At 46.0% G+C, this 140596-nt stretch overlaps 7 protein-coding genes across 12 annotated transcripts; 5 read left to right on the top strand and 2 right to left on the bottom strand.

Annotated features, from left to right (window-relative positions):
* Nucleotides 1-19700: 19700 nt before the first annotated feature.
* On the bottom strand, nt 19701-26488 carry CCDC137 (coiled-coil domain containing 137). Of its 2 annotated transcripts, none has more exons than XM_081180966.1 (6): nt 26341-26488; nt 25075-25180; nt 23093-23288; nt 21893-21975; nt 20569-20648; nt 19701-20285 (listed from the first exon to the last, which is right to left on the bottom strand). In XM_081180966.1, the coding sequence occupies exons 2-6, from the start codon at nt 25127-25129 to the stop codon at nt 20073-20075; spliced, it is 627 nt and encodes a 208-aa protein (XP_081037092.1). In that variant the 5' UTR covers nt 25130-25180; nt 26341-26488; the 3' UTR covers nt 19701-20072. The 2 variants fall into 2 exon arrangements, with proteins under 2 accessions (XP_081037092.1, XP_081037091.1); XM_081180965.1 differs by having other exon boundaries at nt 25075-25196; nt 26360-26488.
* Nucleotides 26489-26617: 129 nt separating this feature from the next.
* OXLD1 (oxidoreductase like domain containing 1) lies at nt 26618-29574 on the top strand. The gene is made up of 2 exons (XM_081180969.1): nt 26618-26763; nt 28819-29574. The coding sequence occupies exons 1-2, from the start codon at nt 26665-26667 to the stop codon at nt 29263-29265; spliced, it is 546 nt and encodes a 181-aa protein (XP_081037095.1). The 5' UTR covers nt 26618-26664; the 3' UTR covers nt 29266-29574.
* Nucleotides 29575-30257: 683 nt separating this feature from the next.
* PDE6G (phosphodiesterase 6G) lies at nt 30258-39514 on the top strand. Of its 5 annotated transcripts, none has more exons than XM_081180974.1 (4): nt 30258-32254; nt 34775-34981; nt 38405-38445; nt 39257-39514. In XM_081180974.1, exons 2-4 carry the CDS (start codon nt 34836-34838, stop codon nt 39331-39333), a joined length of 264 nt encoding a protein of 87 aa, XP_081037100.1. In that variant the 5' UTR covers nt 30258-32254; nt 34775-34835; the 3' UTR covers nt 39334-39514. The 5 variants fall into 5 exon arrangements, with proteins under 5 accessions (XP_081037100.1, XP_081037097.1, XP_081037101.1 ...); XM_081180971.1 differs by lacking the exon at nt 30258-32254 and adding an exon at nt 33213-33761; XM_081180975.1 differs by lacking the exon at nt 30258-32254 and adding an exon at nt 33720-33822.
* Nucleotides 39515-41467: 1953 nt separating this feature from the next.
* TSPAN10 (tetraspanin 10) lies at nt 41468-46175 on the bottom strand. The gene is made up of 4 exons (XM_081180942.1): nt 45635-46175; nt 44181-44782; nt 42009-42153; nt 41468-41973 (listed from the first exon to the last, which is right to left on the bottom strand). Exons 1-4 carry the CDS (start codon nt 45734-45736, stop codon nt 41749-41751), a joined length of 1074 nt encoding a protein of 357 aa, XP_081037068.1. The 5' UTR covers nt 45737-46175; the 3' UTR covers nt 41468-41748.
* Nucleotides 46176-50429: 4254 nt separating this feature from the next.
* Nucleotides 50430-103205, top strand: NPLOC4 (NPL4 homolog, ubiquitin recognition factor). Its single transcript, XM_081180880.1, has 17 exons — nt 50430-50589; nt 56779-56859; nt 58770-58882; nt 63681-63863; nt 66122-66170; nt 66955-67049; nt 67777-67900; nt 69169-69348; nt 74854-74940; nt 76240-76311; nt 79198-79324; nt 80570-80730; nt 94228-94299; nt 95847-95942; nt 98094-98210; nt 100249-100351; nt 101215-103205. The coding sequence occupies exons 1-17, from the start codon at nt 50575-50577 to the stop codon at nt 101370-101372; spliced, it is 1833 nt and encodes a 610-aa protein (XP_081037006.1). The 5' UTR covers nt 50430-50574; the 3' UTR covers nt 101373-103205.
* A 2704-nt stretch (nt 103206-105909) lies between these two features.
* On the top strand, nt 105910-113709 carry LOC308579888 (uncharacterized protein). Its single transcript, XM_081180970.1, has 4 exons — nt 105910-106113; nt 108376-108480; nt 109650-109779; nt 111360-113709. The coding sequence occupies exons 2-4, from the start codon at nt 108381-108383 to the stop codon at nt 111634-111636; spliced, it is 507 nt and encodes a 168-aa protein (XP_081037096.1). The 5' UTR covers nt 105910-106113; nt 108376-108380; the 3' UTR covers nt 111637-113709.
* Nucleotides 113710-116608: 2899 nt separating this feature from the next.
* FAAP100 (FA core complex associated protein 100) lies at nt 116609-138764 on the top strand. Its single transcript, XM_081180869.1, has 9 exons — nt 116609-117313; nt 120702-120820; nt 122570-123498; nt 128005-128158; nt 129392-130200; nt 133264-133400; nt 135616-135732; nt 136643-136729; nt 138011-138764. Exons 1-9 carry the CDS (start codon nt 117149-117151, stop codon nt 138134-138136), a joined length of 2643 nt encoding a protein of 880 aa, XP_081036995.1. The 5' UTR covers nt 116609-117148; the 3' UTR covers nt 138137-138764.
* Nucleotides 138765-140596: the final 1832 nt, after the last annotated feature.

The raw sequence follows: 140596 nt of genomic DNA, 5'->3' as shown, positions 1-140596 counted from the left end.
GAAGAGAGTTTGGATTTGATATTCCGCTTTATCACTACCCGAAGGAGTCTCAAAGCAGCTAACATTCTCCTTTCCCTTCCTCTGCCACAACAAACACTCTGTGAGGTGAGTGAGGCTGAGAGACTTCAGAGAAGTGTGACTAGTCCAAGGTCACCCAGCAGCTGCATGTGGAGGAGCAGGGAAGCGAACCCGGTTCACCAGATTACAAGTCCATCGCTCTTAACCACTACACCACAGCCCGGACACTGAAGTCCAACTCCGAGGACCTTCTGGTGGTTCCCTCACTGCAAAAAGTAAAGTTACAGGGAACCAGGCAGAGGGCCTTCTCGGTAGTGACACCGTCCCTGTGGAACGCCCTCCCATCAGATGTCAAGGAGATAAAGAAGTACAGTGGTGCCTCGCAAGACGAAATTAATTCGTTCCGCAAGTTTTTTCTTCTTGCGAGTTTTTCGTCTTGCGAAGCACGGTTTCCCATAGGAATGCATTGAAAATCAATCAATGCGTTCCTATGGAGACCGTCCGGGGACAGAGGGGAAGCGCTGCTTCCTGTTTAAAGCAAGGGGCGGCGGGGAGAAGATTGCTTCTCCCCGTTGCCTGCCCCGCAATCTCCGGGGACAGAGGGGAAGGCGCGCGCGCCTTCCCCTCTGTCCCCGGACCTGTTTTAAAGCAAGGGAAGGGGCAGCGGGGAGAATCGCTTCTCCCCGTTGCCGCCCCTTGGTTCAAAAGGGGTCCGGGGAGAGAGGGGAAGGCACGTGCGCCTTCCCCTCTGTCCCCGGAGATTGCGGGGCTGGCAACGGGGAGAAGCGATCTTCTCCCCGCCGCCCCTTGCTTCAAAAGAGGTCCGGAGCAAGCTTCGTTTTAAGAAGCAAGCCCATAGGGAAATGTGTCTTGCGAAGCGGCTAAGAAAACGAAAAACTCCTTCGTCTAGTGAGTTTTTCGTCTTCCGAGGCGTTCGTCTTGCGGGGCACCACTGTACACAACTTCTAGAATACATCTGAAGGCAGCCCTGTATCGGGAAGTTTTTAATGTTTGACGTTTTACTATATTTGTATGTGTGCTGGAAGCCGCCCAGAGCGGCTGGGGCAACCCAGTCAGATGGGCGGGGCATTATTATTATTATTATTATTATTATTATTATTATTATTATTATTATTATAGTTCAATGGTGGAGCAACTTCTTTGCATGCCCAAAGGTCCCACAGGTCCCTTGGCATCTCCAAGTAGAGAAAGGACTTCCCTGTCTGAAACCCTGGAGAGAAGCCGCCAGTCTGAGTAGGCAGTATTGAGCTACATGGACCAATGGCCTGACTCAGGGAAGTTTCCGATTGTTCCTTGAAAAACTGCTATCTAATTCTCTACTCTGTATGACAATCATTGGCTATCACCCTACCTGTAGATCTAGATCTACATAAAGACATACACTTTTATTCTTTTCTTCAGAGATGACTCACATACTCTCTCATCCAGGGGTCAGCAACATTTTTCAGCCATGGGCCGGTCCACGGTCCCTCAGACCATGTGGGGGCCGGACTATATTTTTTTGGGGGGGGGATGAACGAATTCCTATGTCCCACAAATAACCCAGAGATGCATTTTAAATAAAAGCACACATTCTACTCATGTAACAACATGCTGATTCCTGGACCATCCGTGGGCCAGACTGAGAAGGTGATTGGGCCGCATCCGGCCCACGGGCCTTAGGTTGCCTACCCCTGCATCCATAGAGCTCCCTTGGTTATCAGTGCATTATCTTTTTGGAAGTGAGTTGGCCAGCCCATCTGTATCTGGCCGTCTGCCCAGCAGCTGTTTTCCCTGAGTGTTTCTCAAGCAGGAAGCATTCCTCACCAATACCTTGCTAAACTTTGTTCCTAGCTGCTCTGGGGGCTGCTGCCAAATTCCCCCAAATGCTCTTATTTAAAAGTTAAGAATAGGTTGCCTCGGAAATGCATTGCACAAACTGTGCAGCAGGTGAGCAGAAAAAGGTATTTCACCATCTGACGCAGTATCAAGGATTAAAAGATCTCCAGGGGAACAGGCGCGGCCTCTGGCTGGGACTTCGGTGGCTTATTATGCTGCAAGAGAGTGGCCTGCACGCTCATTTTCCTAAGTCCTGCTGCAGGTTGGCTGCCATGGATTGCGCTTAGTTTTGTTGTGAGTTGTGTGTGTCGAGGTGGCGGTGGGAAAGAGAAGCAAGTGGGCTCTCAGCTCCTGTTGGGTTGAAATTCCAGCAAGATCCTCCCCTTTTAGGTGCCTCTTTCGCTCAAAATAGCTGAGCGGCTGGCAGTGAGCTCCAGGAGGGAACACGGCAGCTGTTGTGAAATACTGGAGAGGCCGAAGGGTCAGGGAGTTGGGAGTCTGACTGGTCCAAAGGGCAGCTCTGGCCCATCTTGGATTCCTTGTGACACGTCAGGGGTTGTATGAAGGGCAGAGCTACATTCCAGGCTTAGAAACAGCCTAAGGCCCTGGACAAGTCAGCAGCTTAAAACACAGCAAGGTGTCCCCCACCCCACTGTCGACATGCAGAGGGCCGAGACATGTTGCTGTACACACCAGAGAAAGGGCGGAGATGTCTTCATCCAATGCACATTACCTGTTCAGCTTCCCCATCCCTGCAAGCTACCCCCACCCCCAACTCCTATTCCTAAAGTTGTCACCTGCATATGTACAGTCAGCTCCCCACATGCAACAGTTGAGTCAAATGTACACACCTCTGCTTAACTGCCCTGGGCGGGGGGAAACCTGAGCTAGTATGTGCATATATACAGTAGACGCTCAGGTTGCAAACGTGATCTGTGCAGGATGCACGTTCACAACCTGCAGTGTTCACAACCCGCGCCTGCGCATCTGCTCAGGCGCTTCTGTGCATAGCGCAATTTAGTGCTTCTGCACATGCACAACTGCCGAAACCCAGAAGTAACCCTTTCTAGTACTTCTGGGATTCGGCAGTCCACAACCCGAAAAACCACAACCTGAAGCGGCTGTAACCTGAGGTATGACTGTATGTGTGTGTAGATAAATAGATGATAGATAGATACAGTGGTACCTTGGGTTAAGAACTTAATTCCTTCTGGAGGTCCGTTCTTAACCTGAAACAGTTCTTAACCTGAAGCACCACTTTAGCTAATGGGGCCTCCTGTTGCCGCTGTGCAATTTCTGTTCTCATCCTGAAGCAAAGTTCTTAACCCGAGATCCTATTTCTGGGTTAGCGGAGTCTGTAACCTGAAGCGTCCGTAACCTGAAGCGTCTATAACCCAAGGTACCACTGTAGATGATAGATAGATATAGATAGATGATAGATAGATGATAGACAGATAGATGATTGATTGATTGATTGATTGATGATAGATAGATAGATAGATGATAGATAGATAGATAGATAGATAGATAGATAGATAGATAGATAGATAGATAGATAGATAGATGATAGATAGATAGATAGATAGATAGATGATAGATAGATAGATAGATGATATAGATAGATGATAGATAGATGATGATGATGATGATAGATAGATAGATAGATGATAGATAGATAGATAGATAGATAGATAGATAGATGATATATATATGATATAGATATAAATGTAGATATAGATATAGATAAGATAGATAGACAGATGATAGATATAGATAGAGATAGATGATAGATAGATAGATAGATAGATAGATAGATAGATAGATAGATAGATAGATAGATAGATGATAGATAGATAGATGATAGATAGATAGATAGATAGATAGATAGATAGATAGATGATATAGGTAGATGATAGACCAAGACTGACATCCTTTAAATTTCAGTCCGTCTTCTGCTTTTTTAGAAGTTAGATGGGGGGCTGAGGGAAGGAAGATATGTCTTGATGCCAGCACAAACGCATGAACGCTAACCCATCTTACAGTCCCCATCATGTGCCGTTTCTGCTGCTGCAGCTGACGAAATTTATTTTCCGGTGCAATTACACTTTCACAATTTACCTGCAGCTGAAAGAAGAACACCCTCCTCTTCTTTAAGTCAGTGCCTGGCAGGCGAAATGAATTCAGGACACAGAGCAAACAGAGAAGGTCCTTTGGCAAGGTGGAGGGCAGGAAAGAGAGAGAAAGAGAGAGAGGGGGGAATGCAGGCAGTGTGAAGGCAGGGGTGTTCTATAGGTATACATTTTCTTTATAAAGGCTGGAGGGCATGGAGAGGGAGGTCTGCTAAAATACCATTCCTTGATGGATACCTGCTCCCTGCCTCCTTGGCCCTTCCTCCACTTTGTGCTAGAACACTTCCCCGTGCTAAAGCTTAGCTGAGAGAGGATTCCAACCAGCCTGGCAGCAGCTGCTGCTGCTATGGGAAAATTTGTCCTTGACTAACAACAACAACAGAGGCATCTGGCCATGGGCTGCAGCTTCTGCCAGCAATATATGCTGAATCATCACCAAAGGCGACCAGGACACACGCTGTTTCCTTAAGATTATTTCTTTCCACGGCTCAGGTTTATTTTCTAAGAGCCTGACCCTGGCTTGCACCTAAACACTTTGGCACCAGATTGTAAATTCCAGGAGAGTTCCACAAATGCCACCAAGGGCTGCCGGCTGTGCCAGGAGTTCTCCACGTCCAACTAGACACTTGGAATGGCAAGGGAGCATTTGCTACATGGCCATTTCCAGAGCCCTTCGCCACAGCACACAAATGAGCACAGGAAGCTGTGATTTTCTGATCAGATTACTGGCCCGTCGGACCCTGTTCTGACAGCGCTGACTCTTCATGGCCTCAGGTAGAGGTCTTTCCCACTTGCTAAATGGCTAGCCTTTTAGCCAGAGATGCTGAGGGTGCAACCTGGGACCTTCTGCACTGAGGAACCCAAGGGTACCATTTCACCAGGAATGTGGTGGTTCCTCAGAGCCTAAAATGTCGCGCTGTCGTCTAAGTAAAGGATTTATTTCTCATCAGTGTCTCACTTCCAATGTAATCAGTTGGCAGGAGCAAGCCAGGAGGAAAGCACACCAAGCAAGCTCGAGTTAACTCTTTATTAGCAAAGCAAGGTCTGTGTCAGGTGGTCTAATGAGCACAACAATCCAGGTCTTGCCCGGGAGGAAGCAGTTGCAGAGACTAGAGGTTCCTGCTTCCCCACAGCCAGCTATGTCTCCTCCACTCCAGGGTTTTTCCAAGCAATCAGAGACTGTGCATACATGCCTGCCTATGCTTCTCCCACTTCATGCCTCTCTTGGTTCTGGGAGACTGGGGACGGGGAGGAAAGCCTGTTGCAGCAGGAGTGAGAGTGACCCACCCATGACTCTTCACAAGCCTGATCCATTTTTGCCTTTTGGCCTCCCTCTTCTCCTGCTTCAGCCTGTGCCTCTCATTCTGGCCTTCTCTCTGCCACAGACTCTCCCCACTCACTAAGCCCTGTTACCTCTTCAGCTTCCATCACCTCCTCTGCCTCCCAGTCTTCTCCCTCTGGCCACTCATCATCATTCCAGTACCAATCCCCAGGCTCTGAGACTTCTTCCCTTGGGGGTTCCCTACCTGCTTCCTCCCATCATTCCTCAGCCTCCAATCAGTCCATGACATCAATTAAGCTGCTCAAATACCTCAGTACTTTAGTAACTATGATATTTTGAAGGTATTCAAGAGACAGCACAATTTTTTGCTTAAACAGGCAGAGACCAAATGTTCAGAAAATGATCTCCAGCATATTGCTATACAGTGGTACCTCGGGTTACATACGCTTCAGGTTACAGACTCCACTAACTCAGAAATATTACCTCGGGTTAAGAACTTTGCTTCAGGATGAGAACAGAAATCGCGCTACGGCGGTGCGGCAGCAGCAGGAGAACCCATTAGCTAAAGTGGTGCTTCAGGTTAAGAACAGTTTCAGGTTAAGAACAGACCTCCGGAACGAATTAAGTTCTTAACCCAAGGTACCAATGTAATGTGATTCTATAAGTTTTCCATACTGGCCAAAATGCATTGAAGAACCCACTGGCATTGTAAGTTGTGCCAGGTCCTTTGAGACAACCATCCAAAGCCCTGCTTGGCCATCTCCTTTCTGCAGAACCGGAACGAGAAACCAGTGGCCCTTTTGACTCCAACTCCCATCAGCCCCGGTCAGCATTGCCAGTAGTCAGGGACAATGGGATCTGAAGTCCAGCAATATCTGGAGGACCAAAAGTTCCCCATCTCTGCCATAAGGTAATTTATTACCCTAGAGGGCTGTGCTCCTCAATTCCAGGCTGCTTGATACTACTACTGTTTTTGAGGAGTATCCTCCAGCCATGACCTTGGGCATGCTGGTGACCCCCCAAAAAGAGAAGCTGTGGGAAAGAGAGATGAATTGTAAGAGAGGACATCTTGCGTCATCCTGATGCCCTTCTTCAGCAGCACAATTTTCCATCTCTCCTTGTAGATTTTTCACAGCTGTCTGCTGGCATGATGCCCTTCTAAAGCCAAAATTAGCCAACATCCACATTTCCTTTCTTGGCTCAGTCTAGCACTACAATTCTGTTGTGGCTTAACAATGTCTGTTTATTTGTTGGTGCTTTTCAGTACATGGAGAGCTTCACCTGTGGGATGAGTTTGGTAACTTCTTGTACCTGGGCAGGGAGCTTTTTTCAGCCAGAACTCACCAAAACTCAGTTTTGGTATCTCTCAGGTGGATGCCATTGCCATTTGAAGAGAAGAAGGAAGTGTTCATGATGAGTCCAGGCATCTCTTTTTTCTAGAAAAATAGCACTACCTGGGAGCAAGACAGAGCTGGCTGAGCTTGGCAGCTTCGTGTGGGCTAATTACCACTTCCATTGCAAGCTGTTCCATTCTGAATCGTTCTTGTCCAAGCCAAGTCTTCCAAGAAACCACCCCATTTGTGTAAACAAAAAACCCTGAGTACGATTTAATCTACCTCTTGCAAATGAGTAGAAAACAGATGTCAAGCTCTGTGTATATAATGAAATATGTCCTTTTTGTTGCTGGTGTTGCACTGCAATATGTCACTTGATGGGTGGTAAACCAACGCCCGTCGCTTGCGTCACCACCATATCTGCCATCAAAATGTCCGTTATTGTGCAGATGTGGGATGAAGAGAGCATATGCACTTGCCCCATATTTTATGGGACAGTCTCAGAAAATTCAGTTGTTAGATGTGCGCTTTCCTGGCAAGATTCATATACCTTTAAAAGGCTGCATGCCAAAAAGAAATCCAACAGATGAAGCTTTTATCATTGCATCTCCAAGCCAGGCAATGGGCTTAATCCAGGCATAGGCAAACTCGGCCTTCCAGATGTTTTGGGACTACAACTCCCATCATCCCTAGCTAACAGGACCAGTGGTCAGGGATGATGGGAGTTGTAGTCCCAAACCATCTGGAGGGCCGAGTTTGCCTATGCCTGGCTTAATCCAACACAGTTAGGCATCTCTGCTGAGCTTGCTTGTTTCAATGAGCTTCAGCATGCTTAAACTGTGTGGGGTTTAGGCCAAAGTTTCACCTCTAAATTTCAGCTTGCCACACAGTAGTAAAAGTGTAGGGGCTCTTTTAGCAACAAACGGACAATACTTCTTGAAAGATGTGTTTTCCTTTTACTTCTACATACAGAGCATACCAAACCACAGCTTTGCATCCACAATTATTTATCACATACCTTCCAAATAACTTGGGAAGCCACAGTGCTTCAGAGCATCCTTGGGTGCTTCCAGACTGCCTTTTCAGGTCAGAGTCAATAATGCATCCTCAAATTCAGGTTATAAAATTATAGTCTTGCACAACGAACCCGCCACCCAAAAGATAGGACCTTTCGTGATAAGGAAAGTGATGGGAAGATGTATTGAAAAGTGTGGGCTAACACGTGCTTTGATACTGTGTCATCTAACCACCCCACAAACAAATTGGAACGAATGCTCATTAAATAGCCAGCACCATCTCATCTCCCTGCAAACAAATCAGGATGAAAGTTTGAGAAATAGGTTGTCTGAACCACCCCACACCCTTTGAAGTAGATCAGGGTGACACAGGGATGAGCTCCCATTGCTCAGTCCCTGCTCCTGCCAACCTAGCAGTCCGAAAGCACGTCAAAGTGCAAGTAGATAAATAGGTACCGCTCCAGCGGGAAGGTAAACGGTGTTTCCATGCGCTGTTCTGATTCGCCAGAAGGGGCTTAGTCATGCTGGCCACATGACCCGGAAGCTGTACACCGGCTCCCTCGGCCAATAAAGCAAGATGAGCGCCGCAACCCCAGAGTTGGTCACGACTGGACCTAATGGTCAGGGGTCCCTTTACCTTTTTACCCCTATCTGAGGGGTGCACTGTGCAATTTGTTTGGATGTATGCACGAAGGCCGCAAAAGCATTAACACAACAACGGAGAACTATCATCAGGGGACGCTTGGATTGACTGCACACCCAGATGTCCTGCCAATTCAAGTAATCTACAGAGCTGCATTGGGGACCCTTTTTCAGCCCAAAGGAAGTTTTTTCCATCTTGGCCCATTCTCCAGGGTCTGGGTACCAGCCGTGTGTGTGCCCAAAGCAGTGTAATCAATCCCTGACCAAGAGAGTGTGTCACAGTCTTGAACAGAGCAAGCCACTGCTCTAGGCATAAATCTGTCAGTTTCATGGATTAAGGAGAAGTGAAATCTACATAGCATCAGCCATCCCAGTTATATTCCCTAATAAATCTGATGGGGCAGGGAGTTCCTTTACCAATGGCATTAAGTGGGACGTTCCAGCAGATCGTAACCCATTAATGTACGTCGTGAACATTTCGCTGTCCTCGCCATATTTAATCACTTAAGCCTCGTCTGGCTTAGTCTCCGCTTCCTTCTTTACTGCTCATCCTTAACCTACTTCACTTCAGAGCTATTCTGCACAGAGGTTTACACCCTCGATGCCACAACAGGACCGAAAGACAAGTACAAGCAACCCTTAGTTTTTCCATTTACTCTGTTTTCAGTTCTCGCCCGTCAGTCCCGCATTGTGAAGCTGAATCAATACGAAAAGCCGCCAAAGAGGCTAAATCCGTCTGTTCTGCAAGTTCTCTAGGGGTGCAGAAAAACATGGTTTAATGGAGAATTAACAGTGGGAAAGCCTGGTCTGGGTTTGGAGGATTATTCAACCAGATTACAATAAGATTCTTAAAAGGGGATTTAGGCTTGAAAAAGTGGGACACTGAGCCCGTCAAGTGCTTGCTTTCAGGGGGAGATTGAGACAAGCTGGGGAGTTAGGGGAGGGGGGCTTTATGCAAATGCACAGTGCGTGTTTTCGGGGGCGTAAAACCGCAGCTCATCTCAATGTGTCAAATTTGTACACCCCACACAAATTCTTGAGCCAGAACTGGGGCTACCTTCTTTCAGGGTTGTAATTTTTTTGAGGGCACATGCAGCTATTGGGATGGCGCCAACCAAGCTGTGCTCAGAGTAGACGCCCTGAAATTAATGGAACTTAGTCTGATTTCACACTCTTGAATGTGACTAACGGCGGATGCAATCCTTTGGACTCCTTTCCTCTATGCTGCGTTTGCAGTGAAGCAGATCTCTCCTACCTGACATGCTCACGCTACGTGATGACACTTGTTAGCCTGTGAAAATGGCGCAGGGTTTTGGGAGGATGGAAATGATTCACTGGTATGACTGTTGCCAGGATATCAGAAGGCAGCACATGTGAGTGAGGGCCGGTGTGCATTCAAGTGCAATGCTTTGCCCCATGCTTCAAGAAGCAGGAACATAAGTCTTTTCCCAGAATGGTCAGCTCTGGCTCTTGTTGAAGCTTGTATTTCTGAGTCAGGGTCTCCAGGCAGCTGCCTGCTTCCAGATCTTCTGTCGCCAAGGTGGAACCACGGGGGTGGCACAGCAACCAGCCAGCCAACCAACCGCACATGCTCTATCTTCAGGCTTAATTAAACAGCACCACATCCTCACAGAGAGGCCTGTTTGCTGAGCACGCTGAAGGAGAGGGGAAGGGGGCAGCTGCAAGGGAAAACAAACAAAGACTCCAGCAGATCAACATGCCATTATGCAGCCAGCTAGAGATTGCACAATAAGGACACGGATGGAAAAGTAGGAGAGGGTAGCACAGCCACGAAATGGGCAATAGGTTCCAATAACAAGCAGCATTGATGTTGCTACAAAACAGTCCCCGTTTAAAAGAAGAAGAAAAAAAAGAAAACCACCACTTCCAGCTATGTGACTTTGGCCTTCTCAACATCCCCATGGAAATGTGTTCCATAAGCAAAGATTTGTTTATTTATAGCCTGCTCTCACCCAAAGGAAATGCTAGGCATGTATGAGGTGCTTAGTTCAGGCAGGATTTCAAGCCCCATTGATTTTAGTGGGAGGGGTTTAAACACATGCTTAAATCTGCTATGGGAAGAAATGAGCCTTAAAGATGCTAAATGATAGGTGGGTTGTACCTGAGTCCAAAGTTTCTATACATTTGGGGATGTTGGACACCTCTTAAAATATGGTAACTGAATTTTGCATGGCAGTTCCTGAGATCAAGGAGCAGACGTTTGCCAGTGTTTGGATATAACTGGACACTATTTTGAATCAAGATGGCCGACTGACCCTTTCAAAACTGCACTGATTTTGCCCACTGGTTTCAAAACTGCATGGATGTTTTGGGTTTGGTTTTTTTAGACTTCCTGATCAACTCTTCTAATCATTTCTAAAACAAGATGCCCCAGAGCCCACATCACCCTAGGTATCATGCTGCTTAAGATCCTAGATGTGTGATGCAACTCTGCACATGCTCAGAAACACTTTATCTACAGCCGGCCTGCTTGTGTGGCAAAAAGGCTACTGACAACTGGATTCCCAATTGAATCCTGGTACAGATTAAGTTCTGGAGTGTGCTCACTCACAGCCGGACAGGTTGTTCCCATCATATGTTGCCAACTCCATTCTAGCTGGGCTCCTTAGGAAGTGAGAGTTCAGAGTCTCCCTCCCACAACAGAGAACTAAAGGGCTCAGTGAAACCTGAAGCTGGCTTTCTGCTTCACATTTTTCCTTCCCATTGCTTGCTGCATATTTGCAGCTCACCTCCCGATCCTTCCTGTTCTTTTTGCATTAGAAACACACCTCAAATTTGCATATTAGTTTACTCTGGGGCAACTAGTCTCTCTTTGGCATGTGCATATGAGTGAATGGGTACATCTCCTCTTCTGAACCACATTTATTTTGGAAATGTTGATTGTTTTACACTAGTAAAAGTGTTATGAGAATTATAAGGTCTAAAATGTTCATAAATGTACCAGGCAAACACCTACATAAATATATAAACCACATGTCTGAAACAGTACAGGAAAACAGCCCTAAAGCTGTTTTGACTCTTTCAGAGACCTCAAATATTCCTCTGCAATTTGGATGAAAATGGGAAAAGCCTCCCCATTGTCTCTGTGCTCACAAATCCTGCCTTAAGGTCACATTTGTGTATGAATAGGGTGAGCCTGTGACCTGGACTCAGGAATTATGTATTTATCATCACAAAAGAATGGCCAGGCTCTCCAGGTAAACCCATTAATAGGTTTCCTGCCAGACAGGATTCTGCTGTAGACCACCCCTTCTGTGATGTATGTATGATGTAGTAGTAGGGGGTGGCCTTGAGCTACAGGGTGGCAATTTCAAAAGTCTATACTGTATAAGGGATTGCACACCATTGTTCTGGGTAGCTCACCTCCCTCTCTGTGTGAGGGGAGTGGGGGACCCTGTTGCAACAGTTTAATAAAGATCAGGCTTGAAACTGTTCTTAACCTGAAGCACCACTTTAGCTAATGGGGCCTCCTGCTGCTGCCGCGCCGCCGGAGCACGATTTCTGTTCTCATCCTGAAGCAATATTTCTGGGTTAGCGGAGTCTGTAACCTGAAGCGTATGTAACCCGAGGTACCACTGTATTATTTTCTCCTACCGATAGAGAACCTACATAAGAACTCTGTACGGCTCTTGGGTACCCCACAAGGGAAAAGGAGCAGTTTTTTCTTATAACAAAAGGAAACACATCATTTACACTTCTGTGCCTCTTGTCCATTTCATTAGACATGAGCTGATATATTTTTAAAAATTATATATAACATGTCATATGACACCAATGTTTACTGCGCTGTTCCGGTTGTGCCGTAATACTCCCTATCACAACCTCAGCTGAAAGAATAAAGGGTTGCTCTTGCACAAATTAAGCTTAAGACAACAGCAACTCTTTGGAATAAGCTTACTTCAAATACATCAAAGCACAATCCAGTAATCCAGGCTGGAAAACAGCAAACAGAACATTTCTATGGCCTGTGCAAACAGAGTCTAACTCAGAAACCCGATACGCAAACAACACACATTGTTAGGAAGCAGCTACCTTGAAAAGCACCTCTTATTTCTGCCCTAACCTCTTAGTCATGTGTCAGGCAATAGAGGGAAGAAGAAGGAATAGCTTCCCCTGTTCAGATCCAGGAAATTCCTTGGCTTGAATAATACAGTGGTACCTCAGGTTACAGACGCTTCAGGTTACAGACTCCGCTAACTCAGAAATAGTACCTTGGGTTAAGAACTTTGCCTCAGGATGAGAACAGAAATCGCGCAGCAGCGGGAGGCCCCATTAGCTAAAGTGGTACCTCAGGTTAAGAACAGTTTCAGGTTAAGAACGGACCTCCAGAACGAATTAAGTTCTTAACCCGAGGTACCACTGTAAATAATAAGCACCACCATCTTAAAGCAGTAGCCTATAACTTCATTTATGCAGAAGCCTCACTGAGGGCAATGGGACATAGGCTTGTACAGTGCTTTTTTCTGGGGGTACGCATACCCCTAAACATTTTGTGAATTTTTCCATTTACTGTATTTATTTTTCCTGATTTGAACTGTAAAATGGTGATTTTCCCGAGTCAAAATGAGAGTACCCCTAAATATATTTGTTAAGAAAAAAAAGCACTGGGCTTGTGTACACATGCTTAGGACCTCTGCTTTAGGCATACAGCCTTCAGTTCTAAGCACATATGGAAATACCATAAGTCCCAAAGAAAGAACTCAATGGGACTTACTCCCCCACAAAAAAAAATCATACTAATTAGTCAGCTTGTTATCCAAAATACACCCTGCGTGTACTGGAGTGTTTGAACTGTCTTGCCTTTGTCTCTGAGGGAAATGATCATGCAAACCAGACATTTCAGATCAGTTAAGGGTGTGTGCAATAGGTAAAAGTAAAGGACCCCTGGGCGATTAAGTCCAGTCAAAGGCAACTATGGGATTGTGGCACTCTTATCGCTTCAGGCCAAGGAAGCCAGCGTTTGTCCACAGACAGCTTTCTGGGTCATATGGCCAGCATGACTGAACTGCTTCTGGCGCAATGGAACAGTTTTACCTTCCTGCCATAGCTGTACCTATTTATCTACTTCCTCTGGTGTGCTTTCGAACTACTAGGTTGGCAGGAGCTGGGCTAGGGCAACGAGAGCTCACCCTGTCGCACGGATTTGAACTGCCGATCTTCTGATCGGCAAGCCCAAGAGGCTCAGTAGTCCTCTGTTCATCTCTCATTGGTAAGATGGAGGGAAGAAAAGTGGCAGCACAGCCAAGGGGAGGAGGGGAAGAAGAACTGCTGAGGAGACCCATCTGACCACTGCCAAAGGTGCTGGAGAAAACCAGCATCCTTTTCTCCTCTCACCCCACTTCACAAAAGGTCCTTCACAAATGAGATGACCACAGGGTAACCACCGGCTGTACCTTCCACTGTAAAGAGGCAGGTGCAGCTGAAAGTTTTACAAAATATAATAATGCACGCTGCCCTGGAAGTTGTGGTGTCTCTTTTTGTGAGTGGCAATGAACGGCGTCTTGGAGCCAGATGTCCGAAAATCTGCACGTGCGTTTATTAGGCTCTACTGAAGCATGACATTCAGGAAAAGAGGACAACTTTAAAACAACAGCCCCTTTGATGAGTATGATGTGGGCATGCCTTGTGGCATGTTCTTCCTGGCCAGAAGTTATTGTTCATATTAACTTTGTTTTGGAAAAATCCTTGATATTTGTGGATGGTCATGCAATCTTCAGTTATAGTCCTGTTGTGTGGAGACCAACAGATGGGGCAACAAACATGGAACCCGAGACCCCTTATGGTGGCAAATATTGCAAAACTGGAAGGACAAACATCCTCCGTCCACAACTCAGGGGCCTGAAGATCTCACTGCCCCATTCTCTGATTAAATGTATCTTCATCTTGGTAAGTGAGTTGTTCACTAGGAATCTGGGCACTTCTTAAGATATTGTAACCAAATTCTGCATGGGAGTTCCTGAGATCAAGCAGCAGGTTCAAGATAGCTGAGGTTTTTTCCATAATGGAAAAAAAACCTGATTTTAATAAATGAATACAGAATATTTGTCACTTAAGAGAAGTCTTGAAGCTGCAAAGAGACTGAGGGAAGTCAACTAATATAGCAGGGATTTATTTTACAGAAATAAAGTGACTGTAAAGAAAGAGAAGAAAAACTACAAATGTATTTCTTTCTGAGAACCTGGTGTCTAGAATATTCAGACTTCTGTTTGTATCCTTTGAATAATTTTGTGTACAGTCATACCTCTGGTTGCGAACGTGATCCATGCGGGAGGCACATTCGCAACCCGCAGTGTTCGCAGCCTGAAATGCCGCGTCTGCACACACGCATGACGTGATTCGGTGCTTCTGCACATGTGCTGAAACCCAGAAATAACCCGTTCCGGTACTTCCAGGTTCGGCGCGGTCCGCAACCCAGAAATGCACAACCCGCAGCATTCGTTACCCGAGGTGTAACTGTACTTGATCAATTCTTTTTCATTTGTTTATTAATCTTTTTTTCTTTTCATATATATATATATATATATATATATATATATATATATATATATGTAGGTTTTGGTGTCTTCGGGTGTCTTCCCGTGTAGACACCCGAAGACACCAAAACCTACATTCCTGTACCCGTGAAAATCTACGAAAGCATATATATATATATATATATATATTGCATTTTCCCTTTTTGGAATATATGGATGTAATCTTTAATTTATGCTTTCTCTGTAATTTTTTTTAAAAATGCAATAAAGATATTTTTTTTAAAAAATAAAATTAGAAAGCAAGCAAGCTGAGGGGTTTCTTTTTCCTTCTTCTTATGGGCTAACACAGCTACTTTTGACTTTAAGAAAAATGTTCCAAATACATAGAGCTGGTGCCCCCACATGAATGCAATACAGTACTGCTAAAATCTAGAGAGCTCTCCCCTGGGGCATCCTGTCATTGTGCAACAGGAATTAGGTAAGGCCATAGAGGAAAAGGCGGGCTGTACATCCGAGAAGCTGTTTACAAGTCCTCTTAATTGAGGACAGCACACCCACAATGTCATCGTTTGTGCAATCAGGCTCAAATTGGTTTTAATTAAATCTCAGCCAAGTAGTTTGAACCAGCGACATCTGTCCCATCCCCAGCAGCTTCAGAACATGCTTCTGATCATTTTTCTTTCTTCTGGGGACAGTTTACCTTTCCATTCCTCCTTTGTGGGATAACTGAACGTAAATAACTGCAGGAATAGGACTGACCCCCAAACACCATGCTTGGGACTCCGTCCTTGATGGTGCCCTGTGTATGTGTAGGATGGGGAAAGACAACATGGTGCTCCTCAAAAGTTGCTGCACAGCAGACCTCAAGACTGCATAGCATCTCTTTGAATCAAGAGCTTGCCAATACATTTTACTATCGTGGCCCACCCAAAAGCACAGTCTTAGCAGTTCTGGACCTTGCAATACTTTGGGACAAACTGAGCACCCATTCTTGTGCTTTTAAGGCAGCACGTACCTTGCAGAAATAGAGGCAGTGAGAGATTTTACTTTCTTGGGCTCCATGATCACTGCAGATGGTGACAGCAGTCACGAAATTAAAAGACACCTGCTTCTTGGGAGAAAAGCAATGACAAACCTAGATAGCATCTTAAAAAGCAGAGACATCACCTTGCCAACAAAGGTCCGTATAGTTAAAGCTATGCATTTCCCAGTAGTGATGTATGGAAGTGAGAGCTGGACCATAAAGAAGGCTGATCGCTGAAGAATTAATGCTTTTGAATTATGGTGCTGGAGGAGACTCTTGAGAGTCCCATGGACTGCAAGAAGATCAAACCTCTCCATTCTTAAGGAAATCAGCCCTGAGTGCTCACTGGAAGGACAGATCCTGAAGCTAAGGCTCCAATACTTTGGCCACCTCATGAGAAGACTCCCTGGAAAAGACCCTGATGTTGGGAAAGATGGAGGGCACAAGGAGAAGGGGACGACAGAGAACGAGATGGCTGGACAGTGTTCTCGAAGCTACCAGCATGAGTTTGACCAAACTGCAGGAGGCAGTAGAAGACAGGAGTGCCTGGCATGATCTGATCCATGGGGTCACGAAGAGTCGGACATGACTAACCGACTAAACAACAACAACCTTGCAGTTCAATGCACTCAGCTCTAAACATTGTGCGACATCTTCCAACAGAACTGCAATCCTGAATGCTCTTTTTGCACTTACTCTCTAGCGATTCCCAGTGAAGTCTGTGCAGGACTTGTCTTTCAAGCAAAAGTGATAGGCACAACAAACTCAAGGTGTTCATCTGTTTGAGTACGACTGTATAGGACATGCAACCATAACATTCCCAGCAGTCTGGTTGTATCCAGAGTTTTAGAAGCCAAGGGATAATCTATGAAAAGCTAGTAAAACAGAATGATTCAAGTAACAATTTGGCAGAACTAGACTGATCCTTGTATTGTATAAATATAGGTTAGTAGGGAGATGAAAAGAGACTATATAAGAAATATGCAACTGTGCGGTATAAGGTAATTGATAAAGTACAGTGAGATTAATTGGAAGTTATTTTTAATTTCCTTCTTTATAAGTTTTATAACTGATTTCAGTATCGGGAGTATAAATGATGTTAGTTATACTAATTTTGTTGTTTCTTATATTGTGGTTGTTTGTTTGACTTCTTCATTATTTGATTGTATGTTTATTTGTTTGTTTGTCTGTTTTCCCATAAATGTATTTATTTTAAATCCATAAAGATATACTTAAAAAAAAAATGATTCAAGCAACAGGTAGCTAAAAGTGGTGGCGGATGTAGATCAGGTGCTTTGTGAGAAAATTACCATACTCTTAGAGCCTAAACCAGCACCACAGTGTAGTAAATAGCTGTATTACAGATTGTAACCCCTTAGATTCAGCCAGAACACAGACAGTGAACATAAAGGTTCAAACCAGCAACTACAGCCCAATTCTGCATGGAGGCTGCAGGTGATGCAAAGAGAAGCTGTGGGAACATCCCTCACTACTGATAAATCAAGGATAATGTTTCCTGCCATTTGGCTGTGACAAGAAGAGGTGCTCCTTCTTCCCAGCCCACAGGATGCTACTTGTACCACACTATATTAGTATAAAAAGACAAGAGAGGATTCCCTGTTGCTTATGGGCAGATCCTGCCACCTACTGACAAGACCCATGCTAGACATTTTAAGACGCCGCTGCCACTCTTTCCCAACCTCCTTTGTTTGCACTTATGGGGACATCCCACTAGGACATCAACCTGGGTTGTTGCTGTTTTAATGCAAATCTTGTTAAAGGTAAAGGTAAAGGTACCCCTGCCCGTACGGGCCAGTCTTGACAGACTCTAGGGTTGTGCGCTCATCTCACTCTAGAGGCCGGGAGCCAGCGCTGTCCGCAGACACTTCCGGGTCACGTGGCCAGCGTGACGAAGCTGCTCTGGCAAGCCAGAGCTGCACACGGAAACGCCGTTTACCTTCCCGCTAGTAAGCGGTCCCTATTTATCTACTTGCACCCAGGGGTGCTTTCGAACTGCTAGGTTGGCAGGCGCTGGGACCGAGCAACGGGAGCGCACCGCGCCGCGGGGATTCGAACCGCCGACCATGCAATCGGCAAGTCCTAGGCGCTGAGGTTTTACCCACAGCGTTGGAAGTAAATTGCTCCTGTTTTCAATTAACTCTTGTGAGTGACTGAAGAAGCTAGAAGCCTTGAAGAATATTTTTTTTTGGGGGGGGGAGCAGGGGAGAGAAGAGAGAAATGACATAGGTCTTCCCCCCCCTCTTAGCTTCACCAGCCCCACATTCCAGGATGGAATTAAGTATTTTAGCCTTTTCCGTAATGGCGTCCCGGTTTTGAAATGCCTTCCTCAAAGAGAGTTATACCAGGTACTGACTGTCGGATCTCTAGTGCCAAGTAACAACCTTCCTATTTGCCCAGGCATTTTAGATCTTGCCTACTTTGATTTATCCCCCTTTTTTTTTTAATTGATTTTTTTTGGGGGGGGGGGTTGGAAACTTTTGATGGTGGGCAGTTAAAATATTGCAAAGCAGACTTGCTTTCTGTTCCACCCTGAATAGGCTGCCACAGTAAGGCACCTTCAAATCCACTCTGTGACGGTAAACCCATTCCTGGGAGACTTCCATCCCAATACTGGATGGGAGTCACAAGGGAGCACTATCTGCTCTGAAGCCTCATCCCACTGCAGGGAAAATAACTTTGCGACTAGAACAGGACAGCAGAGAAGAGACACAGCAATGCCTCCTAGCTGTGGGGAGAGAAGAGGCAACAGATCTGGTAGTGGAGTAGGACAGCTAAAAATAATCCCAAGATATTTCAAAGCTGGCAACTCACATGCTCCTTGGCTTTCAGATAGTACAGGCATGTCCAACTTTCAAGAGACAGAGATCTACTCCCACTATAAAAAACTGGCAGTGATATACCAATGTTTTGAGCGTGTTTTTAGAAAGCTTGTTGAGCTTGCGTTGAATACAGTGGTACCTTGGTTCTAGAACTTAATCTGTTCCGGGAGTCCGTTCGACTCCCGAAACCATTCAAAAACCAAAGTGCGGCTTCCGATCAGCTGCAGAAGCTTCCTGCACTCAATCAGAAGCCACAGAAGCCGCATTGGGCACTCGGCTTCCGAAAAACGTTCACCACAAACCGGAACAATTGCGGCTTTCGGGAGCCAAGCCGTTTGGGAACCCAGGTACTACTGTATACACTTCCAGAGTTAACGCTAAATACATTGCTTCTGGTAAATGAGCCACCATAGCCACTAGATGGCTGTGAAAATTTGTGTCCCAGGCTTTTTAGACTCATATACCCATGTACTGGGACGCGGGTGCCGCTGTGGGTTAAACCACAGAGCCTAGGACTTGCCGATCAGGTGGTCAGCGGTTCGAATCCCTGTGACGGGGTGAGCTCCCGTTGCTCGGTCCCTGCTCCTGCCAACCTAGCAGTTTGAAAGCACGTCAAAGTGCAAATAGATAAATAGGTACCGCTCCAGCGGGAAGATAAACACCAGAGAAGTAGATAGGAAAAATGTGCATATTACCAGTGTAATATTAAACAGAACAATTTCTGACCACCTTCCAGCCACAAGAGGAAGACCAAGCTGGGAAGAAATGTATCTTAAACCCTAAATAGCTTTGCTTGGCAATCCTCGTTCTCCTTTCACATCTTATTTATCTTTGTGCCAGTGCATTGAGAGTGGGAGCAAAATGTGTTTCTCCAACTTTGTTGGGGAATATATGGATGCAGAGTTGCGCTGGACAGTAAGCAGCAAAATACAGAACTTGCCGCTGATACTGAAAGAGGGGGAATAACTGAGCACTGGGCCTTTCATAACCTTCAAAATCAAATGAGACCATTTTGCTTTGTTGTTATTTTCAGGGTGCTATTTTCATTCCGCATTCCTCTGCCAAATGGCTGCATCAGTGGATAATATAAATATATTTATTCGGTGTAATTGCCTCCGAGACCATTCCCATACTAGTCCTTCTACTCTGAATCCCAGAGGAAAATTAAGAGAAGATTGCAGAACCCCCAAGTTGCTAAGATCACTAGGCATGAAGTTCCAAGGTTGAGTCTAGAAAAATTCCACTGTATACACTTCGCTCTGCTTCTGGAAGTAGCAGACGACCGCCATATTGCCCAATGTGTACAACACCAGTCAATCTTGCTGGTCCAGATGGCTTGATGTGGTCATCCAAAAAGAGGATCGTTTAAATACACCGCCATCTTGGCTGCTGCTCTGCCCTTGTATTAAAATGTTTCTTCCTGTTTTCTGGCACAGTGGAAGCATTCTGACATCTCAGACGGGCTTCTTTAGTTTGTCAATAGCAAGCTGACTTTCAGCCATTTGCTGCTGCTTGCGTTTCTTTATGTCCCGGTAAGCTTGGACAACCCTTTCTCTTTCCTCCTGCATGATCCTCTGGCGAGCAAGGGATGTGTGGAACACTTTTGGAGTAGAGGGTGTCCCACTGGAGCCCAAGAGAGATGTCAGCAGAAGCTCCTTCTTGCCGGCCTGGAATGTAAGAGAGATTGGTTCAAGTTAAAGAAGCACACAGAGGAAAGAGGTTATAGATTGAGTATGATCATGAACACTGAACCAGCTTACAGAAAACAAACAAACCCTGAAATACCCGAATCTCTGATACAGCTAGTTTGATAATAGTATTGCTAACACCAAGTCGGTGTTCTTCCCAAGCTTTGCTACCGATCGTGTAAAATTACTTCCTGTATAGGTAGCAGGGTCACTGGCAAAGTTAGAAGACAGAGATAGAATTTCATGCAGCTACATAACTTACCTTGTCTTTGACAACACTCTTTCTAGGTTTCGCTGTAATTGTTGGGGGCTGTTCAGCAACCTCACCAAACTTCACCGAGTCTGAAAGGCATGGCAAAGAGGTAAGCTCCAAGGGACTGAATTGAGATGGAGATAGCACTAAAATAGATATATTCTCCTCCCGTAATATCCCATTTAGCAGCCTGAAGTCCAGTCTAGAGGCCAACACAGCCACTCCCATTTGTCATGTCACAGCAAAGAACAAGTGGCTTTCCGTCCTGTACGTTAATCACCACAGTACACAGCAACAGAGACTACGGTTCAGCTCCCATTCAAATGTACCTGTCCCTATTACAAAATTCAACACAATGCAATTACACTTTTATATATTTCAGCTGGGAATTTGTTGCTTTGGACATAAAGGTGTGCCCAAAAAAGCAGGTGTCCAAACTTTGGAAGTGGAGCTGGAACCAAGCTTCCTCTTGACAATAGATTTGCTTGATAGCAAAGACCACCAGGCTTTGGCTTTTAATTATCTGGTTTCTTCAGTGCTTGGGATGTTTTAGTCCTGCCTTTTAAAAATATGAAAAAGTTTCCGTTTTTATTCTGTTTCAGCTTTATGTTGATTTTACTGCATGTGTTATTTATTTATTTGTTGTTATTACATTTGTTTAAGAAAGCGACTAATGAGTAACAACAACAACAACTGACAGAGAGACTGGTGGTTCAATTGATGAAAGTGTTTGCAGTGCTAAAAACTCCCAACACCAGCTCTCCATGGCTGGATGCTGCAGCAGATGGCATGTAGCTTAAGGGTGCATTCATTTTCCAATCCTGCTTGGCTGTGTGTGTGTGTGTGTGTGTGTGTGTGTGGAATGTTAGGTGTTTTTAAATCCTGAGTGGGGATTTTGCACCAGAAGAGCGGGATAATAAATAATACGCAAATGATTTAACATATCACTATAAACAGTGATATGCTAAATCAACTTTCTGTTCCCACACAAACTGCAAGTTTTTGTTTTATAAAGTACAAAGAAAGATACTTTTTGAGTTGAACTTAGACTACAGCCTTATGAAGATCCAGACAAATCCCATAATCCAAAGCAATTGTGTATCCTGTTGTAACATAAGTCAACACCACAATCCTTCTCCTCAGTATGAAATTCTCAATATCCAGATAAATAAATGCACACTCAAAGCACCCCTTGAAAAAAAATATACATGCAGGAAACATCAAGAAAGATGTGGTGGTTTTCAAACCCTTGGAATTCTGTAGCAGAGATTTGGGGTGTTCTGGAACTCTGAAGAAAGCCAAAAAGCCATACATTGAAAAATACTTCCCCTACCTTTGAGAAAGTCTTTCTCCAGCAATGCTGCTTTTTTCTCCTCTTTCTTCCTACGGATTTTATCCAGCTTCTTCTTCTGAAAACTAGAAAGCAAGTTTTGTTGAAGAAAGGATGCAACAGGAGCTGTACACACGAATTTCAACGGAGGATGAAGGGAATACAATTCAGAGCCCCAATCAGAGCAAAGAGGGCTACAAAGATACTGTGTCAATAAAAGGCATTGTGTACCTGGCTATTGGCCACCTGCGGCCAAGTGCAGATGCCTGGGTACCAGGATGGTGCCTGACATCTCCACCACCTGGAGGTGCATGCCTGAACCGTTTGCACACACTAATACCACATCCCGTAGAATTCTATCAGTTATATTTTATCTGCACAATTGGAATGAATTTTAGGAACCAAATTGCTTTTTCTGTGCTGCCTGAGCTGGAGCGGTGAAGAACGTTAACAGTTTGTTGTTGCAGCTTGCCTTCACTTACCCCACCCCACTGCCTTGCTCACAGTTGTGAAGAATATTCTTACATTATGAATAGTCTGTGTCACATTAAGAAAAAGAGGTAGGAAGAGGCCAATATCTATTTGGGCTGTCCCTGGATCAAGTGACTTTTCTTCTTTAAGTTCTCAAAGTTCTTACCCTAGCTCAAGGTTGTCATCTGAACTAGCCAGATGTTTAACTGAGAATCAATCACAGTCAGCCCATCATTTGAAAAATAAGACTTTAGAGCCATCTTGCCCCAAAATGGCAATGAGACATTTCATTTTGGTGACAGTAAGCTTGGTTTAAGGAGCCATTTGGCACCTAGCTTATATATCTGAGTTTCCAACATTAGCTGCAAACTAAGGACGTGGGTGGCGCTGTGGGTTAAACCACAGAGCCTAGGGCTTGCCGATAAGAAGGTTGGCGGTTCAAATCCCCGCGACGGGGTGAGCTCCCGTTGCTCGGTCCCTGCTCCTGCCAACCTAGCAGTTTGAAAGCACGTCAAATTGCAAGTAGATAAACAGGTACCGCTCCGGTGGGAAGGTAAACAGCATTTCCATGCGCTGCTCTGGTTCGCCAGAAGTGGCTTAGTCATGCTGGCCTCATGACCTGGAAGCTGTACATCGGCTCCCTTGGCCCATAAAGTGAGATGAGCACTGCAACCCGAGTCTACGACTGGACCTAATGGTCAGGGGTCCCTTTACCTAAGGGATCAAGCTTACTCTTTCTTCCTCTGGGACTTTTCTGGGACTGGCTCTTCTTTTTCAGGTTCACGCTGCAGCTGGTATTTGGTAAGGAACATCACATGCTGAGTTTCCCGCTCAATGCGCCCGATGTAAGTAGAATCTCCCTCTCCTTTTCGCCGCTTGAATTTTGGCACAGGTATGTCACCCTCCGGTATATGACCTGGTTGCTTCTCTGAGATGAAAACACAAACTATTACAGTCTTACTGTGCCCAACAGCACCCAGAGAAATAAAGCAAGATGAAGACAAAAAACCCTTTATTTCTCTGGCCCTCTGCAAAACAAAAATAGACAAGCACAATGTCTATTTGACAGTGGTCCAAGCTAGAGCAATCTAACATACTTCTGTGGGGCATAAATGGGTGTCACACCATGTCCAACCACCCTAGATTTCCCCACCCCCAAAATGTCACAGTCCTGGTGCTAGCTAGGAGGACTGGCTCCGCAACTGAATATGGGATCAAATTACATTGGAATCCATTAACTTCCCAATATAGCATGTGTTTTTTGCATTGATTGCGGCTAATGGATTGAAGTTGAATCCTGACAAGACAGAAGTACTGTTTTTGGGGGACAGGGGGCGGGCTGGTGTGGAGAACTCCCTGGTCCTGAATGGGGTAACTGTGCCCCTGAAGGACCAGGTGCGTAGCCTGGGAGTCATTTTGGACTCACAGCTGTCCATGGAGGCGCAGGTCAATTCTGTATCCAAGGCAGCTGTCTACCAACTCCACCTGGTACGCAGGCTGAGACCCTACCTGCCCGCTGACTGTCTGGCCAGAGTGGTGCATGCTCTAGTTATCTCCCGCTTGGACTACTGCAATGCGCTCTACGTGGGGCTACCTTTGAAGGTGACTCGGAAACTACAACTAATCCAGAATGCGGCAGCTAGACTGGTGACTGGGGGCGGCCGCCGAGACCACATAACACCGGTCTTGAAAGACCTACATTGGCTCCCAGTACGTTTCCGAGCACAATTCAAAGTGTTGGTGTTGACCTTTAAAGCCCTAAACGGCTTCGGCCCAGTATACCTGAAGGAGCGTCTCCACCCCCATCGTTCTGCCCGGACACTGAGGTCCAGCGCCGAGGGCCTTCTGGCGGTTCCCTCATTGCGAGAAGCGAAGCTACAGGGAACCAGGCAGAGGGCCTTTTCGGTGGTGGCGCCCGCCCTGTGGAATGCCCTCCCATCGGATGTCAAGGTGATGGACAACTACCTGACATTCAGAAAACATCTTAAGGCGGCCCTATTCAGGGAAGCTTTTAATGTATGATATTTTAGTGTTTTTTGGTTTCTGTGGAAGCCGCCCAGAGTGGCTGGGGAAACCCAGGCAGATGGGCGGGGTACAAATAATAAATTATTATTATTATTATTATTATTATTACAGAGCTCCTTAGAGCAGATAGCTGCTGGCCCTCTGCCATAAGCAGGCAACGGATGCTGTTGCCAAAAGACAAATGGATTGGCAATGAGTTATTTATTTCCTTAATAAATTTACACCCAGTTTTCATGAAAACAAATCCACAACAGTTATGCTGTTACTGACTGATCAACTCCCCATGCCAAAGCTTAATGAACTGAAAGTTGCAGAGGGACGTATTGTGCTATTATGGTAAAGAGACAGTAATCCTAGAATTGTAGAGTTGGAAGGGACCCTGAGGATCACCTAGTCCAGGCATTCCCAACCTGCAGCCCTCCAGATGTTTTGGCCTACAAATCCCATGATCCCTAGCTAACAGGACCAGTGGTCAGGAATGATGGGAATTGTAGTCCAAAACTTCTGGAGGGCCGAAGGTTGGGGATGCCTGATCTAGTCCACCCCCCTGCAATGCACAAATATGCAGCTGTCCCATATAGGGATCGAACCTGCAACCTAGGTGTTATCAGAACCATGCTCTAACCAACTGAGCTATCAGAGTTGGGTCCATAGTGTATGTTGGAAAAACATGAAGACTGCTTTTTTACCCTTTTTCTTTTTCTTCTTGCTCTTGGGGTTCTTTAATTCATTACGGCTCCTCATTATTTCCCGCAACCGAAAAGGAATTTCTTGCTCATCCAGGCACTGAGTTTTCTTCTTCTTAATTTGTCTACAGGGTTTTAAAGGGGGGGGGTGTTACAGGCAAGGTTGTAGAGCTTGTTTCAACAATAGCTACCACCAATTAAAATTTCAAAATGCCTTATGGTAAGTACGACCAGAAGACCAGCTTGAATGACAGGTTTAGAGCAGCTGTCCATCACACAGGCAACTAGCAGGCAAAAGCTTGTGCTCACAATTTCACAGGCTGCTCCATATTAGAATGTCAAGGTTACACCATCTGTACGGGGCAGCTACAACAATGCCCACATACAGGACAGCTGCAACAGCATCATTTATTACATCGTGACATCAATGTTCTAAGCAGGGGTACCTAGTATATGCCCCTCCAGATGTTGAAGGCTAAAACTCCCATAACCTCTGACAAGCAACAGAAATTGGGAAGCCAAGACCTGAAGGGAAACAGGGTAAGCACTCCTGGTATAAAGTGGCAATTGATTACATTTACCCGAAAGCAACACAAGATTAGGATAATAGTTATAGTTTAGCAACACCTGGAGGGTGTTTATATATACAGTGGTACCTCGGGTTAAGAACTTAATTCATTCCAGAGGTCCCTTCTTAACCTGAAATTGCTCTTAACCTGAGGTACCACTTTAGCTAATGGGGCCTCCTGCTGCCGCCGCATGATTTCAGTTCTCATCCTGAAGCAAAGTTCTTAACCTGAAGCACTATTTCTGGGTTAGCGGAGTATGTTACTTGAAGCGTATGTAACCTGAGGCACCACTGTATGTCGAACACTGAGCACTGAGTCTACTACTACTGATCATCTGAATAAAAAACAATGAACCTCAAGCTTGACCTCAAGTTTAAGCCGCACCCATCCCGAGTACAGTATTAAAGCAAGTTTTGTTGCGTGAGTTTTGGTGATCTTGAGCCGGGTTCCAGATGCAGCTGACATTCCCAGTGCCAAAAAAAGAGAGAAAGAAACCCGAAAGGCACGCTTACCCCACTACCGCGAAGCCTACAACCGAAACCCGACATCGGCCCGCTTTTTAAGCAAGCCGCTTAAAAATCTTTCAATCCTCAACTCCGCGTCTGCGATAAGGAGGGTGATGCGCATCACGCGGGCCTACCTCACAGGGCTGTTGTTTGCTAGCACCCCCCCCCGGACAACGCGCACACCGAAACATCACCGGCGGGATAAACACTCACCTGCCCCTTGGAGCAGCCCCTTCCCGCGAGGCGGTGGCAGCAGGCGCCACCTGCGTCCGCACCTTCCTTTTGCCCATCGCGCCTCTTCTTTCCTTTCCGCTTCACCCACGTGCGCCAGCTCTACTTCCGGTGCCCTCCCTTTGCCTGCTTCCCATTGGCTGTGTTCTTTTTTTCACACGCCCACCGTTTGACATCTCGTCGTTCCCCTCCCTCGAGGTCGCTGAGGCCATTGGCCGAGAGAGATGCCAGTCTCGGCGCCCGGCGCAGGGACGGGGCGTGGCTTCTTCCCAGGCAATCCGGAGCTGATGTTGATGCTGCTGTTAGTGGGCGCCCTCCGCTGCAGCCGGTGGCTGGCCGGGTCTCAGGCTGCAGCAGCAGCAGCGGCCGGGCGCTCGCCGGGGAAGGTGAGGGGGTCGCTCTTGCCCGCGAACGGAGAAGCTGCTGGGAGGAGGCAAAGGGAGAGAGCAGCCGGGAGTCAGCTGTGCCTAAAATGCCCGCTTGAAGAGGCACCCCGCTTTTCCCTTTCGCTTTTTAGAGTTACAGGCCTCAGGCGATGGCTTGTGTTTTGTTTATAGGGCGCCACAGCAAATAGCAATAATGTTGTGGCGACTGTTTCTAGAAGGGGATTTGTGAGCTGCTCCACCATGAAAGACTCTGATCACAATTATTATTACCCTTATTATTATTGTTATTATCATAATGGTCATCATTATCATTATTTTTTTGTACCCTGCCCAGTGTTTTTATTCTAGAAAAAAGGGGCCGGTACTCACCATTAAGTTGCTACACTTAGTGCCACATTTTAAACCAGTGTTTTTCTTCTAGAAAAGGTGCTGTGTAGCCCCATAAAAAAAGAAAGCACTGATCCTGCCTATCTGACTGGGTTGCCATAGCCGCTCTAGGCAGCTTCCGTTATCATCATCATTATCATTACAGTCAAACCTTGGTTCCTAAACAACTCTGTTATCATATGTTTTGATTCCCAGATGCCGAAAACCCGGAAGTAAATGTTCCGGTTTTCGAACATGTTTTGGAACCCAAATGTCCGGTGTGGCTTCCACTTTAGTGCAAGAAGCTCCTACTTTGGAGGTCTTTAAGCAGAGGCTTGACAACCATATGTCAGGAGTGCTCTGATGGTGTTTCCTGCTTGGCAGGGGGTTGGACTCGATGGCCCTTGTGGTCTCTTCCAACTCTATGATTCTATGATTCTATTCTATGATTCTATGATAAGCTCTCGCAACCATCGGAAGCCGTGCCTCAGTTGTCAAACGTTTTGGAAGCCGAACATTATTCCAGAACGGATTACATTCGACAACCAAGGTTTGACTGTATTTTATTTGTACCCTGCCTAGTGTTTTTCTTCTAAAAGGGGGGGGGGGGCACTACTTACCATGAAGTTGTTACAGTAAGCACCACATTTTTAACCAGTGTTTTTCTTCTAGAAAAAAATAGTCCTGGTACTGCATACCCCCATAAAAAGGCACTCACCCTGCCCACCTGACTGGTATGCCCCAGCCACTCTGGGCAGCTTCCAACATATACAAAAGCATATTGAAATACTAAACATTAAGAACTTCCCAATACAGGGCTGCCTTAAGATGTCTTCTGAAGGTTGTGTAGTACTTTATCTCCTTGACACTTGATGGGAGAGCCTTCTACTCAGCTACAATAGCCCTAGATGTTTCTCCAAGTCCTCAGTATCCCCCAACCCACAGCGTCCATGGATCGGGGTGGTGGGAGTTGGAAGTCCGGTAACAACACCTGGAGGACCACAGGTTTGCATCTCCCTGTGTGGCGTTCAGTATACATGCATTTGTTGACGCTCCATTTCTGTTCAGACTTCCCACAACACACACTTTATTTACAGGACTTGTTGCCTCAAAACGTGATAGCTGCTGACTGAGGTGTCTTTAACAGGAGGTTGGGCAGATTCAATGAGGATGGCTGCTTGCCCCAGAGGCAAGACGTATGAGTTTAATATGTTGCAGATTTTAAAACCCTTCGGAGTGTGAATTTGTCATTACTGATACTGCAATTGGGACATACGGTATAACACATGGGTAGGTAGGCAAACTAAGGCCCAGGGGCCGGATCCGGCCCAATCGCCTTTTAAATCCGGCCTGCAGACGGTCCAGGAATCAGCATGTTTTTACATGAGTAGAATGTGTGCTCTTATTTAAAATGCATCTATGGGTTATTTGTGGGGCATAGGAATTTGTTTGTTCTTCTTCTTTTCCCCCAAAATATAGTCCGGCCCCCCACAACGTCGGAGGGACAGTGGACTGGCCCCCTGCTGAAAAAGTTTGCTGACCCCTGGTATAGCACGTGTTACAAATTTTATGAATAAAATACATGAAATCTGGCAGATCACACCCTGGGATGGATGGGAGGTACTGGAAATAATTGATGGGGATATAGAAAGGGTTTAATCCATTTGTTTATGTTTTTGTTCTTGCTAGGAATGCATCTATCTATTCAGGCACCCGCACAATTGTGGTACTGCAGTGCCTTTGCACAGATCCCATCACAAGTACTTAGTTAACATGTGGCGGTTCCCTGCAATGCTGATGGTCGATGGACGGCGGTACATGCACGCAGATGCACAGGGCAATGGTTCCAAAAATACTACTTCCCTGATGGGCAAGGAGCCTAGCTCCAAGGAAGAGGCTGCTTCTTCAGAGGACAAAGATTCTGCTTTTGCCAACCCTCCAACACTTCTCCCCCCCACAAACTGTTGCATGAGTGGATGCCACAACTGTGTGTGGATTGCATACACTGAAGAGCTTCTGAAGTATTACCAGGATGGTGGAGAACAGGCATTAGCAGCTGTGGACAAACACATACAGGATGAGAATATAAAAACGATCTTAAAGATGGAGATCAGATTCCGAATGAAGAAAGACTGAAACCTTTTTAAAAGAAAAACAACAACACTGTCACAGCTACATACCTCATGCCTGGTCTTGGGCCATAATCTATCCTGATTGTTTATTCTCCCTTTTCTGAAGTAGAAGGGGCAAGTCTAATTTTATACAGGAGTCCCAGTATTATTAAGCCTATCGGGATGATATGCAGTCCTAATATTCTGTTAAATTTAAACTACCTGTTCTTAAAAAGATGTCCTTATCCTGTATCCAATGATGATTATTATGTTTAACTGTATTTATTATTTAATAATGAAAAACAATGCTGGTTTAAGATTGGAGTTAAGCCTATCTCAGGTTGGCTGATGACTCTTGTTATGAGTGCCACTCAATAGGATGATAATGTTATTTACTATGACGATTGAAAGTGCTTAAAAAGGTAAAGGTAAAGGACCCCTGACAGTTAAGTCCAGTCATGAATGACTCTGGCGTTGCAGTGCTCATCTCACTTTACTGGCTGAGGGAGCCAACGTTTGTCTGCAGACAGTTTTTCCGGGTTATGTGGCCAGCATGACTAAGCCACTTCTGGAGAAACCAGAGCAGTGCACGGAAACGCCATTTACCTTCCCACTGGAGCGATACCTATTTATCTACTTGCACTTTGACATGCTTTCGAACTGCTAGGTTGGAAGGAGCTGGGATCAAACAATGGGAGCTCACCCCGTCATGGGGATTCAAACCACCGACTTTCCGACCGGCAAGCCCAAGGCTCAGTGGTTTACACCACAGCGCTTAGCCTACATTATTTCAGTAATCCTTATAGCTGCCCTGTTACATAGATTGAGGATGAGCCATAAAAGTGAATGGCTTCCATTGTCCTCTACTTTTCCCCATAAAGGGCCTACAATCAGCAATGCTGCTAAGGATGCAGCAAAGCAATATTGGGCAGGGCAGAGGGCTTGGCAGGTTTTGTCTCCATTTCCAGCAATGCTGCCAATTGTAGCTCTTACTTTGCCCCCTCGATGATAGCATATATTTCTGTGTAATATTATTATTGGGGAGCTGCCTAGTCATGTGATACCTGCGTATAGAGTACTGCCTATGATTGCCAACTGACCACAAAAAAACTGGCAAAACTGGCTCTGTACCTTTAGGATCACTGTTAACTGGCACAAATCTGCCAGTGAACCTTTTTTGCAGAATGAACATTGTGCCTGCTGTTAAAGGAGCCAATTAAAAAGATGGCATTCCTAAAAAAGAGAAATTTCCATTTGGCTGTGTTAATTCCACTTAATTCAGACCAGCTAACAATAGCCTTGCCTCATCGGTAAAAAGCCACAAACTGCATTTCAAAATCCCAGAGAAGGATCTTGTGCAAAGCTTTGTATTTCCTCTGGCCCCTTCTAGAAAAGCAAACCGCCACCCTTGTCCCTGGTTTGCCAGGATAATATCACTTACGATCCTTTCCTAACTCCCTTGCTCTAAAGGATTTCTCAGACAGCCTAATCGCAGGTCACTTTAATGGAACTGCTGAACGTTCCACGAATTACAGCTAGCTAGACTTTAGCAAATAGGATTAAGCTACATTCTGTTAAGTGAACACAGCTGGATCACTTTGTGTACCAACTTTTTTTAAAAAAAATGCTTAATTTGGTGCAAGTGGCGTGAAACTAATTGTACTGAAATTCATTGGTAGGAATTCTTGCCTGTGAGAAAGAAGGACATCAGAAGCCTTTAATTCACCACGCCACCTTATGTTTACACAGACAGCCCTTTGTTTCTGATTCTTGCACAGAGTATAGCTGCAGCTATCTTCTTACTTTAAGATCACCAACTCTTTTTTTTTTTACCAGTTCCCGTGGCAGTACCTCCCAACAGCAACCTGATGGGCATATATTTTAAGGTGCAAAAGCAGGTCAGGACAGGTTTTGTTTTGTTTTCTAGCCAGATGGCAAGCTTACTTTCAGGACATTTTGCTTTGTAATGATCTCTGGTGTAGAGGAACATTTTGCAAGCAATATAGACCATTAGGTGGAAATGGCCTTAGCTCCCTGTAACCTACAGTTTCCTATTGCTCTGCTGAACAGCTGATCATTAAAGGGAACCTCTGTGTATCCTCTTGCACCCTTCTCTGCCCCTGAGTGCAATGCATTGAGAAGTCTTGCCTGCAGCCATCATCTCCCACAGTCACTCAGCACTTGGTTATTGCAGATCTTGTTTTCCAAGTATTCCACAACTGCTGTCTAAACATAGATAACACTTGTATTAGACTACCGGTAATTTGTGTCGTTCTGCTGGATGCCTCCACCCTCCTCTCACTAAGCCTTGCCATTCCTGCCCAAACCATATAAAACAGAAGTGGATGTGCAGCCCCTGCAGGCCCAAATAGGATATTTTGATTTCCTATGGTGACAATGTCTGCTGGCATAGGAGTATATGAGCCAGTGTGGTGTAGTGGTTAAGAGTGGTGGACTCGTAATCTGGTGAACCGGGCTCGCATCTCCACTCCTCCACATGCAGCTGCTGGGTGACCTTGGGCTAGTCACGCTTCTCTGAAGTCTCTCAGCCCCACTCACCTCACAGAGTGTTTGTTGTGGGGGAGGAAGGGAAAGGAGATTGTTAGTCGCTTAGAGACTCCTTAGGGTAGTGATAAAGCGGGATATCAAATCCAAACTCTTCTCTTCTTCTTCAAACTGCACAGAACACCATTGGGCATGTAGTGTCGTGGAAGTGCATTTGTCTACTGGTTCTAGAGGCAACAGGCAGATGCTGAGCCTATCACAATTGATCTGGGAAAATTTCCATACATTTCCCCCACTCCTCATGTTCTGAACATCCAGCCCACAATGTACCTGTCATTGAGGTTGATACCGGCTTAGAAACAAGAGATATAATCCTATTAGGAGGAGCAGAATAAATCTAGCAAACCCCTTTGAAACCTCTCCAGAGTGTTTGCAAGCTAGAGATACACTCACTGGCAGCTCTTAATTCTTGCTGCAGTGGTTCAGGCAAACGTTAACACTGACGTCTGGTGAGTAGCAGACCCCTTATGTTTTTATTTGGCTCCTAGTTACTGACCTGTTTAGTCCACCCAACTTGCCACTTCTGCTTTAATGTGGGTCTCGTTGTGGTTGTATTCCTGGGAGGATAGACCCAGCTATAGTCCCACGGGTGCAACAGACTGTGTGTTGATCAGCCATGTGATGTCACTGGGTAGCTTTGGGCAAATACAGTCATATCTTGGGTTACAGATGCTTCAGGTTGCGTTTTTTCAGGTTACAGACCCGCCGAAACCCAGAAGTACCGGAACGGGTTACTTCCAGGTTTCGGCAGAAGCACATGCGCAGAAGCACTAAACCGCGATTTGCGCATGCGCAGAAGCACTGAATCGCAACCTGCGCATGCGCAGGTGTGCCACTCTGGGTTGCAAATGCTGTGGGTTGCAAACGTGCATCCCGCACGGATCATGTTCGCAACCTGAGCATCCACTGTACTGCCTTTCTGCCATAGGGTGGCTATTAGCATGCATAATATTAATAATTTTATTCTTTGTACCCTGCCTATCTAACTGGGTTGCCCAGTGTCTCTGGGCAGCTTCCAGCAAATATAAAAGCATCATAAAACTGACTGATCCTGCAATGCTATGCATACTGACATGAGAGGAAGTGAGACTTCCAAGGAATAGCAAGGCAGCAAAAATTAAAAATTAAAAATGAACAGCTTTTTGTAGCTTGACGAGACAGCTTGGCGTTGGCAAATAACAATGAAGTTAATGGATACGGGAGCATAAAAGTAGATGTGAGAGTTGTGGCTAATTTTGTATAATTAAACAATGGGGTGAATGTACGCATTTATTTGATTGGCTGCATATATGAATCATAACTTTTTTAATGGTTTGGCTTTTTAGATACAAGGTGTGGGAATCCTCAGAAAAGCAATTAAGATGCTAAATCCTCCCTCATTTGCTAGAATAGATGTGGAATAAATATCATGATCTGGAAAAATTAACATTACTGAGACTGGGAGTAGCAGGGCTATGCAGGATATGCAGCAGTTTTCAGAGAGGGATGGTAATAACTAATGAACAAAAGTAAAACCCTCTCCCCCTGAAATAATAATCCTGTAAACAAGTGCAAATATTAGCAAGCTTGTTTACTGGAGAGCGGGAGAAAAGGTTTAATCAGATTAGCATTTGTTTAGGGATTTATCTATGAACAAAATAAACGCAACAGTGCACCAGACCAATGGCCCATTTATCCTAGTGTCCTAACGACAACAGCCGGCAGCTTTTCTTTGGCTAGGCTGTGCGATCTGCTGAGGGCTCATAAAGCAACAAACCAAATTTAGCTGTCCATTGGGTGCGCATGGGCACATTCTATCTGCACTGCTGTGTGTCAAGTGCATTGCCATGCCAGGTGCGTTTGGCACGCGCCATTCGCCGAGAGTAAACTTCACATGGCACTCTCCTCCTGTGCAACCCCATTCCAGTGTCTTCTTGACCTCATTCCTAGGGATGAAAGTGAAATAGAAAACATCGGGTGAGTTGAACAGGGAGCGGCTTCTACAAGGCCACACCCAGACAAGGCCGAGATAAATCAGGTATTTCCTGGATCCTAGCCAGCTACTTTTTGAACATTATAATCTGAAGTTTCAGATGGAATAATGAGTGTTCCAACATCAAAGCTTGGTCCACACATGGGTTCCAGTCCAAGTGTAGAGATACAGTGGTGCCTCACAAGACGAAATTAATCCGTTCCGCGAGTCTCTTCGTCTTGCGGTTTTTTCGTCTTGCGAAGCACGGCTATTAGCGGCTTAGCGGCTTTAAGAAAAAGGAAACAAACATTTCGTCTTGCGAAGCAAGCCCATAGGGAAATTCGTCTTGTGGAACGATTAAAAAAACAGAAATCTCTTTCGTCTTGCGTGTTTTTCGTCTTGCGAGGCATTCGTCTTGTGAGGTACCACTGTACTTAATTTGTTCCGGAGGTCTGTTCTTAACCTGAAACTGTTCTTAACCTGAAGCACCACTTTAGCTAATGGGACTTCCTGCTGCTGCCGTGCCCCCGGAGCACGATTTCTGTTCTCATCCTGACGCAAAGTTCTTAACCCAAGGTAATATTTCTGGGTTAGCAGAGTCTGTAACCTGAAGCGTATGTAACCCGAAGCGTATGTAACCCAAGGTACCGCTGTATTTCGCTCTGTGCTACTCAAAGAGTGAATGGTGATAAACCTGGAACTGTTATGTATGGAAATATCTGTGAGGAGTTGTGTCTTAGAAGGCAAAAGCATCTTCAGGTGAGTTTGGCTATGCCCCCCTCCTGAAACCCTGCAGAGCCGCTACCAATTAGTATTAACTTCACTGGATTAGATGAGTTAATGGTCTGACTCAGTATATATATTCTGGAGTTAAAGATGTTGCACCTCATTTGTTTCTCTTCTTTGGAACATGAACTCAATATGTGATGGAAGTTCAACAGCTGACGTAATTAGCTGTCCACAGAAAAACTAGACCTGGGAATATAATCCTTTTCCCTCCTTCCTTTCTTCACAACAGATTAAACCACAGGAATCGGAAGCCATATTTGGTGCCACGGTGTTTTCTCTTCACGGCAGCCATGAGCCTCGAACCTCCCAAGCCGGAAATCAAATCGGCCACCAGAGTGACTGGAGGTCCTGCCACCCCCAGAAAAGGACCCCCCAAATTCAAGCAGAGGCAAACCAGGCAGTTTAAAAGCAAGCCACCAAAGAAGGGTGTCCAAGGGTGAGAGATGGAGACGTTACTTGGGTGAAGAGGACTGATTTCATGTTCCTCCAAAAACAGCCAGTGTGGTGTAGTGGTTAAGAGTGGTAGATTCGTAATCTGGTGAATCGGGTTCGCTTCCCCGCCCCTCCACATGCAGCTGCTGGGTGACCTTGGGCCAGTCACACTTCTCTGAAGTCTCTCAGCCTCACTCACCTCACACAGTGTTTGTTGTGGGGGAGGAAGGGAAAGGAGAATGCTAGCCGCTTTGAGACTCCTTAAAGGGAGTGAAAGGCGGGATATCAAAGCCAAACTACTCTTCTTCTTCTTCTTCTTCCCCACCGCTATCAACAGCTAGCATCCCTACCAGTCCAGGAGCAGTTATAAAACCATTGTTTTGTGTATAGGAAACGGGCTACCTGGGGCGTTTTGTCACCTGAGGTGAAATGCCCTGTTGCGTACCCTCCAACATTTCTCCAGTAAAAATAAGAACGTCCCATTCCATAATGATAATTTTACTATTTACATCCCACACATCTTACTGGGTTACCCCAGCCACTCTGGGCAGCTTCCAACACATATAAAAACATAATAAAACATTAAACATTGTTTAAAAAAAACTCCCTATACAGGATTGCCTTCAGATGGCTCTGGAGTTGTAATAACTCCATACCCTCCAACGTTTCTCCAATGAAAATAAGGACATCCTAAGGAAAAGCGGGAAATTCCAGGATCAAATAAAAAACTGGGACGGCTTCTCTAAATCAGGGATGTCCCTGGAAAATAGGACACCTGGAGGGTCTGCTGCTGCCACGCCTGAGATGAGGGCACAAACTCCAGAAGGGCTTCCCCTTGAGACAGGAGGGGAGGTATTCTGCAGAGCTTTGATTCCTTCTCTGCCCCTAGAGGCTGGAGAGACCAGCAGCAAAGCTGGGTGGCAGAACACTCCTGCCACCCCTTGAGTAGGTGCCGCCTGAGGTAACCGCCTCACCCTACTTCATGGGTGGGCCAGCTTTAGAGAACACATTCAGTCTATAGAACACACATTTACTTCCAGTATTAACAGCAGGTTTCAAAAACATTCCTATTTCTCCTCTCCTGCTCCCAGATGACTCAAAATGGGAATTACTGTGTTTGCCACAATGCTAACAAACAATGATTTAGGGTCCCCCAAAATAAAGGAGAACTTTTCTGAGAGTGGAATTCAATGCAATGCTAAGTGGGATATGCAAACAGGGAACAAGGTCTGCTCACACATAAATAACTGTATATTTCCATGTATAAGACTCTATTTCCCCCCAATTTTTTAAAGTTTAAAATTGTCTTATACATGGAACGTTGCAATTAAATATTCTTAATTTTGGGCTCAAAAAATAGGGGTCGTCTTATACATGGAGGTGTCTTATACATGGAAAAATGCGGTACCTTCCTTCTCCTTACTCCCCTCCTTTCTTGCATGTACCCCCATACCTGTCTGGGCATTCTCTCAACCTTCCAGTGCAGATTTATGGGGTACACATGGGCAAGGGAGGCGAAGTTCTGTTGCATGATTGGAACCTGCTCCAGCGGCGTAGCGTGAGTTGTCAGCACCCGGGGCAACGCAAGTAATTTGCGCCCCCTAACCCAGGGCAAGGCAAGTATTTTGCGCCCCCCCTAACCCCTAACCTGCGAGTTGCCGCTGGCGCTGCCGCCCAAACGACGCCACTTGCCCAGAGGAGGAGGGGGGCAGAGAGGCGAGGAAAATGCAACGGCCCAGCAGCTGCAGCAGCACTGGCGGAGGCGGGGCTGTGAGGAGGGGCTGCCTGGTGCGTCCTCCGCGGCGAGCGCTGAGAGCCGCTGCCTGCCGGGCGCCTTTAGCCCAGACGCGCGCACAGCTCGTCGGTTCCGCGAGACATGCGGCTCCGCTACAGCCTGCGCCCGAGGCTCTTCGGCGACTCCGGAGGCAGCGAGCGCGCCCCCCCAGATGTTGCGCCCGGTGCGGCCGGCACCCTTGGCACCCCCCACGCTACGCCACTGACCTGCTCTGCACATGTAACACCTTGAATCCTGCCCTGGGATAACAATTGCCATCCATACACATTTTGGATCCGATGGTATTGGGATTTAAACTAGTGAAGCTATTCAGTTTGCACCCACAAGGAACAGAATGGTTTCTTATGAGTCAGCATGCCAGCCTGCTATGTGGAACAGAAAGCCAGAATGCTGACTCATTAATCAATCTGTTGGTAACGGAGGGGACAGGTCCAATCCTGCTGCTTGTAACATTATTCTCTCTGCCAGCAGATTTTTCTGGCTGGGAACGATTCCTTTACAAGCAGCAGGTTGGAACCTTTCCCATCAGTGAATCTAGTCATTTGTCTATTCAGGAACAAATCTCCTTCACAATACCTCTTCCACGATCATCTTTCTCAATTAAGGAACTCACTTTCTCGCTGCCAAATAGGGCACTAAGTTGGTGATGTGGTGCAAATTGTTATTCTGGGGAAATGGCTGGTCCAGATATTTGACAACGATGCAACGATTAACATGTATAGAAAATACTAAATAAAAAAAAATTCCTTCCAGTAGCACCTTAGAGATCAGCTAAGTTTGTTATTCTTCAGATATCTGAAGAAGTGTGCATGCACACGAAAGCTCATACCGAAAACAAACTTAGTTGGTCTCTTAAGGTGCGACTGGAAGGAATTTTTTTTATTTTGTTTCGTATACGGCAGACTAACACGGCTACCTACCTGTAACTAGAAAATACTGAGCTAGACAAACCACTGGCCTCACTTGCTATGTTCGCTTGGAAATGCAATGTACTTTAATATTCATCCGTCTTGTCTTGTCGGTACTGCAGCAGATAGAACTCAACGATGGCATGCTGAATTGCTTTCGTTTAGGTTTCAAAAGTGCAAGGTTTGCCAGTCCGAGACATGGTTGTAATGTTTACCATGGATCTGGTGTTCTTCTTCTTTTCTTTCTTGATTTGTGCAAATGCAGGTTCTGTGCAAAAGATATTTAGAATATGATTAATATGTCAGGCACCATGGCAATAGCATGCATGTGCCTTTTAGACTGTGTTTCGGTTGTGTCCTGCAAGGAATCTGTGGCAACTTTGCCCAAAGCTAGTGAGGGCTCTGCCATGTATGGAATTATTGAATCAGTGGCTCTCCTGAGACTTAAGCTCTTGCATGGAAAAATCACCAACAGCTCCACGTGGAGCCCTATAAAGAAATTATATCAGGGATAGACCACATGTTGCCCTCTAGATTTTATTGGGCCACAACTCTCACCATCCCTGGTTTTTGGTCAGGTTAGCTGGGGCTGATGGGAGTTGTAGTCCAACATCTGGAGGGCATCACATTGGCCATCCATGGAGTATATAATGTGGAGGAATGATCCGGGTTGGGTGAAAAAGCCAAATGCATCGTAGACTGCTCATTCTCTTTTCCTTTGCAGATTTGGCGATGACATCCCTGGTATGGAGGGCTTGGGAACAGGTACCAAAGATTCCTATTTTTAGCACACCACACCAATCTGCACCTTTGTTAGTACAAAAACTGCCTGGTTTCTCTTTATTGACGTTTTCCGCCTACCAAGGAATCTATGTGTTTTGCCTAAGGATGGAGGCAGGCCTGGGAAGCAGCTTGTGTTTGCATGTCCTGAGATTGTTTCTCCTTCCCAGAAGGCCTTAGTGCAGCCCACTACCTCCATAGCACTTGCAGCACTTTCTTTGCGTGTCTACTAGTGCTACCTCCTGCCATTCATTGGTTGAGGACTGTTTTTAATCGCTCGTCTTGGCATCCCCACTTTTGGGTAAGACCATGCCAACATACCATGCGGTGTTTTGATAGAGTCCCTTCTCTCTAAACACCACTGCACAGAAGCTGAAGTCCTTACTTCACATGAGCTACATTTATGATTATGAATCCCCACAATTGCTTCCTCGACCAGTGTGAGAGCCAGTGTGGTGTAGTGGTTAAGAGTGGCGCCCTTGTAATCTGGTGAACTGGGTTCGTGTCCCCGCTCCTCCACATGCAGCTGCTGGGTGACCTTGGGCTAGTCACACTTCTCTGAAGTCTCTCAGCCTCACTCACCTCACAGAGTGTTTGTTGTGGGGGAGGAAGGGAAAGGAGATTGTGAGCTGGTTTGAGACTCCTTAGGGTAGTGATAAAGCGGGATATCAAATCCAAACTCTTCTTCTTCAGTTGTCACCATAGGCCTTTGGGGCAGATTTCAGCCTAGAAGCACAATGACCTTTGGCAATAAGGATATACATAGGCTGCCCTGATGCTTCTCTCTTTCTTTCAGATATTACTGTGATCTGCCCCTGGGAAGCCTTCAGCCACTTGGAGCTACATGAGCTGGCCCAATATGGCATCATATAAGCACACAGAGGCCAGAAGTGGGGCTGCATGGATATTTGCCTTCCCTCCAGTTGAGGAGGCAGCTTCTGTGACCTTCCTTTTATCTGTGCTCCTAGCCTCTTTAAATCAACCAACTTTGCAGAAATCAGCTCTCAGCCTCAAGCAATTAATAAAACCAAAATAAAACCCAAGTGAGCAAGTATTACGCTTGACTTTATGCTATTGTCTCTATCTGCGATGAACCTCCCATTGCAGCTATAGTTTGCAAAGATAGACATCTTTACATGTTTCTCCATTTTATGACTTCATACCCTCCCAATATTTATCCAATGAAAATAGGGATGTCCCATTCCATAATGATAATTTTACTACTCCACCAGCCACTCTGGGCAGCTTCCAACATATATAAAAACATAACAAAACATTAAACATTTTTTTAAAATTCCTATACAAGATTGCCTTCAGGTGGCTCGGGAGTTGGATAACTCCATACCTTCCAATGTTTCTTCGATGAAAATAGGAACATCCTAAGGAAAAAGCAGGACATTCCAGGATCAAATCAGAAACTAGAATGGGCTTCTGTAAAATAGGGGTTGTCCCTGGAAAATAGGTACACCTGGAGGGTCTGTGTCATTCTCTTCCTTCTTATCTATTCCCTGGAAGTGGAGAAGTGGTGGTAGTGGGGAGGTTTAAAGCAGTTGATGCAATGCGGCTAGCAATCACTGGACCTGGTGGGGCAGTCAAGGAGTTCACCGGATGGAGGGCAAATTTGTTCTGATTTTCTCTCCCTCCTCCCTTGTGAAGATGTTGTGGACACTTAATCAAAGTAAAAAAATACTGGTGGGCCTTGCCTGAGTGACCAGCCTCCTGTGAGCAGATGAACTCATGCAATGAAAGCTATTGCAGCACTTCTTGTTGGACTGAAAGAAGGAAGCACGAGGGCAGGGAGAGAGACTTTATTTGCAACAGGTAACCTTTAAGATGCAGTGTGATATGAGTGGAATACTGCAGTGGAAAGGAGTAAGGTTGAAAATATGGATTCTGCGCATATAGAATAGGACATACCGTATTTTTTGCTCTATAAGACACACTTTCCCCCTCCTAAAAAGTAAGGGGAAATGTATGTGCGTCTTATGGAGCGAATGCAGACGGGAGGCTCTGCTCAGCACTCCCTTTAAAGAACTGCGTGGAGAGTGTGTGCGGCTCTTGGGGACTTTTCCCCGAGGAGGGAGAAGGGCTGCCCTTCTGCACACACTCTGCGCGGTTCTTTAAAGGGAATGTGGCTCTTGGGGGAGCCTTAGCCGCACGCAGCCTCTCCCGGGCAGCGGGATGAAGGCTCCCCCTGCTCGGGAGAGGCTGTGCACGGCTATCCCATAAGCCAGGACAGCAAGCAGGATCGCTGCGCAGCGATCCCGTTTGCAGTCCTGGCTTTTGGGATTCAGAATATTTTTTTTTCTTGTTTTCCTCTTCCAAAGACTAGGTGCGTCTTATAGAGCGAAAAATATGTAGTTTCTCTAGAGAGGTTGTAGGGTAGCCATAAAAGGTTTGCTGGCTTGTAATCTCTGTTTTCACTGCCTGCTGAAAGGCATACAGAGAGGGGATAGGTAAGATTCCTACCGGAGTATTTCCCTAAATCTTGCCACTGCAGAGGAACACACCATAGGAATGTTGGTTTTGGGAAGGGTGGGGGAAGCCGGTGGTTGGGCCAAAAATGCTTTCCAGTTACATTTCAGAAACCGGCTTTGAGAAAGGGCTACAGGAAGCTAGAACTTTCCACAACAAAGGGAGCTGTTCCGTTGCAACACTCTTCTTCTTTCTCTATGCATATTTGGAGGGTGTGTCGGAGGAAGAGAGACAGTACTGATGGAACAGGATGCAGCTGGAGGAGAATTGGGGACAGTGAGAATAAGGAGGAAGGGTATGACATAAGCAAGAGAAATCCAAGCACAAAGGGTCTCCCTGTCCTTCATACCAGGTGCAAACCCTGCTCTGAGGAATTAAATAGTATATCATAACAGGGTGAAATAGACAAAATAAAAAAATTCCTTCCAGTAGCACCTTAAAGACCAACTAAGTTAGTTCTTGGTATGAGCTTTCGTGTGCATGCACACTTCTTCAGATACACATAGGGTGAAATAGACTCAGAGTCCTGTAGTGATTTCATGCTCTTTATTGCAGCTTGTAAAACAGTGACTGAATTGCCCCCCAAACTTTAGGCTTTTATATACATTATTTACACAATGAGTCCTGTCTGGTTGGCCGATTCTGCTTCCCTCCTGGAGCCTGATTGGTCTTTTCCTGCAAGCCAATCAGTTGTTGCATTCTAGGATCCTACTTGCCTATTGTTCTAGGATCCAAGCTTAGTACATAACACCCCTCCCCTCTAAGTTCCCGTTGCTCTCAGAAGGTTATTCTGGATTCATAGTTTGCAGCAGATCATGAGCAAAATCCCTTTTGTCTCTGATGATAGGAGAGCAAATATGTTTCCTCCCTGTCATTGGAATCCCGAGTCCTAGCAAGGGCAATGCCTGCCAGGAGCTTAGTGGTCAGTAATAAGCTTCCTACTTCAATCACAATCAGAAGCACACAATACAAGCCAATCACTCCTGCGTGATTATTAAGCCATCTGCTCAGCTGGGGAACGCAGCCTCCGAGATAGACCTGCTCAGCTGGGGAACGCAGCCTCCGAGATAGACCGTGCTTTGAGCCACAAACTCCTCCAGGGCCAGGGTGCCAAAGCCACACTGGGAATTTGGGATGGTGCCGTTTTCCAGCGGATTCAGGCAGCAGGAAGCTGGGACGCCACAGGCTTGCACTCCTGGAGAACTGCAGTTAAAATATCTGGAATGCAATAACAGGAAGAATCATTTCACCCGCTGCTAAGGCACAGAGGTTCTCCGCCTCTTCCAGCACACCCACTCCGTTTTCTGCACGTGAATGCAGAAGATATCCAGGCAAAGGATGGCATGCCTGCTGGTAAGGATGGTCTGCACATGGATTTGCTAACTTGACCAGGACCAATGCATGCAGAGGCGTACTTTGCAAAGGGAAACTGCACACCCAGCACTGTGTGCACAGTGTGATCCATGCATAATTGACTTTAGGCATGCGTTGCTGAATGGATGGACGGCGGCAGCAGGTTTGACACTGCCTGTTAGGGTTTGAGCTCACAGCAAATCTTGAACGGAGGACCGGAGAGGTGGCAGGTGCGGATTCAAGCTGTGCACCTCTTACCAGCTCACACCAAAGGAGGGGAGCACAGAGAGAGACCAGATGCAGCAGCTAAGGAAGCCTCTTAACAAGAACAAGCCAGAGCAGCTCATACAGTACTTCCTGCCAGTGTTAAAGCCAATTGTGCCAATTATCAGTGGGTCTGCACATGCAGGTCCTGAGTAAATACGTTAAATATGTACGTGAACGTTGCCTTTGAACAAAAGATGAGACTAAACTGACACAGCCTTAGAAACTGTCTAGCACTTCTTGCATTTATAGACAATAACATGACACAATATGCTTTTATAAAGGGCAAAAAAACCCACAAAACCCCCACAAAAATTACAAGCTTGTTATTGTACTTATCCTAAACTTAACGATGTTTGTAAGGTTTTTTCTGTTGTCTTTTTACATGGCTGTATCTTAACAACTGTTATTTCCCCCCACATCTTAATTTACCTCGTGCACTTATAATTTTATACTAGGTACAATTCCTTTTTCAATGAAGAATGTGTGTGTGGAGACATGAAGGAGATGAATATTCGCAGCACAGAAACCATAGACAAGATTTTCTGTGGCTGTGAGGTTTCCTTGCATATTCTGGAACCGATCCATAGAAAATTAGTCATGCTTAGTTATTCACAAGCAACATGTCCCACTGATTTTAGTGTGGCTAAACTGCTTATGGACTGGGGCCTCTCTCAGCATGATTCTGGTTAGAAATGAACTCAATTAGGTCTCTTAAAACGAAAGCAAGCAAGAGGATCAACCCAGATTAGTAGCCCAGGTGAAACCCAAGTAAAATGTGAATACCATGCTGGTGAAACAAGATGGGCATTGATCACATCACACACTGTCTTCCTGGGCTTCCCAGGCTTCTTGCAGGCATTATGTGAGGAGAACACAATATAGTTTTGTTTCAATCACATAAAGTGTGGATGAAAATAATAATATAATAATAATTTATTATTTGTACCCCGCCCATCTGCCTGGGTTTCCCCAGCCACTCTGGGTGGCTTCCAACAAAGATTAAAAAATACATTAAAATGTCACACATTAGGAAGTCCGATAGATGACTGAAATAAGTTTTGAAATGATTCTCTTTTTCTTTTATTTTCTTGCTGTTCTTGTTTCTTTGTATATCTGACTGGTTACTTTTATCTGGAAAAAATGTAATAAAATTTCTATTAAAAAAAAAAAAATGTCACACATTAAAAACTTCCCTGAACAGGGCTGCCTTCAGATGTCTTCTAAATGTTAGGTAGTTGTTTATTTCTTTGACATCTGATGGGAGGGCGTTCCACAGGGTGGGCACCACTACCGAGAAGGCCCTCTGCCTGGTTCCCTGTAGCTTTGCTTCTCGCAATGAGGGAACCGCCAGAAGGCCCTCGGCACTGGACCTCAGCATCCGGGCAGAACGATGGGGGTGGAGACGCTCCTTCAGGTATACTGGGCCAAGGCCATTTAGGGCTTTAAAGGTCAACACCAACACTTTGAATTGTTGAAAACAGATGGCATTATTAGCAATTTTGATTGATGGGTGATGATGACGATGATTGGGCTACATTGTGCTGTGATGTGCAGCTGTTCTCCCACCTTTCCTAGGTGTTAACAGAACAGGGCAAGGGGAATTCTCCAAGTAGGCTCATACTCACAAATTTGTTTTCCAGTCTAGGTAGGATTCCACCCCACAGCACTGCAGGCCCATCTGAATTTCATCCATGATGAATTTTAGATCTGGGTCATCCTGGTATCGTAGAACGGCCACCGTGAGGGACTCTTGCAAGGAGGTCTTGATTTGGCGTCTCAGAGAAAAGAAAACGATTCCACCCAGAGTTTCCAGGATCACAAACATCATGATTCCTCCCGTGAAAAGCTTCAAGAGGCAGGTGTTTTCAAAGAGGGCTCCTAGACAGCCCAAGAGAGAGATGGTGCTGGCTATAAGACCCGCTAACACAAAAAAGAGCATGGGGTCGCTGCCCAAATAAGTTATCCGCTCACTTGCCAGTGACTCTTTGTCGGAGAGACCCCAGATCCCTATGGCCAAAATGAGCAATCCTGTAATGGAGGCGGCCAGATTCCAAACAAAGGTCAAGTATTTAACACAGCGGCTAAGTGAATCCAGAGGGTGATGGGAAGATGGGCAGAGGCGCCATTTTCTTGTCCGTTTCCTAAGATGCCACGCTTTTCTTCCTCTGCTGGGATTCAGCAGGGAGCCCTGTGCATTAGAGGGGCAAAATATGTCCACTTTGTCCACCTAAACAAAGAAGAGAACCGAAGAAAATGTAGACCAAGCGTCAGAGATGAACAAAACCAAAAAGGGAGGTACAGTAAGCATTTCCCCACCTGGAATATCCTGTTGTATAACTGGAGGCCTTTGGCATAACAGTAGGGTAGAGAGCAGAGGACAGGGCAGAAAATAGATTTTTGATCGACTTATATGGCAGGGGGGAATAATACATTATGGCTGGGTTATCATCTAGTCAGCGAAGACTTGTTCCCCTGTGGCTCCACTTTATAAGTCAGCTGGAGGCAGAAGCATAGATTAAGGGAAGATCCACACCATACATTTAAAGTACAGTGGTACCTCAGGTTACATACGCTTCAGGTTACATAGGCTTCAGGTTACAGACTCCATTACCCAGAAATAGTACCTCGGGTTAGGAACTTTGCTTCAGGATGAGAACAGAAATTGTGCTCCGGCGGTGCAGCAGCAGCGGGAGGCCCCATTAGCTAAAGTGGTGCTTCAGGTTAAGAACAGTTTCAGGTTAAGAATGGACCTCCGGTTTTTAAGTCTGACAGAACTCAGGGGACTTACTTCAAAGTAAACTTATTTAGGATTATTCTTAATATTTTCATACTGATGACCGTGCAACATGACAGACTAGAGAAAAATTCAGTCTCTGCAAAATTAGGTCAACAGTTTCTCTCTCTCTCTCTCTCTCTCTCTCTCTCTCTCTCTCTCTCTCTGGCTCTCCCCACGTGCTATTAGAAAACCTCATTTGTTTTCCCCTCCACACAAATGGGAAAACGATGCCATATATAGAGGACTAAAGATCTCCAAAGACAAGGGTAAACTCAGAAACAATATGCAAATCATAATAATTACCTTTGGTAGCAATGCACTGGTTTCATCAACTTCCATCTTGTTGTCCTGCAAAGATAGTCCTGGCAAAAAAGGATTTAAAAATGCAGCAAGTTTCTCTTTCATATTTCTAAGGCCGTAAAAGCAATTAATTGGATATCATTCTGCCCTTCTCCTGGCTAACCAAGTGAGAAAGCTGCAAATGTTATGCACTGTGTAGGGGGAGGGAGTTTCAGGGCAGACCCCACTACAGTCATACTTGTATCATGTGAGAAATCACATTTCCTGGCTCAAAGAGGCCACCTTTGTGTTGCTTATGAATTATCCACTAAGTAGTTATATGTGCCATGCTATAATTAATACCACAGAACTGAATGCATTTCATACACATACACATATATAATATTCAGACTTACAAAGATAAGGGTTGCTGCTGCACTGTAGCCTTCCACGACAGATAAAATTGCAAGATCAAAATGAGATTCACCTTACTCTGGAAATTAGCTATGTCCTTATTTGGCCCAAACTCTTAACTGTACCGCCAAACAGGAGACACACTGAACATCAAAAAGAGTATCAAATAATAATAATAATAATAATAATAATAATAATAATAATAATAATAATAATAATTTATTATTTCTACCCCGCCCATTTGGCTGGGTTTCCCCAGCCATTCTGGGCAGCTTCCAACAAAACAACTAAAATACAATAACCTATTAAACATTATAAAAAAATTCCTTCCAGTAGCACCTTAAAGACCAACTAAGTTAGTTCTTGGTATGAGCTTTCGTGTGCATGCACACTTCTTCAGATACACAAACAGATATACAAACTGTGTATCTGAAGAAGTGTGCATGCACACGAAAGCTCATACCAAGAACTAACTTAGTTGGTCTTTAAGGTGCTACTGGAAGGAATTTTTTTATTTTTATTTTGACTATGGCAGACCAACACGGCTACCTATCTGTAACTGGAACCATGGAAGGCACCCTATTAAACATTGAAAGCTTCCCTAAGCTGCCTTTAGATGTCTTCTAAAAGTTTGGAAGTTATTTTTCTCTTTGACATCTGGTGGGAGGGCGTTCCACAGGGCAGGCGCCACTACTGAGAAGGCCCTCTGCTTGGTTCTCTGTAACTTGGCTTCTCGCAGCGAGGGAACTACCAGAAGGCCCTCGGCGCTGGACCTCAGTGTCCGGGCAGAACAATGGGGGTGGAGATGCTCCTTCAGGTATACTGGACCGAGGCCGTTTAGGGCTTTAAAGGTCAGCACCAACACTTTGAATTTTGCTCGGAAACGTACTGGGAGCCAGTGTAGGTCTTTCAAGACCGGTGTTATATGGTCTCGGCAGCCGCTCCCAGTCACCAGTCTAGCTGCCACATTCTGGATTAGTTGTAGTTTCCTGGTCATCTTCAAAGATAGCCCCACATAGAGCGCATTGCAGTAGTCCAAGTGAGAGATAACCAGAGCATGCACCACTCTGGCGAGACAGTCCACGGGCAGGTAAGGTCTCAGCCTGCGTACCAGGTGGAGCTGATAAACAGCTGCCCTGGACACAGAATTGACCTGTCCCTCCATGGACAGCTGTGAGTCCAGAATGACTCCCAGGCTGCGCACCTGGTCCTTCAGGGGCACAGTTACCCCATTCAGGACCAGGGTGTCCTCCACAACCGCCTGCCTCCTGTCCCCCCAAAACAGTACTTGTGTCTTGTCAGGATTCAACCTCAATCTGTTAGTCGCCATCCATCCATCAAAGCATCACAATTTTACATTCTGCAGAACTTCTGATCTGTAACATATGGATTCAATTTCCAATGCAGTAATGGATTTGCTGAGTGGCCATAAAGAAATTCTAAGCTCTGGCTTCCCATCTGTAAAATAGAAATGTGACAGATCAGGGTGCCAACTTGAATAAAATATGGGGGGGGGGGTGCAAGCTGATAAGCCCCACCCTACATAATCAACCACGTAACATGGTGCACACTCAACATTTGAATACCAATGCCCATGAACTGGGGGGGGGTGTCAAATATTTTATTGAAGGGGCGAAGCCCCCTCAGCCCCTAGGAGTTGGCTCCTATGGTACGGATCCAAAGCACCAGTGTGTAAAGTAGGCATTGTGTAAAAGATTCCTAATGGGAGGAAATATCCTGTACTTTTAAAACATAGCTGAATGTTGAAAAGGATCTCTGCAAGAGTATGTTGCATCACTAGGAAGGCAGATAATCTCCCAAAATTCTCTACCTTCCCTACAGAGCTACACAATCCAGGACATCATCATCATCATCATCATCATCATTATTATTATTATTATTATTATTATTGCTGCTGACATCCATCTGTCTTGAGAGACAATGGAGTTAGCCTTCAGGGGTGAAGTCAAAATACAGCACCAAAGTACCATTCCTGGGGTGCAAATCTTTGCAGTGTGTATGGAGGTCCTGGAGTGCCCAGACAATAAGACCCTCCCTCTCAGCAGAGATTGTGAGGCTATGGCTATAAGACATTCTTTTTATTCTTCTTTTTTAGAAAAAAATCTTTCCCCCTTATTCAGATTGGACAATTTTGAAGTTTTGCCCCATTTATTTATTTATTTATTTTGCATGGGTCAACATAGACGATATATCTCTTTGGAAAAGATAGACATAACATTTTACAAGGACAGTAAGAAACACCAGGGACAGGATACCGTATTTTTTCACTCCATAAGAGGCACCTGACCGTAAGATGCACTTAGTCTTGAAAGGAGGAAAACAAGAAAAAATGTTCTGAACGAAAGAGTGGATGTATGATTTTTGTGGTTCATGCTGTGGCCACAGACATGATATGTGATTTGACGGTGAGTTTGGGGTAGCTCAATGCAAAAATCCTGAGAATCCACATGGATCCGTGCTTTGTAACGTTTTTGCGCCATTGTGGCCCTACGAAACAGTGGTGCAGGGTTTTTTGGTGCAGGCTGTAGCCATGGACATGCTATGTGATCTGATGGTGAATTTGGGGTGACCCAGTGCAAAAATCCTGAGGATCCATGGGCTTTTACCTCCCCCCTCCCAGGCAGCCTCCTTTATCTCTAGAGTCCCTTATCTGCCTCCCAACCCCTTGCTTAGCAGCTTTGTTTCAACACCCCCTTCCCTCATTTGCTTTAGTGTCTTTTCCTTAGCTGGAACAGTTTTTTGCTCCTTCTTTTCTTCTAATTTCTCTCCTGACTGCTTTAATCTTCCTGTCTCCTCTACTTGCAAGTTCGCTGTCTTTACCTCCCCACTCCCAGGCAACCTCCTTTATTGCTAGAGTCCCTTATCTCCCCTCCTGATCGCTTGCTGATCAGCTGATCAGCGGCTATGTTTCAATACCCCCTTCCCTCTTTCTAAAAAAAAAAAAAAGCATAATCTGCTTTTTGCCCCTGGGCCATTTGGCTCCAGGGACCACGCATTCACTCCATAAGACACACAGACATTTCCCCTTACTTTTTAGGAGGAAAAAAGTGCGTCTTATGGAGCGAAAAATACTGTTAATTGCCACACACAGGAGGAACAAGGATATAGTTTGGGTGCCTCACTTGTAGTTTCAAATGACATTTAATATGTCAATACGAATAGAAGTTATTAATATTGCAGCTGTTGTAGAAGGGATTATTATGATGACTGGAATTCAGTTGAAATTAGTTAAGATTTTGGAATGCAGAAATAAAAACCCCAAACCATCAATTCTAGCATGTGGCGGGGGGACACACCTAAATTATATAATTCAGTATTTGAACGATTGCTATTAGTAATTGTATTATAAATTGGTATTGCTATAATGAGGCTACTGTTGGATTGTAATGGAAAACTAATAAAAATTAGTGTGTGTGTATATATACAATGGTACCTTGGGTTAAGAACTTAATTCGTTCTGGAGGTCTGTTCTTAACCTGAAACTGTTCTTAACCTGAAGCACCACTTTAGCTAATGGGGCCTCCTGCTGCCGCTGCACGATTTCTGTTCTCATCCTGAAGCAAAGTTCTTAACCCGAGGTAATATTTCTGGGTTAGCGGAGGCTGTAACCTGAAGCGTATGTAACCCGAAGCATCTGTAACCCGAGGTACCACTGTATGTGTATGTGTGTGTGTGTGTGTGTATATACAGTATATATATATTTGCTTTCGTAGATTTGATTTCGTAGATTCTACTGACAGACCGGCATTGCATGAACCAAAGCGATCATGATCGCTTTGGTTCATGCAATGCCAGTCTGTCAGTAGAACCAATGTTATATATATATGTTATATATGATTATATGTAGAGAGAGACACACACACGTGTTATATGTTGTGTGTGTGTGTGTGTGTGTGTGTGTGTGTGTGTGTGTGTGTGTGTGTAACAAAAATCCTAGAAGAAGCACTGGGATTGCTATCGCTAGTTAAAACAGTTTCCCGGTCTGCCATAAGCCATGCTCAGGCAGGAGAAGGGAAAGCATGAATGAATTGCGACTGGAGAGAGCAGCTTCCAGAGGACATTTTGCAGCAACTCCGCGCATTACAAGACATGGGAAGCACAACTGCATTGAAACTTAACGACGAAACAAAACTTGCCAGGCGGCTTGCTACCTTTTTAAGAAACTTCTCTTCATAAACAAACAAACAAACAAACAAACAAACAAACAAACACCTTCTGGCGGGGCGTGTCACGTGCGCGGCGTAGAATCCGCGTGGAACCTACGATCTCTCTCGTGAGAGACAAGAGACAGAGTCCTGAGTGGGCGGAGCCTAAGCGCAAAAGAAGAAGAAGAAGAAGGGGCGGGGGGAGAGCAGCGCCCGCATTCGACGCCGGACCGTTTCTCCCCCGGAACCTTGTTGCCTCCGCTTGCGTTACCGAGCCGGGAACGGTGACGCGGCACTATTGGCGGTGCACAAGCTGGCAGGCAGGCAGGAGGCGGCGCTACCGGTGCCGGGGCAGGACGCGGGGTCGGGAACGGTTGCGAGGACATGGCGGAGACTATTGTAAGTTGGGCTTGAGGTGGGGGGGGTGAGAAGAGAAGGGGGCACGTGGGGTCACCTGTCGTCGTCCTATCCCCCCCCCCCGACAGACAGCCCTGGGTTGCCCCGGGTTCCCCCGACGTGAGGCCTGTGAGGGAACAGGAGGCGCCGCCGCTCCCTCCCTCCCTCTTTGTCATGGTGAGGGAGGCGGCGAGTCTTGGGAGCGCCCCCCCCGCCTCGCCCTGCCCCTGGATCCCCACCCCAGTGGGGGGGGGTGGCATTGGCCAACTGGGTCTGATTCCCCTCCAGTCTCTCCATGCAGGTCCTGTGAAGGAGGCGGAAGAATGATTTCTCCGTGGGATTCTTCGGCCCTTCTTTCTGAGAGAGGGGGGGCGGTCCGGCCTGGGGATACTGGCACTGGCGGTCGCCAGCGTCCGACCTCCCCCACCCCCAAAAAACAACAACTTAGAAGTATCAAGCGATCCCTCTTCTGCTTTCACCAAAGGGAGGAGGAGTGCGGAAAAGACGGGGCACCGCAGGGCTAAGCCGCTTTAATCTCAATTTCTTCTCTCCACCCCCCAAAGGGAGAACAGTGGGAGCTGCAGTTCCCGAGGTTGGGGGGAGGGGCTGCGAACTAAGAATTCCCAGCAGAGCACCAAACTACAATTCCCAGAATCCTCTAAGTGAAACCATGACACTTCAGCTAGCATAAAACTAAAAAAACAGCATGCATATGCCTAGTTAGTCGACCTTAACTGCTGTCAAAAACCCGTGCACATGTGCAACCCATGTGAACATAGTTTCTGCGACAGCAACTGTTTTTTGTGTTTTTTTTTTGCCTTCGGTTTAGTGATCATTTTATTTCTCAGTGTCCAGGTTCAGTTGCTATTTTTTCAAGATCGATGTGCTGTTGGGCTATTTGGCGGCCTGCCTAAAATGCATTATGTCTTGTGTGTGTGCATGCGTGCAAGTGTGGGCATAGGGGTGAGTGGGAGCCTTAATATTTTTCAGAATTAAGTAGGAGGCTAGCTCACAGGCTGTAATTGTAATTCTGTGCCTTGTGAGATCAGTAACTCTTAATGTATGGTCATAAATAGCTGAGTTATTTTCCACTTGAAGCTTTAGATGCATTTATATCCATCTGACAATACCCAGTTAGGTTGGGTACAAGGCAGAAGAAAAAAAAACAACAACCCCTGGATTTAACTTGTAGAAAATTCATGAGCATTCTTGGCTTAGCTCCAGTTGTAGAATGTCGGAGGATTATGTTCCTTACTGAATAAGGGAAACTTAGTTCATGCTAGAATGTGGGAATACTCCAGCGGTTGCCTTACATTAAGTTGTTTTTGTGAAGAAGCCTTCACATTGTTTTCCTCTGTCCATGTGGACAAGGTGAGAAATTATTCCCTTCAAATATAAGTTGAGTTAAGGCACTTTTTAATGGGAAGAAGGAAGAAAATTTAGGGTAGTATTTGAGGCATTTGAGAAAGAACAGATTTATCATAATGCCATATGCAACATAGGAAGCTCTCTTGCACCGGGACAGTCTATACTAGGCAAGTATAATCTACTCTTAATTGGCAGCAGCTTTGCAGCATCTTAGACAAAAACTTCTCATGTTACTTGCTACTTGACCGTTTTTTAATTGGAGATACTACAGACGAAATGCAGGGCATTCTGTGTGCAAAGTGTGTGCTCTACTTGTGTGTTCCACCTCCTTCCTATAGGTGTTTGAAGACTCTGATTGTTCCATAAGAGCACACACGTCTGAAGGTTGAATTACATATAGTGTGGGTGTATCCCTCCCTATAGTGCATAGAGATTAATATCACATAGGCATGAACACATAATCATGAGAAACCATGGGCAGCTTGAAATGCTGTCTTTTGAATTATTAGGTCACTAGTACTCAGTTTTCTCAACAGCCTGGTCCTGTGAAGATTCAGGTGTATGTAACTGCATAGGATCGGACAGCACAAGTTATAGTAATGTGCGTGTGTTAGCTAGACATAGCTTATGCCAATGTTAACAAATTGTTGCCAGTATCTGTGATAATCTTGACCATATGTATCAATATTCATTAATTGTCCATACAAGTAAACGAGGCAGGGCCTTATTTGGGCATTTTTGGCATGCAGTCAGAGCCTTCAGCCTTCAGAGCGAGACTGTGGTGTGGTTTTAATGGCATTCTAGTTAAACCTGTTTTTGGTAGGGTTAGATCATCCACTTTGATTGTAGCTAAACGGAATGTAAATGCCACTGTTTAACCTGCTTAAGAGGTAGGTTGTTTATGTAGTATTCTTTGTGGCAATTAAATGCCCCACTTGGTTGCTGACACCTGGTTTTCAGTGTAAGCCAAGTTTTAGCAGTAGAACTGAGTCAGCATAGTTTTCAGTAGGAAGTGCAAATCACATGAAAGACTTGACAGACAATAGTTTTGGGGAAATGCTCTTGCTGGGGCTTCTCTCAAAATTATCTGTCCTTGCCTGTCTAGGAAACAGGGTAGTTTCCCTGCTTGTAAAGGATTCTAATGCATGTCACTATTATAAGATTCTGACTTACAGGTGGCTTTTAATATTGGTAGGTTTCTTGGTTGATATTCTCTGTACTTTGGGCCATCTGCTGAGGCAGCTTATCTGCCTATCATCATCATCTGGACACTGCAACCTTTCAGTTTCAAAAACCTTTAAGGTTACTTTTCTAAAGCTACACAGCAAGCATTTTAAAAGTGTCTTCTAATAGTCTTTCATGTTTGTTACCACGATAGAGGAATACTACAGTTTCAGAGTAATTATGGACAAATGCTATATACTGTATTATTCAGATCCATTTTTCTCTCTATGTGTGATTGGCATGTTAACACCCACAAGGTGAGTGCTGGTTGCTATTCTGTGTGCCATCTACACCAATGGATGGAGCTTTGGGGAATGTATCCTGCCTTTCAGACAGGGGCTTTCCACTCAAATCATTATTTGCCTGCCTCTGCTACTTGTTTCTAATTTGGGCATGCACTTTCTGTACTGCATGTGCACACTTTGGGAGGGGGGAAAATAATCACGGAAGTGCACCGGAGCAAACATTACTAGCTCTTAGTTGTCCTATGTCCCAATAAATTAAATATAGGCTTTCACTTTTTTGGAAGTTGGGATGCAGGGTTATAATTCCCATTTGGTTTTAATTTGAAAATATAGGGAGGCCTTGAACACAAGTGACATTTAGCTATGTTAAACTGCTAATTGATTCGAAGGACAAGGTGGGGTGTGTGAATAAAAAACAAAACAAAGTCCCATATCCATAAGATGCACAACTGCACATTACTCCCCTCCCAAAAAAAGTACTGCAGTGTGGAATACGGGACATTCTGATAAAGAAGTCTTACCTAATTCTGTGTAATTCTCTTAAAAATAAATAAGTTATTTTAGATGTAAAAAAAAGAAAACACAAATCCATTAACAATGTTTACATATGGTAGGTGCATCAGTGGGATGGAGCAGGCTGACTCAAGAGTTACCATTTTTTAAATAAAAAATAAGATCCCAGTGTATGTACCATGATCTCGGAAGTACCGTAATTCCCACATTTACTGTGTGAAAATAGTGAGCAAATTGATCCTGCAAACTGTGTGTGCCTTCAGCATGTGGCAGTCTGAGGGAACAGAGGTCTTTCATTTAGGCTGGTGGAAGCATAACAGTTAAGTTGTGTTCCAATGAGCAAATGGAAAATATGGGTTTGGTCACCATGGACTGCTAGACACATGACAAACCACCCATCCAAAAATGCACCAGTGAGCTTCCACACCAGCAATGACTGCAGTTTTTATAACTGGCTATTTTTACTTACTGGATTTTCTATGGTAAGGGAAAATCGGGATTCAACAAAGAAAAACTATAGGCTGGCATTTTGATGGCAGCAGTGACATGTGGATGCTGTGAAAAGGTGTGTGTATGAGCACCAATTCCCCCAGTAAATTCCCATCTGGAAACACCCACAAGTTTGAAGGTGATTTTTCAAATGGAAAAGAAAAGACCTATTGCATGATGTTGAAATTCAGGGTTGGGCCTGGAATTAATAGCGTGACTTGGTCTTAGTATTAGTCATTCTGCTTTCACTCCAGAGTGGAATACTACAGAGAGTCACTGCATGTTTACTGTCAAGTAAGTTATATTGAATTCAGTGGGACTTGCTCCCAGGCAACATGCTGCTTTGTCATGTTGGATTTTGTTAGGTAATAAAAGCAAACATCGGAAAAATTGAATGTTAAAACAGTGTTACAAAACCACATTATGTTTATATACTTAAAACTCATAGAAAGTATCAAGGTGGTTCAAAACAGTATGTGCCAGTACAATAAAAGATAAAACACTATTCAAACAACGCAAGATATATGCCCTAACTGTATGTGTACATTTAAAACATGGGCAGAACAATCGAAAGAGGGTGAATGAGGAAGCACCCAAGACAGAGGAACCACCAAATCCAAAGCCCTGACAGGTTTATGCCAACAGAATAAAAAGCAATGTTTGTTTCCTTTCCTCTTTCCCTTTCTGCAGTCTTTTAAAAGACAAATCCCTTCCATTGGTCCCAGTAGATGGGAAAATAAGTACCGTATTGGCCCGAATATAAGCTGCACCCGAATATAGTCATACCTCTAGTTATGTACCGCTCTGGTTTCGTAACTTTCAGGTTATGAACACAGCAAACCTGGAAGTGTTTCCTTCCGGGTTCGCCGCACGTGCAGAAGTGTTCTGCGTGCTTTGTGCATGCACAGAAGCAATCTGCAGTAGCAGCCCTTTCCTTCTGGACTTTTCGGGGTGCAGGCGGCACCCTGGAACGGGTCACATTCGTAAGTAGAGGTACCACTGTATAAGCCACACCTTTAAAATTGGAGGTGAAGAAAGAAGAAACACCCAAATATAAGCTGCTCCCTTCCTCACTGGCTGCTGTGTTGCCGGCAGCCTTTCCCCATCCTTCCTTCCTCGCTTTCTCCCTTCCTGGCCTTGGGGGAAGGGGGAGACTTTGCCATGCTCCTGGAGCCATTTGCCTCATAGTCCTGGCTGCATACTGTAAGGTCGTGAATAGTAGCCGCACCTATTCATGGTTGAAATTGGGGGGGGGTGGGTGAGGCTTATATTCAGGCCAATACGGTATGTTGGAACCAAAGCCAATGTTCTCACCCTGTCCCTGTTTTCTGTGTGTTGGGAACAGAAGGAATTTGGATCCAGCGCTTCCCTCAACATGCTCACCTCCTACATGATGGGGGAGACAGCTGCAAAAATTTCCATGACTGCAGCATGGAAACATCCATGCTCCACCCACCAAGAGGCAGACCTCTTGCTCCACCCAGGAATAGGTAGATCCACAAAATCCTGTGACACCTAGGTTACCATCTAGGGACCTAAGGATAGCTCTCCAGCTGAGGTTGCCCTTCATTTTTTCACAGGGCAAAATTGCAAAGGGATATCAGATTATTTTTCTTGACCTCTACGTATGAAAGCTTCAGAAGTGTAAAACAAGGCGGCAGTGCTTCAGGCCCAAGATTACCTTCCTAGGGACAATTACCTTGAGCTGTTGTTTTCCCAGAGTAGATAGCTGCCTTTCTTTTTCCATCTCAAGAGATTGCTCCATTGTTGTATGCCCCATAGGACTTGCATGATTTAATGCACTATACTGCTGTGGTGTTTGAACTCTAGCTGCGATTGGCCCTGCCACCATGTGCAGTGGTCAGAAATGATGGAAGTCGTAGTTCATCAGCATCTGGAAGGCCAGTTTCCCCACCCCTTGTGCTAAAATGAGAGCCACTGGCAGTTAATGATGCTACTTGATGTAATTTTTTTTCTGCTAAGAGAACAGCCTGAAAACTCATGAATGTTTATTGCTGAGCTTGTATATAATTCCTGCTGTTTTTGATTTGTAAACTCAGTCTCTATCAGGAAAATAACTTAGAAACCTATTATTATGTGTCTTTAAAAAAGATAATATGAAAATGCTTTAGATTTTACTATTCCACTTATTCCTCTTCCTGCCAGTTATATGTTCCTGCATTAAATTTTGTATTACTGTCCTCTTAAGGACTTTCAGGCTGCATTTGTGCTGGTTTATTTCCTACATTTAAAAGCCAGTTCTCTATGTTCAGCCTCTTTCCCCCCAAAACTCAGAACTTCACAGTTTTATTTTATTTCTAATTTTCTTCAAAACCTTTGCCATTCTTAATAGATAATTCGTGTCCAATCACCCGATGGAGTGAAACGCATCACAGCAACAAAGCGGGAAACTGCTGCAACGTTTCTGAAAAAGGTATTCTAGCTTGGCATCGTCTTTGCTGTTCTTCTAAGGAAGCAACAATAGGGAACCTCTGTTTTCGCATCATAGCCAGTTTGTACACCTGCTCTTTAGGATTTGGTTGGATTTACTCAGAAGCTTTATTTGACGATGATTTAACATAATTAGAAGAGAATAGTGGTGGCTTTGTGGTTCAACACACATCACAGAAGAAGCTAATCTTTCCAAAATTAAACTCCAACAACCTTTGGTTGGAAACCCACATTTGAAACTTTTATCAAAGCCTAACCTTGGTACATTGTAAAATGTCACCAGTGCTGTTTCAATCAGATGAGTATTTTTTAAAAAAACAAGAACCTTTTGATGGCAGAAGATCAGATGTAGTGGTTCAATACACCAGGCACTTACAAGCTTTACAAGTAGTGTGGTGGCCTCTGTGTTTATGCTTGCTTCTTTGGGGACTAGTGGGATTGATTTGTATGCTCATAAGCCAAAACAGTGACTAGTGCAAAATTCATCTGTTAGTTGGGAACCTCTTCCATAATTTAGTTGCCAAGCAAAATACATCAGATGTCTTCATGCAGCCTGAGTCTGTAGTCCAAAGCATCTATGACAGGAATTGAGTTATATTGAATCCAGTGGAACTTGAGCAAAAATGGTTTCGGATTGGACTCTGTTACTATAACTTATTGTATGACTGCCTTTTTAACTGAAATATAACCAAAGTGGTATGCAACATAAACAATATTTCATTTCCAAACACTACTCAGCAATAACATTTGTGCTCAATATAAACTTCATAAAAACGGCCTAAAATTGCAATGCAACTGAAACCAAAACCATAAGTACTGTAATTCAGATTTTCACCTATAGAACCTGTACAGTGGCATACATCAAAATTCAGGGAAGATCTTCCAGTAGGCAAGGACCCACAAACACACTTGCAAGTGCCCCATTTTTATTTATATTTTGCTCTATCAAGAGGATGACTTTGGAGAGGGTCTCCACTGTTCTTGGAGAAGTTTGAGGACGGTCCGTGGCTCCATGATGACTCAGAAGCATGGAAGAATGGCAGAGGCTCTTTCTGAGACTGCCCTGTACCACAATGATCCTTGGAAAACCCTGAAATTTCGTGCTGCTTTCTCAGCACCTGAGGCTTACTGCAGTGGGGTTAAGCTCTTAGCCCCTTTTCAGCAGGGGCTCTTCCCCACCTCCATAGTACTAAACTTTGTTACCCACTGCCAATGGAGCAAGTTCTTTTTATGGGAAGTGGCTAGGTGAAACCCCATTGAGAGCAAATTCCATAATCCAAGACTGGCCTTTCTTACAGTAAGCTCCATTTTCAAAGTCGAATGGCTGATTCGGACAACTGTTTAATTTATAACCGTCTTATCAGCTCTAATGGGGTTTATTTTGTGCATTTGCCAGAGTTGCAATAAGGTACTTTGCCTAATTACCTATACAACTAAACCACAGATTATGTTTCCACAGCAATTCCCATGTACTTTTACCCATGAACAGGAAGAGTTGAAAGATCTTGGTGACATTTTCCTCTTCTAATCTGTATTCCACTTTCATTTAGAAATTTCCTTTACCAGATTTAAGCAATTGGGGGTGCACCAATTGGGCTTGCCTGCTCCCTGTTTTCCGGAGTGAAAATTATTCCCTGAAATGGGCCTAACCCTGTTTTAGCATTGACTTCAACGTTAATTGCTGACAAGTGTAGCTTAATTTGAAATTTCCACCCATACAATGTCTACATAGTATTGTGGATTCTGTGAGTGTACATTGCAGATATTTCCGCTTCCACTTTTGTGTAATAAACTTCATGTGGAGATAACATCCGAGACTTGTGTTGTAGGGATAAACATACCGTAACTGTATGAGATTTCTGCTGTAGACATTATGTTCTCTTTTTTTCCTAGGTTGCAAAAGAATTTGGCTTCAGAAATAATGGATTTTCTGTGTACATCAATAGAAACAGGACTGGTGAGATCACATCATCTCCCAATAAGTCCCTCAACTTATTAAAAATCAAGTAAGTACTTTGCAAAAGACATGGAGCCACTGTTGGACTATAGTAGGCTCTGTTTCTGTTTGGGCAAGGCCAGTCAGATTTCTTGACAGTGCCTGTCTTGGCAACTGAACAAAAATACCCACTCTAATATTCCCTATGTGGTGTCGTCTGTCCTATTTATGTCTATGGGTTTAGATGAAGCAGATCTCTTGAATTGAGATTTTGAAAGAATTATGAGGTACTACTTAGTAACCTATTCTAATATGCTACAGTGCATTAATGCTTTTTTGACCCCAAACATTGTTTTAATCCATTTCTTTCTTTGTTTACATGCACTTGGTCTAGAAAGGAGATGGAAGAGCTGGGCTGCTTCTGCTGCACAATTTTTCCTTGGATTTCATGATACAGTGGTACCTTGGTTTTCGAACGTCTCCGTCGACGAACATTTCTGTTTTCAAATGCCGTAAACCCGGAAGTAAATGTTTCGGTTTTCGAACTCGCCTTGGAAGTAGAACAGGCCACACAGCTTCCATATTGAGTTTTCTGTATTGTGTTTTCGGTTTTAGAACATTTCAGAACTCGAACGGTCTTCCAGAACGGATTATGTTCGAAAACCGAGGTACCACTGTACTAGTTAAAATAAAATGGATTTTAGAATACTCTATGCTCAATATCGTAAGAACCAAATTTGGAAGGTATGTTGCTTGCCCTCTAATGGCAATGCTGGATCTATTGGACCCTTCAGCCTGGATACAGACATGGGGGTCCCGTTCCTGGCCCCTGTGTGTGTTGGCGGAGCATGCATAAGCCCTGCCCCATCCACCCTCTTCCACATCTAAAAGGTACACACATGTTGTTGGCAGTCACGATAGCAATTGACAACAATTAAAAAAGTAATAATTATTATTCTGATAAAATTTAAATGGGGTAGAGCAGAACTAATTCCCAGCAAAACAATGAAGTTCTCACTTGTTTGTAAAAAGCCAGCAGGGAGGAAGCTGTTTCATTTCCCTTGGATGGATGTTCTATTTAAGGGCAGGTGACTAATTGGCTCCTCTGTTAGCTTTTCCTTTTCTTTTTTAATTGCCTTTTGCTTTGGAACGAAAAAGCAGCTGAACAGCAGCCAGATGCACCTATGTTTTCTTTAATTGCATGAACTCTAATGGATAAGTCTCCTGCTTGTAGGCTAATTTGTGGCTTAGCAATAAGTTTCCTAGCTGTTCCTGGTAGTTTGCAGAGTATGGCATGCAGTCTTCATGTTTTTTTTCACTTAACATTACATCCAGTCTGACGCCTCGTGCATTCAGGTTTACATGGGTTGAATAATGAGCCCATTGGAAATCTGTGCTTACCCACTTTTGTTTAGAAATGCAGTAGAAGCAGCAACAGCAGTAATATTATACCATCATCCTGGAATGATATTGTCAAGTAGGTAAACCATTTTACAGATAAAAGCAGAACACCAAAAAACATTGTTTTTAGTAATAAAACAATCCTATTGTAGCATCTCGGACTTCCTGAGTGTAACTGTCTTCATTACAGTTAATATAATAAAGAATTAAAAATAAACCCAGAAAATAAAAATATTAATAATAAAGTAATTTCAGTGTCATTAAAGGAATTCCAAACTATACTATTGCCTTAGAGTCAGGAGTAATTTTGACTGCATTCAAAGAAAGAGTTTGCAGTAAATTAATTTTGTCTTTGACCCATCTCATCAGAGCTCAGAAAAGACGTCAGTTTTGACATTAAAATGAATTTCCAACCTTGATCCATTCATTGATATTAATTACTAAAGGGGACTTCCATTTCTGCACAAGCAGCATTATTCCAGGAACTGTCATGTTTGAAACTAATTCTGTATGTATTCTATTAGATATTTTGTGTAATTTAATCGTAATAATAATAGAATGGTATTTGATATCCCAATACACTGGTTGTTTTCTGACTTTTTTGCAGTAAGCTACATTTCCATCACATATGAAAATGGTCTCCTGGTTCCTTCCTACACCTCTAACACATTTTTGCATTGTTTCTATTTTGCTTAACATCACAGGACTTAAATACCAGTATTGCCTTACAGTAGTTTCCCCTTATTGTTATAGTCTATGAGAATCTCTGGCATAAAACCCAGACTCTCACAGAGATATTGCTACCAACACCTTGCACCACTAACCCAAGCACATTAGTTCACTTGCTCAAAAACAGTTGATATTTTCTGGATAGTAGCCTTTTCCAAGTGCACGTAGCTTCTTATTTTTTATTATTTTATCTAAATAGAACACTCCTTCTCCAGTTCTTAAAGCTGTGGTCTGAGTCTGCTAAGCTTGGATGTTTCTGTTTAGGAGAAGAAAAGTTAGGCTTGGTGTAGCAAGGTTCTTTCCAGAACCCTGGCACAGAGCCGGCTCAGCTATTAGGCAGACTGAGGCGACTGCCTCAGGTGGCAGAAGCCCGCAAGGTGGCAGAAGAGAGACTGGAACAGAAGAGACACCGGAAGCAGCCGAAATTGTACGAGATCTTGCTGAGCGTGCAAGATTTCAGCAAGATCTTGCCTGAAATTGGTGCTGTTTATCTGCCAGCAGTAAAGGTGGCAGGGCAGGCAGAGAAGCAGCAGTAGGTATGGTGTTGGCAGCAGGAGGGCAGGGCAAGATGACACTTCCTGCTTTGCCTCAAGCAGCAAAATGGGATGTGCTGCCCCTACCCTGGCGAATAGCCTTCCCCCTGTCTGCTGTTCTTGGTAGCCTATCAATAACGATAGAAGGGAATGTGCTGTTTAGAAGGAGAATCTGGAAAAGCTTTTATGTTTTCCATGGCTTCTCAGTTGTTCCATCCCTGATTGGGGAGGAGAGATGGGAGCATCTTTAAAATGTAGCACAGGACAGAAGTTGAGTGATTGCGCTCTGTTGGCTCATCTTGGGGAAACTGCATCACCGAAAACCACGTCTTTTAAAAAGCAGCATCATTGATTGGCATGAATTAGAAAGAAACATCATGCAGAGAGCCAGAGATTCTTTTAAGATTGCAGTCCTCACGGGTACTTGAGCACAACTAGATTTAACTTCCAAGTTAGCATGCACACAAGTGCTCTGTAACTGATGCAGTGGTACCTTGGGTTACAGACGCTTCAGGTTACAGACTCCACTAACCCAGAAATAGTACCTCGGGTTAAGAACTTCGCTTCAGGATGAGAACAGAAATCACATGGCGATCACGCGGCAGCAGCGGGAGGTCCCATTAGCTAAAGTGGTCTTCAGGTTAAGAACAGTTTCAGGTTAAGAACGGACCTCCAGAACGAATTAAGTTCTTAACCCGAGGTACCACTGTACTGATTTAGGCTGGATTCGGAGCTCCTGCTTGAGGAAAGGTGGGAGCATTCCCCCCCCTTCAGCCCCCTATGCCCCCCGAAAAGTTGCTCTGAAGGGTTAGAAGGACCATTCTACAGGGGACTACAAGGGGAAGGGAATGGGTAAAAAAATTTCTCCCTTCTTCCTCCAGTAGGAGCCTTCATAAGACCTTATTCCTTCTGGATTAGAAAAAGCCCTTCCCTTTGCAGAAGGGACACTCTAGATCCAACCCGTAATGTATAGTGCTAATGTCAAGACTATAGAACAGGCAGGTGGTCCCCCAGGCCTCTGAATCTGGGCTCCTGTTCTCACGTAAGCCATACCCTCTTACCCCTAGGCTCTACCCCACCAGTCCTGTTCCATGGTGAGTGGCCATGCAGGAGAAAATAGCTTCCTGTAAGGACCACTTATGGGACGCGGGTGGCGCTGTGGGTTCAACCACAGAGCCTAGGACTTGCCGATCAGAAGGTCGGCGGTTCAGATCCCTGTGACCAGGTGAGCGCCCGTTGCTCGGTCCCAGCTCCTGCCAACCTAGCAGTTCAAAGTGCAAGTAGATAAATAGGTACCGCTCCGGCGGGAAGGTAAATGGTGTTTCCGTGCGCTGCTCTGGTTCGCCAGAAGCGGCTTAGTCATGCTGGCCACATGACCCGGAAGCTGTACGCCTCGGCTCCCTCGGCCAATGAAGCGAGATGAGCACCGCAACCCCAGAGTTGTCCGCGGCTGGACCTAATAATAGTCAGGGATCCCCTTACCTTTACCTTAAGCACCACTTGGTTTGTTGCTGTGCACTGAGCCTTCTGCTTGAGCCCCTTTCTCAGAGCTCAGTGAGAAAGCCAAGCTAAGAAATGATAGTGAATAGTGTGTGTGCACATGCATGATAGAGAATGGAGTGTATGTGTGATTTGGCCCTGCCCACTTTCCGCCAAGAAAACCCTGCTTTGCCGGTGTGTGAAAAGGATTCCACACCCTGCTATGAGTTGCCCAGCCTCCCCGCACCAAATTCATCCCAGCTGCATTCCTGTCTGTCTGCAAATATGGGGAAGAAGGTCCGTGGGAGTCATTCTACCTGTGTTCCTTTCCTTTCTGTACATTGTGATTGCCGGCACCAAAAAGGTAGGGAGCAAGCAGATACGTGATGGGATCACTGAAATCCATTGCGTGACTCCCATTTGCCCATGTGAGTGTCTGGCTTCTGTATACGCGGCCCATCATTTCCCACCAGGTGCAGCCCTTGGAGCCAATATGGCGAATGTGTAGGCTTCACATAATTGCTTGTGAATTATCGACACTGAGGCACTGGGGTGGGGTGGTACCTAAGTATGAAAGTGGTGTTCATTTTCATAATTGAAATTTCATAATTTCCATTTTCCCCAGAGTGGCTGGGGAAACTCAGACAGATGGGTGGGGTATAAATAAATTATTATTATTATTATTATTAGGTAATGGTTTTGTCACATTTTTGTCTCCAATTATAGGCATGGGGATATGCTGTTTCTCTTTCCCTCAAGTCCAGCTGGCTCTTCCTCTGAGAACATGGATACGTCATCGATGTCTCAAGGAGTTCGCCCTCTAGGTGTTCCCCAGGTGGTAGAAGATGAAATTGACCAGTACCTAATAAAACAAGATGGAAAGATTTACAGGAACAAAGATCAGCAACAGTAAATACCATTGCACTTTCTCTCTGGACTTTATAGAGCAGTTCTCAAAGTTGCGTAATATTACACGGGGACATTTACTGTTATAAGCTTTTCCAAACCTAATTAATGTCAATCCATGCGATTCACCTTGCAGCACTCACTCTTCTCAGACTGCTGGCAAGCAGGTCATATGAAAAGGGGCCAGGGAAGGGGCTGTATGGGTCTATTTCAAGGTTCTTTGTCAGGGGACAGAACTTGGGATTGATTATTATTTTTTAAGGTGAGGATTGCTGCATTGCTATCTAGCCCAGATAGTGAACATAGTGGTAGGACATCCTTAAGAAAGCCAGCCTCGCAGTTTGAGAAGCCTTGTGAAAAAGCTACCAGTTCTGTCTCTGTGCTGTCCAAGCTGTAAATTAGTCGTTTATACCACAGCGGTTGTATGACTTGACTCAATGATATTTTATTTATTAGATTGATACACCGCCCTTCATCATAAAATCTCAGGGCAGTTCACAGAATAAAATACCGGATAAAAACAAGCAAATAAGTAAAACACAACAGCAAAACAATAACCCCCCTTCCCACAAATGCATTTAAAAGGCTATAGAATACTAATCAGCCAAAGGCCTAGTTGACGAAAAACGCAGGCGCCTGGTACCTCAAAATATATAATGAAGTCGCCAAGCGAACCTCCTTGGGGAGAGCATTCCACAAACGGGGAGCCACTACAGAGAAGGCCCGTTCTCGTGTTGCCACCCTGGAGGAGGCGGCACATGAAGAAGGGCCTCGGATGATGAACGCAGAGTCCAGGACAGTTTTATCTGGGGAGAGGTGGTCCTTCAGGTATGGTGGCCCCAAGCTGTTTCAATACATACTGTTACCCAGTCGATACAGAATTTGCAAAAGTTATATCATGTAGCATGTTAATGGACGACCCCCATCCCACCCCAATAATCAATAAACCATCTGTAATATTGTAAGGTAATGCGTATGGTGCTGCGGCAGTCAATTACTCTTGCACAAAAAGTGTTAGGGTTTTGGAGAACAATGAGATGACTAGCCTTGCTAGTCGTCGTCACACTCATTTGAAGTTGGTTCAAATGTCGATGTTTCTATAAATACGAAAAACAATAAAACTCGCACTACAGAAAGGCTGTGTGTATATTTAGTTGTCGTTTCAAAGAAGCTGTGAAAATGGAACCCAGTGCACAGAGTAGCAGGCGTCATGATTCTAGAGTCTCTGCCTGGTTTTATGTCTTTGCCTTTTTTTCTTTGAGTTGAAATAGCCACATACCTGCAGAGATGTCACAGGTTTTGTCAATTATGTTGAGACTCCAGCTTAGAGTTGCCATGTATTTCCTTTATGGAAGCTTTAAAGAAGCTTGAAACGCTCAGCTCTCAAGAGGAATATTGAAGACGTCCCGTGGTTTGACCTGTGACTGGGAAGGGACATTGTGACTACCTGTTGGCCGCTTGTTCACTGTAACGATCATCCTATTGGTAGTAACTCGCAGAAGAGTTGGACTTAAAATTTAAAAATGGCATGGTTCAATTTAAAATGTAATAGCTCCGTTTTGCCCCTTTATATGACCTTGCGTACATGTGAATCATTGCTTCGGTGAAGATCAAAAAGTGGAAGCCCTTGAATAGTGAACTTTTGTCTAGACATTTTTAACAGCAGTTCAGTGATAAAAATTGTGCTCATAAAACCATCAAAGGCAAAATTCTCTGCTCTTTTGTTAAGAGGCTATGCCTAACTTTTCCTACATATATTCCTGGAGAATGTATTATGTTGTTGCTAGCAATAGCGACAGACTAACATTTATTAAGGAAGGAACCAACAGTGAACCAAGAAACTGATTCTTAGAAGGCTATATGAGTGCTGAGCGCTAGAGCCGTATTTCATTGAATGAGGATGCACTGCCTAGTGTTTCTCATTATCCTTTATCAGCTGGTATACACTGCACCTGTCCTAAAAAAATAGCCAATCTGTGTATTGCAAAAAACTATGGTGTCTTAATTCAGCGCTCTAAATAATTACCTGGTGGTGAAAATTAAAGCTAGATGATACAGTAATTTAATTAGCAGGTGTAGGCTTCTCTGATATGTTAATGTCTGACCATTATGATGATGATTATTTTTAAAGCAGACTTGCTGCTGGTTTTTCCAGTTACTTCTTTTAAATTTGTTAACTCCGTAAAAAATGTATGAAAACTTCAGAGTGCTTTTCGGCTGCTAGGGAACATGGTTGTTGACTTTTGTTTCTCTTTACACAGATGTCGACATGGCCCGCTGGGCAAATGTGTGCACTGTGTACCATTAGAGGTAAGGAGTAAAACTGTAGCTGCTATGGTAATATTTTACTTGTTAAAATGTCCCCCCCCCTCCCTCTGAATATAGTTGCTTTAATGGCAGCAATTGAGAGGACGCTGCTGAAACATTAATGTGTCCTGTCTGTGCTGATAATGGCCAAAGAGGCTAAACAAGTCCCTTGGATATATCTTGTCTGGGCAGTACCTGCATTTATCAGGCTTTTGACATCTGTTTTTCTGCAGTAGTGGATTGAGCAGGCTATATCACTAATTCTCAAGCAAAGCTCTCTCTCCCCCTGCCCTCACTAAATTTGTGTGCACTTTGCTTTCTTGGCATTATGGATTTTCCGTCCGTTTGCAGAGGTGCACCTCAGAACAACTTGCGCTGTATTCTTATATACTGAAACAGTTCTGATTATTATTTCCTTTCTCAGTTGTGTAGAGATCTTCCGATAGAGACAAACGGGGACACATTCACCTGTGCCAGAGTTCTCCAGGCATGCTTGATCAGTTAGCCTTTAGCTCTGCCAGTTAAAAAGAAGACGACTATTCTACCCATGAGACAGGTTGGGTTTCTGAAGACATTTTGAGTGGGGCTAACACTTCTACTGTCTGGAGAAAGGCCTCCACCATTCTTGTCAGGCTTGTAACAGCTGTGGAAAAGAAGCACAAAGCTTTCTGATTCTTTCCACATTGAATGCTAGCAAAGGACAAAAACATCCATTTGTTCAGTGATCAATGTGTTATCAAGTAGGTGTCTGACCTGGTTTTCCTTTATACATTTCTTTTTTTGGCAGCCTTTTGATGAGGATTATTTAAACCATCTGGAACCCCCTGTGAAGCATATGTCATTCCATGCCTACATCAGGAAACTGACCGGAGGCGCAGACAAGTAAGAAACTTGCACCTTTTCTTCAGAGAAAACTCTTTATAGATGATAAAACAGAATGTGAAAATCCTTAAGATTATTTATAGCCGGGGAAACTAATTCACTTCAAGCAGTGGCAAAAAGGTAATTTTCAAAACAGTTTTGCAGAGGGGAGGAAAGATTGAGAACTTCGTAGTTATTTCCCTCCCTTGATCAGCAGATCTTTTCCTAAACCAGGACCACAGATTGATGCCGTTGGCATAGTTTTGTGAAGGGAGGTTGCATTTATTTAAGTCAATGATTTGTGATCTCATATACATTGCAAGAACACTGCAAGGACTCTGTACACGCGCAAAAGAGGTGTGAAACATTCATTGCTTCCTAAGCACCTTGTCTTACCATCACAACGAAAGCAACCTGCAGATGCTCTAGCTGATGTTGATCTTTCACACACAGACTCCAGTCCATGTGTCGCTGAGTCCTGTATCCCTGTTTCCAGCATGTCTTGACATTTTTGCTAATGCCAGCTATAATGAGGGGAGACAGGTTGACTTCTGCAATGCATTGCTAGTTACACCCCACCCCCAGATTTACACTTGGGCCTGGGACATGTTGTGTGTGCAACTATTAGAGCACCGAGCCTGACGAAATGTTCTGATCTGATGTCTGTTGCACACCACTCAGCATAGGAGCTTCTTTTGTTTTTATAAATACTTGGGTGGTAAGTATGTCCTTTGTTTTCCCTGTTTAGGGGGAAGTTTGTTGCCCTTGAAAACATTAGCTGCAAGATTAAATCTGGGTGTGAGGGACATCCCCCGTGGCCAGAAGGCATTTGCACTAAGTGCCAGCCAAGTGCCATCACACTCAACAGGCAGGTAAGATCAGAACAGCAGAGGCATTTGTTATGTCTGCTGTTTTTCTTTTTGGAAATGAATGTCCAGCTTAGATTTGGGTGCGTTTTTCCCTTGGTGTAAACACGGTTGGTTAGCTTTTGCACAGGATGACAGGGACACGTTCTTATTCCTTGTAACTGGAGGACTCGTGTTCTTGTCATGAGATAGGAGAGGAGCCTTTAGTGGATTTGAGAACCACCTGCTCAGATTTCTTAATACAATCACAAAAAGCTGTGGACTTGTAAGAATGCAGTAAGTGGTTGGTGAAAAGGGATCTAGGTGTTATTTTCTTTGAATTCCTGTAATGTATACTGGCTCTGTTCAGTCATAATTCTCAACTGGGTTTTAGATTTAATGTGAAGGTACCTCAGGCTTATGAGTTTTGCTTCCTGCTCCTTTGGGTCAGCCACAGCAAGGGAGTTTGGAAGCTTTTGCTTCCATTTTCAACCAACTGCTTCATTATGTCCCAAGCCATGCATACTGGTTAGTTGATTTGGGAGAACAAGCCAACTTAACCAAGGTTAATGACCCTGGCTTGTTTCTGTAAACTGTAGTTAATGCTAACCACGGTTTTAGCTTTGACTATCACAGTCAACCATGGTGAATTGAAAATATAAATGAAAGCTTCCGTCTTGTTTCTCATGACTCCACCGGAGAAGGAAGACAAATATAGTATGTGAGTCTAAGGCAGGGGTCGGCAGGGTTTATCTTGTCTGGGCTGGATCAGTCCCGCGGAGATCCCTCTGTGGGCTAGTTCGGGTGAAATTTCCGATGCCGCGGAAGTGAGTCCCCACTGCGCTGTGTCAGTTTAGTGCAGCGCACGAGCGGGCAGCTCGGTTCAGGGCGGTTTGTGGGCCGGTCAAACGAACTCCGCAGGCTGCTTCTGGCCAGTGGGCCTTATGTTGGTGACCTAAGGCTCATGTATAGCACTAAACTATGGTTGAGCATTAGCAGCTGAACTAGATCGCTGATTTGCCATGTGAGAACTATTGTGGTAGGGGGGATGGGTTTTGAAAAAGTGGTAGAATAGTAGGGGCAAACGATTTCTCTCCACTGTTTCCCTCACTGATCCGTAGCCTATACAGCCTAGGCAAGTCTGTTGAGAATCAAGAGGTGTCAGTCTATGAGACAGAATTGAATTAGAATATAGCAAGCTCAGATCTTATGTAGCCTGGGTTGACTGTGTTGAACATCATTGATCCTTATCAAAGGGCTTTGCTTGATACATTATTATGCTTTTCAAACGGCAGAAATACAGGCATGTGGATAACATCATGTTTGAGAACCATACAATTGCAGATCGTTTCTTGGACTTCTGGAGAAAAACAGGAAACCAGCATTTTGGGTACTTATACGGGAAGTATACAGAGCACAAGGACATCCCTCTAGGGATCCGAGCTGAGGTTGCTGCCATCTATGAACCTCCACAGGTAACAGATGCTCCGCTGTAAAATGTCTTGGTTTGCTCCATTTGGAAAGGCGCCTGGGAAACAGAATAGACCTTAGCACTTGCTGACACTGGAGTAAAACTGTCAACTTTAAAGCATGCAGCTATTTTGTGGTGATGAAGCCTCTCCACAAATGGCACATGTGTTAGCTTTGTGACTTTATAGTCCTGATACTGTGCATTTATATATGCAAGTAAGTTCTCACTGAGCTCAGTGGGGTCTACTTCTATGCAATTGTGCATGGGGTTATGACTCACTGTATCTCGGGGGGGGGGGGTGGAATGGTACTGCTTCATACCCCATGGAGAACCTGTCTTGCCCACAGCATTTGCAAAGAACCTGTTTATTGTTTGCTTTGGCCACCTTGAGAGAAGCTACTGCCAGAGCAAACAACAATCAGATCACCATATTTTTTGCACTCTAAGACGCACCAGACCATAAGACGCACCTAGTTTTTAGAGGAGGAAAATAAGAAAAAAAATATTCTGAATCCCAGAGACATGTTCTGCTGCATATGCTGACTGTTTGTGGGTGTGGGCGGGTGTGGAGTACACACACACACACACACACCCATAGCCGCACGAAGTCTCTTCAGGGCAGGGGGAGCCTTCATCCAGAAGCCAGAAGCTAGAACGCAGCGATCCCTCTTGCTGTTCTGGCTTCTAGGATAGCTGCGCAGCCTGCATTCGCTCCATAAGACACGCACACATTTCCCCTTACTTTTTAGGAGGGGGAAAGTGCGTCTTATAGAGCGAAAAATATGGTGTTTGCAAATATGGCTGCAACTGCTGTAGACTAGACAGGTTGACTGGGGCGAGGGGGCAGCAACAACTCTTCTTTTCTCCTTCTCAACAGAGCTCTAAATGGCAGGAAAGGGTAATTGAAAGAGGCTCTTAATATTGTCCCATTGAATTTGATAGGATTTAGAGTGCAATCCTAATCACGTTTACTCAGAAGTCCTGTTGAATTCAAAGGAACTTAACTCCCAGATAAGTGGGCTTCATTTTGCAGCCTTGGGGAGCAATCCTAATTGACCCCCCCTTAGCCTTGCAGGGCCACCACCATATCCTCAGCCTTCATCACATGTGAAGATGTTGGGCATATTGTGGTGCAGTGATTGGGCCCAGTGCCTTCTGGATTCCCACGGATAAAAAGGTGGCAGGGGAGCGCCAATGCTTTGCCCTGCTGCACCAGCCGCTATTGGACTATGGCAGCTTATGGTGGACTGGAAATTTTTGAAGCTGTACGGTCGTGTAAAGTCACTAGGTGGCACTAGCCGCTGGGTCTCATAGCTGCAAGAGGAAGTTGAGTGGTGTGATTCAGATGAATGTTAAGGGGGAACTACAACTTCACAACAGAATGGAATTTTCTAGTAGAATAAATTTGTATAATTTTCTAAATTAAGGTAAGGGAGTGTCTACAGGCACCAAGCGAAAACATTCCTCTTTAACTAGGCCTTTTGCTGTTAAACAATCTATAGCCTTTTCAATATGGATGTGTGTTATTGCACATTTTATTATTATGCTATGTATCTTGTGTGGGTTTTTTGGTCAACTGCCCTACGATCCTTGAATGAAGAGCTGTATATAAATTTAATTCATGGTGATGATAGAGATCTGGTTGGATCAGTGGTTCATGAATTTTTGTTTGGTTTACTAGCCAAGCTCAGTCCTTCTTGATGACGCCCTTTCTTGTGACATGCACAGAGAACTCATGAGACGGTGTTTTCCTCTATGGCTGGGCTTTTGCAAAAAAGTGCAGGCAGCACCTTTCTACTGCTCCCTCCTGCAAAATCTCAACAGGAACTAATAAAAATTAACTTTTATCTTCCTCTTCACTGAGGTGAGGGAGACGTTTTTCTCCTATAAGCTGGACATTTGCAGAAAGCACTATTTGTATGCTATGGCTTCTGCCAAAATGAAGGGAAAGAAACTATCCCACCGTCATGACAGACACACACCAGACTCCCTTGCAAAAAAAAATAAAATAGGGGCCATTTATTTCCCTGCTTATATGGATTTTTCAGGAGGTAGCAGCAAAAAACCTCTGGCACGTTACGCAAAAGCCCACCTTTCAGGACAGAATCCATCTTTCCTTTCTTCCCCATTCTTGGAGGAAACGAAATGTGGCTTCACTCTCACAACCTGAGTTTGGGTGAATACAGAAGGGTGTTCACCGAATGAAGACAAGGCACTTGCTGTTGACAAGGAGGCAAGTAGGTTTATGCAACTGTGCATTGGACAATCTTTTGTAGTTCAAATTGACTTAACTCCTTTCAACTGATGTTGCATCAAACTTAACCCAGCTGACGTGTTCGCTTTAGAAGGGCATTTCTGGATTTGAAAGCTGCAAGTGATGGAAAATTTTGGTCAGCTATTTAAATAAATAAATAAATCCCACCCTCCCCAGTCAGAGCCGGGCTCAGGGCGGCTAACGCCAATAAAATTACAATAAAACATAATGGGGGGGACCCAGTTTATTAAAATACGGGTTAAAATACAATTTAAAATGCTGCCTCATTTTGATAGGAGCCAATAAATCAAAACCATAAGGGGAGGGAAACACAAGGGTCAGACTGAGTCCAAACCAAAGGCCAGGCGGAACAGCTCTGTCTTGCAGGCCCTGTGGAAAGATGTCAAGTCCCGCAGGTCCCTAGTCTCTTGTGACAGAGCGTTCCACCAAGTCGGGGCCAGTACTGAAAAGGCCCTGGCCCTAGTTGAAACCACCTTGCTATGCTAGGTTGCTATGATTATCATTCTTGTTCAAAACTATTATTATTATTATTATTACTCCACCCATCTGACTTGGTTGCCCCAGCCACTCTGGGCTGCTTTCAACATACATAAAAATGTAATAAAACATCAAACATTTAAAAACTTCCCTATACAGGGCTGCCTTCAGTTGTCTTCTGAAGGTTGTATAGTTACTTATCTCCTTGACATCTGATGGGAGGATGTTCCACAGGGTGGGTGCAACTACCAAGAAGGCCACTTGTCTTTATAGTTTCTCTGCCAATTATTAGCATCAAAATATATAGCATTTTCCACCATGCCACTTTAACATAGTGACCGGAGAGCAGCAAGTGAGGATACAAGCAGTTTTCAGAGTACTTACTAGTGTATCAGGTTGTAGTTTGAGGAAAGAGGACAGTCTGTTGTCCTATGATCCTCCTTTGGCCATTTTATAAAATGCTGTCTCAACACATAGTGACCTTGGAAGTGTTGGTGGGCAGCTCCTACTGAGGAGGGAGCTCCTTGCTTATGCATAAAATACATGTCTGTTGGGTGATTTGAGACATGCAAGCAGTAATAATTCATTGGTGCGCTGTTCAGTGGCAAGATTCATGAGTTTCTGTTAAGTTGCAAAATAAACTTACATCAGCGCCCTTGAATCCTCTGCACACCATGAAGCTAAGTGTTGAGCACTTTGTTCGCTTGCCAGTTTGTGTGTTTTGGTATTGCATCATGGTACAATGTGTAGAAACCAGCAAGCAGCCGTGCTAGAGGGGTTGCTCTCTGGTTTTGTGGCTCCTGTGTGATTTATCAGAGCTGCACTAATGCTTAGATTTGTGATGATTGGCAGCTATTATGTCGCTGAAACCATGCGAATTAAAAGCATTGAGTTTGGAACTGATGCAAACACTATTGCTGTGATTTGCAAGAGAGGCTGTGTTCCTTGGTATCCTGGCAACCCTTCAAGATCTCTGCTGGCTTGGCCAAAGGCAAACAAGAGTTACAGTAGATCTGAGACATCCTTGATCCAGTTCAGTTGCCCTGTTAGTTGAGATACCACCTGATTTAATGCATCTGTTTCCCCAATGAGAAAACTTTGGGTAGGTGGTGTAAAAATAGCTGATGTTGCCTGTCAGTTAAATACAAGCTTATTCTTTCTGGAAGAGAAAAGCCAGCTTGTCAAGTGTGTAACAGAATATGGTGGTAGAGTTCTAAGGAGGAAGAATGGGAGGTGAATTCAAAATATTGATGGAGGACAACTTTTCATTGTTCCCCTACATTGTGTGTGTGTGTGTGTGTGTGTGTGTGTGTGTGTGTGTGTGTGTGTGAGATATATTTGCAAGTAGAACAGTGCCACAGCAAAAAGTCAGCTGGGCTTTCTCCCTGATAAGTTAATTATTTACTTGCTGATGAACTTTCACATGGGAAAGCATTCAAAACAGCACCCCCACTATTCAGTCTGAAGTGGTACTTGGTCAGTAGAGCATGAGACTCTTAATCTCAGGGTCATGGGTCAAGCCCCACATTAGGCAAAATACTTAGAGAAAAACTCTGACTCTCAAAGCATGTTTGAGAGAGAATCCACAATCTAGAGAGAAGTCTGTGCACTCCTGAGATACATTCCTGAGTGCTTTCCCGTATTTTATGCTTCTATATGGCACAGAATTTGACTTTGGAGATGGAGACTAGCTTGAATGTGAGGTGCTTATGGCAGATTTTTATAGCCTGTGAAAGGAAGTTATCACGGTTAGCTGCCTGTTAAATTTTCATATCAGTATTTATATAATACAAATAATGAATCAAGATTAAGGGGAAGAATCATAATTAAAAGTTTAGTCTTAGGAAACACATATCGTGCCATAGGGTGGTTCATAAGTATTTAGAAAGAAAAAAGGCTTCTAATAACTATATAGAATTATTGAAAATCCAGCCTTCTGTTTTCAGTCAGATAAGTAGGAAGCTAAGGAGCAAGGCAGAATTAGATAAGAGTGTCGAAGTTGGAAAGGGAGGAGAGACTGGAAGATAAGAAATCTGTAAATTAGAGACAAGAGAATAAAAGGTTGTGGGTCAGGTGGCTTAACTTAAAATTAATTAATACCTTGTGACGCATTAATGTCCATCCATCAAAAAAATATTGCTGGGTGCCCTATATAGGTAAGGAATCCAATGTTAAGCAAACAGTGATGGTGAGGGTAAAATTGCCAATGTGTGAGACACTAGAAGGATTTCTAGATCACAGACTTTAAACACAAATTGTAAGAGGTTTTGTTTTTTAAAAAAATACTTCATTTCCTCCTTGAGTAAGAAGATTTGATGCAATCCCAATGGGGACCATAGCTGGGGAGAGTGCTGCTGAGCTCGGGTCCTGCTTCTGATCTTCCTATGGACATCTGCTTGACCAGTGAGAACAGGATATTGAACTAGATGGGTCATAGCCTTCAGGCCTCCTCTTAGATTTTTACCGGTGAAAGAATGTAGGTTTCTTTACAGTTATGTGTTGGGAAATGACTGGTTTTCGTAGAGAAGCATAGCTCATTGTTTGTTCAAATTAATATTCAATAGAACCAGCGGTCAATAGCCTGGTGTCACACGTATCAATGTAACTGCAGCGAGACACAGCAGCTTGTCAATATTCATTCTCCTGACATTTCCCATCGTTTCTTTCTCGAGAATGAAACGTTTTGTCTCCTTGGGATGCTAAATGCCCACCCCTGTTTGCAAACTGGTTCTCTGTTGCTTTTCTCTTTATTTCCAGATTGGTACACAAAACAGTCTGGAACTCCTAGAAGACCCAAAGGCGGAGATTGTGGATGAGATTGCAACCAAGCTGGGCCTGAGGAAGGTAATAAAAACGTGTGTGGGCCGGCATATAGGGGGAAACCTTTTGTAAGGAGCTGGAAGGTTGGCAAATGTGCGGGGTCTGGTTTGTTGATGGCTAATTGGGCTAGTGTTGCTTCAGCATGCAGGCTGTACTGGAGGTTTTGTGACCTGTTCAGCTTTTTTCTGCTGCATGAAACTGAGTGGAAAGTGTGGGTTGGTGTAGTTAAGCAGATCTGTGTTGCCAGTAGCACAAAGGACATACAGATGTGGTCGCATAGTTTTGAATTCCTCAGTCTGCTGATCAGGCTCCTGCTTATCAGCTGTTTATTATAAAGGCAAGTGAAGCAGGAATCTTGGCGGAGCACCATAAACAGTGCCCCAGCTGTGCTTTTCCGATATGACTGGGGTAGAGAAGATTTCACCTCTTGGAAATCTCCTCCTTAATCTGCAAACTGTCAGCTTTTTAATAAGTTCTGACACCACCCTTGCGCAGATGCCTTTCAGATCCATACTTCGTTTTCTTGCCTTTATGAAGATACTGCTTGTGTTGCGAAAATAAAGGATAAAATACATTGCTTCCTTACCCCCCAAAAAGGGTCGAATATTTTCAGACTTCTAATGAGTGGGTCATATTAGTCATTAAATTTGGGTTTATATAAGGCATCTGTGTTTAAGATATAAAACAGTTTGTTTTTGTTTGAATCTAGCCTTTGTTTTATCCTAGTTTTATGGTTATTTTGCTATACAGATCATCACTAATAACATCTACAAAGCATATCAGGTTTAGCTCTTGATATTTGTTGCAAGTATAACAGCAACATCTGAACAGCAACTGAGTGCTTGAACAGTGAGCAATGGATATGAATACTGTATGGATCTACATTTCAGAAAGGCTTGCACTTCTTTAGCATGATCAAGTGGGATTCAGGAAATAGGAAATTTGAGAGGGTTCCCTTTTAGATTAACCAGCATAGAAACTTGATATCTTGAGAGCACTTCTGTGAACTGCTTTTGACTCTACAGTGTGGACACAGAAAAGTAAATGTATTTTTATGAGTGAGGTGCGGAGGAGAATCCTTGCAGTCTCCAGATCTTTCCATAAGGAGGCATAAAACTGCCGGTCTCACCAGTTGTCACTGCAAATGTGTGAATTGTATTCAAATGAAGTCTGTGTAGCTAAGGGAGTAATTTCCTTCAGGCTGCTGTTGAGCAGGCTTTCTCAAAGAGCTTCCTCTAGCCAAGAACATTTTGTACCAATGTGGGAAGGTCACCTTAAAAAAAAAAAAAGGTAGAAGAATAAAATGAGCATTTGTGTTTTAAGGTTGGCTGGATATTCACAGATCTGGTCTCAGAGGATACGCGGAAGGGGACTGTCCGGTATAGCCGGAACAAGGTGAGAAGCGAGCTTTTTCTTTTTTGTCCTTGTACTCTTTTATTTGCAGGCTCTGAGGGGGGGACGGGCGTAGTTTGATGCCTTGCTTTTAAGGGTGGGCCTTGTTTATTAAAATTAGAATAATGCATGAGTTTGCTGGGAATTTAGAGGACCCATGAATCATTTAGAATGGAGCTTTGTACGGATAGGATGTCAGGATGGTTTGAAATCTGTCTGGATTCTTGGATACCTGGCGAAGGTGCACCACAAACAAAATCCTAGTTCTCTTTCCTTTAAATATGACTTCACTTCATCTTGCTTGTTTTTAAAATGTTTCAGCAGCGCCAATACCATAAGATCCCATTGTAACTTGTTCTTGTATCTATCTAAGCTTACAAGAGTGCTTTTATATACCGTATTTTTTGCACCATAACACTCACTTTTTTCCTCCTAGAAAGTAAGGGGAAATGTCTGTGCGTGTTATGGAGGAAATGCCTACAGGTGGCATGCCTATGGATTTTCCTCCTCTAAAAACTACGTGCGTGTTATGGTCGGGTGCGTGTTATAGAGCGAAAAATACGGTACCTTCCTTGATTTTCCAAATCTCCCGCAGCTGTGGTCACAGGAAGCAAGCTCTTATTCTGCAGTTCGTTTCAACCCAGCACATAGCAATGTTCCACATACCTGATTATTGTTAATGCTTCCCTCTGCTGGATAATTTCTGTCTAGTTTTCCTCCTGTCCTTCTGAATCCTCTTTCTAGACCAGTGTTTTTCAACCTTTTTGGGGCAAAGGCACACTTGTTTCATGAAAAAAATCACGAGGCACACCACCATTAGAAAATGTTAAAAAATTTAACTCCGTGCCTATATTGACTATATATAAAGTAATTCTCTTGAATAGGAATCAAATAAACACAAAGAAAGTATTTTATAATTACTTTATTATGAAATAGTAAGTAAACAGAAATATGAAAAATTATAAAATACTTTATTCAGTGCGTAACCTGGACCTGTTTGGCTGAACACAAAACTGATATTCTGGCTGGAATCAAAGAAAGACACACACGTAGCTCTTCGTCAACAGCTCTGTGTCTCTCTCTGTATTTAGTTTTTATAGCAGTCATGCTTGAAAAGCTCATCTCACACAGATGTGTAGTGGAAAATGGGAGCAATGTCAAAATAGCTTTGTTTGCCAGAAGGGGGAACTCCTTGGCAGTATCCAACCAAAAACTGTCCAAAGGTAGATCAGCAAATCTTAGCTTGAAACCACGATTTTGTCTCAGTTCAGTTAGTTCCTCCTGCTCCTGTAAAGTCATGTCCTTTCCACCAACTGATGCTGAGCTATAAGGGTCCCTAACCCAGTCAAGGCATTCAGTGGAGACTGAAGAGAAATAAAATGACAACTTCTCCGGTCCTCCTGGTGACTCAAGTCGCGACGTCTTCTTCTCTCCGCTGCTGCACACACTGTGCTCGGGCTGGAAGGAAGTCGGAAGATGATGTCCTACTGTGATAGGTCCAGGCTGGAGTCTGGACCAATCACAGCCAAACATCAGAAAAGTGGAGGGTGTCCCCCTGAGGAGCGCCAATCGGCACACCTGCTGGCCGAGGGTGGGGTCAAAAACCCCACCCCACCCATACCCAGGACACAGTCCGGCGCCCGCCTAGTCGGCGAAAATTTGATTTTTAATTTTTTTTAAATCTTTCGAATTTTTCAATTTTTCCCACGGCACACGAGGCAACACCTCGCGGCACACTAGTGTGCCGCGGAACAGTGGTTGAAAAACACTGTTCTAGACAGACTTAACACATTTGCTGCCCTTACTTGGACCTTCCATAGTGAATTATCTCAACCAACCACTATTCTGTGACCATAACCAAGTACCATAAGCTAATAGGAGGCTTTGCCTACTTCCACTATAGTGAAAATCAGGCAGAAATCTAAAACAGCCTGCTTGCTCATGATGAAGTACACCCCATTGCATTATTCATTTTATAGTTTGATCACACATTGGGGAAATTAACCTTTCATGGGGAAGTTATTGTCTGGGTTCTCCTTCTGCCCTAATTTTGCCACCTCCGTTCTTTACATCAACCAGATGTGAGCATGAAGACCTTGGACCATATGTCAGGCTCAAGATGTTTTTCACCTCAGCTTGTAGACTTTCGTTAGATTCTGGGCAATCTTAACTTCCGCGAATTTGAAAACCAGTAAATTTTTTAGTTGTCATAGTTCTAAAGAGAGCTCATAAAACCCGTGTCCTAAAAGTTCAGCGACCAGAAGCCAAATAAACTTGCCTGATTTATTTCTTGTTTTAAAAAATCTCCTTTAAAAAGCTTGGTTTTCCTAGTATGATAGGAATTGTTTGCTGAAACTAAAGCTTTGCAGGTTGTAGTGCCTATGCTTCTGGTTGATTTTCCAAGATGGTCATCTGTGCTAGATTTAGAAGTTACTAATCCGTGCTTCGGGACGCGGGTGGCACTGTGGGTTAAACCACAGAGCCTAGGACTTGCCGATCAGAAAGTCGGCGGTTCGAATCCCCGCGACAGGGTGAGCTCCCGTTGCTCGGTCCCTGCTCCTGCCAACCTAGCAGTTCGAAAGCACATCAAAGTGCAAGTAGACAAATAGGTACCGCTCCGGCGGGAAGGTAAACGGCGTTTCCGTGTGCTGCTCTGGTTTGCCATGCTGGCCACATGACCTGGAAGCTGTACGCCGGCTCCCTCGGCCAATAAAGTGAGATGAGCGCCACAACCCCAGAGTTGGCCACGACTGGACCTAATGGTCAGGGGTCCCTTTACCTTTACCTTTAATCCGTGCTTCATTTTAGAAAGCACTCCTGGGTTACCTTATATGCCGCTCTTGCAATGGCTCCGTCTCTTTAACAGTCTCACCTTCTCGCCTTCTTTAGGATGCTTATTTCTTAAGTGCAGAAGAGTGCATCACAGCTGGGCATTTTCAGAATCAGCACCCAAACATTTGCCGCCTGTCCCCAGATGGTCACTTTGGATCCAAGTTTTTCACTGTGGTGGCTACAGGTAAAAGCAAAACAAAATGCAACCTCTTCTGCAAACACCTGAAATGTTTCATAACCCTCCACCCCCACTCCATTAAAGCAGCAAGCTTTTCAGAAATTGAGACCAGTAAAAGAAAACAGTGTTTTTGGCTTTCGGTGGTTTCTAACTGCATGTGCTTAGGAACCCTCTGCAGGCTAAAAAGAGCCCGCAAACCCAGGAGCACTGGGGCTTGCATGCGTGCCCTTGCCCCCATTCTCTGTTTTTAAACCTGAGTGTTTTCAACTTTAGTTGAAGAGGAAACCTTCTTCCCCTCCTCAAAATGGAGTTTGGTTATTTGGAAATGATTATGTTAATAATGTTAAAACCATATGTTTTTTGTGCGCATGAATTAAAGCCAGTCATTCTGCCTTCCCATTACATCTTATGCTGGGGTGGGAGGTGCAGTTGCTGATAAACAACATGCATCTTTCCTTTCCTTTGGTTTAAAAATCTCCTTGACAAATGCCCCTCCATGTGCAATATTTAATAAAGCTTTTCAGTGGTACCTTTTGCTAAGACGAGGACTGTGTGAGATGAAGCTGAAATCTCCTAATTGTATGAGAAAGTGTTGCTCAGTGCTGCATGCACAAGAAAAGTCTACAGCACAACATAAAAATCACAGTGGCCTGGCACCGTAGTGTTCTGTGCAAATGGCGGAAACCCAGTAAAACATAAAACTATTTGCGGGTGTAAATGTATAAAACTGTGCAAATACATGTGACCTCTTAACTGTATGCAGTCATTTATATGACTTCTTAACAAATCCCCTCTATCTGGATACCTCTCTTGGAAAGTTGTGTACTGTTTGCCATTTGAAACTCTTAAGCCAATACAGGCTCAGAATAAGAGTCCTTTGTACAGTCATACCTCGGGTTGCGAATGCTGCGGGTTGCAAGTTTTCGGGTTGTGGATCGCACCGAACCTGCAAGTACTGGAATGGGTTACTTCCGGGTTTCGGTGCTCACGCATGCACAGAAGCACAAAATGACGTCATGCACAGAAGCGCCGAATCGCGTTACATGCATGCGCAGATGCGGGTTGCGAACATGCCTCCCGCATGGAGCCCGGTCGCAACCCGAGGTATGACTGTACTTAAGGCAGAAAATCTGGATTTGATGCACTTACATTTATTGGCTCAGTGACGTCTTATATCCATTTTGAGTGTGCTACAACCTGTGTACATATATACCTTCTTCTCAAGTGGCTAAAAGTACCTTTTTCCCCCAGGTGGTCCTGACAACCAAGTCCACTTCGAGGGCTACCAGGTATCCAACCAGTGCATGGCTCTAGTACGTGACGAGTGCTTGTTGCCATGCCGCGATGCTCCAGAGCTCGGCTATGCAAAGGAATCCAGCAGTGAACAATATGTGCCTGATGTGTTCTATAAGGCAAGTGTGGATAACCTCCATCGAATGTGGTCTTTTCCCATTTCTGGGAAAGTGGTACGGTTCACTCTCTTCTTTTCTGTAAGGTGACTAAACAATAGTGGCAAGCCATGAAGGGTAGCCCTTTCCCAGTACTTAACGTCTGGAATTTCCTTCTGCCCTTGGGAGGGTGCTTAGCCTTCTCTGAAAGGCTTTTAGAAGCCTAGGCTAATGGTTTTTCATGCTCAAGCTAGCTGTCAAAGAAAAAGGTGCACTAGCTGTTCTATCATCTTTCTCTGGGTTGATTGCTGCATGGGCAGCAGTTCTTTTGGCACCCCCTTCCTTCCTTTCCTCCCTAGCTCTGGAGACAACCTGTCTTGTCTGCCCTGTGCATTGGAAGGTGTTGCCACTGAGCCATATCTCCTGTCTACATTGGCACATTTGGCCTATGTTGTTCAGAGCAGTGCATCAGCATTGGGGAGCCACCTAAGTCAAGATGCTGCCATGGCTCCGCATTTGTTGCTTTTGATGTTGTCTCTATCGGATCCACAACGACACCTCTGAACTTTGAAGTTATAGGGCAGGCATAGGCAAACTCGGCCCTCCAGGTGTTTTGGGACTACCACTCCCATCATCCCTAGCTAACAGGACCAGTGGTCAGGGATGATGGGAATTGTAGTCTCAAAACATCTGGAGGGCCGAGTTTGCCTATGCCTGTTTTAGGGGGGCCTCAGAACAGTAAGCTGTTGTATTGACTGAGTATAAATTGGAGCATGCATTCTTGCACACACACACACACACACACACACACACACACACACAAGCTTGCAAACAGCAGTTCAGCAATATGTATGATAATACAGATTTGCAATAGTTTCTTGCATAAATAAGCTCAATTTCCCTTTTCTTGAAAATCCTCCTATCATACTCCAGATCCTATTCAGCTTCAGTCAGAGGTAAGCTACTTTGTGCCCCCTATCGGGCCCTCTGAATTAATGATGCCACTTGTGTTTGGCTGTGACTGCCACCCCTCTTGTTGACTTCGGACTCCTGACTAATGTTTGCTGTTTCCTTTGCCCAATTATGCTTAGGTGAGATGCTCAGTGAAGCAAAACGATGCAGCAATAAAAGCTGCAGGTTTCTGACAGTCAGGGAGAATAGTTTTTGTTACGTAGGATATACTTATAAGACACCCGGTGAGCAGCATCAGTTGCTGCATAGTGACAAGTAGCAAAATAGAAAACGTGGATTCAGAGAAGGTAAATTTCGTGGTGGGCAAAGAGGGAGGATGAGAGCTTTGAGTGGAGAACGATGTAAAAAAAGGCATGGGTAGATCCAGAAGATTGGGCAGCAGGTAGGATATAAATAATTCCTCTGTTCTGTTACTACAAGCAGACAGCATTTTTCTTCCCCCCTTATGTCTGCCTTATATGTTGCTATTCAAGAAACAAAAAAATTGAGATATTTTCAGTACTTCACTTTGTGTGTATGTGTGCTTTCCAAACCAGAAAATTCTGAAGCAGACAAATCTGATTACTCTCTTCTTTTTTTAGTATTGTGGTTTTTTTATCCTCTCAGCAAAAGTCTCCCTAAGATGGCAGCATTTTGTAAGCAGTAATTAGTATGTGCAGCCGACACCCAATGCACAAAGTGTTGACGGTGGCACTCCGGAATGGGAATTTACTAAGGCCTTCGCTATCAGTCCCACTTCTGTTTACTTGTACAGTGCAAAGCCATTTTGTGTAGGGTTCTCACTTACACTTTTCAATCCTGCAGTGCAGAAATTTCCAGCTATGGCTTGTGACTCAAAATTACGTTGCTTCTACTTTCTTTGAATACAACCTTGCCTGGCTATATAGCTGTCACTTGAATTGATCACTGAGCCTTTAAAATTCAGCCTGCTCAGAAATATACTCTGGAATTCAGGCAAGTGTTTCAATAATCCTTGAGCCAGATGCAACGTAATGAAATCACTGGAAAGTTTAGTAAATTCTGTGTTTAAGGACCATTTGGGCCTTGATAAATGTGGAAGACCTGGCTCTTTAGACAATACTTTATCACAGATTTTGTGAGTGACAGCTTCATAAAGCATCGTTAAGACATTGTCTTGATGCCAGAATATCTCTGGTAGGCTCTGGCCCTGTTAGAATACGAAGCACAGACTTAGTCGTCAAGAACGGTTTTTCTTATTTCATTTGGCTGGTTATACTTCTATACTTTTCAGTTCCTGCCTTGTACAGTAGGGGAGAGTTATTGTTTATGCTATATGACTTTATGACAACTTAGCAGGAACAATTTGTGGTCACCTTTTACATATTCAGAAAGTAGATAGGTAGCCGTGTTGGTCTGCCATAGTCAAAATAAAAAAAATTCCTTCCAGTAGCACCTTAAAGACCAACTAAGTTAGTTCTTGGTATGAGCTTTCGTGTGCATGCACACTTCTTCAGATCTTCTTCAGTTCTTGGTATGAGCTTTCGTGTGCATGCACACTTCTTCAGATCTTCTTCAGTTCTTGGTATGAGCTTTCGTGTGCATGCACACTTCTTCAGATGTATCTGAAGAAGTGTGCATGCACACGAAAGCTCATACCAAGAACTAACTTAGTTGGTCTTTAAGGTGCTACTGGAAGGAATTTTTTTTATATTCAGAAAGCAAGAGATCCGCATCCATTCGCAGAAAACATATGAGCAAAATAATCCAAAGGTTCTGAGAATAAAATGTTTTCTTTTTTGAAGTCCATTTAGTGCATTTTGAACTTTTCACTCTGTCAAGGTTATTTTACCGTTCTTTTCGTAAAAGGCAGGTGTGTTGAACCGAAGGTGAGACTGTCTCAGAAGGCTTGCAAATGCCATTTAATGGGGAGTTGCTGCAAGGATGAGCTCACATATGTTTATAGATTCCCTTCCTTTTAATATACGCTAGTTGGCCCGCTTTGATGCAGTGCTTATCTGGGGTGCTGGGCTGTTGGCCCAGAGAGGGAAGCTATCTGTAAGCCTTGGATAGTTGCCACCTGTGCCCTCATGGCGCCAGGTGGATTGATGGGAGGTTCTGGCCAAACTGATGCATGCTATCATTTGTATAAGTAATGAATGAATATTTTTCTGGGTGCAGACAAGTCATGACGGCACCTCACTGCTGTGGTGTCTGACCCACGTCTGTAGTGGCTTTGTGGGGTTTGCAGGCTGTGTTGAAAGCTTACATTTCCCTTTAATATAACACTATTCTGGCGTTCTTGACATCCTCCTTTGGTATCCCTGCAGCAAACCATTTTTTGCACAGACCCTCCTTTGGGCCTGTGGTTCAGAACCAAAGGTTGCCTTATTTTCTCCGTATTCTGCCCTTACCGTGGTATTAGGAGCACTTAACACTCAACGCCCCATTCTTGTGAGATGAAGGAATATATTTTGATCCAGGCTAGGGGTTTAGCTAAGGGAGGCTGTTGTCCTGCAGTGTTGGTTTATAACATGCCCAGAACAGGAAGACGTTAATGAGCTACTTGGACTAAATTATTTATTGGGGTAAAAGCTTTTTAAAGGTTGGTCTCTTGGCAGCCAGCTACTACAAACCAGCACAACTACCTTTCCAGAAAATTAGGAGAGATCTGCATTAGAGGTTTTTGGAGTGTGTGTGTGTGTGTGTGTGTGTGTGTGTATAATATATATATATATGGCTTAAGCACTCACATGAAAGAGCTTTTAGAAATTTGTTGGATCCGCCCCAAGAAGCCAATGTTTGTGTAATGTGGAGTACATTTATCTCGCAAGGTTAGCAGCAGTTTAAATACAGCAGAAGCTATTGAACCCCTGTGTCGTCTAGCTGGGTAGGAGAACAGATGCTCTTTAAACTCCTGCAGGCAGAGAAGAGGTGATGTATGTAAAATCAGAGAGACTTGAAGCGGTGCCTATGTGAAGCTTTGCTCATTGCATAAAGTATCCAGTCCTGGTATATTGTTTCTATACTTTTGGAAAACGTTTTTTCATGAAGTTGTCTTAGTTGCTTGCTGCACAAAAGAAGCCCACGTTGGGATCAAAGCCACACGTCTAGAGCGTTACTGGCTGCAGGGCCTCAGTAAGCCTAGAGGTGCTTAAAGGGCAAATAACAGGCTTCTTCTCTCTTGAGCCATCCTTGGGTGGTGCGCATCAGTGCGTGTTTGTGGGACAGGGCCGGAGGCTGTTGCACCCATGACGGCATGTTCCAGCCATTGCTTGTTCCCATGAGAACAAGTATGACTCACTCATATCTCAAAAAGCACCAAAACAGGAAAACCAACAGCACCAGGTTTGCTCCAGCTTTATGGAGCCAGGCATTTTTCTGACGCCTCTGGCCGTGCAAGACTTTTATGTCTTTACCACTCTCTTTATTTTGGCCCCTTAAAGACTAAATCAGCACTGGCAGCAATGCTTTTAACTGCATCTGGATGCTGAAATTTGACTGGTGTGAAGGGCTTGAGGCTTATGCTGGTGTGAACATTAGGAGTTTTGAGAACCAGAACAAAAAAAGCTGTTTAAATAGCTGTTCTCACTGTTGAAGAACACCTCCTCCCCTCACCCACCAATGGAGAGTGTGTCTGGAATGGAAAGTCTGATTCCCTGTGTTATTTATTTCATGTATTAATCACTTCCTATGAAGCATCTCAGTACAATACAATACAATACAATACAAACATGTATAAAACAATTACGGATATAAAAACAATTTAAAATCCAGTGCAGAGACTGACTGAAATAAAAAAATTCCACTGAGGACGCCTTGCTGAAAGCAATAAGTCTTCAACCAGTGTTAAAAAGACGACAGAGTTTGTGCCTGTTCAATATGTAACAGGAGAGCATTCCAAGGGGCAGGTGCTGCCACACTAAATGCCCAATTCAGATACCATGTGGAATGGACTTCCTGATAAGATGGCATCTGAAGGAGGCCCTCTTCTGCAGAGCATAGTGATTGCTTTAGTATATAATGGCTGAGACTGTCTTTTAGGTATCGTAGTCTCAAGTTGTATAGGGCTTTGCCACCGATTCCAGCACCTTGAACTTAGTCTGATAGCTAATTAAGAATTAAGGCAGCCTTTATATCATTATCATGCATCCAACACCTGAGTAATCTGTAATGGGTTTTTATGCTTTATAAACTGCTTTGAAGCAGTTTGGCATCATGTAGTATATCAATTACTTGATAAAAGTACATTTCTCTGCTTTTCAGCTGGATGTGGGCAGGCAGAGTATTTGCGACTTCCTGTAGCACCAGAAATAAGAGTTGCTAGTTTAACCATTTATAATGGAGAAAGGGCTAATTGCATTATTTTCAAGAATGTAGGAGTCTTGCGTATGCTATCTTAGAAGACAATTCTTTCCTATCTCAACCAGTTTCCTCTTTCCAACTTACTTAAGCTTGGAATGTATTTTGCCCTTGCGAGTCTGAATAAGAGAAGGCTGAATAATACGCTGCGTTCCTTTCATAGGTCTTTATCGAATGTCAACAGAGACCAAGCCTAGAGGTTTTATAGGGCTGGGGGAGAACTTCTGACAAGCAGATGTTGTTTGACTTACATTTCGCATAACACTAGATGTCTATAAATTTTAGATCTCCTTTCCTAAAATATATTGGCATTAGTTATCATAGCATAGTCAGATGAAATCACTGGAAGCCGTGAGAGCCGAACACTCTTTAAAATTTGGCATTTTCATCCATTTGCAATTTGCATTAATGGAGAGCAGTTCTCCGTTTTTATGTTTCTGGGTGTTTCAAACACCTCCTCTTCTTCCTGAGCCACATCCAGCCAGTCTGCTAAGTTTGACTTTCCATTATCTGGCTGTCATCTTATTGGGCACCCCTGTGAGTCTTGTGCTCTTGAAGTTGGTTGCTGCACCGCAGGACTCCAGCTCTAGACTTATTTCATGGATGTCTCAACATTCCATCAAATGCAGCGTGCCAAAAAAGAAAAGGGGGGGATCCAAAGGGGAATCTGAATTTTATGGATCCTTTGAAGCAGAGTAGCAAAGGTTTAGTGCTTTTGCAGGACTCTGCTCCCTTGTTGACTTTTGAAAAATACATATGATCCTACGACCAATGCAAAGATGTCATCTTTCCCAGTGAGTTATGTTGTTATTGATGTTCTAATGTCCAGGAAATGTTTGGGGTTGGTAGAAGATGAAAGGCACTTGAGGACACTTGTGTTACCGATAGACATTTGCCCCTTGCATCGTTCTTTTACAGACTGAAAAAACTGGATACGGTTTTGCATTTAGGCTGTCGCTCCAGCTTTGTATGGTATGCTGGTCTAAAGAATTGCCAGCCGCTAGATTTTAGTATGATATATCAGGTTTCCTCTTGTCAAGTCATTCCAGTGGCAATACTGGAAGGCCAAGCACTCTCTATTAAGAGCTGCCTGGTACTTGTTTTCTTCTAAAAAACCAGTACTCCTGGGTATTGTTGAGTTATGAGCACTTGATATGTACGAGACCTTTAATTCAGTCTGGGGATAAATTGAGAATCCTGATGTTCTGTTGATGTTGCCTTGAGACAGGGACATGAGACGCCGAGCACATACTTGCTTGGTTGTTGGAATCATTCAGAATACTCAGGATTCCTTTGCCCAGCAAATGCTTATGATATTTGTCCAGCCTCTTCCCACTCCCCCATATTTATAGAGCTGTACAGGGTTCTTTATGCCAGATTTCCAGTGACATATCCACTGAAATGTTCTCATCAACTTTTCTAGTTCCCAGCTTGCCTTTTGCTTATGAAACATCTACTTTCTAGCTCCAAATAGCCTGTTGTGTACCCCATTGCTACAGACTAGTTTTCTGCCCCCTACTTACTTTCTCTGGCCCCAATATAACCCATTTATACACTTCGCTACTTTCTTATTTCATTTTTAAGAGGAAAGCAGAAAACTAGCCAATACCAGGATTGCCAGTTCAGGCGGCACTAGAATGGGGGCTATTTATTCCCCACATTTATTCTCAGTGCAACTCCTCTCTCATGTGGAAGAGTGACCCTGGTGACTCACATTTCAGCTTGCCATTCCACATGCCTCTCCATCCTTCTCTGCAGTGCTACTGTCTACCGACCTGCATCGCCTATTTGTACTTGCACATTTAATTGTGCTGGGGATAGGTAGTTTCATCAGCCCAGAAAGTTTTCATGTAGTTGTGTCAAGGCACTGCAGACAGGATGGTGGTCCCAGACAGGCTGGACAACGCGTTGTACTTCCGCAGCTGGAATTTTTTAAATGTTTTGCAACACGTTGCATGTAAGTACAGAATGGTGTAGGTTGATAAAGCTCCCAAAAAAGGTTTCGTTTAGTAGTTGCTGTGACTGTTCACTTAAGGAAACAATTTATTGTATATTAAGCATAATTTGAGTCTCCTTTCTATGGCTGAGGACCCCTGCCCACTCCCACATATGTGCTATTAGGTAGCCCAATTCTTGCTAAAACTCCAGGCTATCTGGAAGTCGGAGACTGAAACCACATTGCTATTTCCAGGGCTTCCTCAATCACGGGCAGATGCTTTTTGGCTTGTCAAATCGGTTGCAACCATTCTCAGCCAGGTAACAAGCAGCCCTGTCACTTCTTGCTGGGGTTTGTGAAAACTTTTCCCAGCTGAAGCAGCAGGGTGGCAGAAGCATGCTGCTTCCAGACCAAAGGTGTAGCTGAGGTTTATATGTGTGCATTTTAATTCAGGATAAGGTACATATAGCAAGGTTAAGACTCTAGGAATGTAATCCTTTGCATGTCTACTCAGAAGTAAGCCCTGCTGAATTCAATAGGACTTCCCCCACAAATAAGTCTGTATAGGGTTGTAGCCTCAGTCACTTACATATGGGGAGTATTTGGGAACCCAACAAAGTCCCAGTGTTAAGTCATCTATAATCCTGATTACCCCATTTTTGCCTTTCATCACCATAGAGTGCTGCAGCTGTGACACATGCAGTTCATTAGGAAAGTAAATAAAACAGGAAGTATCACAATGCCAACCCATTAGTTTGCACAGTGCGTAATTTTAGCTTACGAAATGCATTGTTGCAGAATGATGTGATGGCAACTCACTGGGCTTTTAAACATTTGTTAGACAAATTCATGGATTATAGTAAAAAATAATAATTTATAGCACAAAAACTGAAAGGAGACCCATCCTGCCCGCAGACTTACAATTTAGTATAATTCAAGTCCAACTGTAGGTCCAAAATGGGGTCTGTTCACAGCTGTGAGCCACGTTAGCTGAATGACATCTCTGCTTACCAGATGCTGGAGACAGTGAAGTGGCTGCCACCATATTATGTTGCTTGTGAGCTACTAAAGCCATTTAGCTGTTGCGGCTGGAAATCTGGACCTTCATATGACCCAGCAAGGCAGGTTTTTCCCCCTTTCCTGCAGCCATAGATCAAAGCCCCAGCACTGTTGCTGTCCTCTAATCTCTAAATCTTAATTATTTTTTCATATAAAGGGTTACCTCCTGACAGTGTGCTTTCATAGAGCATTTCTCTTTCCTGCCCCCACCAATAGCTTTGACAGTAACACTCCTGCATTTAAGAGCTTGCCAAGGGCCTTAGTCATAGATGCATCCTTGACGTTCAGAGATTTCTTGCCGCGGCTTGTTGGGTAGAGGAAGTTCTCTTGTAGCAGCTGCTTGCTGCTGTCATTTACTCCTTTCCCAGATATGCTAGTGGCCACGTATTGGCAATCTTTATAATATTGAAAAGATTGTCCGGCTCTGCTTACACATTTTGGTTATGAGTGATCAGTTATAAGGACTGTATCTTCAGAACAATCCACGCATTTGTACAATGCTGGATCTTGAAATAAAATACTTAAACCCCTTTGTCTGTATTTGTTCTTTGCACTGTACTGTTCTACTTCAACTGAAGTAGCAGATGTGAGGCACCATGATAGTGTCAAACGGTACCTGTACCTTGAAGCATTCCATCCCGCTGCTTTTGCCTATTCGCTTCTTGCTTAAAGATTCTGCAAGAGGCAAAAATACCCCGTCGGCAATACAGAGAAATGTTGCAGACCAACTGCTGAATTTGTCCCAGAGCTCTTCCTCAAGAGAGGAGTTAAAATAGGACGTTTCTCCTTGCTAAAGTATTCAGGTGTGGTTGGAAAGCTTGGGTAAGAACTGAATGCCCCCACTTCCTTATCTTGCAAAAGCAAATCAAGGGTAGGTGTTAGAACCCCTATATGAGGGTACTGTCTCTGGTGGCAAATAGCTCTCTTTGGAAACCAGGTCTGTAGCACCCTGCACATTTCATTCCATCAGTCCCCAAATAAATATTTGCAAGGAAGGTATTGTTTCCCTCACTGTCTCCCAACCAAAGTTTGTTAAGGCCTATAAAAGAAGTAAATTGCTAATACAGTAGCTTGTGTGCGTGTGGCGAAGGTCATGAGTCCCTACCCTTTTTTTCTTTTTGAGGGGCAGGATTTACAAATACCACTTGCAGTGGAGAAGATAGACGGTTCTGTTTTATCGATAGGGGGTGCCATTCAGATTTTAGTAACCGGACTTTTTTAAAAAAAATGTAAAAAGTGTTTTTCATTTAAATCCCTGGAGGGAAATATGAAAGTCAACAGGTGCTGGGGAAAAATGTCTCTGCATATTAGAACTTAATTGGATTTGAAGATGCGTTCCAGGTGGGCTAATTATATGGGTGGTATAGCAGGTTGTTTCTTGCACGGGCAGATCTACAAGTGGGTTTCATTGGATTTGATCTTGCTCTTTGCAGCCTTTTCAAGATTAAGGGCTGGTGCATAGAACAGCTGCTCAGCATGTTCTGCTGGCTGAATGCTGCAATGTAGAGCTAGAAGTATGGGAAGTGTCCCTAGAAAAGGCATAGGCGCCTTTTCCTCCCTTTACACCCTGGCCCCCAAAAGGGAAGAGGCATGGGATGAAATCCTGTGGAGCACAATGAGTACTGACTGCTCCTGTAGAAAAGTGCAAGATTTCCCAAATAAATGCTGTGAAGACATGCCCATAAAAAAGAAATGGGCTTTTAAGCTAGTAAATTCCATCAGAAAAATTCCATCCTCCTCCCATATCTCCTGCTAGAGCTCAAGATATCTAAAGGTTCAAGCCCCTGGGCTTGTTGCCGAAGATATTACAACACCAAACAGTCTGTCTTATTTGAGAAATGAAAAGTATCTGTGAGTTTTTCCTCTATAATCAGCATTTCTTTAAAAGAATGCCTACAGGCTTATCATGTTTTGGGCAGGTGTCTGATTGGAAATGCCATGGATTTTCCTACAGTGAGAGAGGTCGGTGATAATTAATAATATGCTGCGTGTTTCCACTTATATATAAACAGCTGCTTTTTTCCATGAATCTTTCTAGTCATCTTTACACACAAACTGGGTTGATGAAACTTGGCATGTTCATTGTTGCTTGTTCTTTGGAATTTTTAATTTTGAGAAGCGTTACCACCTCCCCCCATTTGGGAACGTGGTGAAAATTCACCAAAGAGCACCCCACAGTTTCATATCAGTAAACTGAGGAGCAAACCTTGGTGAATCTAGGAGAGGGTTTTCCGATTGCCCAAAAATTGTTGCTCTGAAATGGATTTGTATCGCAATTTGCATGAGGTACAGAGAAACTTCCCTAAGACCCTCATTCTCCGTGACAGCAGGGAAACAGTCGTCCTGGACAGAGCTATCTCACCCCCAAAGGGCCTCATCGTGCAACTTCTCTGCCTCTCTCTGGGTCAGCTAACTTGACCCCGAAGGAATGAGCTCACACCAAGCACACACCCACAACTTCTGTTCAGCAGTCAGATAGGCATAAATGTGACATTTTGTGTAATACACTAGGCAGCCCCCTGCCCCGATCTGCTGCCTTTATTAAGTAAGCTTACTTGGGAGGTTAGGATTTGTTAGGAAAAAATATTGGCAGGGGTAGTAGTCTGCCCTTGACTCCTTGCCATGCTGCCAAACTCAGCTGCTTAGCTCACTTGTTACCTTGGCTTGGCAATGGGGCTGAGATGGTGCTCACCTCTTGCTCATGGAACCCCTTGGTTGCCTGCAGAGTGAGAAATGGCTTTTCATACATGCATAGCACAGTGTGCTCCTGGCCACCTCTTTTGTTGAATATCAGAAGTGTTCTGTTCAAAAATTGAATATAGTGGTACCTTGGTACCCGAATGACTTAGCTCCAGAATGCCACAAACCTGGAAGTGAGTGTTCTGGTTTGTGAATGTTCTCCGGAAGCCGAACGTCCAACACGGCTTCCGTTTGAGTGCAGGAAGCTCCTGCAGCCAATCAGAAGCCGCACCTTGGTTTTTGAACAGTTTCAGGTGTTGAACGGACTTCTGGAACGGGTTAAGTTCACCGTACATAGAAATTCAGTGTGATCTGGATTTTTCTTAGTTCTCTGGGTAAGAAGGCAACAGTCTTAAATAAGAAAAAGATGAAAATTTGAACCTGTAGCTTTCAGAATTGTAGTGATGACCAAAGCACTTGCCTGCATCTTGAAGTATTGATTAGCAGTGCTCATCAGAAATGTCAATCTTAGGACTTTGTCTCCCTTTCTGAGTGCTTGCAATGGATGTGTGTGTGTGTGTGTGTGTGTGTGTGTGTGTGTGTGTTTCTACACCCTTCCTCAATCTTCCTGGCAATAAATCAAACATGCAGATTGACAGCTGTGTCCGAGTACTTGTCCTTGGGATCTGCCTCATAGTCACATTTTGCTTTTGGAAGCTTAGCAAATGTAAACTTTTATGTAAGGTCTCTGATTGGAAATTACAAATGTATAATTTATATAGGTCTGAGTGAATGATTTATATCCTGTTAAGTGGTGATTTAGGTGGAAAATACAACCCCCACTTGCAGAATCTTTAATGAAAAGTGTCTGTTCTTACGAATTTATTTCTGAAGCAGTGTTTGAGCTCGGTGTGTTTGACATAAATCAGGTCTAATTGTCAGTTTGTGATTAATGAACATATGCTAGTCATCTCCCCCCCACCCCATAATTGAACTTGTGTTCAATTCATCAGACAGAGCGCAACAGGTTTAGGCTTTGTCAGATTGTGTGCGTTTTCTAGCCCTTGATTTCAGAGAGGATAGCTTGGGGCTTCTCCTTTTTTTGAAACTGCAGAGGGATGGGAAAATGAGACTTTATTTGAAGGATAAGGTTTTTGGATTCAACAGGGCAGCTTGTCAAAATGTCAGTTGGATTGGCGAAGTCTTGGAATGCAAAGGCAACACTGTCCAGGCCGAATTTGGGTCTCCAGCTGGTTTTGGACTACAATTCCCATCATCCCTGACCACTGGTCCTGGGCGTAAAATCTATACAGGTGTGGGATGTTCTGTTTAAAATATGTGACCAACAGTACAATCTGTTCTACAGTGCAATGTGGAACAAGTTCTGAAAGGTCAGTTTGTATATAAGAACCAGAAGCTCTCTTCCTTGCGCCCCCCCAACCCCTTTTTAAAGAGCCTCCAAACATTGCTGCCTTGTTAACACTAATAGCCGTTTCAGTAAGCCTAGTTCACATAGAGATTTCTCCCTGCTATATTGCACAAAGGATGGCTGAGGGATTGGGGGAGCATTTAGTTTGCCTGGGCAGTACAATTGTCCAAATCTAGGATGGAATAATTGTGCTGGATGGGACATCTGTGTGACTCCATGAGGGGGTGAATTGGGAGGTCCTGTTAAATCAGGCTTGGCATCACACCTACTTTTTTTTGTTGGTAGTAAGGCAACTTTTAAGGGACGCGGGTGGCGCTGTGGGTAAAACCTCAGTGCCTAGGACTTGCCGATCGTATGGTCGGCGGTTCGAATCCCTGCGGCGGGGTGAACTCCCGTCTTTCGGTCCCAGCTCCTGCCCACCTAGCAGTTCGAAAGCACTCTTAAGTGCAAGTAGATAAATAGGTACCGCTTTATAGCGGGAAGGTAAACGGCGTTTCCTTGTGCTGTGCTGGTGCTGGCTCACCAGAGCAGCTTCGTCACGCTGGCCACGTGACCCGGAAGTGTCTGCGGACATTGCTGGCTCCCGGCCTCTTAAGTGAGATGAGCGCACAACCCTAGAGTCGGACACGACTGGCCCATATGGGCAGGGGTACCTTTACCTTTAAGGCAACTTTAATTGTTCTAGAATTAAGTTATTTCATATTACTGCAAAACTGTTAACCTTACTTGGTTAGACATGCATTTGCTGCAGGGGTGAGTGGCTTCTGTCTTTCATAGTCTACACTGAAAAACAAAGAAACACAGCCACAGCCTTGAATTCCCACGTTCCACTTGATATGTGTGTAAATTTCTAAAGCAAGTGTGTGTATTTGGGATCTCCGTATAGTTAGGGTGTAATCGATCTTCAATATATAGTCATGTTTAAGAATATAAGTTGTTTCTTACTGGACCAGATCAAGATTCAGTTATGCAGCTTTCTTTGCAAGAATCCAGTTAACCAGATTGCTGTGATCCACTGAGAATTAGCCAGTAGCCCACATGCAGCACACCAACCCCTGATCTATATTTCTCCTTAGCAATTTTGCATTGATCATTCAATCTAACTAGTAGACTTCTATTGTTTCAGGATATAGACAAGTTTGGCAACGAGATTACTCAGCTAGCTCGTCCACTCCCTGTGGAGTACCTAATCATAGATGTAAGTATCCCCTACACTTTTCTTTTTCTTTTGCAGAGGGAAATAAAAACGGGCTAACCTCACCCCAACACTGAAGTTAAAATTTTTCACTTTGTTCCTTTCTGTAGCCGCCCTGCCTTTGTTAGGAAGCTAAATGTTAGCAAGCAGCTCGTAAGTCAACGCGGTTTTATTTTGGACTAGTGGTGATGTGAAACTTCAGAAAAGCTTTTAGCCTCCTTGTTAGGTGCTGCTTGGAGCACCTCGCTGCTCTTGCAAAATGACATTTATCCATTAGATGAGTAGAAACTGTCACACACACACCCCACAGAGATGCTGGTGATTACATCACCAGGAGCTTGTTAGCTAGTGTCGGTTGTACCTTTCACTGGAGTGATTAAGCAGTCTGCTGCTTATAGTGAAGGAGCCAGACATGGTTTGACTGTCTGGCTGGAAAATGGGTGGTTTTCTGATGTGCAGTAAGGATATGTGTGCATGGTATCAAGGAGCAATAAATGGCCACGGAGCTTGAATTTAGCATTAAAATGATGTGAGGAAACTATTCTACCAGATGGGAGCATGTAGTAGTACAGTGATGATTCATCAGCAGACGATATGATAGTACAGGCACCGGTATGATTCACTGCAGCAGCATGTAATATAGGCTGGAAACTTGAACATGGTCCTCCTCCTTGTCCATGTATTTACATAGCTGCTCAAGCGTTGGGATACAGGCATTTAATGCCTGATTCATGCCACAGTGATGGCCATTGTGTTGAGCCTGCAAACTTTGTATTCCAATTGACAGCCCAGAAACATATTTATTACCCCAGCAGCAAAGGCATCTCTGTGTGTGTGTTTGGACTACCTGGGGTATAATTAAAATGAAAGGAGATTGACAGAACATGTACTTAGGAGGCGTCTGAAAAAAAGAGACAAAACCGAATTTCTGAAGCCTCTCTTTACGGTTCTGCTTTTTTGTTATTCTCTAATGACTTGAGCTATTTCTGCAACTTTGGTTTCGGTTGCAAATTTTGCTGATCCCTGATTGAAAAATCCTTTATCAGTAAGGCTCCATAGAATCGCAGTTGGGATATGCTAGCTCTTCACTTTCAGATATAACAGCTTGTAATATTAGTCCGCCTTGGGCAATGAGTGGGAGAGCAAGCAAGCATGGTCTCCTCCCTGCTGGATCCAAAAATCACAGCCACCTCACATTAGCAAAGTTTACAAGCCCTCCAGAAGACGATGTGATTTTATTATTAAAAAAATGCAGTTTCAGGAAGGGTATTGATAGTTTGAACTGCTGAAGACTTCAGCCCAGTATTCCTTCCTATTCTGTATCAGAAGATGGACCCGCTCTAGAACAGCCAATTCAAGCTTGCATGTTCCTGAATCAGCCGTGCTTTTTGAAAATGAAATCCTTGTTGCACTCTGCTTGTTTAGCCATGCATGCTGAAGTATCTCCTTGGGAAATAAGGTGGGCGTTAGATTGAGGCCTAAGCATGGAACCCAACGCAAGAAATAAGGCAGTCGTCATCTCAACCTTTTTTTCTTTTTTTAAATTTAAGATTACTACTACGTTCCCCAAAGATCCAGTTTACACATTTTCTATTTCTCAAAATCCATTCCCTATTGAGAATCGTGATGTTCTGGGAGAAACTCAGGTATGTGCAAATCATATTTGGGGTGGGTGCCGGGGTGGGAAGGGGGGCGGCCTTAAACAATTTAACTGACTTTAATGTTTAAAGATCATAGGATGTTGTGCAAAAAAACAACAACAATGGTTGGCTGCAGATGCTAAGTAGTCTAAAAAGCTCCCATTTGCAGTTGGTTATTGTGCTGAATTTGTGTGTGGGAGTAGCAGTTCTGTGGGGAGAAATTGCACGTAATCACATAAGATGTACTCTTAACTGTGAAGTATGTTCATCAGAAGTCAGAACGTGGCTTGCGTAGATGATTGTAAGAGAAACGTTCTTGCACAATTCCTCATTTCCCCCTTAGAAATGTTGCATTTTGCATCCCAGTAATAGGTCTCCCCAATGCACACAAGTATTTGTAGGTGAGTGCCCCTTCAGCTATCCTCTTGCCTACTACTGCTTGGGCAAAAGGTCCCCTGCAGTATATGGCGGAAGGAAAAGCATGAACACTGTGAAGAAAGAGCTGCGCTTGGGAGAGACGACACCCTCATCTGCCTTGCCCTTTCTGTTCCTGCTGCGGACACAATTTGAGCTTGTGTCTGTGGAACTGCTGGGTCTAGAAACAAATAAGACTAGCTCAGATTTTCATTCTAGTTATCCTGGCGACTCCTGTCAGCCAGCAAGGTCCACATATAAGTAAGTAAGTACATTTTTATTTATACCCCGCCCTCCTCAGCCAAGACCGGGCTCAAGGCGGCTAACATCACATATCAAATACATTAAAACACAATCAAACAATTAATTAATTAATATACAGCTTAAAAATTAGAATCAGGATACAATTAAATGACTGCCCATGAATAATAATAATAATAATAATAATAATAATTTTTTATTTATACCCCGCCCATCTGGCTGAGTTTCCCCAGCCACTCTTACAGCCATAGGGGTCGGGAACCTCAAGTATGCATCAGGGCCAGCTATCCATGTTGGTCCCACATGAGCCGATAAAAGGACCAAAGAGGTAACTTACATGGTCCCATAGAGGGGGGGGGGTCAAACTGGTCCCAGACAGAAGGCCAGGTGGAACAACTCCATCTTGCAGGCCCTGCGGAAAGATGTCAAGTCCCGCAGGGCCCTAGTCTCCTGTGATAGAGTTTTCCATCAGGCTGGGGCCAAAGCTGAAAAGGCCTTGGCCCTGGTTGGGGCCAGTTTAACCTCCTTGAGGCCCGGGACCTCCAAGGTATTATTATTTGTGGACGCTAAGGTCCTCCGCTGGGCATACCAGGAGAGGCGGTCCTGTAAGTACAGCCTTGTGCATGGAACGTCCTTAGTTTAAGCCTCTGGTTAGAAACAGTGAATGTAAGTGAAAAGTAGTGTGTCTGTCCCTAGTTGCCCTTGGTGGCTATTTCAAGTAGCTAATGGCAGATGCTTTTGAAGAATACTGAGCAAGATCAAGAATGGTCTAAACTTTCTCTGGTGCTCCGTCCGTTCATTGTTGTTTTTCTGACTGTTTTCATATCAGAGAGAGAACAAGTAGCTTAGTACAGAAAGGAATTGCAGGTATATTCTGGTTGGGTTGGGGATATTACAGAACTTGGTGTCTTTTCCCCAATGCACTTGTTTGACTTGCTAGGACAGTATCGGCCATTTATTCACTCCTCTTGTTGAGAGATCTGGTGTCATTTCACATCCCCTTATTCCTACATCTGAATAAAAATAATTGCTCTCTTGATTTGAGAATGTGTCCTAGTAGAGCTTCATTGACCAGAGTGATTAATCTGACAGGTTTTTATTACTATCATTGTTATTTGTTTGCAACTTTTTTAACGGAAAAAACTCTTGAGTGACTTAACGTGATAAGATGCAACAGTTAAAAACAATTAAAATCGGAAAATGTAAAACAATGTATCGTATTAGATAGGGGTAGATAGCAGAGGCACCGGCTGTTTTAGGCGCATTCAGTGCATGCGCAGCCATGCACACAAGCATCACCACAACCTGAAAATGGTCAGAAAAGGAGGCAGGGCAGAGTGGGCTGGCATGCGCTCCGTTGCTGCGTTTGGAGGTCAGGAACGCACACTCCTCCCCATGCAAAACAGTCATTCCCTGTAGTGCTGCCTATACCAACCAATCCTAAGAACACTGAAATGTTTGTCCTCTTTACAATTTCTACAGGACTTCCACAGTCTGGCAACTTACTTGTCCCAGAACACATCCTCAGTGTTCCTCGACATCATCTCCGATTTCCATCTGCTCCTCTTCTTGGTCACCAACGAAGTGATGCCTTTAAGGGTATGTAATGAGAAGGAAGTTAATTCTGGTGAACGGTGTGAGTTCTTGCAAAGAGAGTTCTGTATATTTAAGGGGATGGGCACCTCTGGACTCCACACAGTGTAGCTTGCTTGCTTGCTTGCTTGCTTGCTTGCTTGCTTGCTTGCTTGCTTGCTTGCTTGCTGAAAGCTACATGCTTCTCTTTACATTCGCCTTCAGGTAGTTTGGCAAAGCATCTTTTCTCAGACACCACAGGCTGCCCTATCTCTTGAAGGCCTCTTCAAGGTTGGTGGCAAAGATGCTCGTGGGATTTAAGGGCGGCAGTCTCAGCTTGGCCTTTGTGTTGTTTGTATTGGTATGTTCTTGGACAAGACAAGAGCCAACTTGGATGTTACACTGACAACTGGAAGCACTTCATTTAATTTCTCTGAATCAGAAATTCCTGCAGTAAACCATTGCATGATCAGTTGCCCAGTCTTACCAAGGCCAGCAACTTCCTGTGTTTGCATCTCCTCCCATGCCTCCGCCCTCTTTTTATTGGCTGGGCAGCTGGTGAATATAACATCTGGAATGCTCTTCATCCCCCCCCCAAAAAGTAAACACCAAAAGGGGGGGGACCAAGCCCTGTGCCATGTATGGAGAACTGCAATGATTCAGCATTTGCAGAACAGCTGGGTCTACCAGTAGGCAAGTGGAGAGCAGGACCAGTCAGATATGCTTTGTGTTCGATAACAAGACAAAAACACTGAACAATGTATTTACTCCCTTATTATTACTATTTTTAAAAAAACCCAAAAACCTGAATACTTACATTTAGTGCCAAAAAGGTGGGGCAAGTGTGGTGACAAGATAGGCATGTAGCCCATAAAAAGGGGGAGGTACTTCACATTTTCACTGCATTTTGTCTTTTGGGGTTATTTGCCAGTTTCTGAATTGGGCTGATGTATAGTAGCGAGAGACATGCACAGTATGCGCACTCAGAAGTCTTAAGTCTGCACCTCTGAAGTGGCCTCTAGCGCCCTCTGCTGTTTGGAGCACAATATGTCCCCCTTCAGCTAAGTCATCTTCATACAGCCATGCAAGTTTGCCACTTGCATGTAGCAAGCTGTGGTTGCCGAAAAACGAATGCATGAAAGAATGCAGCTGTACTGCAACCCACCATTCAAACTCAATGCTGCCACTGCCACTGTGGTCTGGTTCTTCTGGGTGCTGTCCTGGCTGGTTGAAGGAGTTCACACTGGCAGTTCCTTTCCCCCAAATACAGCACCGTACCATGCAGGGTTGTGTTCGATTCATCTTCTTGTTTTATAGCATGAGTAGGCAAACTAAGGCCCGGGGGCCAGATCCAGCCCAGCTGCCTTCTAAGTCTGGCCCGCGGATGGTCCGTGAATCAGTGTGTTTTTACATGAGTAGAATGTGTCCTTTTATTTAAAATGCATCTCTGGGTTATTTGTGGGGTATAGGAATCTGTTCATTTATTTTTTTCAAAATATAGTCCATCCGCCCCCCCCCCCCACAAGGTCTGAGGGACAGTGGACCCGGCCACCTGCTGAAAAAGTTTGCTGACCCCTGTTTTATAGGGTTGCTGGCCCTTTAAGCTGGAAGCGAGGTAGAGAGCACGCCTGAGATGGCACTGGGATGCTGTTAGATTGTTGGAAACTGAAGTGTATCTTTACTGCCAGTCAACACAAGCTTTTCTGCTTGCCTGATGAGACAATCAGCCATCTCTCCCCCAGCCCCATGTGCTTCTTCTGGGACTCTTCCAACCCTCTCCCAGAGCCAGTTTGGGTGTATGGGGAAAGGGCGGGGAGCCCCACTGTGATATTGGTGGTCTATGTGGGGACGTTCGCTGGCAAGACTACTTAGCTGTGTCTGGCCCTACAGATGTGTTATTTGAAAGGATGCCTTATTGTTAAATAAGCAGTCATGTTACCACTATGGTTGGTGGATTTGGGGAGGTGGGGGCAGCTCTGGAGAAAAGAGATTCTTCCTGAACAGCCCCACGTATCCTTGAGGTAAATGGGATTAGCTGTGACCTGACCCATCATCTCTCTTCCAGGATAGCATCAGCTTGTTGCTGGAGGCAGTCAGGACTCGGAATGAAGAGCTTGCACAGACTTGGAAGAAATCTGAGCAATGGGCCACCATTGAACAGCTTTGCAGTATGTCATGTCTTTTCCCTTTGATACTAGGATTTGGGCACCTCTGCAGAGATGCTGGAGAGCTTTGGTTTTATCTGTTATCAGATCACCCAGGGTTGTGATTTGGTGTCTGAGTTCCCTCAGTCACTTGGGGGTGGGGGGAGATCTCAGTAGGAAGGAAAGGGCTTGAGCAAGGATAGCAGTCTCCCTGGCCAAAGAAAAGAAATATTTGTGAAACAGTCTGCGGGCAAGCGTGTAATCCTTGTGGATAAACAACTCTGTGAACTTGATCTAGTGCAGGAGAGCAAATAAAGTCTCTCACAAATAATACTATGAGGGGATTCAAAGCTGTACAGACCTTGCAGAGGAGGAGAAAATATAGTTGGCATATAGTAAAGGTAAAGGGACCCCTGACCGTTAGGTCCAGTCGTGACCGACTCTGGGGTTGTGGCGCTCATCTCGCTTTATTGGCCGAGGGAGCCGGCGTACAGCTTCCGGGTCATGTGGCCAGCATGACTAAGCTGCTTCTGGTGAACCAGAGCAGCACACGGAAACACCGTTTACCTTCCCACCGGAGCGGTACCCATTTATCTACTTGCACTTTGATGTGCTTTTGAACTGCTAGATTGGCAGGAGCAGGGACTGAGCAACGGGAGCTCACCCCGTTGCGGGGATTCGAACCGCCGACCTTCTGATCAGCAAGTCCTAGGCTCTATGGTTTAACCCACAGCACCACCTGCATCCAGTTGGCATATAGCTCTGCACAAACTAGAGAAAACTACCCTTTTCTGTAATGTTCAGCTGAAAATTCCCCCACTTTGTCAGAGCTTTCCTAACCCCCCTCCTGATTCTTGTTGTGTGTGTTTTTTAATCCCTTTTTCTAGGCACAGTTGGAGTTCAGCTTCCAGGACTCCAAGAATACGGTGCCATGGGTGGTTCGACACACGCCACAACCTCCGCCATGTGGGCCTGCCAGCACTGCACCTTCATGAACCAGCCGGGCACAGATCACTGCGAGATGTGCAGCCTCCCACGTAGCTAGGCCCCCTCTCGGCTTAGCATTCGGGGCAGCCCTTACAGACCAACTGGCGGAAATACAGAGGCAAACCCTTAGCCAGGCGGGGGACTGTTCTTCCTCCTGGGATGACACACCCTGAGGGTCGGGGCAGGTGGGGGAGGGGCGGGGAGCGACCCACGTCATGGGCACTCGGTGCCATCCAGCGGGTGACAGCTTGCCGGTGGAACTGGATGTTTTAGGGGGAGGGATACGGCATAGCCCCTCTGCCCGGCGCTGCTGCCTTGTCTTTTCTTTGCTCTCAGTATTGTAGAAAGCCAGCCAGTGGTCATGTTTCCCTGGAGCTGCCATCGTGCAACCCTGTGGGCACATGGCAGTGTGGTCATGCTGCACCCGCCCCGCCCCCAATCAGCTTGCATGCCACAAGCTTCCCCCAGCCTTAAGCCAGTCACAGTGAGGCAAGGCAGTTGTGTTGAAGGGGTCAATTGGGTCCCCAGGCTAGCTTGCCTAATGTTGCTCCCTTGACATGCTTTTTGCATTTAGCCCCAGAATCGCTGGGTGCCTGCGCCACTTCGGTCCAGCCTCTAATTAGAGCTTCCAAATTGAGTGGCCTGCACTGGCAGAACATACAGTTGCTTTGTAGCCCCCCGGGCTAAGTCCCAGACCGACTATCTCGGCTAGAGGAAGAGGAGGAGAGAACACGCTTCTCAACTTGGTAGGGTTTCTACAGTCGTCCAGCCCAGCCACAATGGCCACAGATTTAAAGAGCTCTATCAAAACAGCTGTCTCCTGGTGCTTCTCAGCTAGAGCTAGGTAACAGAGGGCCGTTCTTGCCCAAATCGGGCAGTGGGGACCAGCTGGCTTTCCGAACTGGAAGCGGGTCGCAATTTGGCGGCATCATCCTGGCTGTTTCAGGGTTGGGCAGGCAGTTTGCAAGCAGTTTGCTTGCCCCCGATTTCCATATGCTGTCATCCCTTTGCATTGAAAGCCAATTCCTGGTCTTTGTAGCTGTGAGCAGGCAAACCTCGCAAGTACCTTTCCTCGTGCCTGTTAGCGACTTAAATAGCATCCCAGCAGGGAAAGCTAAATGGAACGTTTGTCGGCATCTTGAAAGGAGCTTTGTCTTGCTGCAGCGCGATCCAGGCAAATTGCAGCCGAGGCGCTGGAAATTCTCCTGCCTCCAGAACACTTACCTGCCTCCTCTTCCCATAACCACATTTTTAGCTGTGCCCTCGAGCTCCTCATGTCTTTTGATGTGTGAGCTCCTCCATTGCCATACAGAGATGTGCTTTCATTGTCCAAAAATTCCCAGCATCTCTGCCAGCAGTGTTAGGGCACATTTGGTTCCTCTTGCACAGCAGTATTTCTGCACCTAACTAGCCTGTTCATCCCCCAGGCAACTCCCATCAGTTTTATAGCAGAGAAGCAAGGCATTCATGCCATCCATTGGGTTATGGGGACAGAGGGCATCCCGCAATTTTTATCTTGTTAGATGCCCACCCCAGCAAAATGTGCCTCCACCCCAGCTACCAGTTTTCTTTATGGGCCTGTAGGCCTGGCTCCCAGACAGCTGCCATGAGCGACGCAGTCTCTACCTTTCCATGGCTGGAAATACCTAGGGCTTTGTCCGTCAGGTGTTTGAACCAACACTTCACCTGGCCCTTGTTATTGCTGACAGGACATGCGACTCTCTTCTTTCCTGGGTTTGTGTTTTGACTAGATTCCTTGAGCTCACCGGGCTGTAGCTACTCTTGCTATTCCTTTTCATTCTATGGGTTGCAGAGGTGTGTGTTTGGTTTGGACTGGAGTTGACTGAATAACAGCCCTGCAAATAAAAAAATATATTAAAAGCGTCTGAAATGGAAGCCTCCTGGTCTGTTCTTTTGCCCGCCTTGTCCTCTTGTGTTTGCTTTTCTTCCCATCCGTTTTGAACTTGTGCAGCTCTTGAATTAACAGAGCTTTCCCCAGACAAAGCTTTGAATATTCTTCAGGGCAGTGCCCCAGTGAGAATCTTTCTGATCCGAGCTCCCCACTTCAAACCTTGTAGTCCTTGCCTGCCGTAAATGCTTGCTAAGGACTTTGGCAACTGCAGGAGGGGAGCAAAATGTGGCATTTCAGCAGCCCTTCTGCTGAAGATGGTGAAGCTTTGTCTAGAGAAAAACAGTACAGTGGTACCTTGGTTGTCAAACTTAACCCATTCCGTTCCGAGAGTCTGTTTGACTCCCAAAACGGTTCGAAAACCAAGGTGCCGCTTCCAATTGGCTACAGGAGCTTCCTGCACTCGATCAGAAGCCGTGTTGGATGCTCGGCTTCCGAAAAACATTCGCAAACCGGAACACTCACTTCTGGGTTTGCGGCATTTGGGAGCTGATTTGTTCGGGAGCCAAGCCGTTTGACAACCAAGGTACCACTGTACTAGGCAAAGCTTTAGTATCTCATCTCAGAGCTCTACCAAGCAAAGCATACAGTTGTCACTTAGGTGTTTATAGTGTAGCTTTAGATCAGCCTCTCTCAACCTGTGGGTCCCCAGATGTTGTTGAACTACAACTCCCATCACCCCTAGCTAGCAAGGCCACAGCTGATGGGAGTTGTAGTCCAACAACATCTGGGGACCCACAGGTTGAGAACCGCTGCTTTAGATGAAGAGCTCACTTGAGTAGTCTAGGAGGGGGAAGATTAGAAGGATCTTGCTAAAAGTGCTTCGCAAGCCAGTCTCCCTTGTTTTGGCTTTGTTTCTGCCCATACAACAAAGTGGCAGCAAAACATTTTAAATTGTAAAAGGGATTGTTTTATTGTAAAACACTCAATATTTATTGTAAAACACTCAATATTCCTCAGACTTGCAACTTAGAATTTGTTAAGCTTCCTGAACCTTAAGCTTCCTGAACCTTACATGCATCCTGAACCTTACATGCATCCTGCCCAACATCAGTTGTCCTGGCTACAGCAGAAGCAGGTGAATGAGTGAGTCACTTCTTCCAATGTACAGTTTTGTTAATTGGCTGCAAGGAACAATGGGCTTGCGGGATTCTTGGGTTTTCAACTCTCATTTGACCATGGTTTTTTAGGAGTCAGACTTTTAATTTCGAATGTTTACAAGGGGAGGTAGTGAGTTTGGGCTGAAAGTTGGAGTGGGCTAATTCGGTACTAGCGGGGAGCTGCTTTAATGCTTATTTTTCAGGGAATGGATTCCAAAGAGCCGGATTTCTGACTGTTCAAAGCATACGCAATGGAAATAAGAGTGACCAATACACACACACACACACACACACACACACACACACACAGACTAGTAGGGATCCCCTGCAGCCTCCAGCATGGACAATTGCACATCCATGAAAAACTTTAATAAATATCTTTGGGGGGGGGGGAGACAATTGCACATCCAATTTGTTCACAACTTGCCAAGTGGCAACTTGCCATAATTCTGAAAAATTGCACTAGCAAAGGGGTGTAAGGTTAGGTCCAGCTTGTGAAATCCTTTTTAAGATAATATGGACTTGGAAGGTGCTCAATATGAAGCTGAAAGAGAATTCTATAGGCAGACATGGGTTTTCTGGATTTCTATGAAGTGTCCCAACACTTGAACCCTTCACCCAAAGCTCATTAGCTTTCGAAAATTGCCTTCCTTGTACACATGTCAACTGGCTTTGAAGAAAACTTCCCTGTTTGTTTGCATGCATGCAGTAAACCCCCCTCCAGCAAAATACTGGATTCCTGCTTTTGCCCTGGGCAGTTTGCAGTGCCAGCTTTCTAGGAAAATCGTGACCTGGCCCTGTCCAGATTTTAGGTTCTTAGATGGGAAAGGGTCTTAATGCTGGGCAGAGCCCTAGCAATAAACGATGTTGCTGCCCTCAAACCTGTCACTTGGCAGAAAAGGAAATGACACAGAAATGAGCCGGCAATTTCTGTCCCGTAAAGAAGACCAGCATCCAAGATGACAGCTGAATTCTGGAATATCCACCAAAGCATTAACTTGAGAGTTAATGGATTCTTGGAGCTGGAGAGAACTTGAGACAGGTAGAAAAGCCACATATTGATGAGCATATGCACTTCCAATCCACAGCTCCTGTGAAGACCCATCATACCCTAAGTGAAAGAGATGAAGTTTAAGAGAAAGGTCAGAGCCTCTTCTGATGAATATTTCACTCCATCCAAAAGAAAGCAAGTTCTGGGAGGGGTTGTCTTCTTGTAGCCCTTTAGCAGAAGAGCAGGGAGCCTGTGGTCCTCCCAAATGTTACAAGGCTCCAGCTCCCATCATCCTTGATCATGCTGATGGGTGTTGGGAATCCAAAGACCACATGTTCCCTGCCTCTGCCTTAGCATCAACAGTGACCTTGGACTCCCAAATCCAACTTGTGCAGAGGGATTGGATTGCAAACTTTCTCTGAAGCTCCATAACAAACCAAAGACAGTTCAATTGGGCAGGAGAGAGCTCTCTTACCCTCTTCCGCCACGTGTCTGTGTCCTGAATTGTACTTTTGCAATTTCTGGGAGTTGTTCCACTGTCCTGTAGGCTTCCTCCTTCCTCCCTCCCCCCCCCCCTTTTGAAGGAAACAAGCCATGGCCTGGGGGCCTCTCAATAGGCCCAAAGGATCTGTTTGCAATTAGAAGACTGCTGTGTGGCTTGGCAGAATTCCAGGGCAGCTTGGCTATAAGGCGAAGAGAGGCAGACCTTGGCCAGAGAGAGAGAGAGAGAGAGAAGAAAACCCTTGGACTTGAAAGAGCAACTGCCACAATTTACCATCTCTGATTCTCTGTTCAACAGGTAAGGAGTTTCTCCTTTTTTACAGTCTATAAACCTAGTTCTGAGCATTATTGGCTCTCAAGCTACTTGGGGAGAACGTTCTCTAAAGGGGTTGCCGGGTTTCTGGGGTACCCTTTAAAAGGTAAAGGGACCCCTGACCATTAAGTCCAGTCGCAGACGACGGGTTGCGGCTCTCATCTCTTTACTGGCCAAGGGAGCCGGTGTTTGTCCGCAGACAGCTTCCGGGTCATGTGGCCAGCATGACTAAGCCGCTTCTGGCGAACCAGAGCAGCGGAAGGAAACGCCGTTTACCTTCCCACCAGAGCGGCACCTATTTATCTACTTGCACTGGCGTGCTTTCGAACTGCTAGGTTGGCAGGAGCTGGGAGCGAGCAACGGAGGCTCGTCCCGTCACGGGGATTCGAACCGCCAACCTTCTGATCAGCCAGCCCTAGGCTCAGTGGTTTAGACCACAGCGCCACCCATGTCCCTTGGGGTACCCTTTGCTAGTGCCAGATCTCTGCCTCCTATTCAGACGCAGTTCCCAGCAGTGTCTCCTGTATGTTCTTGGGGCTCATTGCAGTGGCTCTGATGTCTTGGAAGAGAATTAATAGAGGAGGCAAGCAAGGGCCCGAGGATGAAGACAGCACACAAAACTTCTGAGCTGTCATACCGGCTGTTCTTAGCCTCTCATCCAAGCAGCTTGTCAGCACATAAATCACAGGAAAGAATGGAGTTAACATCTGAGAAGATTCTAGTGTATCCAGCCCTGCGAAGTATCTGCTGTTTCTTCATGTTTTGGATTAAAATGTTTGGGGTTACCCTTGAGATCACGGGTAGGAAGCAGATGCAAGCAAAGGATAAGCCAACATTTTCCAGCAACCAAGCAAAAGCATGTTGAGCAACCCAGATAAACAGCCTGACTAAGCAGATAATTATTGTTGGGCCGGTCAAAATGAAGAGAGCCTTCTGTTACTGGTCCCAAGGCTACAGATTAGAGATTCTGCCTTGCTCCTTGTCTGTAGTCGCTACTGTAGATGCAGGTTTGGTATGTATCCTGTCCCGTGCTGCCAGACCTTCTCAGCTCTGTCTCCACTACAAGGATGTAGCAAATGCTTTTCTGGCTGCTCCAGACCCTCCAAGTGTCCCTATTTTCCAGGGACAGTCCCAGATTTACAGAAGCCATCCCAGTTTCTGATATGATCCCAGAACGTCCCGCTTTTCCTTTGTTGTTGTTTAGTCATTTAGTCGTGTCCGACTCTTTGTGACCCCATGGACCAGAGCACGCCAGGCACTCCTGTCTTCCACTGCCTCCCGCAGTTTGGTCAAACTCATGCTGGTAGCTTTGAGAACACTGTCCAACCATCTCATCCTCTGTCATCCTCTTCTCCTTGTGCCCTCCATCTTTCCCAACATCAGGGTCTTTTCCAGGGAGTCTTCTCTTCTCATGAGGTGGCCAAAGTATTGGAGCCTCAGCTTCAGGATCTGTCCTTCCAGTGAGCACTCAGGGCTGATTTCCTTCAGAATGGATAGGTTTGATCTTCTTGCAGTCCATGAGACTCTCAAGAGTCTCCTCCACCACTTTTCCTTAGGACGTCCCTATTTTCATTGGAGAAATGTTGGAGGGTATGGAGTTATGCAACCCCCAAGCCAAAGAGATAAGTAACTATACAACCTTCAGAAGACATCTGAAGGCAACTCTGCATAGGGAGGTTTTTAAGTGTTTTTAAATGTTCTGTTATGTTTTTATATATGGTAGAAACCACCCAGAGTGGCTGGGGCAATAATAATAAAATTATTCTTATGAAATAGGTAGGACGTCCCTATTTTCATCGGAGAAATGTTGGAGGGTATGCCTTTCACTCCTCCCCCAAATAAGAGCAGAAGGTTTAATGCCATACTTGTGGGTACACAACATTGGCATGTTTTGTCCAAGGTGGCATGGAAACAACTCAGGAAAACCTGGGTCCAGATTCTTGCATCACTGGTTCACACCACTGGGCCACATTCCCTTTGTGCCTGATGCACACAGACTTGCCGGGATCTGACCTATAAGTGGACACATGTGAATGTGACATTGCTATGGCTACAGAGCCAGAGAGGCCCCTGTTTTTCCCTTTTCCATTTGATACGAACAGCTTGTGACCATCCCGGCTGGGAAATGTCCATATGGGAGCCGTCAAAGCGATAGGGGTGAGGAAAGGGGACTGTTGTTGCGGAACTAGTACTTGGGGAAGGGAGGCTTCTCTGATGCATTTTCCCTTCTCCTGTCCCTCTGCAAAGGCACCATGAGACAGATCTTCTCCCTACTGCTTTTGGTGGCAATCTGTTGCGCCGCCAAACCAAAGAGGCAGCAGGCAACGTCAGAATGGGACTACAGATCTGAAGGTAAGGTTCCAGATTTGCTGGGTGCCAAAGAGTGGGCTGATGCCATGCTAAGCTTGTTTTGTCTTTTGTTTCATTTCCATTTGCAAATGTGCATTTGGGGCTGCAGATTTCCCGGTTTTACTATCCATGCGCAGGTCCTGCCTTCTTGGTTTTGCAAAGCTAACACAAAACTAATAGGGTACGTGGGCTCTAGCCAGACAACTCACACTGGACAGATAAGAAAGTAAGCTTGGTTTCTGAACTGTCAGCATAAAAAACCCACTTTTGTGAAGGTTTTGAACACAAGACCCAAATCTCCCCTGCATACATTCGCAATGCTTTTGAAACTGTGGACAGAAGATTAAACTTCCCCTCTGCCCCTATCCTGTAGAGCTTTAATCCTGTTTGAGCATTTTCTGATTTACCCATAAATCCATTCCCACTCTCTATATCTTGTCACCATGATATACTTGAGGATATACTTCCAGGGATATACGTCTAGGGAAACAAATTCCCTGAAATTAAATGTTTAAAGAATGGCAGTTCTGTATATTCCCCTCCCTCTCTTGGCATATGTAGTCTCGACATCGAATATAATAACACCTCAGTTTCTAAAGAGGCTTCCATGTTCTCAGTTGTGTATGTTTTGTATTAGAATGTATTTTTGGTCTTTATATAAACTTCTTAATCCATCAACAGATGTGAACAAGGTGGGTGACATAGTTTTAAAATGCAGCTGATAAACCAAGTTTTTTCTAATTCCATCTGTCTTAGGATGGATTTCATATGTGCGCTTTTTGTTTGCAATTATTTAGTCTGACAAATGATTCAAATTCTGGTCTGATGGAAATGGTGGGGGAGCCCTCCCTTTCCGAGCCAGGAAATGGAACTGCAGAACTGCTATAGTTCAGAGAAAGGTGTATGTTCTTCTATATTATTACAGTCATACCTTGGATCCCAAACATCTTGGTACTCCGACGTTTTGGCTCCCAAACACCGCTAACCTGAAATGAGTGTTCCGGTTTGCAAACGTTCTTGTGAACGCTTCCTGCAGCCAATCAGAAGCCGCATCTTGGTTTCCAAACGTTTTGGAAGTTGAACGGACTTCCGGAACAGATTCTGTTTGACTTCCAAGGTACGACTGTATTACTACTATGATATTCTCTCATACTCCCAATTCTCTCTTCCAGCTGAAAAAGTAAACATGAGGGGATGTGCCAACCTCACTGTTGTTCTGGACAACTGGAAGTTTGCTATTGTGTCTCAAATGAAGAATCTTCTCCTCTTTGACCACCAGTCTGTGTTGCCTGACTATGGAAGGTGAGCCTGGGTAGTAAAGGTGGCAACAAAATGGACTTCTGCTGTGATCTGTGCAAACCTGCTGTACAGTCACCATCTTGGGTTCGGCAGGTCATGTATGGCCGCCTACTTGGGACTCAATAAAGCAGCCTGTTTGGCAGCAATCTTGGAAGTGTGTGGCCAAGGGGCTGTTTTCAGTTTTGTGGGCTACAAGTTGTAAAAGCAGTGTCTCCCAAACTTGGGTCTCCAGCTGTTTTTGGACTACAACTCCCATCATCCCTATCTAGCAAGGACCAGTGATGGGAGTTGTAGTCCAAAAACAGCTGGAGACCCAAGTTTGGGGGGACACTGTTGTGAAGGCTCTGTCTTAAGCTGTTACCCTCCAGGTGTTGTAGGACCACAACTCCCATCATCCCTGAGCGTCGGCCATGTTGGCTGAGGTTCATGGGTGTTGGAAGTTCATCAGAATCTGGACAGCCACAGGCCCCTCATTCCCTCACCTAAAGCCATTGGCTCAACGAGAGGCATCTGCCTCTGTCAGTCCGTGCTATACTGTGAAGAAATCCCCTGTAAGTAAACTTTGGTTTTTGTAGCTGGTTTTTGGGTGGTTGCCCTGCCTAGATACTCTGCATGCAGTTTGGCATTATGGGAAGATCTTGCTCTTTCTTAAGCTCTGAACTTTTGCCAAAGTGTTTCTCCCTTAAGTATTATTGCAGTGTCCCTATTATCCAGGGACAATCCTGGATTTACAGAAGCCATCTGATTTGATCCCAGAATGCTCTGGGTTTCCTTAGGATGTCCCTGTTTTCATTGGAAAATTTTTGGAGGGTATGGAGTTATGCAATCACCCCAAGCCAAGGAGACAAGTAACTATACAACCTTTAGAAGACATCTGAAGGCAGCCCTGTATAGGGAAGTTTTTCCCTGTACAGTGGTACCTCGGGTTAAGAACTTAATTCATTCTGGAGGTCTGTTCTTAACCTGAAACTGTTCTTAACCTGAGGTACCACTTTAGCTAATGGGGCCTCCCACGCCGCTGACGCCGCGTGATTTCTGTTCTCATCCTGAAGCAAAGTTCTTAACCCGAGGTACTATTTCTGGGTTAGTGAAGTCTTTAACTAAAACGTCTGTAACCTGAAGTATCTGTAACCCGAGGTACCACTGTATAGGGAAGTTAAAATGTATAATGTTTTATTATGCTTTTATATATGTTGGAAGCCACCCAGAATTGCTGGGGCAACCCAGTCACATAAGCAGGATATAAATAACAGAAGAAGAAGAATTAATATTATTATCAGGGCTTTTTTTCCAGCTGGAACTCAGTTCCGGCACTTCTCATGTGCAGAGGCAGAGCAAGGTGGGTGCGGTGGGTGCTGTCTGCCCTGGGTGCCACCCTGGGGAGGGGGGTGGTGACAAAATCCCAGCCGGGTCCAATCGCAGATAATGAAGATGGAATAGGACATCCCTGTTTTCACTGGAGAAATGTTGGTGGGTATGTGATTGGTTGCTGTGGAAGTGCTCCTTTCTTTGGGCTTTGTAGCCCACTATAGAGGAATTTCTCTTGTTTGTATTACACCTTCCCTTGCTTCTTTCCTTTCTAGGATCAAGCCACTTTCCGACGCCCTCAACGACCTGTACCTAGAATTCAACGCCCTCAAGGAACGGCTTGGAGAACTGACCACGCGCTTTGAAGGAGTGGAGTCTTTTGTGGATGAGATGAACAAAAAAGGCCAGAGCCAGCCTGTTGCTAAGACCCCCCTCAGGGTTGCCCAACCAGAGGTGGAGAAAGCAAGTTTCCCCTTGCCAGCCAAGCGCCGGAGGGTCCTGATTCGGAATGGGAGAAAACCCACAGAATCACTGACAGGTGGAAGACAGTAGAAACTTTGCTGAGGGGTCTCCTCCTCTGTTCCGGAGTGTTCCGGATCTTACCGACTCCTTTAGAGACCAAATGTATCTGTCTGTCTATCCTTTCCCCCCCTCTGAAAGTCTGGATTCAGTGAGAGACAGAGACCTAGATAGAAGCCTTTCCTTGGCTAGTGAGTCTGCGGCAACAATTTCACTCTGTGCTTGCACTGCAAAAGGTATAAGGAGGATGGATTCTGGGGACTGTAGAGTTTAGCTGCATGGTTCCATCCAAAGAGGGTGGTTTGATTCTCAAGGCGGCCTGTTCCTTAAAATCCTCTCACACAGCTCAACCCGACAGGGAACGAGGCACCTCTCAGTATTATCAGTATTGTACAGATCTCAGCAAAGGTGATGTCCTGCACTTTGCACATTTCCAGTGTCGTAGAACCTTGAGAATAAATATTGCAGTGGCCACAGCACCGGTGTCACAGGTAATCATTGTAGTCGAGCACAGTCGAAGGAAATGTCTGGCAGTTGCGTAGGAATCTGTTCATTTCTGACAGCTGCAGCCAACGCCTTACATTTCGTCGTAGGATGTAGTAATGCTTAGACTTCCAGGGTACAGAATCTTACGGAGGATGCCAGTGCATAGGCTCTTGCCTTCCAGATGTTGTGCTCTAGAGTTTCCCATAAGCATTAACATGTACAGCCTCAAGAAATACTGAACGCAACTGAGGAATAATCGCATCTGTTCCCCCCGCCCGCCCTCTTGCTAGTGGGAGCAAATGAAGGCAGTTGATAAATAGCAACGGAACTGTGCTTGCACATACGGCGGAAGCAAGCAGATAACTCTGAATTCAGACTCTAAATTAGTTTTTTCTCCCCTGTGTGTCCATTTTTAAGTGCAAACTCAATCTCTTCTCGCATACCAGAAAGAGTGTTCAATCAGGAGCGGCTTTGCTTTTCCTAGATGTAGGTTTATTAAAGTGACAGACGCCATAAACGTGCGTGCAGACCCTATGCAGGTTATGTAAAGGAGTGTGCAGATGCTATACTTGGTGATAACGCACTGAAAATCTCAGCCACGTTATGCCTAAATGGCACCTTGGACGGAAACCTAGTCATGCTTTGAAAGCGAAGTCATGCCATTTGAATTAGGTAGTCAGCTCCCCTGGCTGCCATTTGCTTCTTAGCCTGGAATGTTGCTTTTCCTTTAAATAAAATAAAAATAAAAATGGCCCACCTCCACCCAGTGTCACGAGAAAACCAGCAGAATGAATTGTAAACAGGATCTGTCTTCCCTTGCCACCCACCCCCAACTTGGCTCTACAAGCCGAGGCCCCTTCTCGGAAATGGGAAATGCCGTGCCAGATAGCCAAACATCACAGATTAGCTGGAGCCAGATTATGAGTAACTGAGTTTTATATAATACTCCCCATTCCCCTGGGGGGCTAACAGACACTCCTCTCTCTCAACATTCAGTATGGCTGATGGGCACTTGCCCTTCATTTCCCTGCATCTTGCCCCCACCCCCAGCCTCCTTCTCAGGGCCATCATGTTAGCATTTGGATGATGGGAAGGCAAGGCTGTGGAGAATCGTTGACATTCCCACCCCCAACCAGCCCAGCAGGTTTAAATTGCTGCGAGGCACAGGGGATTTCAAGTGTCAACGCCTGGGATTCAGCATACCTGACAACACCTCCATACCAAAAAAATAAGTGGTATCAGCCAGTGTTAGAAATATATATATACAGTTACAGACTCCGCTAACCCAGAAATATTACCTCGGGTTAAGAACTTTACCTCAGGATGAGAACAGAAATCGCGCGGCAGGCCCCATTAGCTAAAGTAGTACCTCAGGTTAAGAACAGTTTCAGGTTAAGAACGGACCTCCAGAATGAATTAAGTTCTTAACCCGAGGTACCACTCTGTGTATATGTGTGTGTGTGTGTGTGTGTGTGTGTGTGTGCATGGCAACTAGACATTCTGTTTTGGTGACTGCAACCTTGGTTTAAACTTCTCTTTCAAGTCTGTTTCTGAAATTCTTTTGCAATAAGACAGCTGCTTTGAGATCCTGTATTGAATGTCCTGGGAGACTGAAGTGTTCTCCTACTGGCTTCTCTGTCTTGTGATTCCTGATGTCAAATTTATGTCCATTTATCCATTGGCATAGGGTTTGGCTTGTTTGTCCAATATAGAGAGCTGAAGCGCACGGCTGGCATTTGATGGCATACACAATGTCAGAAGATGAGCAATTAAATAGGCCTGAGATGGTATATTGGATGTTCCCTTATGAAAAATTTCACCGCACACCACTGGAGATTTCAGTAAAAGTTTGCTTGGAGCATGTCAGCTATGCAATTCATGCCAGACATTGGTTCGTGGATGTTAAAGCCTCCAAAAGCACCTCCAGGTAAACTCTTAAAACAGGTCAAAAATTATACAGGATAAAACTGCAAGAGATTCAGCTCGATAACTGCCATCGTGGAAGGGTTTCCATACGGAAATGGGGGAAAGTGTGTCCTCCAAGCTTTGCTCCACTTAGTCTCACTTTATATTGCATTATGTCCGCAAAGTTTTCTACTCACTTTTCTGTTGTTGTTGCCAAACTTTCAACAACATTGCAGGGCAGGCGATTTTCTTCCAGTTGTACAAGTGAGTGAATTTTCAGCAAGGTGCCCTGTGGCCAAAGTGGAAAGTGCAACATTTCTCCTGGTGAAAAGCTGTTAACACAGAGCTTTCCAAACCGTGTGTCGGCTGCAGTGTGTAGCTAGGTGTGTCGTGCAAACGCTTCCCCACGCTCTGAGAAGGGGTTAATTTAGCCTCCGGCTGGCTAGCAAAACTGAATTACCATGCCGCAAAATGATGCAGGTCTAAAAAGTGTGTCACCAACATGAAACGTTTGGAAAGCTCTGCTGTAACAAGTCTCCCAGCTATTCAAGTTCAGCTGGAGCATTTGGCACTGAAATCCCTGTATCCGTATTTTATTTTTATATGCTTTCCCCACTATCTTTTAAACTGTAACCTTAAATAAAGACAAACGAGGCAACACACTGTCCCAATAACAGTTGCTTTGCTTATGAAGCTACAAGCCAAAGTACACCCGTGTTTTGTAGCAAGATGAAGAATCAGTCTAACCTTTGTACGTTGCCAAATGGATCAAGTCTAAGAACATTTATCAAAGCTTTCATTGGAAGCTTCCCTAAATGTTGCCCTTATTTCAATATAACACTTCCCAAGCCACTTTGTTCCTGACCTAATGGACAAATCTAAGGCAGTACAGAAGCACCAAGGCACCATCCATCATAGTCACTATGTCACAGTGTTGAAGTCCTTTACTTGTACAGATGCGGCTCATGGCCTGTCCGAAGTGGAATGCCAAATTTGGGAATGAATCATTCTGTAGCTTCTCATATGCTGTACTTTTACTCTAAATGCATACATGTTTTAAAAAGGGCTTTAAAAAAATCAGATCAGTGGCGTAGCGCGGGAGGTGCAGGGGGGGCCGGCCGCACCGGGCGCAACATCTGGGGGTTAGGGTTAGGGGGCACAAATCCACAGGTTAGGGGGCGCAAATCCACGGGTTAGGGGGCGCAAATTACTTGCCTTGCCCCGGGTGCTGACAACCCACGCTACGCCACTGAATCAGATTACTGCCTTTAGCTCTGATAACTTTTATAATACCAGGCGCTCTCTCTCTCTGTCTGTCTGTCTCTCTCTCTCTGTATGTATGTATGTATGTATGTATGTATATAATAGTTTTACATGAAAAATCCCCAAAGCTACAAAACTTCCACACTTGTGTACATCTAACCTTTTAATAGTCCCTGCCCTCAGGCTGAAAATCTTACTAGTTTCACAAGCCATTCTGGGAGACCTGTTGGTTTTGTTTTGGTTTTTTTAAGAACAGACTAAAAATACTTCAAATAATAATAATAATAATTGCACTTTTTTATTTTGGCTGTGTGATTTTTGTGACTGATGCAAGAGCTTTGAATGGTTTTTAAGTGCAGCAACTACAGTGGTGAGATGAACATGTATGGTTTATTACGGCATATGGAAGGCATAATGGTCAGAAGTAACAAGGACTTGAATGACTGGATTCTGTGCTGAAGGGAGAAGCCAGCCTCTGGATTAGGCCCAAACGCACCTGATTTATCAATTCCACATTTCTCCCTGCTCCCCATGGCTCAGTCTTCCGCTTTATCCTGGTTTATTTCCCAAATATAGCTCTGTCCCACGGCGGGCAGTGATGCCCTCTGCTGGTTCCACAGTGCTATAACTCCCTTTTTGCTTTTTACGCCAAGAATCGGTGGCACCAGCTCTTAGAACATACCTATTTTCTGTAGCCCTGAAAGCTGGGGATCGACCGGAAAATGAACTAAGCAGCTTATAAGAGAAAAAAGAAGAGGGATCTGCAGGGCCAGAACAAGGGGCAGTCTAGTCCTGCATGCAAGCCTGGTATTCAGAGGTAGACTGTCTCTGCACATGGGCGCTCCATCCCTCTCCCGGGCTTGCAGTTTTCTTCAAGCAGATTTCCCTCCCGGCCACGTTTGCATTTATAACTCAAATGCAGTTTGAGGCGTCAGCCCTATGCAGGGCATCTGAACCAACCTCTCGTCCGCTACCCCCCCCCCCCGCCCCGTTGTTTCCCCTCCTAGCCCGCGAAGCCGCCCTAAAACAAGACGAGAAGTACGCATTGCATTGCATGGGGATCATTGTAGCGGGTTGCGCTAGATGACCCCCTGGGTGCCCTTTCCACAACCCGACGGTTCTCGAGAGGCCCCACCTCCCCATGCACACAGCTTCGCCCTCCCCGCCCCCCTAGCAACGCAGAGCCTACTCTTCACTCCCCCCCACTCCGCCCTTTTTAATATTTTTTTGCGGCATGCCGTAAACCATCCCTTCCCGCTACAGGCAGGGCGAGGAGACGAGAGACGGGGAGAGCCTGGAAGGGGAGGTGCCGCCCGCGCCCGCCAGCTGCTGGGGGCATTAGAGCAGCGGCGGCGCCCCGGGGGGGTGGGCTGCGGAGGCGGGGCCACAGTAACAACCCCGCCCCTTTTGCTGGGGGGGGGTGGAAAGGGAAAGCGGGGCTGAATCGCTCGCCTGCGTGGGAACTGGTTGCTTAGATCCCCCATTGGGGCGTATTGGTCCCCCCCCCCTCTCCCTTTTACCTTATTGGGAGTGGCTTTTGTTGTCTCCGTGGGAGGGGTGCTGGTGGGGTTTGCCCCCTCCCCTCCCTCCCCCGTGTGGGTTTCTAATTCATTCCCCTTTCTCTCCCCCCTCCCTTGAAAGAAAGAGGGGAGGGTGCTCACGTCGGGGTGGGCTCGCCTCGCCCAGGTAGGCTGGTCCCTTTCTGTGGCAGGGGAGGGCGCCTCCATCGTTGGTTCTCCTCCTCCTCTTCCTCCCCCCACGTGTTTTAAGGAGAAAAGGGGCCGCCCCAGGCAAGACTCTCGCCTCCTCGCCCGACCCTGCTGCTGCTGCTGCTGCATGCGTGTCCTCCTCCGCGTCCCTTTTCCAGGCTGGCACCGGGGGGGTCGTCGTCATGGCACAGGTGGGGCACCGGGTGGATTACCTGGCGGGCTTCTGTTGCCCGGTGGGGGGGCTGGCGGCTGGCAAGCCCCGCGTGCTGTGCCATGAGAACCAGATTTACCTCTCCAACGGCACCGAGTTCGTCTACGTTTACGACCAAGAGGGGAGGTTGATGAAGGTAAGCGGGGGCCTTTGATTCTGCTGACCCAGATTGGTCCCTTTTGCTACAGGGGGTGGGGTGGGGGACACTCGCGGAGAAACTGGGTCAGATGCTGTGAGGCAGGCAGAACACCCCCCCCCCTTTGATGCAAACTCTTTGAAACGCTAATGGCAGGTGCACAGGATGTCACACATCTGCAGGCTGCACGAATTTATCTGGAATTGCTTCCTCGCCTTGCTTCTAATTGCTAACCTCGTCTAAAATTGCCCCATCGGAGTGCAGGAAAAACCCCCACCGTTTTAGGCACCCAGATTTTGTGTGCCACATAACGTTTTGGGGAATGTGAGAGGTCAGTTGGCCAGCAAAATAAAAGCTTGATCTACCATCTTGGTAGTTCAGTTTCTGTGTGGTCCTTTTTTTTGTTCATCGCCCCTTAGAAGGTGGCAACAGCTGCTGGCTGCTTCTTTGCATGGGCAGAAGATGTAGCTGTGTGTTTTGTGTGTCTGCACCGATCCGCCCTTTGGTGACTTCACAGCAAACCCAAGTATTGCATTTTAAGCATATACCCCAGAGGGTGGGGAAGGTATCGCTGTATGCATGGTTATGTTTTAATAGAACGTTTCTATTCCCCCCTCCCTGCTGCCCCCATTGTGCTCAGAGGAAGAAGACTATGGCTGTATTGTGGCAGAACAATTGGCATTTCTCTAGGAGATCTGGTTGAGAGACGGTTGAGAACCAAAGCCCTGGACTTGCACAAACTTTGCTGTGTGCACCAGGGATGTGGAACCTGTAGCCCTCCAGGTGTTGATGGACCACAGCTGGCATCATTCCTAATAGCTGTGCTGGTTGGCGCTGATGGGAACTGAGAATCCCAACAACCTCTCAAGGGTTACATGTTCACTATGCCTGGTGTGAAGAGAGTTTACACATATGTATTCATGTGCTCATGGAAGAGAACAGAGTGCCAGGCTCTGTACATCTGTTCAGCCACTGAATTGTAGCCAGTACCTTTTCTGGGACCAAATCTAGGTTTGCTTTGCAAGCTTCTAAGCAGATGTGCATAGGCGTTTAGAGCAAGAAGCAGAGTGAAATGGATTCTGTGTGGCTACACATCCAGATTTGGTGTGCCTTGTCACCTGCTTGCCTCGGCAACTGTAGCATGAGACAGAGCATCCTAGTTCCTCCCCTCCCCATCCCTTTATTTCTGTGATAAGATTACATAATGATTTGGGGATTGGTTCTGCAGAGGATCTTGTATATTACCTGTTGGACGCCTCATCTCAACATAACCACCTGTGGCTTTTGGATGTTTGTCTCGTGTGCAATTGACAGGCAAGGCTCCCTGATGTGCCAACCTGAGCTTAAGCATCTAAATCCTCAATTAGGTCTTCTGCTGACTTTCCAATTCACTCTCTCACTCTTAGCAGCCTTTTTTTGCAGCAGGTCGGTTGTCTGTACTACATAATCGACTTACATATGGCATCCAATTTTTGACATCTGCCTGTGGTGGTCTGGGCTTGTTTCTGTGTGTGTCATCTGTCAGATAGAAATCTGCTTCTACCCTCTGGGGGTAGTTCTGTTAAACCAAAGTTTAGAACTGTAAAATATGGGGTGTTCTTTGTTCTGTTCATTTGCACTGTCTATCGTCCCTGTCGTTGAGCGACTGAAGTCTTTTCGTAGGGAGTCTATCATTTCCCCCTGTTACTGCCTGTTGGGCCCATGACAAGCCTTAGCACTATGCTAAATGTATCCCTTTAATTTATTCCCTTGATTGTTTCTAAGGAGCCCATGATTATGGTAATATCTGGCTCAGCCTCCCACACTATTCTCTTGCACAGAGAAGTAGGTCACAAACGGGTTAACACTTCTTCCTTTTAATGCTGCTGATTCCCCAGATCACATGTGATGCTGGAACATCTAGCGTTTGCCAGATTTCTCATCCTTAAGAAGGTGCTCACTTTGCAATCCTCCGAATTGCTGTTGCAGCTTTTACTGCAGACAGACACGTGAGGCTACTGCCAGCTCCTTCGCTCCTGAAATGGAGGCCCATCTTGCATGAAATATGTCACTTGTTCATCAGCAGAGCGCAGCAGCAATGGCAACTGCTAGCAGCTTAAAATGAGGAATTACATATAGACTGCTAGATAATATAAACTCCGCTTATTGCAATGGATGCTCCTCAGAGAAAATGGCAGGAGTTGTACATCCTCGGCAGAGAGAGGAAAAATAAGATGCTGCTGATTTATGTGAGGGAAGGCTATGTTAAATCAAAGTGTGTGCAGACATAACGGCTTCGGATGACACACCACTGGGTATACGGAATGGTACCCAGAGGATGTTGTGTCTGGCCAGACTCAGGATAGGATACAGGAGGTAATAGATGCTCCTGGGAAACTTGCTTCTTTTTCATGTGGCTACAGCATTTTGAGGAGACATTCCCAGGGTACCCTTGGGGTGGAACCCAGCGTTGCACTGTTACAAACGTTCTGCCTGCTCAAGAATTGCAACTTGCCAGATGGAAAGATGATTTTGGGGCATGTGGGAGCAGCGGGGTGGGGAGGCCTCTTGCACAAGGCTTCAACTGATGAGGTGTGTTAGGTGAACCCCACCCCTTGTGTTATTATAATGGGGAAGCTCTGGGATAGCTCAGTCAGTAGAGAGCACGAGACTCTTAACCTCAGGGTTGTGGGTTCGAATCCCACGTTGGGCAAAAGATTCCTGCATTCCAAGGTGGTTGGACTAGATGGCCCCTTACGATTCTGTGATTCTATTGATTATTTTCAAATGAACTGTGTGGCACCTTTGAAAGCAGACAGGTGCTGACTTTGTACTGGCTTTGCACCCACACCTTTGACCGCAGAGCAACGTGGATGAATTAAAGTGAAGCTTCTTCCGTTGTGTCTTCATGACGGGCAAAGCTCCACTTCCTAATTTTCACCATGCCAGGCTGCTGCTAATAACGCAGGAGATTGCCAATCTTTTATTTTTCTCTTAGTGGCCAATCTTATGTGTTAGGCTTTAGTAGTCATGAAGAAGCAAGACTGGTGTTCTGCCATTTTGGCTTCTTTGGAGTGAAGAAGGTTTATATTAGGTCACTTTAGACCAGTGTTTCCCATACTGGGTCTCCATGCATCACCCTTAGCCAGCAGGACCAGTGGTTAGGGATGATGGGAATTGAAGTTCAAAAACAGCTGGGGACCCAAATTTGGGAAACACTGCTTTAGATGATCAACAGCCTGCTCTGGGTGTGTGTCCATATACCTGGCCTTCCTGCGGGGTCAAAATGTGTCTCAACCAGGGGATGGGGTTATAGAGGTGGCTCCCAGTGCCCTCCTTCCCTTGTAGGATTACTGAAGACCTTCTAAGACCTTCTCCTTTCCCTTTCCTTGGCCTGTTTCCTTCCTAGGCTGTCTACAGGTTCCCCGATCAAGTTTGGCACGTGGAGCTTCTGCCTCTCCACCAGCAGCTCTATATCCTCTGCGCTGGAGTTGGTATTTACTGTGTTTCCTTGGACTACCAAAGCAGGTGAGAGACAGGGCGAGGGCGTTACCTGGCAGGTGTTTCATACCTGTTTCTGAGGGCTCCAGGTTCTTCCACAAGGCTGGATTAGTGGTCTGGGCTGGAAGGCCTGGGCTATCAAGGAATGGCTCCTACTCTATGCTTACTGTTCTCACATCCTTGGAAATGGAGATTTCTTAGGAATTAATGATCATGTTGCCACCAATGTTGGCGACCAGGCTATCTTCTTCCTTACCAGGCTTAGAACTTTTTCAGTGACATGATCCAAACAGACCCACTCATTTGTCATGTTTATATTGCAGTCCTGTACCCACTTACCTGTGGGTAAGTCCCAGTGGGCTCAGTTGGGCTTGAATACTTAGTTGAGTATTCACATACAGAATTGTGTGTTTTTACACTTCTCCCTGTGGCCCTTTCACGGTTACCGACTGTCATTTTGTAGTTTCTTCATTCTGCTTTTTAAGATAAAGCGGTAGAGCATCTGATTTGCATGCAGAAGGTCTCGGGTTCAGGTACGGCTGGAAGAGGTGTCCTATCTGAAAACCTGGAAAGCCACTGCCAGCCAGTGTACCAATTATTATTATTATTATTATTATTATTATTATTATTATTATTATTCTGCCCTTTATCGAAAGATCTCAGGGCACTGTACAACGTTAAGAACATGTTTTATGGTGCATAATAATAACAACATAACATAAAGCATAATAATAGAATAGCTCAGTTGGTTTGAGTGTAGTTCTGATAATGCCAATGTCGCAGGTTCAATCCCCATATGGGTCAGCTGAATATTCCTGCGTTGCAGGGGGTTGGATTGGATGATCCTCAGGGTCCCTTCCAGCTCTACGGTTTAATAATAAGGAAGAACAAGCACAGCTTGATAATAAAATAATCATTATTATTATTATTACTGAGCTAGATGGACCAATTGCTCTGACTCTGTATCTGCAGTTTTCAGGCAGAGAATTGGCCCACACAGCAGCAACCTCAGTCAGTATTTTTTTTTAATGGTAATAGCAGCCAGAAAGAGGGGTGATGGTGTTTGCATTTGCAGCACTAGGGAAGCTAGTCTTTAGCATTCTCCACTCCCTCTGTACCTTTTTGCCTAGTTAAAATTGCCACCCCTCCATTTTGCCATATGGTACAGTTTCTAAATGGGAAAATGGTGAGGGGTGGATATTAAACCCCTTCCTCCCCAATGCTGCAGCCCCAGTCTGAACCCCTTTGAGTTGTAGCCAACGAAATCATTGCATGTGCAGGACATCTTTCCTGAGCAGAATTTCCCCTCTTTGCATCTCCCCTCCAGGCCCCCCTCCCCAATAAGACTCTGGGGGGGCAGTCCTCCAACCCTCCGGAGCCAATTGGGGCAGCGGCAAGGAGAGGAAGAGGGAGTCCTGTTCCACTTGCAGAAGTTGTTCCTCGCATGCAGTGATTCAGTTGGGCGCCACACACTCCTTTGGGGCAGCCACTGTCCTATTTGTGGTTCTCCTGCTTTGCATCTGAGGTGCCTGTTTGCCTTCTTGTGCCTCTCTGCCACAGCTCCCCATCTTCCCAAGCTGCTTGTGAGTCTTCAGGGCAGCAAAAGGGTTAAGTGGAGGAAGGGGGGTTTGCTCTCCCTCCAGAGCAGTAACTTCCCTCTCCTTTACCCAGCTGGCTGCTCCCGAATTCAGCTCTGTGAATCACTGCCACCTCCACCTTTGTTTCTGAGCTATACCCTTTGGCTCCACTGAGAGCTTTCCCTTGTTTGCTTTGAAGGTTAGCGAAGCGGGCAGACAGCGAGGAAAACGACTGCTTCTCCAGCGTCCTCCCCATGGGCTCCGACACCTGCACCTTCCCCGACGCCACGCTTTGCACCTTCACGCTCCTCAACGACGTCCTGGTCACCCTCTCGCAAGTCCAGGGGAAGTGGTGCATGAACCTACACAACCTCCCGGGCCCTGAGGACCGGGGGAACTTGCCACGCCAACCGATAAGCCATGTGGATATCACCACCAGCACCAACAACGATGGGGACCTGTCTCTGGCGCACTTCCTCCCCGTCCTGTGTTGCGCCTCATCCCCCAGCGCCACTGACCACAAGGAAGGCCTGCGCCACTCGGGGGGCTTTGTGCTGGAAGAGCCTCTCTTCAGCCTCCTCTTTGGCGTCGATGCCGCCATGTTGGATTCTCCCATGATCCTCTGTGGCTTCCCAGACGGGCAGCTCTGCTCCGTGCCCTTGAAGGCCCTGAGCTCTCCCGACAACCGAAGCTGCGAAGATTCGCCCGTCAAGATCCTCCACCACTTGGAGGAGCCGGTTGTCTTCATCGGGGCCCTGAGGACAGAGCGGCGGTCCCCAGAGGCAGAGGAGCTGCCCGCCTACGGAGACTTGGGCTGCGACTGTGTCGTGGCGCTGGGTCACTATGGCAAAATGGTGGCCATCAAGGCGGCTCAGGGAGAGGAAGTCAAGGTCCCGGAGCTCCGCGAGTATTGCCTTCAGGGGCCCGTCCTGTGCGCGGCCTGTAGCGGGGGAAGCCGCATGTACTACAGCACCCATTCCGACATCTATGCCGTCGACTTGGACAGCAACATCCCGGAGGCCGAGAAGGTGGAGGACGCGGCAGGGACCCTTCCGTCCGCTCTGTCTCCCGCCAGCTTGAGCATCTGCAGTGTGGTGGCGCTCTCCTTGTCTTCCCGGGAGTCGGAAGGTACTGCAATGTGTCAGGGAATTACTCTGTGGGCTTAAAGTATCAGGAATAACTTGGGCATGGGGCCATTGTGAGCATGCAGCCCTCAAAATGGCTGCTTGTAAATGGCGAGATGAAGGCGGATGAGTTGTGAGGAAGTGGTGGCCAGGATGTACCTTAGCTGGGGCCTGGCTGTAGTCCCTCCCAGGCCTGCACTGCTCTGCGACACCATTGGCTCTCTGTCATGTGGGCAGGATTTGGTTCCACAAACAGGCCAGAGAACCAATGAGGATGGGATTTGGGTCCACAAAGAGGCCAGAGAACCAATGGGGGCAAGATTTGGTTCCACAAACAGGCCAGAGAACCAATGGGGACGGGATTTGGTTCCACAAACAGGCCAGAGAACCAATGGGGACGGGATTTGGCTCCACAAACCGGCCAGAGAACAATGGGGGTGGGATTTAGGTCCACAAACAGACCAGACTATTTTAAATCTGTCCTTACGCTGGCAGACAAGCCTCCTGGGCCAGATGTGGCCCTGAGAGAGGTGCCACTTGCAGCCCGTTCAGTTGCCAATACAGAAATAGGAAAAGGACCGGGGAAAGGAAGACAGTCTTGTGACTCTGGGCGGAAGCTTGGGGCCTTGCTGTGCCCACCTTCCCTTTCCTTTTCCCAAGTGCTCCCCACCCTTCTCCTCAAGAACGTTAGCTGCTGCTCAGGGCTCTGGAGACTCTTGCCCCCGCCCACAGTTCCTGTCAGCAAGCTCCTTCAGCCCCCACCACACTCTGAGCCTTAGCACGCTGTGGGTGAGCTACAGCCAGCATGGTCCCCGGGCTGCAGGCTTTGGCCAAAGGTGGGGCCTTTGCCGATGAAGCAACCTGTGTCCCCCTGAGAGTGAGTGTGGGGCCGTATCTTCAGGGTCTGCCCCAAAGTTCTCCCTTGCTACCATCCCTCCTTAAGGCCCCCATTTCCCTGTGAGCCATTCATGCCAAGCCCCCCAAGTTGGGCCTAGCCAGTCAAGGAGTGGGGAGTTCTCTTGTTCTGAGGAGAAAATGGAAACATTTGCCTGCCAGCCTGCCTCCCTGCATGTCTCCAGCCTCATCCCAAGGCCTGCTTTCTTCTCTAGAGAGAGAGAGAGAGAGACGAAAGCCTCTGGCAGAAGCTGTGCCTATCCTGCGCTGGCTCCAGGGTGCCACGGTTCTCTCTTTCTTCAGCATCCTGCACAGAGGGGAGCTTAGGGCCGGCACAGAGCAACCCCAGGCGCTAAGAGAAGCAGAAGGAATTGAATGGCAGTTCAGGAGCTCTGCCTCCTCTGGCAAAATGGCTCTGTAACGCTGTAGCCATTCAGAGTCTTGTTTTTTCCCCTTTTTCTTGTGTGGAACAGCTGCATTGTGCTTGCTCACCATGCAAGAGGCATTAATATCCTGTGTGCAGGAAGCAGCCTTCCTCTCGCCCTCGACAAGGATCAATAAAGGCTCAGCGGCTGCCATTTGTCTCTTGCCTTCAGAGCAGATCAGGAGTGGGGCCGCTTAGCCTGCCAGGATGGGATTAAGAAGCGTGGGGCTCTTTGCACCCACTCTTCCCATCACGGGCAGCATCAGGGATGTTGCCCAGACTCAGAATTACAGCGTTTACTTCATTGTGAATATTTGGGTTTCTACAACGCAGGAAATGTCTTTCATGTACTGGGCTGTTGAACTGAGCAGGAAAGGAAGATGGTGTTGGCTGAGAGGGCAGACAAAATAGCATTGACACAGGGCACGTGCGCTCATGAGAACTAGGACCTTAGGTTTGTTGGTTTCTTAATTGATTCCTGAAGATCTCAGGGAGGCAGATTTTGCCCGTTGCCTTGTCCCATGTCCTGTCCGGACACCACCCTGCCCGCAGGCCAGTTCTCTCATCTCAAGAGCTTGCAAATCGGGAGATGGAAACAAAACTGAGGAACAATGCGGCCACACAGAACCAAGTGAAAAGAGGCCGGCTGGCCCCTGTGCGCAGCCGAGACAGGATTCTGCAGGGAGCATGTATGTGTGAGTTTGCACGTCTTCTCCCGAGTGCTGCCGAACTCTTATCGGAAGCGGATTCTCCGTGCCCTCACAGCCCACCCCTCTTCAGCTGCCTGTCACTTCGCTGCAGCATCACTCACGACAGCGATCCTCTGTGGGGACCAAGCAGCGGGAAGCCGCTTGTGCTTGCACAGTTTGCCTGGCAGCAAGGAGCTGTGCGCTTCCTTTGTAGCAAGGTGGCTGATGCATCAGCATCAAGGATCCTTTCCCCCTTCCTTTGGCTCCCTTTCCTGCTCTGTCCCCAGGGCGGCTCTGCATCTTTCTCACTCCCCCTGGTGCCATCGCTTTCCACCCCCCCACCCCCCCGTGTGATCAGTTTCCTAGTGAGGGGCGTGGCAACTTCCGAATTTGCTTTGTTCCCACTGATGCAGCCGTCCGGCTCCCAAACATTCAGCACAGTCTCATAAGGTTCATGGTCTTCCTCACCACACCTTGCAGCTGCTCCTGTGTGCAGATAGGAAATTGCAGCCTCATGATTAGCACTCCAGTGTTTTTCAGACCTCTCCCCCTCCCTTTTTTTTTTTAATGTGGATTCGGAAAGGATTCTTGTCTGACTTACCTTTCTTCCCCTGAAGCGCCAGTACAGTGCTACCTCCGGTTAACTTAATTTGTTCCGGGGGTCTGTTCTTAACCTGAAACTGTTCTTAACCTGAGGTACCACTTTAGCTAATGGGGCCTCCCGCTGCCGCCATACCGCCACCACGCAATTTCTGTTCTCATCCTGAAGCAAAGTTCTTAACCTGAGATACTATTTCTGGGTTAGCAGAGTCTGTAACCTGAAGCGTCTGTAACCTGAGGTACCACTGTACTGGAATTCTAGACCAAGCATGGGCAAGAAAGTCGATGGGGGATTATTGCTGGATCTCAGGTTGGCAAGGATTCATGAGTCCCAACTGTTACAACAAAAATGAAACACACACCCCAGAGATATACTGCTGAAATAAAGAAATCAGTAGGCAAAGCTGGGCGTAGGTTATTGTCTGGAAGAATTGCGATCTCAGTTTATCTCTGACGCTCAAAACAAAATGGTGGACTTAGGATTCCTCACTGCAGAGGTGGAGAGCCTGTGGGTGCAGGGGCGGAGGGAAGGGGGGGCGATGGGGGTGGTCCGCCTCGGGTGTCATCACTGAGGGGGGTGACATTTGGCACGCCGCCCACCCACGACTCCCAAGCCTACCCCAAGCCGTTGGGGGAAGGGGCGGAGCTGCGCTGCTTTGCCGGTGGCATTCCTCCCTTCCCCCTACATTTTGACAGCTCAGGGGAGGCTTGGGAATCACAGGTGGGCGGTGTGCCATTGCCCCCCCGCTCCCAGGCTGCTTCCTCGGGGGGGGGGGGAGCCTCCCCCGAGCTGGCAAAAGGAAGAGGGAAGAAAGGAAGGCTACTGGCAAAGTGGAGCGGCTCGCCCCTGCCTCTGCCCAGGAAGCAGCCTCCTGGGACACCCACCCTGCCCCATGGCCCCACCCACGGGTGCACAGCATGTTCCGGGTTCTAGAGCAGCTAGCTCCGCCTCTGTGTGGGTGTCGCCCTTGCACTGCAGCTCCCATAATCCCTTGCCAATGGCCATTCTGTTTTGTTTTGTTTTTCAAAAAAAATTATTGGTTTTCACAAAATTATAAACAAACAAACAAACAAACAAAAATCTTAATCTTATTAAAATTACACTTATTAGCATTATTAAGTGACTTCCTCGCTTCCCCTTGGTTGAATTTCAATGCATATCCTTTTAACGGTTTTCCAAAATATAATTCTTATAAACTTAACTTAATCATTTAACATCCTTATATCTTTTCAATTCAAAATTAAACATAATAATTCATCACTTAACTTATATAAACTCAGAAGAAGAAGAAGAAGAAGAGGTGTTTGGATTTGATATCCCGCCTTTCACTCCCTTTAAGGAGTCTCAAAGCGGCTAACATTCTCCTTTCCCTTCCTCCCCCACAACAAACACTCTGTGAGGTGAGTGGGGCTGAGAGACTTCAGAGAAGTGTGACTAGCCCAAGGTCACCCAGCAGCTGCATGTGGAGGAGCGGAGACACGAACCCGGTTTCCCAGATTACGTGACTACCGCTCTTAACCACTACACCACACTGGCTCTCAAGCCAATCAAGTACCTGCAAGCTATTTCCAATTAATTTAACTTGACATATTTAACTAAATAATCATTAAATTTTGTCCATTCTTCCTGATACTCCTCCTCTTCCTCCCGATAAGGTCGGCTAGGACCTGACCTGCCAATGGCCATTCTGGCTGGGGCTGATGGGAGCTGGGAGTCTGACAATATCCCTGCTTTGATCTGAAGTGTATGACTTTTGCACCTGGCTCTCTGATTGGTAGGTCTCAAGGTTCAGCTGAAAACCTTAAGAGGGGTTGAGGTCAGGCCCACATCCTCCTGAAGCCGTTTTCTAGCACCCCACCCTCCGCCCCAATCTCCATCTCTTGTGTGCCTTTCTTTCCTCAGGTGAGTCCGAGCTTCTGGCGTTATCTGCCAAAGGCCGCCTCATGACCTGCGGCTTGTGCAGCCCGGATGATACGCAGCCTTTCAAGATGAACCCTGACAAAGCTGGGCAGAGGATCAAGGAGCTGCTGTCTGGGATAGGCCATGTCTCTGAAAGGTAGGAGCTGTCTGGTATTTGCATCCCTCTGCCTCCCTCCCTTCTCTGTCTCTCATGCACACAACATATTGCACACACCGGATGTTTTGTGCATTTTTTCCTTTTCTTTTTTTTAGTGCATATAGAGAAAAATTCAAATAATATTTTTTCCTTTTTTTAGTCCAAGCAAAGACTTTGATCTAAATACAATTAAAACATAGAGAGGCGGAGTTGGGGGGGGGAGGGAGAAAGGAATAAAGAAAGAGAGGGAGAGAAATAAAGAAAAAGAACTAGAAAAGAGGTTAAGAGAGAGAGAGAAATAAACTTCAGAAGGTAAGGGACTTCTGATTCTTCGTCTGTCCACTATATATAAACAATATTCACTTCATCCACCCCAATATAACACCCAATGAAGTCATTTTCTACAAACAAACGTTCTCTTCAACCCTCAAATCCTAACACCGTTATTTCATTTTCTTTTTCATGCAAAAAGTTTATGAGAGGATTCCAACCTTTAACAGATGCTAACAATGACTTTTTTTCTGAACAACCATGTCAATTTCGCCATCTCAGCTAAGTCCGTTAGTTTTAGCAGCCGTTCTTCCATTGTTGGAAATAATGAATCCTTCCATCTTTGTGCATGTAAAAGTCTCGCAGCCGCAACACACTCGGTGTTTTCATATGAATATCTTGCAGTGCCAACGGGATTGTCCTTCCTCAGAAATTGGTATGGGGAGGTCAGCTTTGGCAATCTGATGGCAACATCCAAGGATCAAAAGCTGGCCACAGGTGCCTTGCAAACAGGTTGGCAATTATAGCTCTGTTTGGGCATGCAGCCCATCATTTAATTCTCTTGGCTGGGCTCCACCATTGTCTGCAACTGGGGACTAAAACAGAGAGTTTGCAGGCTCCCTGCATGATTTTGAACCCTGGGTGTGCTTGTACAGCAGGTAGCCTTTTTCGGACCGCACCCATTCCCCTCCCCACCCAAAGAAAAGGCATGGCAAGCAGCAGATTTGGGCAAAAGGAGAGTGGCAGTTCTTGTCTTCTCCTGTGTTCTTGCACAGGATTTCCCGTGCATGTTCATTTCTGGCAGGCGAGTGCCTTTGGCCCCCTGTTAATTCCTCTTTCCTTTTGTGTGTCTATCCACACCAGCTCTTGGCCTTCCCTGTAATCCGTTAGGACCTTCAGGCTCCAGTAGCAGCACCGGCATGACTGTGTTTCTCTCTCTCCCCCCCCCCCCGGTCTCTGCAGAGTGTCATCGCTGAAGAAGGTCGTGGACCAGAAGAACCGTGCTCTGACGTGTCTGAACCAGGTGATGAACGTGAGCGCGGCTTTGCTGTCTGGCCAGAGCAACCAGAAGCCCATCACTTGCACCATCACCACCCACTGGAGCCACATCCTGGTCCAGGACAGCTTGGCGGTCTCCTGCGTTTTGGAGAACGCCAGCGAGTGCACCCTGGAGCGCGGCTGGACCTTCTGCGTCCAGCTCTTCGCCAGCTCCTGCGACTTCGAAGAGGACTCGTCCGATTCCGCCACCACCTACACCTTCCCCATAGACCAGCTCCTCCCCGGCAACAAGACGGAGGTGACTCTCCCGCTGGGCCCCGCTGAGGGCTCCAAGCTGGAGCTGCCCTTCATGGTCTCCTGCTCCCTCTACTACAGCCTGCGGGAGATCCTGGGCACCGTCTCGGAGTCAACCGACCTGCTGGACGACCTGCTCTCCGACGACTCCACAGGCCTCTCCCCGGACAGAGAGGGCATCTGCCTGCCCCTGAAGGAAGTCACCATTGACCTCCTGCAGTGCCTCCGCTTGGGCGCCACCAACGGCAGCATCTCTGAAGCCTCCCCTCCTGCAGCTGCCCTCCCCCTCCCTGCGGACCCCCTCGACACCTTCCTGAAGCTGTCCCAGATGCAGTCTGAACTCGAGAGCGTTGAAGGCGGCGGAGAGCTGGTCCCAAGAGTTCTCGGCCCTCTGGGAGAGGCGTACTTGGCTCCCTCCGTGGCCTCGATCAAGGTGTCCTCTGAGCTGCTGAGAACCACCCTGAAGGACTTCTGTGCAGGTGTGTGATGCTTGGGGGTTACCGGTGACCTCTTTCCTTTCTCTCTGCCTCTCCCTGGTGAGGGTTTTTAGTGCCTGCTGAGCCCACCTGCATTGGCGGTTCTTAAATGCTTATTCCCCCCCACACACACACACATGCTGGAAGAGGTGGCTTGTTTTGCGTGCAGAGGAGGCTGTTTGCATCATGGGGAGCTTCCTTGTCAATGGGCTGGTTTTATCCCATCCTTGGGCAGCAACGTGCGGCCAGCTGTCGTTTTATTTCGTCGCATCCCGTTTACAGCCCCTCTCGTCCTCCAAAAAGAGTTCAGAGCAACTCCCATATGCTTCCTCAGGGTGTCCTCACCCAGATCTGGCAGCTCACTTGGCCAGCTCCTGCTTTAGCCTCTCTTTTGGAAAAGGCATTTATATCTGCCTTTGGGCTGTTCTGTTTGCCAACTCACCCCTCCTGGCGCAGAGGAGAATAATGCAAGCTGCCCGACTCGGGCTTCGGCTCCGGCTCTGTCTCCAGGCCAAAGGCAAGCTGTGTAGAAACAGTTTTACTTAAAACTCACAGTGGCCGTCTATCCCCAACAAACCTTGTAGAGAAAATGCTGGGTTTGTGCTCATACCTTCGTTTCCAAGGATGTTGTTGCAGGAGCCCGCTTGACCCTGGCTGGTTAAAAACAACCTCAGAAAACACCCATCCTCTGGCTGTTAATGAGTAGCATGTGGCCATGTTTATTCCTTAGTTTGGATGTTTTTCGTTACTTTGAATTCCAGAGAAATCAGTGCCACAGCGGTGATGTTCTTGCAAAGGTATCCCTGGGGGCATATGTCCCTTGAGAAAGACTTTCCTAGGTTGAGTATTCTGTGCTAAGCCTAGGACTGATACTGGAAAAAGATTATTATTCTGTTTGTGAGCTGTTGGCCTTGCAGGACCCCAAACAACTTTTCTAAGCACCTTTTCCCACCTAAGTATTCCCCGCAGAGGACCTTAAGGTCAATGAATAACCATAGTTTAGAGGTCCCAGGCCCTAAGGAAGTCAGGCTATCCTCCACCAGGGCCGGGGCCTTCTCAGTGATGGCTCCAACCTGGTGGAATGCTCTGTCCCCTGAGACTAGGGCTCTGCAGGATTTAACCTCCTTCCGCAGGGCCTGTAAGACAGAGCTATTCCGCCTGGCTTTCAGTTTGAATTTTATTCCCCTCTCTTCCCTCCCCCTCCCCTTTTTATGAAGATTACCCACTCTGGGACCCCACAGCTAATTCTCCCCTGGCCTCCTCGCTGGCCCAAATAGGACTAATTTTGCCAGCTAGACCTGGTGACCATCTAATGTTTATTGGATGGATTTTCCCCCAAATTGATTTTTGAACTTTGAATTTATTGTTATTCACGCTTTTATACTGTATTTTATGCTGGGTTTTTTTGGTTGTATTACAATTTAGTGTTTTAAATTTGTTGTTAGTTGCCCTGAGCCCGGTTTTCTGAACCAGGGAGGGTGGGGTATAAATAACAAAATTATTTATTATTATTATTATTATTATTATTATTAAGTATGAAGGCAGCTAATTTCAAGGCCAGGCATCTCTGCAGTGAAGAATTTCAATTGTTGGCGGATGATCCCTGCAGAATCCTTTATGGAACCATAGTTACATCGAACCAGAGAGGCAAACTTGGGTCTTCCTCTCTTCCCTGATATAGTGTTCCATACTAGCACCTTAAAGTTTGAAAATGATTCCCAAATTCTTCAGCAGGGTGGGGAAAACTCTGCTGCCAAGCAAGGAGTTGCACCTGGACCCAACTCCCCATTTGAAAGAAAAGGGGGCTGTGAAGTAAAGAAATGATAATGTAATGGGAATTGGAGTTGCTTGTGCGTAAACTGCAACCTGCTCCAAGCTAGCCGTGTAGCTAAAACTTTCCCCGGTTGACAGCCCTTGAAACGCGACTGTCTTAGTCACTGGCAGAATCCGTCAGTGGGCGGGACCTAAATTTCTTCCAACATAAAAGTTGCTTGACACCAAGTCTCCTCCTAGATTCTCTGCGTGGAAACCTTCTGCGCAGCGTGGGCGTGCCAAGCGGAGGTCCTGTGCTCTCTCCGCTGATTTCACTGGAAGAGTCTCTGAGCCTCCCCTCCACCTTGCTCCCGGCTTCCCCTTTCTCCCTGGTGTCCCCTGGATTTCTTTCCCCTGTGGGAACCCTCTCTCTCTCCTTGCTAGTTCCCTCCCCTGCATCACTGGAGCGACTTTCCTCTCCTCTTCCCTCTGATGGCAGTTCCCTGACAGATAATGCCATTGGCACATGCTAGCAAAAAAAACCCAGGCTGGCCCTCCTCATCTGTACTTCCCAGTCTGCAGATCCTACTTCCAGCCAAGGCTGGCGTGCAAGGTTTGCCAAAACAAGCAAAAATATTTTCCCCCAGGAGCATCAAATCCTGTATTTACAGTTAATTACGCTGGGTATAAATTTGCATAATTGTCCTCATTGGGTTGGGTTGTTGTCATAGTAAGATTCGAATGCCTTTGCCAAGAATGATGGCCGTGGTGGCGAGATTAGGATCTGGGGGTTCCCTTGATCCATCTGCTGGAACTGTGGATCCAGCTCCCGGCAGCCTTTTGAGCTGCTGCACCTGCAGCGAGGAGAGCAGCCTGGGACAGGCACATGTGCTTTTGCAAAGCATTAAATTTGGGATTGGGTCTTTTGCCTACAAACCAGGTGTGTGCCCTAGCCTTGGACCGTCTGCTGCAACTGGCCGCTCCTTTCACCCCACCAAGTTGGCAACCAGTATCAAATCACCCCTTTGCTTGGCTTGCAAATATTCTGCCCCCTGCCATATTGCACTGAGGGACAATCAGAAGAACCGGTGGGGCTATGGGGTCTTTCGCGCTCCCTGTTAACTTGCATCGGGAACAGCCTCGCCTTGTGCTGCTGCGGCAAATAATCCCGGCCAGCAGCTTCCCAGGCGCTTCAGGTGGTTGGTGCAGGGTGGAAATCGGGGAGAGGGGCAGTCGATGGCGCCTGCGAGCCGCCCACAATTCACACGTGCTTAATGATGGTGTCTGCTCTTCTTCTCCGTTGTCGCTGCTCAGATGTCTCGCTCTGCTGCGCTGTGCTACGATGGCTGCTGGCGGAGAACGCCGAGGCGGACGCCCTGCAGAGCCAGGATGCAGCAGCCGTGCGGGGGCTGGCCCCAGATGGAGGCGAAGTGCAGTTGAACATCCGAGAGGCAAGGCATGAGTCGTGGGCTGGGCCTAAGGGAGACGGGCGTAGGGTTATCCTCCTGCGGGCGCCTTGGCCAAGCCAAAACCTGGCGTGGTTTGGGTTAGAATGTTGAAAAGTTCCGTACAGCAGCAGCCTCTGCCCTTGGGTCAAAGCTCTCACCTTGCATTCCCCTTTCAGGTACCTGGAGTAGTGTCTCTGCTGGCCTCATAAGATTCTGGAGCCTGACCTTAGATTATAAGAAGCCTGAATATGGCAGAGGGAAAAGAGATCTTGGGAATACCTGGATAGGAAACTTGAAGCAATTGAATTACAGCTTTTTGCCAGGCTTTTCTGCACGCCTTGCGTGACCTGTGGGGTGAGGAGACCCATAGCTCTGCACAGGCCTCGGTACATCTGTAGACCTCTGCACGTCCTGCCCACCCCACCCCCCTCTCTCTCATCTCCAAGTTGGGAAATTGCTGCTGTATATGCAGAAGATAAATGGAGCAACCCAGCACATGGCTGGAATTTCTGCATGCTCACTGCAGTAACTGAATCACAGTGGCTAGGTTGGGCTGAAAGCATCCTTTTCTGAGTACTATAGCACTAGGTGTAAGGGAGAATTCCCTATAGCAAGTTGTGTCTGTATGTGTCAGGCAGGCAGGCAGGCAACCTATTAAACAAGAGCAGTGGAAACTGCTAGGGCAAATGCCCTGGTTTCTGACCCCTGTCATTTTTTTCTCAGTTGCTTCACTCACAAAGTAAAGTCTTGCAAGTTTAACCTTGGAAAGACGGGTGGGTTTCTGGCATACGAGAATCGGTGGCTCTCCAAATGTCGCTGAAGTCCCAAGTCCCACCAGTGCCAACCCCCATATCCCACAGTCAGAGATGATAGGAGTTGCAGCTCAACACCACGTGGAAGGCCACAGACTCCCCACCTCTCCTCTAGCTTACCCAAAGGCAGATTCTACAAAGTCATGCTGTGTGCAACAGCCTTCTATCTAGTCCAGGGATGGGGTACCTTTTGCAGCCCTTTTGGGCAGACCTTCCAGGGCCTGCGTGCCAGGGGCTAGAGCCAAACATGGACAGGGCAGGAAATGTGAGTCCCACCTTTGTAGAGTAGGCTACATTACACACTCTCTCTCCCTTTCTCTTTTCCATTCAGGCTGGCAAGACACATCACAGTTCAAGGACTCATTCTAACCAGGCAGGAGTGCTTGTTAATAAGGGCATGGAAATGGGGCCAGGGAGGGGTAGTCTGAAAGGGGGTGGGCCAGTTTGGACAGAGTCCCGGGGGGCCAGATGGAAAAGGCCTGAGTTTCCACAACCCAAGGGCTCAGCTGCGTTTGGTCTCCTTTGCCCTCGGTTACTGAGATATGAACATTGCTACCGCTTGACTGCAGGAGCCTGGTCCAGGGCACTAAATAAACGGGTTTCTCTTGCTCATCAGCTCTGTCGCATTTCAAGGGGGAGGGTGATCAGAGAGGAGCTTTGGCTGCCCTCCCTTTAATCCTCTTGCCGCAGCACATAGCCGATGTTAATTGCTAGCTGGCTCTGCCACCGTGGCCAGTAAACCCCCCGAGGGGGTGGCGGAGCGCTGGCAACCACCCGGCCCCTCTGGCTTTGCGCAAGGGAGCATTAATAACGCCAGCAGTGATTAGTGGTCGTGCTAATTCTGCTCTGGCTGGCCCTTGCGGATTAAGCTCATCGGGGTGCATTTCAGTGGGGCACGGACAACAAGCCCTCTCATTTCGGCAGGGCGCAGGGGCTTCTGGCCCAGCGTTTCAGCTGGCCACCGCCGGGGTGCCAATTCATGCCCATGTTTGGTGGGTCTCAGCATCATCTGGGTAAATTCAGGAGAGGGGAGAAGTGGGCGATCTGTGGATCTGTTAATTAAAGCTACTCCCCTGGCATCTCCGTGGAGTCTGGGAAGTTACTGGGCACTGTCTTGCCACGGTTGGAGGAGAGATAATAGTGGAAGAGGGTAGGACGGGAAATGATTAATTTCCCCCAGAATCTGCAGAAGCGTGCAACAAAATATTAGACCCAAGGGGTCCAAATGCCGTCTTCGCCACCAATATGGCAAGCTGTGCCAGCCACCTGCTTACATCCCCTGTAAAATGGAAATGGATGGTGGGCTTTTTCTGAAAACAGACCAGTGAGGCGCTTTGCCGCTGGGCTTTTTAATTTGCACTGTTTGGATGAATTTGTGGCAATGGTGTGTCCTCCTTATCCTCCAGGTGGCTGTCAGTGACCTGAACCCAGCAGGCCCCATCCAAGCCGTGGAGATCATAATCCAGAGCTCACCGATGGAAAACATGTCCCAGCTGCACCATGCTGTGGTCAGGCGCATTCAGGTACCTGAGATTTCAGATAAGTGGGAGGGAGAGAGATGCTGTTTTGGGGTTCTGGCATCCATCGGCTTCGGCCAGCATGGGCTAAGAATGGTCAGGGATGGAGGGCCACAGATTACATGTTTACTATTAATGTTTGATGTTTTTAATTACATCTTGATAACATGCTCTGGTTATCTCCTGCTTGGACTACTGCAAGGCACTATTTGTGGGGCTATCTTTGAAGGTGACTCAGAAACTACAACTAATCCAAAATGCAGCAGCTAAACTGGTGACCGGGAGTGGCTTCTGGGACTATATAACACTGATCTTAAAGGCTCCTCATTGGCTCCTAGTACGTTTCCGAGCACAATTCAAAGTGTTGGTGCTGACCTTTAAAGCCCTTAACAGCCTCAGCCCAGTATACCCGAAGGAGCATCTCCATCCCCTTTGTTCAGCCCAGACACTGAGGTCCAGCTCCAAGAGTCTTCTGGTGGTTCCCTCATTGTGAGAAGTGAGGTTGCAGGGAACCAGGCAGAGGGCCTTCTCGGTGGTGGTGCCCACCCTGTGGCATGCCCTCCTGTCAGATGTGAAGAAAATGCAGAACTATCTGACTTTTAGAAAACATCTGAAGGCGGGCCTATGTAGGGAAGTTTTTTTGTGTTTGCTGTTTGACAGTGTTTTTAATATTCTGTTGGGAGCCACCCAGAGTGGATGGGGCTACGCTGTCAGATGGGTAACATATAAATAATATTATTATTGTTATTCCCCACTCTAAAGGGTTTGAGAAACAGGAACCCTGTTCTGCCTCATTCCAGTCATCTTTGAAAAGTGTGGCTCCTCTGATTCTCTTATTCGAAGGCAAGGAGCCTGGATTTCTCCATTGGTTAATCTTGCTTTAATGAGCCCCCCACCTTTTTTTAAAAAAATGCAGACTCTGATTCTGGAGCAAGCAGCCGAGGACTCTTCTCCCCCAGATATCCGTGTGCAATACCTCCACCAGATCCAAGCCAACCACGAGGTAAGAGGCACTTCTCTCCCTGAACCACCACCACCACCCTCCCAGGTGTCCTTAGGTTCCAGGGGCCACAGAAGCAGATCTTGCGCCACATAGTTCTGCCTGGATTGTTGCAGGAAGGCTGGAGAGCGGAGTGGTGGTGGCAGCAGCAAGGGAGGTGGGTGGGTGAGGCGAATCACATGCAATCCCAGGCCTTTTGCTGCTTGGGTTGAGCTCTGGAATTGCCTCTGCCCAGAGCAGTTAACCAGGGCTTCTCTTTCGACTCTCGCCCGCATCAGGCCACAGAGACACCTAAACGGAGGAATCCGGGTTGACAGACTAAATGACAGCAAATGGATTTATGGCTTGTTCTGTAATTGCTGGGCTGAGACAGGCAGTTGGGCTGACCCAATCTGGCAGTGACTGCGTTCCGTTCTATTTACGCTTTCCCTGACTTGATTAGCAACCCCCGCCTCTTTCTTTCTCTCTTCCTCCCTCCCTCCCTCCCTGTCCCTCAACCCTCCCCTCATCCCAGGGCTTCAGGCAGACATTTATAATGCATTCCATATGATTTCAGGAACTGGAAATGTTAAATCTCTTTGGCACTAAGGTTTTCACTCAGGGCTTGTCTCCTCTCTCCTCTCTCACACACACACACCCAAATTCAGCAGCAAAGAAAATTCAATTCTACAATCCAAATGAGTTTTACGCAAAGACTTCCGTGCTTGCGTAATTTGGGGTGGTGGCAAAAAAGGAGATAACCGGGGGGTGGGAGTTGGGGAGGCATCTGGTTCATAGGGGGCTAAACGGGGAGTCGTGGAGAGTGGAGGACTGTTACATCTAGGAGAGGAATGAGGGAGCATGCCACAGGATGTGGTAGACCGGTTCGACATCAGCCCGCCTGTTTAAGCCAGCCTTCCAAATCAGTTGGTTAGGGAAAGAATGCCAAGGTTGCAGGTTTGAGCCCCATATGGGACAACTGCAATTTCCTGAGTTGATGCTCCTTCCCACTCTATGATTCTATTACTGTGGTACCTCGGGTTACAGACACTTCAGGTTACAGACTCCACTAACCCAGAAATAGTACCTCAGGTTAAAAACTTTGCTTCAGGATGAGAACAGAAATCGTGGGGCGCCGGTGGCAGGCCCCATTAGCTAAAGTGGTACTTCAGGTTAAGAGCAGTTTCAGGTTAAGAATGGACCTCCGGAACGAATTAAGTACTTAACCCGAGGTACCACTGTACTCCTTTGCTGCTGCCTCTCACAGCAACTGCACTCCTCGCCTCTCTTTCTTTCTTTTGGAAGGTGCTGCTAAAAGAGGCACAGTCCCTGCGTGACCGCTTGTGCCTGGGGAATGATCCGGAGGCGACGGTGGAGAAGCTCTTGCACGTCTACCAGCAGCTGCGCAACCCCAGCCTGGTGGTCCTGTGAGCGGGGCGTGCGCCGTGGCTCTCTGTCTTTAGTGCACCTCGGACGGCTGCGCACACTCTCTTTGCCCTGTGCCGGTGGAATGAAGGGAGCAGCTGGCTGTACACCTTGCAGGCGGACTGAGGGCTGGAACAGAGGCATGGCAGGGAGGAGAAGTAGGAGGAGGAAGGGGATTCCAGCTGGACATGCCCTGGGGAGAGGGGGTGTCTGGCTGGGTCTGCTCTGTGGAGACCCGGCCTTTTTTAATTTATTCTCCTTTTCCCCTGTCCCTTTCTCCACTCACCCGCCCCATTTCAATGTGATTTTTCCCACCACCACCGCCACCCCCCCGGGTTCTGAATCCCTGCCCATTCCTGGCAGATCTGATTGGTTTGTCTTGGCAGCCTCGCACGCAGGCAGAGCCGTCCAAGCAGACGGCCTCTGTGGATGCGTGTCTGTGGTGTGTGTGTGTGTCACGCGTGTGTGTACGTGCGTGTGTGTAACTTGGATGGCCGACAAGGTGCCGTTGGTGGGTGTGGGTGCCGTGTTGTGGAATCACACTGGACCGTTGCTAGTTTAGCTTCTTTCGCTTTCGGTGACAAGTGGCTTTGCTGTGCCAGGCCTTGGGGGGGGGGCGGGGAGGGAGGGAGGGAGGCGGGTTTTGGGGGTGAAGTAGGAGGGGGAGGCCTGTTGAGTTGTGGGGGGAGGGGAAGGGGGCAGATTTTAACCGAGTTTTTGTTCCCTTCTGAGCAAAACGAACAAGCCGACAGTGGGGGAAAAGGGCTATGCCTCTAGCTGTGTTGTGTATTTCGGAAACACTGTGGAAAAACAAGACTCAAAAAAACAGGATGCCACATGCATAAGTAACTCAGGGGTGCTGTTCGGATGGTGCCCCTTTTTCTAATGGAGCGCTTTGCTCCTTTTTCCAGTATTTGTCCTTTCTATATAAACAACTTGCTTGTCTTATTTCCATGGTGGAGACTCGTGCAGGGTTGTTTGTGGGGTATGTGGGGTGCGTGGGCGGTTTTCTGGGGGGTCTTTTTGGGGGGAGGGGGTTGTGCACGTGTGTTTAAGCCTTCCTTTGCAAAAAGCCACATGTCCGAGAGAAAAAACACCCCGTTTTCATAAAGCTGCACGACAGCCTCCCTTTGCTGTGCAGCCTGTCCGTGTCTCCCTCTTCCTTTCTCCTGCTCTGCTGGCAGCTTGGGGGCCCCCCACCCACCCACTTTCGCCCCCCGTGGAGCTAATGCAGCTTCCGCTTTAAAAGCTGCCTCTTTTCCCGATGAATAATTGAGAAGCCATTCGGCGCGCTCGCTGGCCGGCACTAAAGGCCATTAGGAAATGCTCCAACACTTGGGGGTGAAAGATGCGAGCACTCTCCCATTGCCTGATCGGGAATAATTGATGTCATGCCTACCCTCTGACCTCCCAGTAGAGTCTCTTCACCTTGAGCCTCTGAGAGCTTCACTTCAGGCAGATGGGGCTGCTTCCTCTCCCCCCTCTCCTCTGAAGCTACTGGTGCAGCCTGAAAACGGATGGGGGGGGGCTGTTTTCACAAAAATAAAAGATCGCTGGGTTTTCTTTTTCCTTGCCCAGGCCTGCATTTTGAATCCCAGGTGGCCGAAGCTGTTTTCTTTATGCAGAGCTCTACTACATCTCCCTCTCCTATTACACTGCTATTATTATTATTATTATTATTATTATTATTATTATTATTATTATTATTAATCCCACCTTTCCTCCATGGACCTCAAGGGTGGAGTGCATGGTTCTCCCCTCCCCATTCTGTCCTCACAATAACCCTGTGAGGTAGGCCAAGCAGCCGACAGCCCCAAGGCAACTTGGGAAGCTCTAACCACTACACCATGCTGTCCCACGTCGGGCAAAACCGGGCCTTCGAAAGTGAGCCTCTGTGTGTGCTATCCCCTGCTTCTGAAAGCTGAGCCGAGCTTCTGCCTCTGCAGCCCCTTTCCACGATGAATAGGGAGCGCAGGGGTCAAGGGTGCCTGTTGAAGGGGTCACACGCAGCCATCCCTTCCTTTTGGGAAGCAATGCAGCCAGGCCAGGGGTTTGCAGTGTGGCGGCCTAGGTCAAGTGGGGAGGGGCCGCTGCGTGCCCCACGCCTTGCGGGTGTGGGGAGGGGGCCGCGCGGCATCCCTCCTCCCGCGCGCCTTTGGAAAGGTTAAGTCTCAGGCGGCGGCTGGTGCCTGTGTCGGTTGCGATTACGCACTCGAGCGCGCCTGCCGCCTGCCTCCCGCTCCTGCTCAGCGAGTCTTGAAGGGAGGAACTGACAGATCTGGGTCTTTGGGTCTCCTCCGTCGCCCTGCAGGGCTAACCTAATTGGATTGCAGCCAAAGCCGCCCAGCCCTGCTTGCTCCTGCGATTGGAGAAGGGAGCCCGGCTCGCAGCCAAGGAGCCCTTTTGCAGAGGTGCTCGCAGCTCGGGGAAGCGGGGGGGGGGGTTATGGCTGTGGTCCTGCGGAGA

Source organism: Podarcis bocagei, assembly GCF_964188305.1.
Source record: "Podarcis bocagei genome assembly, chromosome: 2".
Taxonomy (NCBI): domain Eukaryota; kingdom Metazoa; phylum Chordata; class Lepidosauria; order Squamata; family Lacertidae; genus Podarcis; species Podarcis bocagei.
This window is presented reverse-complemented; position numbering and strand designations above follow the sequence as displayed.

Excerpts from the sequence above, each read along its gene's own strand:
- PDE6G (XM_081180971.1), top strand. The coding sequence starts at position 33,679 with ATGGCACTCTCCTCCTGTGCAACCCCATTCCAGTGTCTTCTTGACCTC. Across the intron at positions 33,762-34,774 it reads AGTGAAATAGAAAACATCGG|ATTAAACCACAGGAATCGGA; the intron begins GTGAGTTGAACA and ends TCTTCACAACAG. Across the intron at positions 38,446-39,256 it reads TATGGAGGGCTTGGGAACAG|ATATTACTGTGATCTGCCCC; the intron begins GTACCAAAGATT and ends TCTTTCTTTCAG.
- LOC308579888 (XM_081180970.1), top strand. The coding sequence starts at position 108,381 with ATGAGACAGATCTTCTCCCTACTGCTTTTGGTGGCAATCTGTTGCGCC. Across the intron at positions 108,481-109,649 it reads ATGGGACTACAGATCTGAAG|CTGAAAAAGTAAACATGAGG; the intron begins GTAAGGTTCCAG and ends TCTCTCTTCCAG. Across the intron at positions 109,780-111,359 it reads GTGTTGCCTGACTATGGAAG|GATCAAGCCACTTTCCGACG; the intron begins GTGAGCCTGGGT and ends TTTCCTTTCTAG.
- NPLOC4 (XM_081180880.1), top strand. Across the intron at positions 56,860-58,769 it reads CTGCAACGTTTCTGAAAAAG|GTTGCAAAAGAATTTGGCTT; the intron begins GTATTCTAGCTT and ends TTTTTTTCCTAG. Across the intron at positions 98,211-100,248 it reads ACGAAGTGATGCCTTTAAGG|GATAGCATCAGCTTGTTGCT; the intron begins GTATGTAATGAG and ends TCTCTCTTCCAG.
- FAAP100 (XM_081180869.1), top strand. The coding sequence starts at position 117,149 with ATGGCACAGGTGGGGCACCGGGTGGATTACCTGGCGGGCTTCTGTTGC. Across the intron at positions 128,159-129,391 it reads ATAGGCCATGTCTCTGAAAG|AGTGTCATCGCTGAAGAAGG; the intron begins GTAGGAGCTGTC and ends CGGTCTCTGCAG. Across the intron at positions 130,201-133,263 it reads CCTGAAGGACTTCTGTGCAG|ATGTCTCGCTCTGCTGCGCT; the intron begins GTGTGTGATGCT and ends GTCGCTGCTCAG.
- CCDC137 (XM_081180965.1), bottom strand. The coding sequence starts at position 26,436 with ATGGGCAAAAGGAAGGTGCGGACGCAGGTGGCGCCTGCTGCCACCGCC. Across the intron at positions 23,289-25,074 it reads CAAGAAGAAAAAGAAAAAGG|AGAAGCAACCAGGTCATATA; the intron begins GTAAAAAAGCAG and ends TTTTCATCTCAG. Across the intron at positions 21,976-23,092 it reads AAGTCCCAGAGGAAGAAAGA|TTTTCAGAAGAAGAAGCTGG; the intron begins GTAAGCTTGATC and ends CTTGCTTTCTAG.
- TSPAN10 (XM_081180942.1), bottom strand. The coding sequence starts at position 45,736 with ATGAAAGAGAAACTTGCTGCATTTTTAAATCCTTTTTTGCCAGGACTA. Across the intron at positions 44,783-45,634 it reads CCAGTGCATTGCTACCAAAG|GTGGACAAAGTGGACATATT; the intron begins GTAATTATTATG and ends TTCTTTGTTTAG. Across the intron at positions 42,154-44,180 it reads CTAGACTGGAAAACAAATTT|ATATTTTAACTGCAGTTCTC; the intron begins GTGAGTATGAGC and ends ATTGCATTCCAG.
- OXLD1 (XM_081180969.1), top strand. The coding sequence starts at position 26,665 with ATGTTGATGCTGCTGTTAGTGGGCGCCCTCCGCTGCAGCCGGTGGCTG. Across the intron at positions 26,764-28,818 it reads CCGGGCGCTCGCCGGGGAAG|GAATGCATCTATCTATTCAG; the intron begins GTGAGGGGGTCG and ends TGTTCTTGCTAG.